This window comes from Schistocerca gregaria, chromosome 2 (genome assembly GCF_023897955.1).
Source record: "Schistocerca gregaria isolate iqSchGreg1 chromosome 2, iqSchGreg1.2, whole genome shotgun sequence".
In the NCBI taxonomy this organism is placed as follows: Eukaryota; Metazoa; Arthropoda; class Insecta; order Orthoptera; family Acrididae; genus Schistocerca; species Schistocerca gregaria.
Window position 1 is genome coordinate 289,652,273 of NC_064921.1, and position 140,545 is coordinate 289,792,817.

General features: G+C 41.7%; 1 protein-coding gene across 2 annotated transcripts; it reads right to left on the bottom strand.

Annotated features, from left to right (window-relative positions):
* Nucleotides 1-5,535: 5,535 nt before the first annotated feature.
* On the bottom strand, nt 5,536-80,761 carry LOC126336891 (glutathione S-transferase D5-like). Of its 2 annotated transcripts, none has more exons than XM_050001003.1 (6): nt 80,705-80,761; nt 28,772-28,924; nt 28,289-28,347; nt 27,141-27,279; nt 7,572-7,733; nt 5,536-5,750 (listed from the first exon to the last, which is right to left on the bottom strand). In XM_050001003.1, the coding sequence occupies exons 2-6, from the start codon at nt 28,913-28,915 to the stop codon at nt 5,616-5,618; spliced, it is 639 nt and encodes a 212-aa protein (XP_049856960.1). In that variant the 5' UTR covers nt 28,916-28,924; nt 80,705-80,761; the 3' UTR covers nt 5,536-5,615. The 2 variants fall into 2 exon arrangements, with proteins under 2 accessions (XP_049856960.1, XP_049856961.1); XM_050001004.1 differs by lacking the exon at nt 80,705-80,761 and adding an exon at nt 80,582-80,683.
* Between the last annotated feature and the right edge of the window lie 59,784 nt (nt 80,762-140,545).

The window sequence follows — 140,545 nt, forward strand, 5'->3', positions numbered from 1 at the left end:
CTCTGACGAGCTTCTGCAGAAGCTCATTTGATAGTTTTGGTCCCATTAAATCAAGGCAAATGTATAGAGAGAATTTATGCAGAGACCAGGTGATAAGGATCCGTTTCGGCGTATTGTCACAGAATGATCAACAACGTTCGCTACACAGAGTTCAAGATCTCCAAATTGAGGGGAAAACTGCCGAATTCTTTCAAATATGAGTGCAAGAGGCTCATGTAAAAAGTTAAGTTACTTGATGAAGTGACTGAAACGGGTGGAAGCTAACTTCAGTAATAACAGAGTACTTGAATCACGTATGAATTATATGAATGATTCACAAAGAAAAACTGGACGTAATGGACGTGGAGGACTAGACAAAAGAGGAGAAAAAACAATGGAGGAAACAACAGAAGAATGGAGGAAGAGCACGACAGAAGAAGCCAAAGTGAACATTATAATGCTGAAAACAAAGGCGTGCTTGTGTAGCAGTCTACACATAAGCAAATCGATAGTCAGGACTAGTAAATTGGTAGCTGCCAAGCAAGAATCTAGCAACGATATAGGAAATTAGATAGTATTATGAAGCCTGTTTTAAGGAATTGTCGGAAGTAGTCCAGCAAAGCAAAGCGAACAGCTATCACGCAGACAGGGCTAAAGTTATCATTAATAATGTGGTACAAAGGGAAAAAACTGTGTCATATGATGGTCATACAAACGTGGGTGACCTCACGCGCACGTATGTGGCACGAGTAGAAGATTGCAGACAGGGTTGACGTCACATGCGACAATACTGAGCGATAGAAAATTAAACCTGGCAGTTATAGCAATTCACATATAAATCCTTAGGGGGAGGATTCACTGAGTACCAGTATTTTAATTTCAATGTTTTTTAATCTACTTATCAATGCGCAAGGTTAAACGCATGTGAAAATAAGGTGATACATTGCGTAATAAATAGAGTAGTTCCTGTTGATTTTAATAATTGCTTCTTCACCCTGTTAGTGAAAAAAAAAGTCTGTCTAATTTTAGCTGATGTCCTCGCAGCGTCTAACGGTATGCTATTATGTTTCGATACCTTTTTAGCATAAAAACAAACGCAACTGACTATGCAAATATAGACGAGATGTGGCTAAAATTCAAAGATATAGTAGCCACAGCAATTGAGAGATTCATACCCCATAAATTGGTAGGAGATGGAACTGATCCCCCATGGTAAACAAAACAGGTCCGAACGCTGTTGCAGAGGCAACGGAAAAAGCATGCGACGTTCAGAAGAACGCGAAATCCCGAAGATTGGCTAAAATTTACAGACGCGCGAAATTTAGCCAGGACTTCAATGCGAGATGCCTTTAATAGGCTCCACAACGAAACATTGTCTCGAAATTTGGTAGAAAATCCGAAGAAATTCTGGTCGTATGTAAAGTACACAAGCGGCAAGACACAGTCAATACCTTCGCTGCGCAATGGTACTGTTACCGACGACTGTGCTGCTAAAGCGGATTATTGAACGCAGTTTTCCGAAATTCCTTCACCAGGGAAGACGAATGGAATATGCTAGAATTTGAAACACGAACAGCTGCTAGCATGAGTTTCTTAGAAGCAGATACCTTAGGGGTTGCGAAGCAACTCAAATCGCTTGATACGAGCAATTCTTCAGGTCCAGATTTTATACTGATTATGTTCCTTTCATATTACGCTGATCTAATAGCTCCCTACTTAGCAATACTATACAACCGCTCACCCACCGACACATCTGTACCTACAGATTGGAAAACTGCGCAGGTCACATCAGTGTTTAAGAAGGGTCGTAGGAGTAATCTATCGAACTACAGACTTATATCATTGACGTCGGTTTGCAGTAGGGTTTTGGAGCATATAATGTATTCAAACATTATGAACCACCTCGGCGGGGACGATCCATTGATACGTAATCAACATGTTTTCAGAAAGCATCGTTCTTGTGCAACGCAGCTAGCTCTTTGTTCGCACGAAGTAACGGCCGATATCGACAGGGGATCTCAAGTTGATTCCGTATTTCAAGATTTCCGGAAAGCCTTTGACACCGTTCCTCACAAGCGACTTCTAATCAAGCTGCGGGCCTATGGGGTATCTTCTCAGTTGTGCGACTGGATTCGTGATTTCCTGTCAGGAAGGTCGCAGTTCGTAGTAATAGACGGCAAATCATCGAGTAAACCTGAAGTGATATCGGATGTTCCCCAGGGAAGTGTCCTGGGACCTCTGCTGTTCCTGATCTATATAAACGACCTGGGTAATAATCCGAGCAGTTCTCTTAGGTTGGTCGCAGATGATGCTGTAATTTACCATCTAGTAAGGTCACCCGAAGACCAGTATCAGTTGCAAACCGATTTAGAAAAGATTTCTGTGTGATGTGGCAGGTGGCAGTTGACGCTAAATAACGAAAAGTGTGAGGTGGTCCACATGAGTTCCAAAAGAAATCCGTTGGAATTCGATTACTCGATAAATATTACAATTCTAAAGGCTGTCAATTCAACTAAGTAGCTGGGTGTTAAAATTACGAACAACTTCAGTTGGAAAGACCATTCATTCGTCCTCTGTTAGAATATTGCTGCGCGGTGTGGAATCCTTACCAGGTGGGATTGACGGAGGACATCGAAAGGGTGCAAAAAAGGGCAGCTCGTTTTGTATTGTGACGTAATAGGGGAGGGAGTGTGGCAGATATGATACGCGAGTTGGGATGGAAGTCATTAAAGCAAAGACGTTTTTCGTCGCGGCGAGATCTATTTACGAAATTTCAGTCACCAACTTTCTCTTCCGAATGCGAAAATATTTTGTTGAGCCCAACCTACATAGGTAGGAATGATCATCAAAATAAAATAAGAGAAATCAGAGATCAAACAGAAAGGTTTAGGTGTTCGTTTTTCCCGCGCGCTGTTCGGGAGTGGAATGGTAGAGAGATAGTATGATTGTGGTTCGATGAAGCACTTAAATGTGAATTGTAGAGTAACCATGTAGATGTAGATGTAGAAATGTCAACCTTCTTTATTATAATATTTTGACTTTCTCCTTGGCGCCAAAAATGTGTCACGACTGCGGAATGTGACATACGTATACTCATCGTAAGACTTTCTTAATTCAGGTGTACACTGGTTGCCACAATTTTTCGCCAATACTTAACATACATTAGTCACATAAAATCATTGCATATTTGATGTTATCAACGATTATGTGAAATTGTAACTTTATGTACAGTCTGACTGTAGCATAAAGACATTAAATGACCATATGATCTTCAGACGTCTAGGAATTTGCAACACATAGTGAATAACTAATGCTGTTAAAGTGAGTGTTAATTTGTTTAGGAAATTAATATACACATAAAAAAAGTTTTGCATCGCCCAGGTTCCCAGAATTCCTGAAGATAGACGTTGACCGTGGATATTGTATCACAGATGCAGTCCCTTTGATTGTTCAGAGATGTCACTTAAACCCACCCAAGGATGTAAAAAACCATGCATGAGCAGCGCCTGTTATATGGAGGGGGTCCGACAGTCGATCACTTCTAGTCATTCCACCAGGAAGGAGGTACACGGCTAGTATTGTCCGTAATTCAACAACGCCTAGATGGTCAATACCGCGGTTCGATCACATCCGATTTTTTACTTGGCGCCAGGAATGGCTCTCAACAAGGGAAGTGTCCAAGGGTCTCGGAGTGAACCAAAGGGATATTGTTCGAACATGGGGAAGATAGACACAGGAACTGTCTATGACATGCCTAGCTCTGGCCGCCCAAGGGCTAGTACTGCAGTGGATGATCGCTACCTACGGGTTATGGCTCGCAGGAATCTTGACAGTAACACCATGTTGAATAATGGTTTTCGTGCAGTCACAGGACGTCGTGTTACGACTCACTGTGCGCAACAGGCTGCATGATGGCAACTTCACTCCAGACATCCATGGTGAGGTCCATCTTTGCAACCACGACTCACTACAGCGCAGTAGAGATGGCCCCAACGACATGCCGGATTGACCGCTCGGGATTGGCATAACGTTCTCTTCAGCGATGAGTGTCGCATATGCCTTCAACCACACAATCGACGGAGACGTGTTTGGAGGCAACCCGGTCAGGCTGAACGCCTTAGACACACAGTCCAGCGAGTGCAGCATGGTGGAGGTTCCGTGCTGTTTTGGAGTGGCATTATGTGGGGCCGACGTACGCCGCTAGTGGTCTTGGAAGGCGCCGTAACGATGAATATCCTCCAAGCGATAGTGCAAGCATATCGACAACATATTGGGGAGGCATTTGTCTTCATGGACGACAATTCAGACCCCCATCGTGCACATCTTGTAAATGACTTCCTTCAGGATAACTACATCGATCGAATAGAGTGGCCACCATGTTTCCAGATATGGACCCCATCGAACATGGTGGGATAGATTGAAAAGGTCTGTTTATGGACGACGTGACCCACCAACCATGCTGAGGGATCTACGCCGAATGAGGAGTGGGACAATCTGGGCCAACAGTGCCTTGATGAACTCGTCTATAGTATGCCACGACGAATACAGGCATGCATCCATGCAAAACGATGTGCTACTGGGTATTAGAGGTACTGGTGTGTACAGGAATCTGGACCACCACCGCTGAAGGTTTTGCTGTGTGGTGGTAAAACATGCAATGTGTGGGTTTCATGAGCGATAAAGAAGGCGGAAATGATGTTTATGTTGATCTCTGTTCCAATTTTCTGTACATGTTCCGGCACTCTCGGAACCGAGACGATGGAAACCTTTTTTTTAATGTGTGTATGAACAGGTACATCTCGAAAATCGATTCTGAGACATTAACAAGAAACTGAATGTAATTTTGGCAGTCAAAGGCAAATTTATTTCCAGTTTCAATACAAACATAGAGAAATGTGGAATTCGATTACTCGATAAATAGTACAATTCTCAAGGCTGTCAATTCAACTAAGTACCTGGGTGTTAAAATTACGAACAACTTCAGTTGGAAGGACCACATAGATAATATTGTCGGGAAGGCGAGCCAAAGGTTGCGTTTCATTGGCAGGACACTTAGAAGATGCAACAAGTCCACTAAAGAGACAGCTTACACTACACTCGTTCGTCCTCTGTTAGAATATTGCTGCGCGGTGTGGGATCCTTACCAGGTGGGATTGACGGAGGACATCGAGAGGGTGCAAAGAAGGGCAGCTCGTTTTGTATTATCGCGTTATAGGGGAGAGAGTGTGGCAGATATGATACACGAGTTGGGATGGAAGTCATTACAGCATAGACGTTTTTCGTCGCGGCGAGACCTTTTTACGAAATTTCAGTCACCAACTTTTTCTTCCGAATGCGAAAATATTTTGTTGAGCCCAACCTACATAGGTAGGAATGATCATCAAAATAAAATAAGAGAAATCAGAGCTCGAACAGAAAGGTTTAGGTGTTCGTTTTTCCCGCTCGCTGTTCGGGAGTGGAATAGTAGAGAGATAGTATGATAGTGGTTCGATGAACCCTCTGCCAAGCACTTAAATGTGAATTGCAGAGTAGTCATGTAGATGTAGATGTAGAAATGTAAGTTTTATTGCATACTCTGATAGGAAATTACTTACGTAAAATTGTCTTTACTTTAGTGACATTTGTTTCTTAAATTATTAGACATACTTTTTTATTGTGTCACGAAATATTTTCATGTTCTCTGTAACCTTGGCACTTGAGCCTTCAACACGAGAAATCCACTGAGCTATGTTTGCATGTTTAGCAGGGTTTATTCCACTTTTTGGATTGTACTGAAAAGAAAAAAGAAAAACATATTCTTAATTTATTCAAAACAGGTTTGCTTTAACACTGCGTTGTTTTCACAACCTCAAAAGAGACTAAAGAAAACTGTGAAAGAACATTTATAAAAAGTATGTATAAAAGCCACTGCTATAATACATTTTTTGGTAAACAAGGTATGTGAAAAAGGAAAAAAAATTGTGGTACAATATTTCCAATTAATTTAAGCAACCCTCCTCAACACACACACACACACACACACACACACACACACACACACACACACACATACACAAACAAACAAACAAAGCACAGACAAAATTTGTGGCACCCTGTTGACATTGCAGTACATAAATACATAGATATCAACCATCAAGAACCCTGAATTCATCATCTATGTTAGATGTCAGAGTGGTCCTCCATAAATAGCGATCTTGTACACTTTGGAACCAGTTCTCAAGGACACCATACTGCTGAAGGTCCTTCTGCAATTCATCCTCCCATCGTTTGCTCGGTCTCCCGATTGGACAAGTTTCATCAGGTTTTCCCGCAAGCACGTTTTACTCCAAGTTTATTCTTCACGTTTTCATTTTCTGCGTTGTGTTACATTCTTCCACTTGGTCGTACAGTTGCTGATTCTTCCTACGTCTCCACGTTTCTCTTCAGATTGGTCCACAAATATTTTCTCTTCAAAGATCAGCAGGTTCTGTTTCCCTTTCTTTTGTGGTGCTTAATGTGTCCCGTGTAACAACACGGGTACTATTACTGTAGTATAAGTTTCTAGTCTGGGCTTAACTGAAAGATGTTATGATGAAATTTTCCGCTTCAGGTTGAAATAAGTTTTTAGACCCATTAGCAACACTGTGATGAAGTTTTTTAGGCTATTATGCCTGCTGAACCAGGTGCGAGGTATTTAAAACTTTCCATTCTTGTTGTATTCCATATTCTAACCCGTTATTGGATATTATTATAGGCTTCTCTGGATACTTATTTCATTTCAGTCTGCTCCATATTAACCCTCTCACCAGTCCTACTGGTATTCTTTGCTAAGTCCTCTAAGGTTTCTGACATTTCTTCCACTAACTCCCTTATGGATGCAGAGTTGTCTCCATATACTAACAGTTGTATTCATGTATTCAGCTTCATTTCCTTGCCTTCTCTTTCCTTTTCCCGAATTACTTTCTCCAGGAATAAAGTAAAAGGCAATGGTGAAATGGCACCACCTTGCGTCACCTCTTTTCTGATGCTGAATTTCTTGGATCGCTCCCCCTGGTATTTCACCTTGGTTTTTGTCTTTGCTCCACACACCCTCACAAAAGTTGATTAAATTTGTTGGTATGAAAAGTTCCAACAGGATGTTGTACATAATTATTCTGTGTACACTATTATATGCCTTTGAGTAATCTACGAATATTTCCAGGATACGACGGTTTACCTACCGGCTCTTCTCCCCGGTTGTCTCATGGTGTAAATTTGGTCCATGTTTACCCGGAAACCTGCCTGGTACACTGCAACAATATCTTCAGCAAAAAGACGTCAGCTATTCAAGATTTAGTAATGATAACCTTTTGTATGTTACGCTTAGTAAAGAAATACCTCTATGGTAAGTTAATTCTGTTGTTCATTTTATGCTGTGGGATAATGGTAGCTGACTTCCAGTCTTTCTAAATGTTCTTCTTTCTCCATACTTCTCTCAAGAGGTCGTAGACATTGAAAATAAATTATAAATATGTGCGACATGCTATTGAAGTTATGTCGACATACAGCCTAATTGTTCTCTAATAGCACTTAACTTAAAATAAATAATGAAGTATAGCGTATGATAATGTTACCTCAAGTGTCGCCAAGGACACCATCGTGGCATAATCCGCTACTGTAATTTTGTCCCCTGCGAGCCATTGTTTTCCCTCAAGTATTCTGTTCAGAATCTCCAGTCCATTGTTCACCTTGTCAACATCACTCTGGGATAATGGCTTTCCGGAGAAGGACGAATCCTGTGGAAGACAGATCAATAGCATTCCAGTAACGGAAGTCGCCTAGATTATGTACGTGTACCAAAATTAAATCAATAAGTAACAGGAAAGTACGTCGCTTAACAATTATCAAGCACTCCCCACACTGATATACAGAAATCTCTCGGCGACCACCGGGGCACTCTTCAATTTTGAGGCACATGACTTGTAATGACACAATGGCGCTACACACACTGATTCGAATTACAGCAGCGAGGTTGTAGGTGAGATGTTTGTTGGCAGCACTGCGTAGCGCTTTGCATGTGATCTCTGACTGCACTTTCCTTGTAAAAGACTCTGTGGCTGGTTAGACTCGTTGGAAATTAATCGTCAGTAGTATTAGGCAGTTGGAAGTTAGTCGCCAGCAGTGATGAAAGTACTGTTGGGCAGTTGGATGTGAACAGCAAGCAGTGATGGAAGTTAGATGTGAGAAGTTAGCATTTATGGAGGGTAGAGGTATGAAGTGTTAGCGTAGGCTAACGATCTGTACATGTTCGATTTGTAGACAGAATATTATTCATGATTATATACGTATGTACTAGACGTCAGTGACGATTTATATTCGTGTCTCAACTGGATGTCACATTATTAAGGTGAAAAAAAAATACACTATTTGGTTTGCAACAAAATCTTTTCTTTTGCTAATCACATGTCTATTAGTAGATAGTGGCTTTAGTAGTCAGAATCTTTTATTTAGCTGGCAGTACTAACGCTGGCTGTATTGCAGTAGTTCACGTAATGAAGATTTTTGTGAGGTAAGTGCTTAATGAAATTATATTGTTAGGATTTCTTTTTACTCAGGGCCATTCTTCAGTATGAATTATTTGAAACCAGATTATAGTTTTTTTTTAACAGTCAGATTGCGTTGCGCTAGGATATTGTGGGTCTCAGTCATTCAGCAATTTAAGTACAGACTCACATATGTAAGTAAAGAAGTTTCATGGTGATGGGGTGGTTTTGCAGCGGCGCAGTTCCTATTGTGGCAGCACGCAGCCCCGTCGCTTAACTGTGCATGTATACCTGACGCTCACAGGTGAGCTATCTCAGTATAAACCGATTTTGAGGAAGCTACTCGGTTAACTTTCATTTTTTAATATGTTACAGTCTCGCACCGCTACTTGACAGTCGATTAGTAACCTTTTCATTACTGTCCATACACTCAGGAAGAAAAGTGTTTCATCATCACGATATGCCGTTCAAGTGTATTGATATTTAACCGTTCCTGTAACGACAATGAAGTCACTACTGATGTTTTGTGAAGATAGTTACCGTGAGCATTGAGTAATGGTAGAGCGCAACACTCGAACGGACTCCAGTATTTCAGCTGAAAGCAACGCACCACCTGGTACATATTAGATACGTCTGCGGAACAGTAGATGTAACATTTATCACGTCGCTGAGGACAATCGCCATTAATGATGGGGTCACCATCATAATGTTGCGCACAGAATGTTTGTCAACAACGGAGCTTGTTAGATACCTGCACTGGAGTTGATGTTATGGGGACATGGATTCAATTCCTGTCGACAGGTAGTGTTGAGGACTTACACCACACTGGCTGTCCACGTTCGACAGGTGTACAGGATGTTCGATATAAACGATTTCTGAATCAGAGGAAACGTCGGCTGAGTGCTGCGTTCGAAGAGGCTGCTACAGGACGTTATGGACCTCATCAAGCTATTAGGGCACGATTTCATGATTCGAATCTGCATTCCCGACTACCATGCCGAACACCACTTCGTGCACCACAACACCGTGGATCCAACGCTTCAGATTCCAGAAACACTATCAAGGACTACGGCCTCGAACCTAGCATGTCCTTTGCTGTACAGGGAAAAGTCATCCGATTTGGCGTATCTATATTTCTGGAACTAGTAAACACATAAAATGAATTTTGTTTCGAGATGAACTGGAAACTCAGAAAGTTTTTTTTCATACTTTTCCACAGGAGTTCAATATGCCCCCCTTGAGATGCACGACATATGTCAATGTGGTATTCAAATTGTTCCCACACTGCAGCGAGCTTGTGTTGAATTACAGCTTCCACAGCTGCTGTTATGCGATGTCTCATTCATTCATTGTTGTTGGAAGCGGAGAGACATATCAGAATCTTATATTAACCCCCACAGTAAATAATCACATACAGTCAGGTTCGGTGACTTTGGAGGCCAGTAGTGTAAAGCTGAATCATTTGATCCAGTCCGACCGATACATCGTTCAGTAATCCTTTGATTTCAAATTCCCGCACATCCAGATGCCAGTGTGGGAGTACCCCATCATGTTGGTAGATGAAGTCGCTCAAATCAGTTTACAGCTGTGAGAAAAGAAATTTCTCAAGCATATCGAGATATGTGCTTCCTGTAACAGTGTTCTCGGCAAAGGAAAGTGGACCCTACACCTTTCCTTGTAAAACTTCACTTGGAGGGTCTCTCATCTTGTACAATTTCATGTGGTTGTTCCGTACCCCATATTCTCACATTATGATGGTTTATCGTTCCATTTAAATGGAATGTTACCTCATCACTAAACACTAAGCGTAGAAGAAAACTGTCATCCTCCATCTTGCCATGAACTAAGTTACAGGATGTTGAGCTGTAGAGCTGCACGGCGAACGGATTTCTGTGGACTTCTTGTGAAACTATGCGGATGCGTTCTGCGTCTGTGTCAGACACTCCGGGACGGCTCGGCGATTTGCCTGTACAGAAACAAATTGTTTCTCGGAATTGTTCATTGTCATCGTCTAATACGCTGTGCTGTAGGAGGATCCACACTTTACCTAGTACGAAAGTCACGCTGAACAGTTATTACTGACCCGCATTACGCAAACGTAGAACACAGAACACTTTCTGTTGTCATGACACCATTATTACTTGAACTGAAGAGATCTCGCGTTGCTGCTACCTAGCGGGAACCACGTAAAACAGGAGAGTTCGCTCTTTCCAATAGTACGTTGTTCACGCACGGTTCTCAAATAACATAACAGTTATGATTTTTTTTTAAATCGGGTGATTCTTTTCGATACACGCTAATTTACCCGTCGACCCTTCCGAAATACTGCCACCATGAAACATGACCGACTTGAATAGGGTGCATATGCACAGAACAGATGTTACCGCGTTTTCAACTGTATATAGCAGCAGGTACCACCACCAGGTCACAATAATGAAAATTTCAACCTCAGTAACCATCTTAATCGTCCTTGTTTGTGTAGCTTCTGTCTCTCATAGGCCCACCCAGACTTCCAGTTCACTACTGCCCAACCCATTGGGACGATAACAAGATTTATGCAGTGTTGGTGTACCTGTCTGCATACATCATTTGATGAAGGGTGTAGGGAAGAAGGACAGACAATTTTGTCGCAGAAGACGCTAAGTGGCTCCGTGCTGTAGTGGCTATCATAATACTGTTGCATGGAGGGTGATGAGTTCAAAACATTCCAGAAGTATCCACAAATGTCAAGTATCATTGTACTGGAATGTTCTGTAGCTGTATATATACTGTATGAGGTCTGCCCGGAGGCAGTTCGCTCCGTGCTCTTGTATGTGCAAGTGCTGAAAGAGCCTTCGTTCAGTGAAGTTAGTGTTCGTCATTCGTCTAATTACACCTTCTTCTACGTAACATTATTCCGGTTTCTCTGGTGACGATGGCAAAGATGCATACAAGTAGCTCAAGTTATATGAGCGCATAGCCAAATTTAAAAAATGGTTCAAATGGCTCTGACCACTACGGGACCTAACTGCTGAGGTCATCAGTCCCCTAGAACTTAGAATTACTTAAACCTAACTAACCTAAGGACATCACTCACATCCATGCTCGAGGCAGGATTCGAACCTGCGACCGTAGCGGTCGCGGGGTTCTAGACTGTAGTGCCTAGAACCACTCGGCCACTCCGGCCGGCTGCCAGTTTTAACTAATGGCATGACACCGTGTGTTTGGCTAACGTATTTTTCTACGTGGAAGGCACAGCCAAGCAACGGTATGAGAAAAATGGCTCTGAGCACTATGCGACTTAACTTCTGAGGTCATCAGTCGCCTAGTACTTAGAACTAATTAAACCTAACTAACCTAAGGACATCACACACATCCATGCCTGAAGCAGGATTCGAACTTGCTACCGTAGCGGACGCTCGGTTCCAGACTGTAGCGCCCAGAACCGCACCGCCACTCCGGCCGGCAACCGTATGAGAACAACGAGGAGAAGTTCACAAACTGGGAAATATTTCAGGCGGAACTGCGCAAGAATTTCGCCGACACACAATGATAGAAGTGCAAGGCTGAAGATAAATTAAAGTGCAGGGCACAGCGTCTAGGAGGAACTACAGTATCCTACATTCAAGACGTCTTCGAGCTGTGTAACATAGTGGATCCTGGAATGAAGGAGGAAGATAAGATTGCACATCTCATGAAGGTTGTTGCTGAGGACTTGTATCAAGCCCTACTCCTGAAGGAGGCTTCTAAAGCACACGAAGTTTGAACGGCTTCCAAACGTCGTTATGGAGGAAGCAACTGATTTCAGATAGTGAGATAAGCACTTGGACTGCACGGCGAGCAAAAAGACGAAACGCTTGAAGAGGTCATCAGGAAGGAACAGGCATTGAACCCATTCTCTCATCATTTCCCCTGAAACGGTGAAAAAGTCGAGACCCAAGAGAAGTTACGTTCCTACAATGCTGCACCAGGAATCTGCATGCGGATCCTGAACACCAAAGAAGACTGTCGTCTGGAGGACCCATGATAACCAACCAGTATGTTTCCACTACGGGCGACAGGGACATGTGGTGCGCTATTGTCGAGAAAGGCGGCGGATAGTTAAGGACGCCAGCGCCAGAAGACAGCAGACCGATGTTAGCCAACGACAACTCCGGGACGACGACGATGAACAAGAAGATGTGGGTGCAGGACGACGTAGGTCACCATCGCTCCAAGCTAGCCGCTGGAAAGGACGCTACCGAACACGCCGATCAGGTCTCCATCGCCGTTTAGAAGCTCCAGCCGATCACCTAGCCACCGCAACCTGGAAAACAAAAGGGTGCGAGGCCGCCGAAGAGAAAAATCCTCCGCTGTCTATCCCTTCAAAAATGATAGGGAACTACGTCGATATCCTCATGAATGGCCGACCAGCCCAAGCTGTTGTGGACTCTGGTGCATCATATTCATTCATTTCGGAGACAAACCTTCGTCAGTTGCAGAAAACCGTATTCGTCGACAGCAAAACATCTCTGCTGAAGTTGGCTAATGGGAAATATGTAAACTCTGCAGGAACATGTACTATTCGTGTGGGTATATGTAGCCTTACACAGCCCTTAAAATTCTTCGTATAGAAGAGTGTAGTCATAACGTCATTCTCGGATGGGACTTTTTTGAAAGCTTCTCAGGCAATTATAGATTGATGGTTGCTCGAAGATTATGCTAGACGAGATGAGATACTGTGGACAGGAAGATGCGCAACCGAGTGTGTGGAGACTATATGTGCTGGATGAAGTGATCATTCCTGCAGTCAGCGCTAGAAAGGTAACTGTCACGTGTCATGCCATGCATCAACCCATCGACCTTATAGTGGAATGTAGTAGAAGCATACCACTGAAGAATAACTTGGTCATCCCAGCGTCTCTCGTCTCGGTTAAGAACGGATTCGGTGAATTGTGGATAGTCAGTTGTCACCGAGAGCCGCAGATCCTTCCTAGACGCATGTGCGTAGCAAATGCTGAGCATTAATTCAAGAACAGCTGCCGAGTCTGTGGGCGAAATTAGCGCTACCACTACGAGACAAGATCTTCTAGCTCGACTATCACCAGTTCTCACTAAGGAACAACAGAAGAAGCTACTTGCCATTCTTCAAGAGTTCTCTGAATGCTTCAATCCACAGGTGAAGAGCAAATTAGACAAATCGACAGTGGAACGCCGGATTAGCACTGGAGACCATCAACCAATAAGCTAGAGAGCATACCGTGTGAGAGCAGCGGAACGTCAAATAATTCGCGACGAGGTACAGAAAATGATGATCAATGACATCATTCAGCCTTCGCAGAGCCCTTGGTCGTCACCAGGGGATCTCGTCAGGAAGAAGAATGGCAGTTGGTGCTTCTGTGTTGATTACAAGAAGCGTAATAAGAAATAACAAAAAGAGAATGATTACCCTCTTCCACGAACTGACGATACACTACATTGTCTGAAGGGGGCTAAGTTATCTCAGCCATGGACATGTACTCAGGATACTGGCAAATCGAAGTAGATGAGGCTGATCGTGAGAAAACTGCATTCATCACCCCTGAGGGCCTGTATGAGTTTAAGGTAATGTCGTTTGGTTTGTGTAATGCACCAGCGACCATTGAACGGATGATGAATCATGTTCTGAGGCACCTGAAGTGGACGATGTGTCTTTGTTATTTAGATGACTTTATAGTGTTCTCAGAGACATTTGATGAACATCTGAAAAGACTGAGGGCTGTTCTAAAGTGCCTCCAAATAGGCGAACTGAAACTTAATCTTTGGGGTAAAAGATATCAAAATACTTGGACACTTTGCGTCAAACGAAGCTGTGCGGCCAGACCCAGAAAAGGTGAGATCTATAACAGAATTACATAAGAGATGTGAGAAGCTTCCTCGGATTATGTTCTTATTACCGTCGTTTTATATAAGACAATTGTATCAAAGCCAGGTCCCTCCAGGAGTTGTTAAAAGCCGATACTAAATTTATCTGGGATGGTGCTCAACAAAATTCTTTCTATGTGCTGCGAAAAGCTCTGACGACTGACCCTGTACTTGTTCAGTATGATGAGAGAGCACCTGCAGAACTACACTCTGATGCCAGCGGGTATGGGATCGGTGCTGTACTGGTGCAACTTTCGGATGGAAAAGAGATGGTTATAGCCTATACTTCTAGGACACTTACAACATCCGAGAGAAAGCACTCAACTACCTAAAGAGAATGTCTTGCTGTAATCTGGGCCATGTGCAAATTTCGACAGTATCTCTATGGAAGGCCATTCACAGTTGTTACACTCATTCACATTGTTGGTTGACAGGTCTTAATTCTCACATCTCAGCCATGAGCAGCACTTGTTCCTGGACTTAGACTCCGACTGACGCCCTGAAACCAAGATGGCCGCCACGCCAGCCGACGGTCCTGTGTGGGGTCGAGCGCAACTTCAGCCTCACGGAGCAGCGTTGTTAGTTGGACATGGTTGTCGTGGGTCTCGAGACGGTGCCGTTGAGTGGAAGGCACTAAAGGGTGTCATGGTCTAGCATCCCAACAAGTTCCCTGTGATCGCGGTAGAGCGTTTGCGCGTCTGGGCGTCTGTTTGGCGCTGTCTACAGTCCAGTGTAAGTGGAGAAATTATACATTTATTTTCACACCGGGGATGTACTGCTTAACAAGGTATCGCATTCATTTGTCTGAGTGCCGACTCGCCGCGCTGTCCAGCGCACCTATACGCGCCTGTAATTGCGCACACAGAACCCTGGTTAGCCTGCTAGTCAAATGCAGCAGGGCCATTGCGCATAGCACGTTCCGTACCCTCCGTTAGCTCTGTAGTGTTTCTCACATGATTTTACTTGAACTATGTGTAAAAAAAAAAAATATTTTGACGTTACTTGTAGCTTTACAAGCCAGTTCCGAGGTGAAGTGACCAGCATTTCGATAATGGTAGTACTTAACACTTTGCCGTCCGGCGACACCACAGTGATGTCGTGCCTGAAATAGCGACACCACAGTGGTTTCGTAAGCATAGTATCGTGCAGTAACCAGCAACAGCACTTTAGTATCTTTTTCATTCTGTTGGTGTTTTGTTTAGGTAACAATAAGTTACACCGTCAACAAGGTCTTTGTGTTTAAAAGTACACTCCTGGAAATTGAAATAAGAACACCGTGAATTCATTGTCCCAGGAAGGGGAAACTTTATTGACACATTCCTGGGGTCAGATACATCACATGATCACACTGACAGAACCACAGGCACATAGACACAGGCAACAGAGCTTGCACAATGTCGGCACTAGTACAGTGTATATCCACCTTTCGCAGCAATGCAGGCTGCTATTCTCCCATGATAGTTGCTGGATGTAGTCCTGTGGAACGGCTTGCCATGCCATTTCCACCTGGCGCCTCAGTTGGACCAGCGTTCGTGCTGGACGTGCAGACCGCTTCATCCAGTCCCAAACATGCTCAATGGGGGACAGATCCGGAGATCTTGCTGGCCAGGGTAGTTGACTTACACCTTCTAGAGCACGTTTGGTGGCACGGGATACATGCGGACGTGCATTGTCCTGTTGGAACAGCAAGTTCCCTTGCCGGTCTAGGAATGGTAGAACGATGGGTTCGATGACGGTTTGGATGTACCGTGCACTATTCAGTGTCCCCTCGACGATCACCAGAGGTGTACGGCCAGTGTAGGAGATCGCTCCCCACACCATGATGCCGGGTGTTGGCCCTGTGTGCCTCGGTCGTATGGAGTCCTGATTGTGGCGCTCATCTGCACGGCGCCAAACACGCATACGACCATCATTGGCACCAAGGCAGAAGCGACTCTCATCACTGAAGACGACACGTCACCATTCGTCCCTCCAATCATGCCTGTCGATACACCACTGGAGGCGGGCTGCACGATGTTGGGGCGTGAGCGGAAGACGGCCTAATGGTGTGCGGGACCGTAGCCCAGCTTCATGGAGACGGTTGCGAATGGTCCTCGCTGATACCCCAGGAGCAACAGTGTCCCTAATTTGCTGGGAAGTGGCGGTGCGGTCCCCTACGGCACTGCGTAGGATCCTACGGTCTTGGCGTGCATCCGTGCGTCGCTGCGGTCCGGTCCCAGGTCGACGGGCACGTGCACCTTCCGCCGACCACTGGCGACAACATCGATGTACTGTGGAGACCTCACGCCCCACGTGTTGAGCAATTCGGCAGTACGTCCACCCGGCCTCCCGCATGCCCACTATACGCCCTCGCTCAAAGTCCGTCAACTGCACATACGGTTCACGTCCACGCTGTCGCGGCATGCTACCAGTGTTAAAGACTGCGATGGAGCTCCGTATGCCACGGCAAACTGGCTGACACTGACGGCGGCGGTGCACAAATGCTGCGCAGCTAGCGCCATTCGACGGCCAACACCGCGGTTCCTGGTGTGTCCGCTGTGCCGTGCGTGTGATCATTGCTTGTACAGCCCTCTCGCAGTGTCCGGAGCAAGTATGGTGGGTCTGACACACCGGGGTCAATGTGTTCTTTTTTCCATTTCCAGGAGTGTATTTGTGAACTTTCATTATGGCAGACGAAAGAGACGATACGATTATTTACGATGAAAGCGCGTTCGTCTTGTCTGATGTTCTTGACGACTTGGCCAATTGGGAAGAAAACATTGGATATAAAAAAAATGAAATTGGAGCAGAATCGTCCGAAGATAGTGAAATACGTCCAAGCAGAATTCGGCGAACGTTACGGTTGCCAACTGATTTGGATGAATCAGACGAAGAAGATAGGCTACGATTTACTGAGGACCAATAATAAATTTGAATGATATTCCGGCCCACACACACTTCCCAAAGACACACAGAGAATCGTGGATATCGTAGAATTATATACTTGGAACGATCTATTTGAATATATTAGCAATGAAACCTTCAAGTATAACAGTCAAAATTGCAACAGAAGGAAAGTGGATATAAAAATGCCAGATTTGTCAACATTACGGGACCCGAACTTAGAAAATAGTTTGGGCTTGCTATTCTTATGGGAACTGTAAAAAAAAAACAAGGTTCGATGATTACTGGCCAACGAATCCGTTGATAGACACACCGATATTTTGCAAAACGATGTACCGCAACCGATTCAGACAAATGTTATCGTTTTTACATTTTTCCTACAACAACAATAAACCGGATGATGCTGACTGGCTTTTCAAAGTGCAACTCGTAATTGATTATTTTTCCGAAAAGTTTAAAGAAACGTTTAATCTAAGTCAAAACATCTCAGTTGATGAAGGAATGATACCCTGGTATGGACAGTTAATTTTTAAAGTTTACAATCCGTCGAAAATTATGAAATATAGCATTCTCATTCGGATACTGTGTGATTCCAGTACGGGATACATTTTCTCATTGAAGATATATTCCGGCGCTGGACAACCTTTCAGCAAATGCAGTGATGGAACTATTGACACCTTCTTATGGGATGTGGCATCACCTCTACATGGATAATTATTATGTGTAGAACTTGCAAGAAATTACTTGAAAAGAAAATTCGAGTTTGTGGAACGATACGGCAAAATTGAGGATTTATGGAAAATTTTATCGCGCAGAAGTCAATGTGTTTCAAGCTTGTGGTCAAAGGAAAGGTGACAAGCGGCCGGCGACAAGCCAACTAATGTGAATTAGCTCTGCCGGCGCCAAGCGAATAAATTTGTACGACACTTGCGGACGGGAAAGTTTTAACGTGATATTCGCATCTAAGTACGACCGTGCGCGGAATTCGAAAAAGGTTCTAATGAAAAACATAGGTCGTTATGATTTTGCAATTTGTGCATATTACACCATATGTTGCTGCGAATAAATTTAGCTATGATATTGAATTTTTCCTTAGACTTGAGAGGAGGTCTATGTCTGTCTCCAGTCTCCAGAAAATGGAATTTACGTAGCACGATTTTTTCGACTACACGCGCACGCGAATGAAATATTTTCATCATATCTCCTAAATATCGATGCAAGAACTTGGCAGGTTCTAGCATGCGAAAAGGAGAGTACTTTGCTACATGGTTAATATAGGAAATGTTCTTGTCTACGACAATATAGCAAAAGCTGTGGATTTTATATTGTTTTTTCAGTCCAATACAGTAATTTTTTTAAGATTCTTAGACACGTTCCGCGAAGAGAATTTGCTAGTAAGAAACTAAAAGTGAAATATCTTATCTCATTTAACAGCAAACCGATACAATGACTTTTTCCAATAAGCTATTGACCGCCTACTGCATGTGTAATGAGGCACTCTGTTTCACGATTCTGTCTCAGTAGATATTGTGCAGTTTATACCGTATTTCAACAAGAAAAAGCAAAGTTAAATCCGTCAACAAGAGAAATGTAGCCGTTTCTCATGATTCATGACGTTTCTCCAAATGCGAATGGTTCAAAATTCAGACAAAAACAAATCGCCAATTTTATTGCGACTGGAACGGAAGCATATAAAAGAATTTTCTCCATTTTTTCATCTGAGAAATTTGAAAACAATTCTCACCAAACACTGCATTATTTTTGCGTTCCTGTCCTCATTCAGAGAAAAATGGTGAACTTCTCCACCATAATTATACTGAACGTATTATTATTTTCCATCATAATTATCTTTTAATCTGTTAAAGATTGACTGTATTAATTTATAATCTATTTTAGCCTGAACGAGTAGTTTCGAGCGACTCATAAAGTAACGAAACAATGTCATTTTGTTTAATATCGTCAACGGCGAATCGAAGTTTACTGTAGGTTTTTGTAACAACACAGGTGAAGAAATTACAGGTTTATTTTAATATCGAAGATGTACTGCTTAACAAGGCATTGAATTCATTTTTTCTCAGTTCCTGCTGTTTCAGAAGACTAAAGATCCAGAAAGGAAATCACTTACTAACTTTCAGTGGCCCCTGCTCCTTACGGAAAAGACAATGGTTTACAAGATTATTCAGAATTTGCTACAAAAGAAATGATTTATTTTTGCCTCACTTGTTAACCTTCTTTCTTTCCAAAAAGCGTAATTGATGAAGATTTTTTTGTAAAAAAGTTTAGCAAGTAAAATGAAAATAAGTCGCCAGTTCTGTTACAATTTCAGGGGAATCCTGTAACGTAGTGTCTCTTTAATAATAAACAGCTGGGACCGAAACTTACCAAACGACATTCTTTCTATACCTCAGATTTGAAATACGCATGACAAGGTAAAGCAAATAGTATACCACATTTGTGCTCCTATCCCCGTACAGAGCTTCATACTACGAATATATTTCAGTTCATAAGTGATACTGATTTTCACAAGTAGTTAGCAAGCTGGAAAAATGCAGTACTATTCTATTAGAAATAACAAATTAGGTGCCTCTGTATCCGTGGTTAACAATATAACAAAAACATGATTGTCATTTATTCACTGTGAATGGGGTTATGAAAAGAGATATTGTAAATTATTTGCTGCGAATTATGTTCATTTTTCTCAGATGAAAAATTGGGAGAGCATCCTTTTGTAAGCTTCCATTCCGATCGTACAGCATTATAAATACGATATGTTAGAAAATTTCACCAAAATTGCAAAATTGGGATTTGTTTGCCTTAATTGCTAACTCTGTTTCATTTGAAGAAACATCATCTGTTATGAAACTTCCTGGCAGATTAAAACTGTGCGCCGGACCGAGACTCGAACTCGGGACCTTTGCCTTTCGCGGGCAAGTGCTCTACCAACTTTTTTTTTTTTTTGTAATCTCATTTTGTTCGTTATTGTTCGTTTCAATTGTTTGTGGCGGACGTCACCTGACGCCAGTTGAAGTTCGTTATTGATCTATTCACTCATTTTTTTTTTTTTTTTTTTTTTTTTTTACAGAGGGCAGCTAACCCTCTGACCGAACACGCTGAGCAACCGTGCCGGCTAAATTTCATTTTGTTCGTTGTATCTGCTCGGGGCGCACGTCGAAAGACACCCATTTCAGTTCGTAGTTGATCCATTAACTCAGTTTTTTTTATTACAGAGGGCAGCTAACTCTCGGACCAAACACGCTGAGTTACCGTGCCGACCAACTGAGCTACCCAAGCATGACTCACGCACCGTCCTCACAGCTTTACTTCTGCCAGTACCTCGTGTCCTACCTTCCAACCTTAACAGAAGCTCTCCTGCGAACGTTGCAGAACTAGCACTCCTGAAAGAAAGGATATTGCGGAGACATGGCTTAGCCACAGCCTAGGGGATGTTTCCAGAATGAGATTTTCACTCTGCAGCGGAGTGTGCGCTGATATGAAATTTCCTGACAGATTAAAACTGTGTGCCGGACCGAGACTCGAACTCGGGACCTAGGCTGTGGCTAAGCCATGTCTCCGCAATATCCTTTCTTTCAGGAGTGCTAGTTCTGCAACGTTCGCAGGAGAGCTTCTGTTAAGTTTGGAAGCTGGGAGAGGAGGAACTGGCAGAAGTAAAGCTGTGAGGACGGGGCATGAGTCGTGCTTGGGTAGCTCAGTTGGTAGAAAACTTGCCCACGAAAGGCAAAGGTCCCGAGTTCGAGTCTCGGTCCGGCACACAGTTTTAATCTGCCACGAAGTTTCATATCAGAGCACACTCCGCTGCAGAGTGAAAATCTCATTCTGGGATCATCAGTTATGACGAACGGCTACTTCTCTTGTTGACAGGGTTAATTTTTTTTGTTGTTGTAAAAATACGGTATAAACTGGAACAAATTTAAGTAGCAATAACTAACTATTGCGGCAGAATCGTGAAACAGAGTGTCTTATTAAAATGCAGCAGTAGACTAGGGTAGTAAATAGCTTAAGGAAAACTTCATTGTGTCGGTTTGCTGTTAAATAAGATATGAAATTTTACGTTTAGTTTCTTACTAGCAAATTCTCTTTTAAACAGTTGTTTAACACACCTAAAAAAATTACAATGTTGTAGCGAAAAAATAAAATAAAAACCATAGCTTCAGCTATATCGCATTAAATAAGGAAGTTCCTTATGTTGACCCTGTAGCAAAATACGCTCCTATTTGCATATTATCCAGCAAAATCTCGTTTCGATATCTCGATCGGTTTCATGACCGTGCACGTGTGGTCGGAAGTGATCGTGCTACATTAATTCAATTTTATGGAGACTAGACACAGGTAGAGACCTCCTCTCAAGTATAAAGAAAAACTTAATATCTTAGCTTATCTTTGTTTGCAGCAAAATATGTTGTAATATGCACAAAACGCAAAATCATGGCGACCCATAATTTTCATTGCAAACTCTTTAGAATTCCGCGCAGCGTCGTATTTAGATGCGAATATCGCGTTAAGTATTACCATTATCGAAATTTTCGGCACTTCACCATGAAGCTAACGTATAAATCAACAAGTAACTTGAAAACTAACTTCCTTGACCTATTAGTTTATGTAAAACAGTTTGAGAAAAACTGCAGAGAGTACGCGTCGATTTTGTAAGCGGAATGAGCACCGAAAGCGGCAAGGAATGTTTCGCTCACTCCGGCTCGCCATTGTGTGCTGCCTCGTTGGATAACAGGAGACGTATCCCGCGCTGACGCCTCGCGCTGGGCACTGAACCCTGCACTGGTAGCCCGCTTGTGCGCATCCTAAGCTAGCACGCTGCCGGGCTCGGGGGTCATTGTGTCAGCAAGTCGGCGTCAGTGACTGCTGACATTTCGCGGCGGCAGCACCCAGCTACCCTGCAAACACACACGGCGATGGATACTGCAGTACGGTCGTGGGTTCGAATCCTACCTCGGGCGTCGATGTGTGTGATGTCCTTAGGTTAGTTAGGTTTAAGCAGACGTTCTAGGGGACTGATGACCTCAGGTGTTAAGTCCCACAGTGCTCAGAACCATTTGAACCACTTCTTGAACCACTACGGTCGTCAGTTCGAATCCTAACTCGGCCATGGATGTATGTGATGTCCTTAGGTTAGTTAGGATTAAGTAGTTCTAAGTTCTACGGGACTGATTACCTCAGATGTTAAGTCCCATAGTGCTCAGAGACATTTGAACCTTTTCTTTTAAATTTTTTTAATGAAGAATGTTGAAAATGAATGAGCTTATCTTACTGTGCGCTTGCCGTGGTGTCGGTTCAGCGAAATCCATAGTACCTGCTCTTGCCAGTCTGGGGCAGAGACGAACTATCTGTTTATAGTCCGACTAACAAACAATGGAGTGTAGACGTAGTCGAGGCCTGGGATTGCAGTGTTTCCGGTTCCAAGCCAAAGTTATGGCACGCGCATAGAAGTACTCTGAGCTTGTATCTTCTAAATCACCTCTCTCGCTTGCTTACGTAGAATTTGTCGCTAAGCACAGTCATGGTCCACGACAACTAGTAACAAACCGAATAAAATTTGACTAAATAACTCGCCACAGTCACGTTTAATGCTAGTGCTGTTCACAACAGAGCGCTTAGAACACTACTGAACGCTCACCGGTGGTCAGAGAATGCGTGACGTAGATGCGCAGAACAAGACTAAATTCGACCGCCGTCGTTCGTGACTCCAGGTATAAGCACTCAATTGACACTCTCCCGTATACTGCACTTTGGTGCGATGCCGTGAGTTGGTGAAGCCAAGAGTGACATGGCAGACCCGATATGTTTACAACACACAAATTGATCTAAAGTTCCTAGATAACAGAACGCTGTATGTCATTCTCAATGGAGAGAAGTCTTCCTAAGTAAGAGTGATTTCAGGCGCGCCGCAGGGGAGTGTCGTAGGACCGTTGCTATTCACAATATACATAAATGAGCTTGTGGATAACATCGGAAGTTCACTGAGGTGTTTGCGGATGATGCAATAGTATGTCGAGAGGATGTAACAATGGAAAATTGTACTGAAATGCAGGAGGATCTGCAGAGAATTGGTGTATGGTGCAGGGAATGGCAATTGAATCTCAATGTAGACAAGTGTAATGTGCTGCGTATACATAGAAAGAAAGATCCTTTATCATTTATCTACAATACAGCAGGTCAGCAACAGGAAGCAGTTAATTCCATAAATTATCTGGGAGTACGCATTAGGAGTGATTTAAAATGGAATGATCATATACAGTTGATCGTCGGTAAAACAGATGCCAGACTGAGATTCATTGGAAGAATCCTAAGAAAATGCAATTCGGAAACAAAGGAAGTAGGTTACAGTACGCTTGTTCGCCCACTGCTTCAATATTGCTCACCAGTGTGGGATCCGTACCAGATAAGGTTGATAGAAGAGATAGAGAAGATCCAACGGAGAGCAGCGCGCTTCGCTACAGGATCATTTAGTAATCGCGAAAGCGTTACGGAGATGATAGATAAACTCTAGTAGTACACTGCAGGAGAAACGCTCAGTAGCTCGGTATGGCCATTTGTTGAAGTTTCGAGAGCATACCTTCACCGAGGAGTCAAGCAGTATATTGCTCACCCCTACGTATATCTCGCGAAGAGACCATGAGGATAAAATCAGAGAGATTAGAGCCCACACAGAGGCATACCGACAGTCTTTCTTTCCACGAACAATACGAGACGGGAATAGAGGGGAGAACCGATAGAGGAACTCAAAGTACCCTCCGCCACACACCGTCAGGTGGCTTTGGAGTAGGGTTGTAGATGTAGATGTGGAAGTATCCGGACACTCCTATCTAATGGGGAACCGATCACTAGATGTCCTGCCCGTGTAAAAGGAGGTGGAGAGTATTTTCAGCTATATCTGCAGAATGGGACAGTTATATGAGCACAGTGATTTCGAATGTGGACCAGTTATTGGGTGTCATTAGAGTAAGAAATCCATCAGAGACATTTCAATCCTTCCAGATCTGCACAACTCAACTGTTGTGCTGGGACTGTGAAGTGCAGACACGAAGAGGCAAGCACAGATTAATCAAAATCAGGCAGACCACTGAGCACTGCAGAGGGTGGCTCTAAAATAATCCATGAAATCAGAAGAAGGAATTACACGTGAATTTCGAAGTGCTTACTAGCAGTCCAGATAGCACAACTCTATGCGTAGGGAGTTGAATGGACTACAGTGGTCGAGCAGCTGCTCATAGCCTAATACCTCCATAGCCAGTGTCGAGCGAGCGATGCTTGTGGTGGTGTAGAGAGTGAAACCAATGGGCAACGGATGAATGAAGCGAGTGATTCTGAGTGATGCATCACGCTATGTCCTGTGGCAATTTGATGGAAGTCATGCTCAATGAAGAATGTTGAAACTGAATGATCCATCCTGACTGTGCACTTGCCGTGGTGTCGGTACAACGAAAACCACAGTACCTGCTCTTGCCAATCTGGGGCAGAGGCAGACTATCTGTTTATAGCCCGACTAACGAACAATGTAGTTTCGAGCTCTTCGAATGGGCTAGAGCGTGGAGGAGGTGGTGTTATGGTACGAGTGTATTTTTCGCAGTTACAGTATCCTTACTGGACTAAGAAAACAGTATATGTTTAGGATATGAAAACATTTTACAACACGGTGTAGTGCGTACAGTAGAAGAGCAGTTTTGTTCGCAGACGACTCGTGTCAACATGACAATGCGCCCTGCCATAATGCAGATCATCATTTCCTCCACACAGAACACATTGAACGATGACAGCATGCCACCTTATTGGATCTTTAGGTAATAGACTATTTGTTGTAAGGTTTAGTGCAAAGTAGTTACTTTTGTTCTTTATTTATTTATCAGAAAGCACAATGGCGCAGGGCTCCTGGCCATGGCATTCAAAGCTAAGAAGGAAATTGTATTGGTTTCATGTAAAATAATATAACGTTTATTATGTAATGAATATTATCGTTACTTTATTTAGGAAGTCCAAGTGGTCAAGCTTTGATTATTTGGTCAATAACATTCGTGAAATGGACTGGTCTGCAAAAAGTCCTGACCTAAGCCGAACTGAATACCTGTGGGATGAGTAAGAATGTCTTAGAACATCGACTTCGCTTCAGGCCTCAGCGTTAAGTATCACAACCTTCTGTAGTTTTGGATCTAGAAGAAGAATGCTCTGTCATTCAACCACATCCATCTCACTGAACCGGGCCCCAGCATTCAAGCTGTCATAATGTAGTGGGCACCCCATATTAATGTTCACTAACGTCCGTGTAACGTTTGATCAGATTGTGTGTGTGTGTGTTTTCACAATGTTTCGACTAATGCCAGCGGCTGCCGATTCAGTTTGTGAACGTCTTTGCAAATGGACGTCTTTACACTAATTGTGGGCAGTAACAGTTGGAGAGTCAGAATACCTGAAGATGAATAAAGTATGGAAACCACTTGCAGTTGAATAAATCGTACGTGACAGTGATTTTAAAGTATTTCTCAAGTGGAATTAAGCATTGCGCCAGCCGAGACTATACAGAATGATATTGTTTCCATACTGTATGATAATAATTGAAGGCGTTGTAAATTCTAGAGTTGTTGTACCGTGTCTCCTAGGCCACAGCGCCGTGTTAGCAGTTTTAACAACACACAGATAGTGTGCTGCCACATAGGAACGAACATAATTAACTATGATGAAATCTGTCTCCAGGAATAATATATTACGATAGAACGAGGAATATTTGCAAAATTAGGATGTGTGGTGCAATAAATTGCTACTAATTGCAGAATATCTGCAAAGCAATGTGTTTGTGGAGCCTATATAATGTTGGCTTGGAGGTTCAGATTTAGCAGACTAACATTCCAAAAATATTACTGCTGAACAGAAGCAATTTTTTCTAATTTTCTCTAAAACACGGAAAAATGCTCTGCTCAGGTTTTTTTAGCGGCATGTATCCCACTGAAGCCTTATTCAGTGGAGTTTTCTCTTGGAGGACACAACGCCGCCAGTCACACCCATTACGTTAAACTGTGCTGTAGCATTAGGTCTGTAAAGGTAGTCTTACCATGCTGAGCATGAAGTAGTTTATTTCAAAACTGAAGAATGACTAAATGGAAATATACCCAAATTTGCGCCCGTATCGCTCGGTGGTCATTTTAAAATCTGAGATGATGCTGTAAATAACTTACAAGTGAATCTATGAGCATGGATTATCATATCCGAACAAATGGAAAGTATCCTCGATTTAATGTTGTACTGCCCTTTATCATCTTCGTTTTCTTGTCGCAGTCACAGTGTTGGTAATTCACGTTATTTATTGCATTATTCGTCTATCTCCATTTTCCTCCAACCCTAAGTTAGCATTTTACAGTAATGCATCGAAGTTACCTCCCATCCAGAGTTAACGGTTTCCGGGTGGAGGGTGGAAATCTGTGTCACCCCCACGTTTTCAATGAAGTTCAAAGTCATTGACTGTTCAATACTGTATCTCTTATTTATCAGATTGAATAGCTGAATTTTATGGAATTCAACCTGCCTTTTTAGCCGCAGTCTGATCTCTCTGAATGTTTACTTCGACGGTGAGTGACATACCGTTCTTTTTTTATTTAAAATCTATCTGGTTATTAGTGGCAAGCTATTCTACTACAATAACTGCTTCGTGGAAAATTTCTGAATTAATGATAAACAATGATAAGACGATATTGAAACACACTCTCAGACTTTGAGATGAGTATTCAGAAAAAGCACAGAATAAAATTCAGAAAACATTTTCACGTATTCTATAAGCTCGTAAGCACTCCGAAATTTTATTACCCACGCATACTTTTGCACAAATTCTCGATACCCTAATGTCAGCTGCTTTTATATTTCTGAGACTCATAAATAATGTAGAAATGCCATACTTACAATAACTTTCAAAATTCCATTGTAGAAATCTTGATCAAAATACAGCCTCTGGTCTACGAGGACACGTTTCTCTAGATCTTTAGGATACAGAGAATCGTCCTTTGCATATTTTGATACAAGGTATGTTACAATCGCTCGGCTGAAAAAGAAATAAGAATAAATTTCACTGAATAAAAGTCCATTATAAACAATATTCTTCCGACTTTTAAACGGAATGGGCTGCACCTGATACCTTTGGAGTAAGAGAAAAAGTGTCAGTATGCAGCCATTGAATATGTATATTTTGCACGGCAGGTTACGAAACATCGAAGCTCCATCCGCACTGTAAACAATTCATTTGCATTTGGAACTGTACAAATAGTGAACGGACTGTAGTACCGTCATTAATTATTATCAAAATGGTTATCAAAATGTCATGTTTCTACATGGCACATGATGAATATACTGACATTTAATTCCAAGTTACTGGAGCAACGCATTACAGGTGACGATAAAATTCTTTGATCTGGCACCTGTGTACTTATGCAATCCCTATCGAAAAGCTTGCAATCAAAATGAAGCCTCAATGCTCCGAATCTGATCTGCAAATCGAACATATTTAATAGTGGCATGAAATTTCTCATTTTATATTTAAATGACCTTAACAGGTAGAAACGTTTAGATCAGTTTCATATACCTGGAGCTGTTCCAGAAGTTAGTTATAAGTTAGTACTTGTTTGTCATCATTCTGCAGGAAAAGTTGTCTCCGAAGCAAGTACACTAAGAATTTACGAAGCTGTTAGGCCTAGATAAAGTAGTTTTTATTTTCCTTCCTCTATGTTTTCTTCTCAGGAGAAGTATGAACTACTGGTCTTTCTTCTTCATCACAATGAACAGGATATGTGCTATATGTAGGGGCTATTTTAATTAGTAACAAAATTATTCTATTGCGGAAGATATGGTGCGTTCGGAAACCTAAAATTTTGTGTTGGACGGGCAATCTGAAAGGTTTGGAGTGGAACTGGAGCAAATTAACCGTTTGAGTCGAAGGCTCTTGGTTCAAATCCATACATGGAGCATAGTTCCAACTTGTCTCCAAGGTTCGTTCAGTTCTAACATGTCTCAATTACTCGCTCAGTTTTAGCTTGCAATTGTTCACTCATACTAACCTTTCTGCAATATTCAATCCATTGTCAACAAGTGCTGGAACCGTGCGCTGTGGATTTATCTGGAACAAAACATTATTCCTTAATGAAATACTGAGAATGGTGTATCTTTTCCAAGCTGCTTTAACTAAATACAAGTTATAAACTAGTCACATTGTAAACCGGAAATAATCAAGGGAGATCTTCCTTAAATCAATGAAACCAACTTCTCATCATATCGAAATTTAACGCTATCAGTAATTACATAAACATTATCAGCTATCATTAACGTGCTTAGTTTTCAGCATGACTGTCCTGTAACACCATAGAGCTATAAGCTCTTAAGAATTTATGTGAGTTTCACACATTTTTAAATTTAAGCCTATCTTTAAAGGAATTTCAGCAGTGAAAGCGAAAACTATATATTTTGTTACAATGTCTTCTCGTTTTTTGTGGTAATGTTCAGTAATAAGACTACATATTTTACGTAAACGAAGTTTAACATACCTGCAGCCTCTCTGGGGTGCCCATTTCCTTTTCAATGTCGACCACAGGAATTTTCTCGAGGTCTACTCCAATCTCATCAGCGATGATGCGTACAAGGCAACATGGGGGGCTGGCGTCGAGGTCGTACAAAATTAGAGGTGCCATTGTTGTCTTCTGCAAAATATATCACATACTTATGGAAACACTTTACAATGAGCTATCACTCATCTAAGGTTTTGCATTTAATCTGTTTAAATTGTTTCAAGAGAGAACAGAAATTACCTTGATGGTTTGTATGTAATTGTACTGTAATTGTTTGCATATAGGAAACTGGTGGTCTAGTAATACAAACGTGACTGGAAACCGAGTGGTCACGGGATCGAGTTCCGACAGGACAACAGATATTTTCAGTCAGGCTTTACGCTAGCCCTCACCTCTCACTGATATCAATATATTCCAGGAACGACATGTGGTTCAGATTCCGTGTTTAACCGTAGGTCCACCTTTTCCCGGTAGATTAAACACGCACAAGGCACGAACTGGCGTCCAATTGAAAGTGCTTGCACTTAGGTGACTGAACATTCCTCTCGAGGGCCTCCCAACTATTCATACAGTAGGAATACACTTTACTTTACTATTTGTATAGTTTTCCCTGACGCTTTATATAAAAAACCAACATATATCCAGGAGAGAGTACAAAATGACTTAATAACCGTTCTTGGCTGCAACAAAATCACGTCAGCCCAACCGGCACAAGCATCGTGTGGACGACCCACCACCGTTCGTCGGAAACTTGCGCGCTGCTCGTTAAGCTGCTCATTAGGCTGCTCATTATGTCATTACGACCAGATTAGCAGAGATACAACCTACCTCCATAGCCGAGATGGCTAAGGCCCACTTGTGCAGTGGCGCTCGACTCGAACATTAGAATCGTTGCGAAGAACGAAAGTTTCACAACAGGTATTTGGCCGTCAGCAGTAGGAGAGTCGATTGTGTAGAGTAGCTGATCGCCTGTGTCCTGGATTAAATTATAAGCCTCTCCGCAGTGTCTCATAAAGTGAAGGTATGTGACACCACTGAATGTGAGCCGTCCGCAGGATGGAGACGTTACATTCGACGACCTCATTAGTGCTTTTCGTGATGAGTAAGCTATGTGTACACAGCGGGTTCCACCACCTAGTGTCCACTCGTCACCATACAACACAAACATAACATTACAGTATCCTAGCATCCATTACACTCACTTAAACTCTAGGAATACACTATCTGAAGTATCCGAACGTTTATTAGCGGACATTAATGTCGGATATGTCCAAATGTCTATGACGGCTTTAACTCTGTAGGAGAAACTTTCAATGAGGAATGTCTTTGGTTGGAGGTGACTTTCTCACTCATGACACAGATGTTCCACTGGTTGCAGGTGGGGGTCTATATGACGGCCTGTCTATTTCAGGAATGTTGTCCACAGATGCACAAATGATCTAGGAGTAGCGTCTTTGATTGATACTCAATATGTCACAGCTTAAATTTTGAATAAAAATAATAATAAATGGCGGCAGATGGCTTTAGGAATAAGAAGTCGCCCTCACTCAGCCAACGGCCTTGTCAAAGAGAGCGGAGGAGTGGATAGAGGTTCATGGCACCCTCTTGCCCTTGGGGTGGAAAACTGCCCCAAAAGACGAAGAATCAGCAATGATAAACGGCCTAAGGATGCAGAAGGGAATGGGAACCACTGCATTAAAGACACAAATTCTCATCAGAATCGACAGCAAACCAACACTGACGTAGATAGTTCAGGTACACATACAGAAGTCGGAAGCCGAAGACAAAGAGACACAGGAAGTACATGAGGAAATTGAACGGGTAATTCAGTACATACAGGAATATGATATCTAACAATCATGGAGGATTGGAATGAGGTTGTAGAGGAAGGAGTAGAAGGTAAAATTACGAAAGAAAGAGGGCTTGATAACAGAAATGAAAGAAGAGGAAGAGTAATTGATTTGTGCAACAACTAGCAGTTACAGAGAATTCTCTGTTCGAGAATGACAAGAGGAGGAGGTATACTTGGAAAAGGCCAGGAGATACAGAAAGATCTCCATTACATTACATCACTGTTAGGCAGATATTCTGTGAGTTAACACGCATTTCGCTCTCATTTAAGTATATGGCCGAAAGAGTCAGCCTTCAGTGAATGTGAAACGAACCGTGTTGTCCAGGACCGGATGTAACAAAGGGCGCAAATGGAGAAACTCACAGGCGTCTATTGTCTACTGAGGCCTAGGCGCTATAGTGTACGAGTGAGAAAGATGAGAACCTCATCACATGGAAACGCATTAGAAGGCTTTAGTGGCTGAGGAGACGTAGCAGTGTTAAATATGGCGGACCTAAGATTTGCTATAAAGGGAAACATTTATGAAAATTATTTAATTCTCTAGAAATGCTGGGAAATTAAGCCACAGTAATTTTAATCTGCCATCCTCCATAAATTTTCATGGTGATCCCAATAAAAGTTGAATATTGATCGTATCTATAATAGGTTAGGATTTACAGTTAAAGTGCGATTAACAAGTTTTGTAACAAAGATCTAAATGCTAAATTCTGAACGCTTTATTCGGTCTTAACGATCGACATTTCATATAGAAGCGCATCATTAAAAGGACAAAGAGTGTAAATATCAACTCTGTAACTTAATTTGTTTAAAAGATATAGTAAATTTAAATTATCCGCATTTTCAGTTAAGCATCAGATCATCGTTTCCTCCACACAGAACACATTGAACGATGACAGCATGCTACCTTATTGGATCTTTAGGTAATAGACTATTTGTTGTAAGGTTTAGTGCAAAGTAGTTACTTTTGTTCTTTATTTATTTATCAGAAAGCACAATGGCGCAGGGCTCCTGGCCATGGCATTCAAAGCTAAGAAGGAAATTGTATTGGTTTCATGTAAAATAATACACTCCTGGAAATGGAAAAAAGAACACATTGACACCGGCGTGTCAGACCCACCATACTTGCTCCGGACACTGCGAGAGGGCTGTACAAGCAATGATCACACGCACGGCACAGCGAACACACCAGGAACCGCGGTGTTGGCCGTCGAAGGGCGCTAGCTGCGCAGCATTTGTGCACCGCCGCCGTCAGTGTCAGCCAGTTTGCCGTGGCATACGGAGCTCCATCGCAGTCTTTAACACTGGTAGCATGCCGCGACAGCGTGGACGTGAACTGTATGTGCAGTTGACGGACTTTGAGCTAGGGCGTATAGTGGGCATGCAGGAGGTCAGGTGGACGTACCGCCGAATTGCTCAACATCGATGTTGTCGCCAGTGGTCGGCGGAAGGTGCACGTGCCCGTCGACCTGAGACCGTACCGCAGCGACGCACGGATGCACGCCTAGACCGTAGGATCCTACGCAGTGCCGTAGGGGACCGCACCGCCACTTCCCAGCAAATTAGGGACTCTGTTGCTCCTGGGGTATCGGCGAGGACCATTTGCAACCGTCTCCATGAAGCTGGGCTACGGTCCCGCACACCGTTAGGCCGTCTTCCGCTCACGCCCCAACATCGTGCAGCCCGCCTCCAGTGGTGTCGCGACAGGCGTGAATGGAGGCACGAATGGAGACGTGTCGTCTTCAGCGATGAGAGTCGCTTCTGCCTTGGTGCCAATGATGGTCGTATGCGTGTTTGGCCCCGTGCAGGTGAGCGCCACAATGAGGACTGCATACGACCGAGGCACACAGGGCCAACACCCGGCATCATGGTGTGGGGAGCGATCTCCTACACTGGCCGTACACCTCTGGTGATCGTCGAGGGCACACTGAATAGTGCACGGTACATCCAAACCGTCATCGAACCCATCGTTCTACCATTCCTAGACCGGCAAGGCAACTTGCTGTTCCAACAGGACAATGCACGTCCGCATGTATCCCGTGCCACCAAACGTGCTCTAGAAGCTGTAGAAGGTGTAAGTCAACTACCCTGGCCAGCAAGATCTCCGGATCTGTCCCCCATTGAGCATGTTTGGGACTGGATGAAGCGTCGTCTCATGCGGTCTGCACGTCCAGCACGAACGCTGGTCCAACTGAGGCGCCAGGTGGAAATGGCATGGCAAGCCGTTCCACAGGACTACATCCAGCATCTCTACGATCGTCTCCATGGGAGAATAGCAGCCTGCATTGCTGCGAAAGGTGGAAATACACTGTATTAGTGCCGACATTGTGCATGCTCTGTTGCCTGTGTCTATGTGCCTGTGGTTCTGTCAGTGTGATCATGTGATGTATCTGACCCTAGGAATGTGTTAATAAAGTTTCCCCTTCCTGGGACAATGAATTCACGGTGTTCTTATTTCAATTTCGAGGAGTGTATAACGTTTATTATGTAATGGATATTATTGTTACTTTATTTAGAAAGTCAAAGTGGTCAAGCTTTGATTATTTAAATATGTTAAAATGTAAAGTAATGTAGAATAAGCTGTTGCCAAGGAAAGGGAACTGCTCTGGTCAGCTGAGCAAAGATGTTCGGTGCGCGGGAAACGCGGTCAGAGAATGGCAGAGGGCAGTTCTGGTCTAGACACCAAATAGTACAGTTTGCTGGAGACACCAAAGTGAACAGTTCGGATTGATACGCAAAAGCGGACAGTCGGTCTTTAGGCAGCTAAGAAGTGAAACTACTTAGAAAATGTCGTGTATCGTGGTATCGCGGGACTTACTCTCTGAGCGCTGAGCAGCCGCGCACCTGATGTGAACTCAGACTTTACGCATAGTTAACGAGGTGAAGCATCGAACTTGTAATTCGCGATGAGATTGTGAATGATAGAACTGTATCAAATGGATATGCGCTCGAGTGTAACAGTAACTCTAAATACGACCACTTCCGCTATTAGTTGGCTTTCTCAATAAACATTATTCTAACCAAATCGCAACTGTGTGGCCTACATCATTTATGGGTCGTTAATTTAGTTCCCGATACTATTATCACCGTTATTATACGTTACGTTAACTTTGTATGACACAAACTTGCCGTCAGTCAGACAATTAAACCAGAGGGTCACAGATGTCTAATTCAGGTCGTGTAATGCGTGCGACACGTGCGGTTCAACCCCTAGACGAGTTTAAGCCAAGACATTTCGATGAAGGGGAACCGCATGTGAGCCTGAACATCTATGAGATGTTAGCTCACAATTCCGAAATCAGATACTGGATTGTAAGGCGTAGCCAGGAGCATGTACAGACTCAGATAACAACTTAGTAATGATAAAGAGTAGGCTGAAGTTTAAGACACTAGTCAGGAAGAGACAGTGCACAAAGATGTGGGGTGCAGAAGCAGGATGAAATAAAGAAATATCTTTGAAGTTCTGTGAGGTTATGGACACTGTGATAATGAATACCGCAATAGGCAGTACAGTCTGAGCCTTGCGTGGCTCGCGCTCGTGCCAGCTCTTATTTTACATCCTGTTTCTTTCGTGTTACCACCTCGTTATGTTAGCTTCAATTTCCGTTGTCACTGAGTTTCTGCTTTGTCTGCCCATCAGCGGCACCAGCAGCGCCTATCGATATAGCCCTCATGTGTTATCTTTGCTGCACTGCTCCTACTTCCCGGTTGTCGTCTGTCATGAGTTCAGTTGGAACGTGCCTTGAGAGCAGTTCAGACCTGCCAGTAGTGGAGCTGGATCGCGGCACTAGTTCAGTCGGGTTGGAGCAGCAGTGAGGCCTGGATGTCCATGGCTCGCCCGACCGTTGCCGCCACGCATCACTTGAGCCGGGGACGGTCTTTGTGGATCGTCAGTCGGTCGTCCTTTTGGACGACGTAAATTGGCTCGCCAATCGCTTATGGGTTGGCTGTGTGTGTGTGTGTGTGTGTGTGTGTGTGTGTGTGTGTGTGTGTGCGTGCGTGTGTGTGTGTGTGTGTGTGTGTGTATGTGTGTCGACTCTCGATTTGTCTTCGTGATTGCACAGCCACTGCTGAGTGTCATTCAAGCCTTCGTGCAAGTGTTTGCCAAACTGTGTGTGCAGCTGGTCTCATTTCCACTGACAACTCGTTTTAAATGTTGCCGGCGTGCGGACAGTGGGTCGGTCGGTTGGAGCGGATCAGCAGCAAGTCTCCACGTAGCGCGCTCGGCCGGGCCCGCTGGCAGCCTCTAAGCAGTGTCAGAGCGTGTGCGGGCTGTTCCGAGTGCTATGAGGTTCGTGGCTCATCGACCCAGGGCATGAAAGTTGGGTAGTGATTTTATTACCGAAGCCACGTCTGTTAACGTTGTACCCTTGATTAGTTCAAAAATGGCTCTGAGCACTATGGGACTTAACTTTTGAGGTCATCAGTCCCCTAGAACTTAGAACTACTTAAACCTAACTAACCTAAGGACATCACACACATCCATTCCCGAGGCAGGATTCGAACCTGCGACCGCAGCGGTTGCGCAGTTCCAGATTGCAGCGCCCTTGGTTGGTGGTTCGCTGTATAACTATATTTGTCGGTTTGAAATTCAAGTGCACCAGCGGAATTTTCTGCCTTGTGGTCGTTAGTGTTATGGTTACTTGCCCTGGCCGCTGACTTAAATTCAGGCAGTGTCCTTTCCTCACCTGTTGTCGCTGTCCAACATGGTGTGTAGTTTTTGACAACTTAATGTATTTTTGGTTGTGGGGAGCTACGTCTTTAACGTTTTGACTTTGGAATCCTTGTATACTGATTGCACAGCCACTGCTGAGTGTCATTCAAGTCTTCATGCAAGTGTTTGTCAAAGTGTGTGTGTAGCTGGTGTCATTTCCACTAAGAACTTGTTTTAAATGTTGTCGGCGTACGTCGGTGATTAGCAAGTCGTCTTGTCGGTGGGTCCCTGACTGTCTCTTGGTTGTGTTGCAGACGGATCGAGTATAGTTGGGCCGACTTCGTGCCTCACCTAAGCGAACGTTAAGATTTCAAGGGCAGACCGAGCCTCCTGGAAACTTCTGCGCTGTGTTCCCTATACTGCCTTCTTATCAGCGTTGAATTGTGTATTTTTAATGGCTCATAGCCGGTAGTTGGAATTTGTAAGCTTGTAATTGTGTTTTTCAAAACAAAGGCCTTCATCCGTTTTAAAAGTAAGTTTTTTCTAAATTGGAAAAGTCTGAAGATAAGGCTTGGGCCTTCTGCCTATTGAAGATTTATTGTATTGTTTTTAAAAGCATCGGCCTTCAGCCGCTTTAAGTTTTAAGGATTTTACTTATGAAGTATTACCTTGTGAAAGAATAAAACTGTGTGCTTTCTGCCTGTTGAAAATTTATTGTAGTGTATTGTTTTTTAAATCATCGGCCTTCAGCCTCTTTAAGTTTTAAGCATCCTACTTATCAAGTACTACACATCTGAGTATAAAACTGTGGGCTTTCTGCCTGTTGAAAATTTATTGTCGTTGTATTGTTTTTAAAAGGCATGGACCTTCGTCCGCTTTAAGTTTTAAGGTGCTTATTTAGAAAGTATTCCATTCTTTTAAGATAAAGCTGTGGGCCTTCTGCCTGTTGAAAATTTATTGTAGTTGTGTTGTTCTTAAAATGATGGACTTTCAGCCGCTTTAAAATTTTGGATTCTTACTTATCTAATTTTTCATCACTTGGGCTTAAATATTATTTAAGGTTAAAAGCTTTGGGGCCTTCTGCCTCCAAAATTGGTTGCAGCTTTTTTTTTTTTTTTTTTTTTTTTTTTTTTTTTTTTTTTTTTTTTTACAAAGGCCTTTAGCCGTTTGAAGAAACGTTTCTTATTGGTCATAAAGCTTGTGCCTTCTGCCTATTGAAAGATTTTTGTAGTTATGTTGGTTTGAAAACTTAATCTATCTGACTAGTCAAGTCTTACATCACCTGGCCTTAAATACTATTTAAGGTTAAGGCATAGAACCTTCTGTCTCACAAAAAATTATTATAGCATTTGTATTTAATTCATGGGCCTTCAGCCATTTTAGAATTAAAGATGTTTTCTGTCAATAGTCAAGCTTATAAGTTGTGCTGTAAACAACTAAATAAAGTGTCATATTAGGAGTGTAACTGACAGCTGCTCATTGTGGCCCCCTTCCACAATTCCTACTACTCGTCCTGTCCTGCAGGCTTAGCAGGGCGTCTCACATTTGACGATGAATTAACATCTTGAAACAGAGCAATCACAGAACCGTGGAAGAAAACTGTAGGTACAAGGAATACAACTGCGAAGAGACCATGGATAATAGATGAAATAATTTATCTGATCGATGAAGAAAGGAAATACAAAAATACTAAAAGCAAAGGTGGTAGCATTAAGAGTGTAATGGAAATTGCACTGTTAAACGCAGAGGAGAGAGCAGAGAGGTGGAAGGAGTACATTAAAGGCCTTTAAGAGGGGGAAAATCTGTCTGATGACATAAAAATTATAGGAGATCCATGATTAGAATCGGGAATTTAAAAGAGTTTTGGAAGACATAAGATCAAGTAAGGCAGAAGGAATAGGTAACATTCCATCGGAATTTCCAACATCATTGGGGAACGTTGCAACGCGAGAAGTGTTAACGTTGGTGTGTAGAACATATGAGACTGGCGATCTGACGTCAGAAAACATCATCCACACAATTCCGAAAATAGCAAGAGCCACCAAATTCGAGAATTATCGCATAATCAGCTTAACACTTCTTACATCCAAGTTGCTGACAAGAATAATAAACAGAAGAATGGAAAAGAAAATTGACAGTCTATTAGATGTCGATCAATTGGCTTTAGAAAAGGTAATTGCACCAGAGAGGTAGTTCTGATTGATAATCGAAGCAAGAGTGAGGTAAAATCAAGAAACGTTGGTAGGATTTGTTGACCTGGGAAAAGCGCTTGGCAGTGTAAAATAGCGCACGATATTTGAGATTCTGAGGAAAATATTGGTAAGTTACAAGAAATACGGGTAGTTTACAATATTTTCTAGAACTGAGAGGGAACAAAAGAATGGAAGACAAAGAGGGAGGTACTCTGATTAAAAAGGGTATAAGAGAGGGACGTAGTATTTGTCCCCTATTACTCAATCTATACATCGAAGAAGCAGCGAAAGAAGTAAATGAAAGGTTCAAGTGTGGGGCGAAGAAAGGTTCAACAGTGGGACTATAATTCAGGGTGATAAGATTCGCTGATGATATTGCTGTCCTCAGTGAAAGTGAAGAAGGATGTGTTGAACGGAATGAACAATCTAATGAGTAGGGAATATGGACTGACTGTAAGTGTAAATGGAAGAAATTCCAAGGTAATGAGAAGCAGCTGAAATGATAACAGCGAGAAACTTATCAATACAATTGTCGATCACAAGGTACACGAAGTTATGGAATTCTGCCACCTAGGCCGCAAAATAAAGTACGAAGAACCGAGCACGCAAAAGGCATTCCTGGCCAAGTGAAGTCTGCTAGTATAAAAGATAGGTCTTAACTTGAGGAAGAAATTTCTAAGAATGTGTGTTTGGAGCACGGCATTTTATGACAGTGAGACATGGAGCTTGGGAAAATCAGAATTGAAGCCTTTTGTACGTAGTGGTGCAGAAAAACGTTGAAGATCGGGTGTACCGATGAAATAAGGTATGAGGAGGTTTTCTGCAGAAGGGGCGAGGAAAGATACATGTAAAAAACACTGACAAGAAGAAGGAACGAAATAATAGGACATCGGTTAAGGGTCCTGGAGATAACGTCCATGAACTAGATGGAGATGTACAGAGTAAAAACTGTTGAGAGATTGGAAAGCATCCACTAAATAATTGATGACGTAAGGTGGATGACTGCGAATCTGAGATGAAAAGGTTGGCTCAGGAGGGGAATTTCTAATGAGTTGCTTCAAACCAGTCAGAAGACTGTTGACTCGAAAGAAAAAAAAAAGAAAAATAAATAAATCAATAAAAATCTTGATATCCTTTCATCCTAAATTATAATCCCATTCTTCAATCTTTCTTTTATTCCCGTCATTGCCACTTCGACGGTTAGATTGAACTCTAGGGGCGAATACTATATTCCCGTGTTACAACCTTTTTTAATCCATGTACTTCCTTCTTCGTTTTCCAGGCTTATAGTTCTCACTTGTGTCTTGTACATATTGCATATTACCCGTCTTTCCCCTATAGCTTACCCCTACATTTCTTAGAGTTTCGAACATGTCGCACCAATTTACATGGTCTAAAGCTTTTTCCAGATCGGTATATCCTTTGAACGTGTCTTGATGCTCCATTAGTCTTACCTCCATTATCAACTGCAACGCCAGAACATCCTCTCTGGTGCCTTTACCTTTCCTAAAGTCCAATCGATCGTCATTCAACACACCCTCCGTTTTGTTTCCATGATTCTGTGTATTATTCTTGTCTCCAACTTGGATGCACGAGCCGTTAAACTAATTATGCGATTTTTTTCACACTTATCGCCTTTTTCAATCTACGGTATAGTGTGAGTGTGTTCTGTCAAACGTCAGATGGTATATCGCCAGTGTCATACATTCCACATGTTAACGGGAGTAATAGTTTTCTTGTCATTTTCTCCAATAATTTCAGGAATTATGACGTTATGTTCCCCATCCTTTCTGCTTTATTCGATCATAAGTCTTCCAGACATCTTTTAAATTCCGATTGTAATAAGGATCTCCTATCTCTTCCATGTCGACTGTGTTTCTTCTTCAGTCTCGTCATCAGAGGAGTCTTCGCCCTCCTAGAACTTTCACTGTATTCTTTCCACATATCCACTCTCTCTTTGGTACTGCACTATATCACCGAAGGTTGTTTTGACTTTTCTACATGCTGAGTCAGTCCTTCTCGCGATCATTTCTTTTTCGATTTCTTCACATTTTTCCTGTAGCCATTTCGCCTTAGCTTCCCTGCACTTTCTGTTTATTTCATTCCCATGTGATTTGTATTTCTGCATTTCTGATATTTCCTGAATATTTTTGTACTTCCTTCTTTAGTTGATCGGATGGAGTATTTCCTACCTTATCCATGGCTTCTTCGCAGTTACCATCCTTCTACCTACGTTTTTCTTTCAGTGATGGCCGTTTTTAGATACGTCTATTCATCTTCACCTGCACTGCATGCTGAGCTGTTCCTTATCGCAATATACGTCGGCTCAAAGAACTTCATTCATTCGTTAGTATTTCTATGTCCCACTTCTTTGCACATTGACTCTTCGTTAATGGTCTCGTGAACTTCAGCCTCTTCTTCATGACTACTAAATTCTGATGTGAGTCTATATCTGCTCCTGGATACCCCCTACAATCCAGTATATAATTTTGGAATCTCTGACCATAATGTAATCTAACTGCAATCTTCCTTGTCTTCTTGTCTTTGTTTCCTTTATTTGTCCTCGTCTTGTGTTCCTCGAACAGAATATTTTCTATTACTATCTCAAATTTATTGTGGAACAAATATATCTTTCTCCTCTCGCGTTCCTAGTATACCGTCCACATTCTCACGTAAACCTATCTTCTATTCCTTTCCCTACAACTTATTTCCAGTTTCCGATCACTATCAGATTTTCATCTCCCGTTAAATATTAAATTATCCGGTAAGTAATCGCATATACTTCCTCTATCACTTCATCTTCGGCTCGCTACGTCAACATGTATACGTTTGTCGATTCTGATGAAAACAACCATATTACTGAACTGTTCACAGGAACTCACTGTCTTTCCTACGTTCCTATTGAGAAAGAATCCTATTCCCGATATACCATTTTCTGCTACAATCGGTGTTACCATACACTTGTCTGACTTGGAATCCTCTCTATTTCACTTCATTGACCCCAACTATATGTAGACGGAGCTTCAGCATTTCCCTTTGTAGTTTTTCTAGCTTCCCTACTACGTTCAAACTTCTTACATTTGAAGCCAAGTCTGGTAGAATGTTATCTTTCCGTTGGTTATTTAATCTTTTTCTCTTGGCAGTCCCTCCTGGAAATCCGAATGCGGTCATTGTCAGGAAGCTTTTGACAATTGCTAGATCATTAAGATATATTTTTAGCTATAGGCCACATGTCCTGTTGATACGCATTATGTGTGCTTAATGCAATAGTTTCCATTGCCTTCTGCATCGTCAAGCCATTGATCATAGTTGATTATTCCTACATTAGACGCAGTTTCCCACCGAAGGGCAAGCGAGTGCCGTGAACCTCTGTCGACACAGTCCCCCCTTCAACCCTGTTTGACAAGGCTGTTGGCTGGATGAGGGTGATTCTCATGCCGTAAGTCTTCAGTTGTCATTACTAATGATTTTTATTCAAAATGTAAGTGGCAGCGCAGTTCGAACCCGAGACAGCGTAGGGTCTGATTAATAATCAAAGACTTTTCCCCCTTTCCCCTCTCTTTATTGTGGTGGGGCATTGGGGTTTGATCTATCTCCTTAACTAATTAACTATTATCTCGAAAAATAATAGAAACCAAAATCAAATCTACTTCAATTTAGCACCGCCACCTTAAAACTACCATTAAAAAAATGAACTATCCCTCTTCAGGCGTTGCCCAAAAATGCTTCCAAGGCGATAGGCTTCACGGGTCCATTTTTATGTTTTTCGTTTATTAATTACATAATTATAATTATTAAATGAGCACAAATTAAATGTCTATAAAACAGAATGTTACAATAAATATGTGATTCAAAGCATACAGTAGCTGTGTATATTGCTTGCGGTGCTTCAGCTAAACAATATTTCTTCAAGAAATGGTGCAACTGGAGTTTTCTTGTCTATTGCCACTGGCGTTTCCTACTTGCAAATCCATAGACCAATTGTATCATCCGTACTGTAAGACGAAGGTTGGAATACATCCAACAAATAATATAGAATACTGGAAGCAAGTGCTGCTCCGAGATGAAGACCTTGGCACAGGATAGCCGGGTGACATCAGACCAGTCAGAAAACGGATGACGCAAATGAAGTTACTTTCTACGAATAATGTCAGCTTGTATAGAGGTTTTCAGGGCGAAATGCCGCGATCTTCCATGAAACAAAATAAAGGTGACATTACAACCTACTTCATTCATATTTCGAAAATGATATTTCCTATTATTATGAAATAGTGTATCTAAGCTTAGAAGAACACTAATGCACTTCTCTTTCAGTGTCTTGATTCTTCAGAAATTGGGTTGAGTGTTGTCACGTAAAGCAGTACACTTTAAAACTATGTTTTGCCTATAAGTATACAGAAATGCTATTTATCTCTCTCTCCATCTCTCTGTCTCTCTCTCTCTCTCTCTCTATCTCTCTCTCTCTCTCTCTCTCTCTCTCTCTCTCTCACGCACACACACGCACACACGCACACACACACACACACACACACACACACACACACACACACACACACACACAGACAAGCACACAAATAGAGAGGGGTAGCAACAGGAAAATGTCAAACACGAACTTGGCAATAACTAGACATTCGGAATACTAACAAATGTTACGTTCATAATTGCTGTAATTGGCACAGAGTGATAGGAAAGTGACATTTCATCAAATAAGGTTTGTTAATTATAATGCCCCTCCTCTCCCCCCCCCCCCACCCACCCACCCCCACCCAACCCGCCCGCCACGCTTATGAAGGTTGTGCCATCGGGGTGCCTCTACTTCAGCAATATCTTAATACAGGGTTTCAATTATTGAACTATATGAAATAAAAGCAAGCAGTAAGGAAAACAAAAGAAAAATTTGGAGTAGGAATTAAAATCCACGGAGAAGAAATAAAAACTTTTAGGTTCACCGATGACGTTGTAATTCTGTCAGAGACAGTAACGGACTTGGAAGAGCAGTTGAACGGCATGGACAGTGTCTTGAGAGGAGGATATAAGGTGAACATCAATAAAAGCAAAACGAGGATAATAGAATGTAGTCGAATTAAGACGGGTGATGCTGAGGGAATTAGATTAGGAAATGAGACCATTAAAGTAATAAAGGAGTTTTGCTATTTGGGGAGCAAACTAACTGACGATGGTCGAAGTAGAGAGGATATAAAATGTAGACTGGCAATGGCAAGGAAGACGTTTCTGAAGAAGAGAAATTTGTTAACATCGAGTATAGATTTAAGTGTCAGGAAGTCGTTTCTGAAAATATTTGTATGGAGTGTAGCCATGTATGGAAGTGAAACATGGACGGTAAATAGTTAGGACTAAAAGAGAATAGAAGCTTTTGAAATGTGGTGCGACAGAAGAATGCTGAAGATTAGATGGGTAGACCACATAACTAATGAGGAGGTATTGAATAGACCTGGGGAGAAGAGGAGTTTGTGGCACAACTTGACAAGAAGAAGAGACCAGTTGCTAGGACATGTTCTAAGGTATCAGGTGATCACAAATTTAGCATTGGAGGGAAGCGTGGAGGGTAAAAATCGTAGAGAGAGACTAAGAGATGAATACACTAAGCAGATTCAGAAGGATGTAGGTTGAAGTAAGTACTGGGAGACGAAGATGCTTGCACAGGATAGAGTAGCATGGAGAGCTGCATCAAACCAGTCTCAGGACTGAAGACCACAACAACATGAAATAAAATGGTCACAGCTTCTGACTGGTTTCCGTTAGGACATTCAAAGGGCACGGGTGGCCGCGGGAGATGTCGGGAATTACACTCCTGGAAATGGAAAAAAGAACACATTGACACCGGTGTGTCAGACCCACCATATTTGCTCAGGACACTGCGAGACGGCTGTACAAGCAATGATCACACGCACGGCACAGCGGACACACCAGGAACCGCGGTGTTGGCCGTCGAATGGCGATAGCTCCGCAGCATTTGTGCACCGCCGCCGTCAGTGTCAGCCAGTTTGCCGTGGCAAACGGAGCTCCATCGCAGTCTTTAACACTGGCAGCATGCCGCGACAGCGTGGACATAGAACCGTATGTGCAGTTGACGGACTTTGAGCGAGGGCGTATAGTGGGCATGCGGGAGGCCGGGTGCACGTACCGCAGAATTGCTCAACACGTGGGGCGTGAGGTCTCCACAGTACATCGATGTTGTCGCCAGTGGTCGGCGGAAGGTGCACATGCCCGTCGACCTGGGACCGGACCGCAGCGACGCACGGATGCACGCCAAGACCGTAGGATCCTACGCAGTGCCGTAGGGGACCGCACCGCCACTTCCCAGCAAATTAGGGACACTGTTGCTCCTGGGGTATCGGCGAGGACCATTCGCAACCGTCTCCATGAAGCTGGGCTACGGTCCCACACACCGTTAGGCCGTCTTCCGCTCAAGCCCCAACATCGTGCAGCCCACCTCCAGTGGTGTCGCGACAGGCGTGAATGGAGGGACGAATTTAGACGTGTTGTCTTCAGCGATGAGAGTCGCTTCTGCCTTGGTGCCAGTGATGGTCGTATGCGTGTTTGACGCCATGACCGTCAAGGGAACTTGCTGTTCCAACAGGACAATGCACGTCCGCATGTATCCTGTGCCACCCAACGTGCTCTAGAAGGTGTAAGTCAACTACCCTGGCGAGCAAGATCTCCGGATCTGTCCCCCATTGAGCATGTTTGGGACTGGATGAAGCGTCGTCTCACGCGGTCTGCACGTCCAGCACGAACGCTGGTCAACTTAGGCGCCAGGTGGAAATGGCATGGCAAGCCGTTCCACAGGACTACATCCAGCATCTCTACAATCGTCTCCATGGGAGAATAGCAGCCTGCATTGCTGCGAAAGGTGGATATACACTGTACTAGTGCCGACATTGTGCATGCTCTGTTGCCTGTGTCTATGTGCCTGTGGTTCTGTCAGTGTGATCATGTGATGTATCTCACCCCAGGAATGTGTCAATAAAGTTTCCCCTTCCTGGGACAATGAATTCACAGTGTTCTTATTTCAATTTCCAGGAGTGTAGTATGCGCATGCGCATGTGCCTTGCTGTCAGCCATTTGCATTTGTATGGTTACGTCAATAAGCAAAATTGTCGCATTTTGGGAACTGAGAATTCGCATTTCGTGATCGAGAAGTCTCCTCATCCTCAACAGGTTACTGTGTGGTGTGCAATGTCCAGTCACGGAATAATCGGTGCGATATTCCTTGAAGGCGCAGTGACAGAAGATGAAGAATTTGGAAGATGATTTCATCGCCGATATACAAAATGACCCTGATTTCGACAAGATGTGGTTCATGCAAGACGCAGCTCCTCTCCATCGAAGCAGGTAAGTGTTCCACGTTCCGGAGAAGTATTTTGGGGAATGCATTCTGGCTCTGGGGAGCCCAGAGGCTCTGACATGGGCCTCGATTAGCCGCCATGTTCTCCGGATCTGAGCACATGCGCCTCTATTTTCTTGGGCTATATTAAGACAAGAAGTGTAGCAAGAAACACAAACCACTTCTGAGCTGAAAACAGCCATTCAGGAGGTCATCGACAGCATCGATATTCCGACACTTCAGCGGGTCATGCAAAATTTCGCTATTCATCTGCGCCACATGATGGCATACATATCTAACATGTCATAACTTAAATCCGAATATCAAAGGTGACGTTTACATGTTGAATAAAGTGTGTGCACGCTGTGTTTTAACTACTTTAAGTTCTTGTCGTATAGTTTAATAATTGTTACCCTGTATGTTTACAATCAGAAGCGCCATCACTCGTATCAGGCGGTAAAGTAAGTGACGTTTTCCTCTGAGGTCTTTCGCACTAATCGCATGCTTTCATGCATTCCAAATGCATTGCCGATGTCTCTATCGGAGTTTTAATCACTTATCCAATTTTGCACTGTTGCGCTGCTTCTCTAATCACCGAGTCCCGATAGTTCGAAGCATTGGCCAGAATTATCGTACGTCTAAATATAACGTTGTGCTTACTTATTAGTCTGCGCTCACTTATCACTAATCTTTTAAAGTTCCTGTACTTCAGGTGACGCTGATGCTCAACACACCGTGGGCAACAGTTCATATGGATTAATCTACGTAACTGCTGCATACTAGGAAGAGATATTGTAAAATCCCTGGCGCTCTCAAGGCGAGGGTAGTTTAAACAGAAAGTGACATTTCCGTAATTTTCCCGGGCGGGTGCAACACCGGTCTTATTCTTTGCCTGTTTAGACCTCTATGTAGCTATCGTACTGTTGAAACTTCCTGGCAGATTAAAACTGCGTACCGGAGCGAGAGTCGAACTCGGTACTAGCCGAAGTACAGCTATGAGAACGGCTCGTCCATTTAGTTGGGATAGCTCAGTTGGCAGCGCAATTGCCCGCGAAAGGTAATGGTCCCGAGTTCAAGTCTCGGAACGGCACGCAGTTTTAAACTGCCAGGAAGTTTTATATCAGCGCACACTCCGCTGCAGAGAGAAAATTTCATTACCATCCTGTTCTTTCACTGCAGAATCAAAGCTGCACTATGTGTTTACCTGAAATTTTTATCTAAGCGAGGTCTCTTTGTCTGTAACGAAAGACTTCGTAGTCACAACAAGAATGCTATTCACAAGTTGTGAGAGAACCTCTATAACAAAAAGGCTGCTGAAATCAAGAAGCACTAAGAAACTGCAAACTGCTACCGCCGATTGGGAACGTGAATCACAACGGACAGTCAAATGGAAACCAAACACTCGCGACAAAGGGTCCATAAATTGGCTCCAGTCAAAAATAATCACTACTCGAGTTAAGACATTTATCTCAGTAGGACATGAGGCGATCAATTCCTGTTTCGTGAAACGCGGTCGGTCGTTGACGGATCCACAACCGTTTCCAATATTGCACTTCCTCGTTCGACTAAAACTGATGTACACGCATTTCTTTCCTCTTGTCTCCAACGATGCGAAGAATTCACGTTGAAAAATACGGGTTGTGTGGAGGATGATGCAGTGTTTCCCACCAAATCGTTGAAGCGAAACCTTCGGTTGGCAGTCCGGGGACGGGCGTCGTCGTAGAACATGACGGTTCTGTTCGGCACCATTCCTGGATGTTTGTCCGTAGGGCGTGTCGCCGTTACTGCGAAGTGCCTTCTTAGCCCTGAGCATTGATTGTGGTTCAACGCTAGAGGAACTCGACGAGCAGAGGACCCCTGCTGTCGAAGAAGGAAGGTGTGGCTTCATTGCAGCTTCTGACTGGAACAGAGCAGGTTGCAGTCCCATGAACTAGGTCTTCAGTCTTATCTTAACCCAATACTTGTTGACATGTCAGCGCAAAATACGCGAACTCTTAGACGTAATGTGTGTTTTAACCGATTTTTTTAGAAAAATTGCTCCTGTATTTATCTTGCTAGTAAATATACTCTCAAAAGTAATAATCCACTCTCAAAAGTGTTTTTAGGGAATAATGGGCTTAGAAGCCCAGGTGACATTATAACAATCTTCAAAAAATGTTAAAGCACTTGGGGTACAATCGATGTTAATACATTCCAAACTAGAATTCAGTTACGTACAAATCAAGAAATACTTGGATCAGCTCCATGTCTCTCGATGACCAAATATTGTTCTAGATACTTTGTAACGACTGCAACCTATAGAGGAGTATTTCGTGGAGTATCTTTCCGTACTGCAGGGGCTATGCATCGCGTGAGGTGGATAGTGAAAGTCTCTTACTAACCAAAAATGTTCGGGTTTCATGAATTTGAATTATCACTATATGAAGAGAAAGTAGTTTGTGATATTTGCCAGTGTGTACATCGAGACACAGTTGTCTGCCCCTTCTCCAGTCAAACCACTGTATACTGACTTCGGTATTCTGTCAAATGTTTGTATATATTAAGATTTGATCACTCATGTGTATTTACAGAAGCAGAAAAGTCATTTATGTTACCTGTTTTCTGAATCTATAATCTTGAATTCTTTGAACCTAATTAGTTTTCTATACAGGGCTGGCATGTTGTCTCAGTTTGGCAATGTTAGTGGTAGAGGTTGGTCACATGCCCTTGCTGTCACCATCACTCATTCCCCATGTCCTCCTCCCACACAATCAGGATGGGATTGTGTACCCCACCTGCCAGTGTCTCGAGTTTTCTCATCTGAATGTTTAAGACCGTTTTATAATTTCTTGCGAATTTGTGATCGAAATGGAACGTGGGAACCAGCCCGTAATTCACCTACTCGAATGTGGAAACCGCCTGAAAACCACATCTAGGAAAGCCAGCACGACCCTCGTCTTCAGTCTGCTGGGCGGATTGAGTCCGGGGCTGACGTTGTAAGGGATGTGGCTATCTGGGCGGGTGCAACTAGAAATCAATAAAATCCTGGAAATCATCGGTTTTTGGAATTAGCAGCGTAATAATAATAACAGAAGAATATTTTTACGATAGCTGACTTGAGAGACGAGTCCTGAACCTGTAGGCACATATGGGGGTAAAATATTCCCCACTGGAGCTTTGATACATTGGTAAAATTGGGGAGTGAGGCAAATTCAACAACTATGACCTTCTGCATACCTTCCAGCAATGTGTAAGTTCTCCCTGTTCATGCACTGTATTGCTGAGTAAAGGTGTGCCTTCTAGTGCCTGGATAAAGAATATCCCACGCTTGTGCTGGCGAAGCCATTGAACATTATAAAGACAAAGCATCATATGCAGAACATTTTGCAGTTGAGTACGAGATCAATAATTGGTCTGAGATTGGAAACTATCACATTACAGAGAATGATCATAACGGATACTGAGAGAGAGCTAAATAGCTATGATTCATTCTGAGGATACGGCTGCAATATCTCATGCAAGCTAGTAAGGAAATGAAGGCACTTCGTGGAAAAAATCTGCACCACCAAAAAACACTCGCCCTGACTTATTAAATCTGCTGTGAGATCATCCATCACTGGAGTGGAAGTGCCAAAACAAAAGGAAGCTAGATTGTCTTTTGAGAGATGTTAAGTGCGTCCCCTGCAAAAGGACGGGAAAATCAAAACTGTGTGCAAGACCTGGTGCAGGTTATAATATGTAAGGTCGTACTTTTTAAGATTGTGAAGAATGTGCGGAAAATGATTCTGATTTGATACAAATAACAAACGTTCCAAAATACACTGTCTTCGTGACATTTAATATTTATCATTATAAGAAGATAGTGCTTACATTTTAAAAATCATTCAATACATTTAGAAAATGCTGTAATTTTGTGATGTATACACGTACATTCTAATTTCCTGAGTAGTTTCACGAAAATATACACTCCTGGAAATTGAAATAAGAACACCGTGAATTCATTGTCCCAGGAAGGGGAAACTTTATTGACACATTCCTGGGGTCAGATACATCACATGATCACACTGACAGAACCACAGGCACATAGACACAGGCAACAGAGCATGCATAATGTCGGCACTAGTACAGTGTATATCCACCTTTCGCAGCAATGCAGGCTGCTATTCTCCCATGGAGACGATCGTAGAGATGCTGGATGTAGTCCTGTGGAACGGCTTGCCATGCCATTTCCACCTGGCGCCTCAGTTGGGCCAGCGTTCGTGCTGGACGTGCAGACCGCGTGAGACGACGCTTCATCCAGTCCCAAACATGCTCAATGGGGGACAGATCCGGAGATCTTGCTGGCCAGGGTAGTTGACTTACACCTTCTAGAGCACGTTGGGTGGCACGGGATACATGTGGACGTGCATTGTCCTGTTGGAACAGCAAGTTCCCTTGCCGGTCTAGGAATGGTAGAACGATGGGTTCGATGACGGTTTGGATGTACCGTGCACTATTCAGTGTCCCCTCGACGATCACCAGAGGTGTACGGCCAGTGTAGGTGATCGCTCCCCACACCATGATGCCGGGTGTTGGCCCTGTGTGCCTCGGTCGTATGGTGTCCTGATTGTGGCGTTCACCTGCACGGCGCCAAACACGCATACGACCATCATTGGCACCAAGGCAGAAGCGACTCTCATCGCTGAAGACGACACGTCTCCATTCGTGCCTCCATTCACGCCTGTCGCAACACCACTGGAGGCGGGCTGCACGATGTTGGGGCGTGAGCGGAAGACGGCCTAACGGTGTGCGGGACCGTAGCCCAGCTTCATGGAGACGGTTGCGAATGGTCCTCGCCGATACCCCAGGAGCAACAGTGTCCCTAATTTGCTGGGAAGTGGCAGTGCGGTCCCCTACGGCACGGCGTAGGATCCTACGGTCTTGGCGTGCATCCGTGCGTCGCTGCAGTCCGGTCCCAGGTCGACGGGCACGTGCACCTTCCGCCGACCACTGGCGACAACATCGATGTACTGTGGAGACCTCACGCCCCACGTGTTGAGCAATTAGGCGGTACGTCCACCTGGCCTCCCGCATGCCCACTATACGCCCTCGCTCAAAGTCCGTCAACTGCACATATACGGTTCACGTCCACGCTGTCGCGATGGAGCTCCATATGCCACAGCAAACTGGCTGACACTGACGGCGGCGGTGCACAAATGCTGCGCAGCTAGCGCCATTCGACGGCCAACACCGCGGTTCCTGGTGTGTCCGCTGTGCCGTGCGTGTGATCATTGCTTGTACAGCCCTCTCGCAGTGTCCGGAGCAAGTATGATGGGTCTGACACACCGGTGTTAATGTGTTCTTTTTTCCATTTCCAGGAGTGTATTTTATTTGTAACTGGGGTGAAAAATACCCCAGGCATGTAGCAACGTCACAAAAATCCGAGTGTGTGCTTACCGGTTAAGTCAGATTCTTGGTATTAGCCGAAAAATGAAGATTTCATCATTACTTTGTACTTAGTCAATAAACTGAAAATATTAAATTATTCGGCAGAAAGATCCGTCAAGTCAATTTTTAGAGCAACAAAAAAATTATTCACTCAAAAGATAAATGACCAGTACATGCTTCAGGCTGTATCTGAGTATCGCTGCGAATCCCTACGAAATAAAAAGAGACTTTATCAAAGAATAACGATTTGTAAACGAGCATTTGATTTTCGCATCACATTTGCTTCAAAACCGTTGCACCTGGCACATGTTATAGGCTGAATTATTGCAGTTAATATAACCATTTACATCAGTGCAATATTTTTAAATGTTAAGTAAATGACATTTTTATGGGATTGAAAATTAAGCTGAGTCTTGTACTGTTGATTGCGTTTACTTAAACTTATGGATTGACTTATTTCGGGTTCATAAACATTTTATTTTTATCTGTTATTACTTTTATGTTGTAATTTCATGTACTGACATGTTCCATGACCTTGGAGATTTGCTCCTCAATTTGGTTCTAAGGAACTGAAAGTGTAAATAAAAAATTAAATAAATAAATAAAGCGAAGCTTCGTCGGCATACTAAAAAGTACGCAGCTGTTCAATATAACCTTTGTTCTGTGGCCGAGCAGAGGTAGCTTCGGGCGGGCGGAACGATGTTCTGGCACTTCCCAGCGAATTTTTGTGATCTCACTGAACAATTCGACGTTGGAGATTTTAAAATAGTACACGTATATTCAATCCCACCGTAGCGTTAATTTTTCCACTGTACAGGCCTCAGTAAACCTGAGTATCGGTTGCATAGGTGTCCGCAAACGAGGGGGGGGGGGGGGGGGTTAGGGTTAAAGGAGCGTACTTGCCCCCAACTCTCTTGTAATCTGGAGTAATGAGTTTTTATTCATTATAAAATTCTCAGTTTGTTCTACAAGTGATCTCCCTTAACTCTGCAAAGCCTCTCGTTTAGCCTGTTGTAGCACTGTATGGTTTATAGCTATGAGAAAATACTACTACAATTACCATCCTCCCTTTAAATTCGACAGTGGACAATGGAGCGCGGGCTTCAGTAGTTTGTGAGTCGTTATCCCTTCCATGATAACGAGCACGTTGCTGTACAACAGATCAAATGAAGGCAGGAAAAAGCCGCTGTTGTTAGCCGTGTCGACCTCCTTAAAGACAGGCCCTCAAGGCCGTCCATCTCCCTGATGGTTGGCCCTTCAGGCCCATCCTTCCTCCGTTTCATTGCTTATGACAAGTTCATTTTTATGTGTGCCGATCTTTTATATGCAGATACAGTGATTGAGCACATTGTTCCCTAACGATTTGATCCTGAAAATTACCTTGGGTTGTGGAACTCTCTTCTTCCCTTCTTTTTTTTATTTTTCCTTCGGTTTCGTGGGTGCTTGGTACAGCATGCAGCCGCCGGGAGCGAGTCGAGGGAATCGGAGCAGTTCTTGATATTGTGTACGACTTCATAAACAATGGTAACGAGAAGTCAGTTATAGAGCAGTGTGCTAACTGTTGTAGGAAATCCAGACAGGAGCAGAAATAATTAGTGAACAAGTTAACACAGTGAATAGAAGAATTACTTAACTTGTATTTCTCAAACTGTACAAAGACACATTACGAGTAATGGAGCAAGAAATAATTTCCCTATTGCTGCTCGCGTTGGTCGAGATCCAGTGTTAGCAGAATATGGAATCCGTGAGTTCTGGAGGGTAATATGGAACGCCGTGCTGGATCCCAACGGCCTCGTATCAAAAGCAGTAGAGATGGCGGGCATCTTATCCGCATGGCTGTAACGGATAGTGCAGCCACATCTCAATCCCTGAGGCAACAGATGAGGACGTTTGCAAGACAATCTGCACGAACAGTTCGACGACGTTTGCAACAGCATGGACTATCAGCTCGGAGACCATGGCTGCATCACAGACAGGAGGGCGTCCGATGGTGTACTCAAAGACGAACCTGGGTGAACGAATGGCAAAACATCACTTTTTCGTATGAATCCAGGTTCTGTTTACAGCATCATCATGGTCGCATCTGTGTTTGGTGGCATCGTGGTGAACGCACATTGGAAGCGTATATTTGTCATCACCATACTGGTGTATCACCCGGCGTGATGGTATGAGATGCCATTGGTTACACGTCTCGGTTACCTCTTATTCGCATTGACGGCACTTTGAACAGTGGACGTTACATTTCAGATGTGTTACGACCCGTGGCTCTATCCTTCATTCGATCCCTGCGAAACCCTACATTTCAGCAGGATAATGCACGACCGCATGTTGCAGGTCTTGTACGGGCCTTTCTGGATGCAGAAAAGGTTCGACTGCTGCCCTGGCCAGCACATTCTCCCGATGTCTCACCAATTGAAAACGCCTGGTCAATGGTCAACCAGTACACACCATACAAGCTCTGTTTGACTCAATGCCCAGTCGTATCAAGGCCGTTATTACGGACAGAGGCGGTTGTTCTGGGTACTGATTTCTCAGGATCTGTGCTCCCAAACTGCGTGAAAATGTAATCACATGTCAGTTCTAGTATAATATATTTGTCCAATAAATACCCATTTATCATCTGCATTTCTTGTTCGTGTAGCAATTTTAATGGCCAGTACTGTACTTGCACGTTGACGAAAATATGACTAGATGTTTATTCTTTACATGTTAAAGATTGGTCTTTATCGTCTCATGTCCATTGCTGGTAGTGTGCACTACGATCATCGAGTAATCACCCAGAGACATCCTCCTTATCTATCTTGCTTGCACTCTATACTGACCCGCCTCAGTCGAGTATTTATTTAACCAGCTGTGGCCAGGTCATAGACTCACCATGCCACTGGCGACAATGTCTTGTATTTTAACTTTGAGATAGATGCCAACACACCTCATAACAAGCTGAGGTGTGAGGCTTTTTTCTCCTAGGTTTCAATCATTAGTTTTTTTAAAAAAATATCGTGAGTTACATTTGTCCGGAGAAGTCACGTCTCCTCAGGGGCGACTTGTGTAAAATCTGGATAATCATATATAACATGTTCTGCCGTTCCTATATGAGCTCCACAGACCCACTCCAGAGTCGGCCTTCTCCCTGCTCTGCGTAAATATGCAGGATAAAGACCATGTCCGGTGACGAAGTGTATTTCGCCCTGTGTTGGTGTCAAGTATTTAATTTTCCATTTTTCATCGGTGTTCGGAAAGAGGTAAAATACTCCTCGGCTCGTGTCTGACTGCCACAACTCTCTTCTTATAATTTTAATATCCTTAATTGTACCCAGTGGCATTCCAGTTAGTTGTATTATCCTATCTGGATCACCCTTCTTAAGCCGGTGAATGGCTTCATTGTGTCTCAGTAGAAGATCCAAAGGACAGAGCCCCATTGTTACCAACAGCGTGTCAATGGGCGCTAGTATTGTGATGGAATCACGGTGCGTACGAGCAAAATGATGATGAGCCGGCTCCAGAGCTTTGTTTGTTGACCTTCCTAGAACTGTATGTCCAGCTTCTTACCATGAGACTGTGTGGCGCCACACATAGGCCGCCGTCTTTGTATATTGCGTGAGCATAGTCCCTCGCCTACAACTTCCTGCGTGCAAAATCTGTGCTCTCTGTGACTGGTGGCTTAGCCATCACGCCAGCTCACGACTGCAAGCGCCGTTTACTTTGGTGGAAAGCTATTACCTCGGAGGATGTTTACCTAATGTGTCGTGGGAATGCAGAACACTAGTTACAGAGGTGTGATTGACGTGGAGTTTGCCGGACAGACAGGATTGGCGATTACGGGCTTTTGTCAGACACAACGCCATGAGTTTTGGGTGTTGCCGTGTGGAAGGGGAGCAGTTCTCTTCTGGACTGCCGAAAGCAAAACTTAGACATTTCGTGGATATGCTTATTTTGTGGTCTTCGCTCTGGGGTCTTTTGATCGACCTGTTGTGCAGCCACCCTGATTGCAGTATCGGCCTCCACCCAATGCAGCCATCGTCCACAGGAACAACGTCAACAGCAGTGGTAACGCACGCAGCTCCGGCATTTAGGGATTAATAGGATGTTAAAATACCGCATCTGAAGAAGACGCAACTGTACCGAGGCTGCAATATGAATAAACTCTACATGCTCTGTACTAGACTATCCGGACTGATCCATCACTGGTGGATTCTATGCTAATTCACGGCCGACCTTGTTGACCTCCGCTACACATTAAGCTGCACAGTATCTCACAGAGAGCAGTTAGGAACGGTGGTAAATCTTCCAATTATTCAGCCTCGATTTCAGTTGCACTTTATGCTTATCATTGATGTTCGAGTGCGTAATCACTATTCATACGCACGTTATTGATTTGAATAAACCTGTTTGTGATATAGAGACTGTATGTACTTTCAGTAGGAAAACGTAGTTTATACACCCACTCCCTGTTTACAGATTTTGGTGGAAATCATTTAATTTTTCTAACAATTATTTATGTGAAGTTAATGTTACTCAACTGGCGTTGCACGACAGTGAACAACTAAATTTTCGTACTCAAAACCTAGAGTAACTCTATTATGTGAAGTCATGTGAAGCTGGTTGCTATTAACTCTCAACTCACGAGATGTGGTCACTCAGGCCGCTCCAAAATTTTCCAAGTCGCTCTCGTAGGTCAATTATGGCGCAAAGTTTTGTATAATAGCTACTCACTTTTAATCACCAAACCCCACAAACTATTATTATCATTTGCGTTATCGCCTTATTTGATTGTTGTTGACATGTATTGTTGACACGTGATGGTGTCTCCTAGACTGCGCCTCGTGAACTATGCACCTGCTTTTATCAGTTCAGTAAAAAATGTGTTACCAAGAATGTGACAATTTTAACAGTCTAAGTTCGATGAAATTTTTGGTCAGTGAATGGACAATGATGTCAGTAATAAACACTCCTGGAAATTCAAATAAGAACACCGTGAATTCATTGTCCCAGGAAGGGGAAACTTTATTGACACATTCCTGGGGTCAGATACATCACATGATCACTCTGACAGAACCACAGGCACATAGACACAGGCAACAGAGCATGCACAATGTCGGAACTAGTACAGTGTATATCCACCTTTCGCAGCAATGCAGGCTGCTATTCTCCCATGGAGACGATCGTAGAGATGCTGGATGTAGTCCTGTGGAACGGCTTGCCATGCCATTTCCACCTGGCGCCTCAGTTGGGCCAGCGTTCGTGCTGGACGTGCAGACCGCGTGAGACGACGCTTCATCCAGTCCCAAACATGCTCAATGGGGGACAGATACGGAGATCTTGCTGGCCAGGGTAGTTGACTTACACCTTCTAGAGCACGTTGGGTGGCACGGGATACATGCGGACGTGCATTGTCCTGTTGGAACAGTAAGTTCCCTTGCCGGTCTAGGAATGGTAGAACGATGGGTTCGATGACGGTTTGGATGTACCGTGCACTATTCAGTGTCCCCTCGACGATCACCAGAGGTGTACGGCCAGTGTAGGAGATCACTCCCCACACCATGATGACGGGTGTTGGCCCTGTGTGCCTCGGTCGTATGCAGTCCTGATTGTGGCGCTCACCTGCCCGGCGCCAAACACGCATACGACCATCATTGGCACCAAGGCAGAAGCGACGCTCATCGCTGAAGACGACACGTCTCCATTCGTGCCTCCATTCACGCCTGTCGCGACACCACTGGAGGCGGGCTGCACGATGTAGGGGCGTGAACGGAAGACGGCCTAACGGTGTGCGGGACCGTAGCCCAGCTTCATGGAGACGGTTGCGAATGATCTTCGCCGATACCCCAGGAGCAACAGTGTCCCTAATTTGCTGGGAAGTGGCGGTGCGGTCCCCTACGGCACTGCGTAGGATCCTACGGTCTTGGCGTGCATCCGTGCGTCGCTGCGTTCCGGTCCCAGGTCGACGGGCACGTGCACCTTCCGCCAACCACTGGCGACAACATCGATGTACTGTGGAGACCTCACGCCCCACGTGTTGAGCAATTCGGCGGTACGTCCACCCGGCCTCCCGCATGCCCACTATACGCCCTCGCTCAATGTCTGTCAACTGCACATACGGTTCACGTCCACGCTGTCGCGGCATGGTACCAGTGTTAAAGACTGCGATGGAGCTCCGTATGCGACGGCAAACTGGATGACACTGACGGCGGCGGTGCACAAATGCTGCGCAGCTAGCGCCATTCGACAGCCAACACCGCGGTTCCTGGTGTGTCGGCTGTTCCGTGCGTGTGATCATTGCTTGGACAGCCCTCTCGCAGTGTCCGGAGCAAGTATGGTGGGTCTGACACACCGGTGTCAATGTGTTCTTTTTTCCATTTCCAGGAGTGTAGATCAAGAAGTAGATGAAGAAGACAACGATTTTTCAACAGCCAGTGATCACAATTCTGCTAGCGAACAAGACCATTCAGAGGAAGAACTTCAGGACAATGGTGGTGAGGATTTCTCTGTTTCTATAAAAAAAAATACTTAGTGTCAGTTAAAATTAAATGTGTTCTGAGTGTTGATAAAGAGAGATGTAGATCTCAGTACTGAATATTAATTTTTCAGGCTTTCTTTTTGTGGCTTCCGAGCTCAGTTTTTATATGCAAATTTAAAACCCAGAAATTAGTTTTATGCGAAAATTTGGTTTCTACAGAGATACCTTAATTTCTTAGAACGTAAAATTCAGTTCTCTAACAGTTCGTTTTGTGTACTATCGAAAAAGCTTCACAAAAGTATGCTATTTTTGCTTGATACAAAAATAAAATACTGTTGGCTTTATACAGTGCAATAAAATCAACAAGTAGTATATAAATAACACTTATATAGTTGTACCCATAAGTGTTATGTAACTTAAATTTAAGTTTCAAATGATTTACAGCTTATATTTTGGTTTAAAGATAAGGGTCTCCGAGACCACACCTTGTAGTATACGTTACATAAAAGTCACCTCGTCAGTTAAGGTTAATGATCTCGACTCTGATAGTGGTTTATTCAAACCAGGCATTTTTAAGTTGCCTCCCCTCCCTACATTGGGGGCCCCTTTCATCCTTTATTGATTTCTTCGAAGTACTGCTATGAAGTTGGCTATGAGGCGCATTCTGCTCGTAGCAGAATCAAACCCGTGATGCAGCCCTCTTAAACCACTGTTGCCATGAGTTAAAGTGAACTCTCCACCAGTTTTAAGTGCAAAAACCTCTAGAAAACCACAAACAAAAATTAGCATTAATTTTTTTAAAAATAACTATGAAAGAATATAATAAGGAATTAGTTTCCTTTATTATTAAATAATGAATTATTCACAATCATTAAATTCACATACAATAAATAAATCAGCAAGTCAAGGTCAGGAAAATACAAAAAGTTCTGTAACCAGCTAATTATTTAAATGAATTCGTCTTCTTCAGATCAATCATTTTTGTTTGCATCATCACCATCGTTTATTGGAATTTCATATACGTTGCATCATTTTCCTTCCAACCCCAAACAACAGCGTGTTCTTAATATAGCAATTCAAAGATTTAACTTCATTCTGTTCCTCTGCTTGTTTTTTATTACATTCATACTGCTAACTAGTACCTCAACATCGGCGTTGGAATGAGGCAGTATCACAAGAGTTATCGCAAAAGTCGCTAATTCCTGAAATCTGAATTTCCCTTGCGCATCTTTGAAATGCAATACAGTGAAAACTCTATTAACCGTCACTCATTAAACCGTCAGTTTCTGTTAACCGTCACTGCTGTAACAACATAATAATACTGTAATAACAGAATGCCCTAAGGCGCAGTGACGCGTTCGCTTTGTTTATTTACTCTATGTTAGTGGGAAGTGAATGTACCCGCCCGCCGTACATAAAATATGACCTTCACTTGACGTGCTAACACATCTCCCCCTTTTTTTTGTCTTTGTCTCACTTGTGAGTCAACAATCACCACTGGATCGGTTTACAGTTGTGGCGAGAAGACTGTAAATGTCGCAGCGTATCTAGTGGGCTGTACCATGTTACGTGTTTTCCACTTGAATAAGCTTTATTGACTAATATTTTACACTACCGTGTTTAGTGGAGTAGTGTGTGATACAGTGACTTGATAAAATGTCTGAAAAACGTAAACGTGTTGTTTTAGGACTTAATGAAAAACTTGAAAATATAAAACTCTTAAGAAAGGGCGATACTGCGAATAGTGTAGCGCTGATTTGTGGTATTGGAAGAACAACAGTTAACGATATAAAACGTGATGCTGATAAAATAGAACAACATGTGTCAACAATGCAGATCGTGGATGGAGATGTGCGAACAAGAAAGACAATGAAACCTATAAAATATAATGAATTGGACACTGCAATGTAGCGATGGTTTATACAAGCAAGAAGTCAGGGGATTCCACTTTCAGGGCCTATAATAATGGCCAAGGTTGTTGAAATGAACAACAAACTTGATGGTGACTCGTCTTTTAAAGCAAGTATCGGATGGCTTGACAAGTTTAAATTTCGTCATGGCATTCGCCAACTTGATATCAGTGGAGAAAAACGCAGCACGAATGGCTCTGTAATTGCTGAGTTCCGGGAACTATTTAAAGAAAAAATGGCTGAATTGAATTTTGTTAGGAAACAAGTTTACAATTGTGATGAAACTAGGCTCATTGGAAGCCTTTACCACAAAAGACATTAGCATCACTCTCTGAAAAAGCTGCTCCAGGTTTCAAAGTACAAAAAGATCGCATCACTGCTATGGTTTGCGCAAATGCGACCGGCAATCATAGGCTACCCCTACTTATGATTAGGAAATCAAGGAAACCTCGTGCATTCAAGAATTTGAATTTGAATGCTCTCCCTGCACAATACTACGCCCAGAAGAGTGCTTGGATGGATCAATCAATTTTTTCTGACTGGTTTCACAAACAATTTGTACCTCAAGTTAGAGCACATTTGACTGGAAAAAAGTTGCCACAGAAAGCGCTATTGCTATTAGACAATGCCCCAACGCACCCTACTTGTGAAATGAAAAGTAATGACAGCAGCATAACATATCTCTTTCTTCCAGCAAACACAACTTCACTTATACAGCCCATTGATCAGGGAATCATCGAAAACATGAAACATTGTTATAGAAAAATACTTATCGAAAGTTTGCTCTCATATGATGAATCAACATCTGTAAAACAGTTTTGGAGGTCTTACAGTATTAAAGATGCCATTTTCAATATTGCCAGTACATGGAGTGATTTGTCAGTGTTAAATCTCAAGAACAGCTGTAATAAACTTTGGCCTGAACCTGGAGGTGAAGAATCGGAGGAACCTGCTTGTGTGACAGTTGACGAGATGGTCAATTTGTGCAATAATTTACAAATCAGCACAAATTTGACGCCAGAAGAAGTATCAGAGTAGAGTGTGACAAAGTGGACGGGGGTTTCCAAACTTTGAATGATGACGAAATTGTTGCCAGCGTAAGTGCCACCAAAGAAGAATAAGAATGGGCTGATGAAGACGAGTGTTCGAACCATGAAAAAACAAACTATTAACCATTCAGAGGCCGAAACAATGCTGTCCAAGTGTATAGAATGGTTTGAAAGTCAAGAAGAGGCTACTGCAACTCAGGCACTACTGCTCCAAAAATACGAAATATCTTGAAAGCTCGAAGATAAAAAAGGCAGAAGAAATTTACTGTCTATTTCCAAGCTAGATGAACTATTTCACCTTAAGTTTATAGTACAGTACAGTACTGTACATTACGTATTTTGCAACTTTTGAAGCTACTGTATGGATGTTTTTATCACGTAATAAATAATTTTATATGCTATTACAATCGTGTTTAATTTGTTTTCGCTCCGAAATATTATTATATTAGTGTGTGAGTGATATGTGTCTATACATAAAATAATTGACTGAGGTTATGTTTAGGAGGAATACAGTGTTTCTGTTATCCGTCTATTCGCTCAACCGCCACGACCACGGTCCCGGAGATGACGGTTAATCGAGTTTCCACTGTACTTCATTCCCAAATTTTTTGTGACTTTGGTTGCGTTCCAGCTCAACAAATGAATTTGTCGCCACTAATCATCAATTCTTGCTATAAACTGTACACTTTTATTGATCTGAGCCATTATGTCAATTACATTTTCTTTGTTGTGATTAAGTGCTTGTTTTTCAACAACGTCAAATTTTATGATAACCAGGTTTTAATTTCTTCGATCAGTCTTACTACAAACGTCACGCAGCGATTACGCAACATTTCTTCGTCATCCCGTGGTAATCCTTTTTCTCTCATTTCAAAGCAACTGCTTTTCAAAGCGGAATCCCAGATAACATCTTCGATCGACGAAATCACGAACACTTTGAGTAAAAATATTATTTGCAGGTACCGTACCTTTGCTGACAAGCATATCTATCAGGTTGGTCAACTCATCAAAGAGGTCAGAGTGATCTGTATTTTTCAACTCAAACATTATATTACTCTATTTATTTCAATTAATATTGGATATAAAAATGACATATATTTATTTATTTATTTATGCATTTATTTTACCTGGCAAGATTAGGGCCTTCAGGCCCTCTCTTACACCTAACCAGGCATACTCAGGTTGAACGAGTTACAGTTTCTACTTAACATTAAGGACATATAGCCTATTATGCTGTATTGATGTTAAAGAAAAAAATAGATATTATAACAGTAGTATAATGATAATTATAACAATAAAAAATAATTATAACAATCAATAATAATAATAATAATAGTAATAATAATAATAATAATAATAGTAATAATAATAATATTAATGACTATGTATATGAAAGTAAACATACTTTTCTTTTCTGAATGTCAGTCCCATTGTTAGTTGGGAATTTTCTCGTTATGTTCTTGCAGCTTGTGAGTTATTCTCATCGAGCAGAGACATAAGACGATAGAATGGGGTGAAAGAGATATATAAGAGGTAGATAGGTTAGAGGAAGAGAAATAGAACGGTAAAATTCGAAGCTGTGATGGAGAGGAGAAAGGAAGAGATAGGAGGGGCACAAGAATGGTGGTTATACCGTCCCTAATATGTAAGCTTTGAGTTCCCTCTTGAATGTTGAGTAGTTCTGGATAAGACGCAGATCACAGGGGAGCGCGTTCCATAGTCGTATGGCTGAGATGGAGAATGACACGGAGAAAGATTTTGTGTTATGTAAAGGTACAGCCAAGATGATAGACGTATCTGATCTGGTGTTGCGATTGTGGAATGACGATAGGTGTTTAATGTGAGAAGATAAGTATTGGGGGCACCAGTGGCTAAGAAATCGATGAAGTAAGCACATCGTGTGGAGATCGCGTGCCGTATGTGGGCGTATCCAACCTAGCTGGGAGTATGAAGGACTGATATGATCATACAACCGAATATTGCACACGTATCTAACGCAAGCATTCATCACTAGCTCGAGGCATCTAGAATTTTCGCTATTTGTGCCGTGTTGAACTACATCGCAGTAGTAAAGATTAGGCAAGACTAGTGTTTGGACTAATTTTTGTTTAACATGGGTTGGAAATATTTTTCTAAACTTTTGAATTGCATGTAGGGAGGAGAGCGATTTCCGGCAAGCTGTGACTGTTTGTTCTTCCCAGTTTAGGTGTTCATCCAAGATTATTCCAAGGTCTTTTACTGTTTTTTGGTATGGTAGTTGGGTACCATTGAGGAGTATTTTAGGGACTGTTTCGCGAAAGTACCGGCTGATTAACTTTGGATGAGATATAAGTATGACCTGGGATTTCTTGGGGTTTAGTTTCAGACCTAGGTTCTGTGCCCATCGAGAAACAGAACAAAGATCTGCGTTCATACTCGCTACTGCGCCAGCAATGTTTTTGGGGCTTGCACTTATGTACAGTTGGATGTCGTCGGCATAAAGATGGTAGTTGCAGGAGTGAATCACTGAAGAAATATCATTAATGTACAGTGAGAAGAGTAGTGGACCAAGGACGGAGCCTTGGGGAACTCCAGAGCGCACGCTTTTCCATGATGACTTTTCCGACCCACAAATGACTTGTTGACTTCTGTTTTTGAGGTAGCTGTTGAACCATTGTATTGCGCTGTTTGAGAAATTCAGCTGTTTCATTTTAATTAGTAATATATCGAAGTCAACTGTGTCAAAAGCCTTGCTAAAGTCAAGCAGTGTTAGGATAGTAGCTTCACGTCTGTCCATAGCATGTTTAATGTCATCAGTTACTTTGATTAATGCGGTTGCTGTACTATGGTGCTTTCGAAAGCCTGACTGATATTCGTCATGGATGTTATGAGTGTTGAGGTAATCCGTCAGTTGTTCATGGACGATGTGCTCTAGGGCTTTAGAAATTGCAGGTAGTATGCTGATCGGCCTGTAGTCACCTGGCGACTTAGGGTTGTCAGTCTTGGGTATAGGCTTAATTAAACTTTGCTTCCGCTCAGTAGGATATGTACTACTGACAAGAGACAGGTTGAAGATGTCTGTGATAACTGGAATAATAGTGTCTACGACGTTCTTAATCATGCCAATGCTCACTCCATCACTTCCTACTGCCTCGGAAGAGATTCTCATAATTGCCTTGTGTACTGTGCCGGTAGTGACATGTTTTAGGAAAAACTTGTCTCTCGAGAGATTGATATCTTGGGGCTGGTAATTTGTCGCTGCGTGGCAGTTTGCAGCTGTTGAGAAGAAATCGTTTAATTCTTCTGCAGACGCTTGATAAACAGCGTCAGATCTTCGCTTCCCTATACCGAAACTGCGCAGCTTTTTCCACAGTGCAGCAGGTTTTGATATGCCGCATACGACAGAGCGGGCATGTCTGATTTTGGCATTCCTCACGCTTTGCTTGGTTCTGTTTCGGAGTTTCCTATAAGCTTCGTACGCCTCGGGAGTTGGGTTACGCTTGAAGGCCCTATGTGCAGCATCACGTTTATTCATTAACTGACGTAATGCAGTGGTGAGCCACGGAGCGGGAGCTCTCTTTACCTTAACAGTGCGTTGAGGAGCATGTTTATCATACAGTGCAATAATTTTGCGACATAATTGCCGAATTTTTTCGTCTAAAGTCGGTTCATCGTTTATATCATGCCAAGGGATGTCTGAGCAATCCTTTTGAAGAGCGTCATGGTTAACATTTTTTAAGTTTCTGTAGGTTACCAGGTGAGATTTTTCTTTGGTAGTATGCATTGAGTAATTTAAAAATATCACGTCATGAGCAGAGAGTCCCGGAGCGGATGTCTGATTGGCGCGGATTATTTTATCTGGTCGCTTTGTTGCTATTATATCTATGATTGTGTGGCTGTGTGGCGTGTGATGAGTTGGGTCCAGCGGTGTTAAACTCATATCATTGGAGTGGAACAGTCGCCTTAGTTTTTCGGCAGAGGGAGATTTTAACTGTAAGTCGATGTTTGTGTCGCCCATAATGATTATGTGTTCATACTGTGTCACGAGTGAGGACAGGGCAGACTGAAAGGAGGACATGGCACCGACGTTTGGAGGTTTATAGATTACTCCAATTAGCAGTTTCTGATTTGATGTATTTATTTCGAAAAACAAGAACTCTGCTTCTCCTTCGCCCTTTGCATCCGATGTGCATAGCACAGTAGGTGTCAGATCAGAGCGAACATAGGCACCCACACCACCCCCGCGTCGTGTTTCACGATCTGCCCTTAGGAGAGAGTAACCAGCGATTCGGATAGCGTCGGAAGAAATGTTTGGTTTCAACCAAGTTTCCGAGACGAGGATAATGTGGAACAGCGACTGGCAGAACAGGTCACAGAACTCGTCGAAGTGAGCCGTTAGCGACTGCGCGTTCGCGTGGGCCACAAAGAGCCCGCCGCCTGAACCGGTCCGTCCCATTGTGGCCGCCTGTAGGACCGAGCGCGCTCCGTTTACCTGCTGGCCGGAAGAGGGACAAAAGCTGGATTTCGCGGGGCAAGACATATTTACAGGTGTGTCCAAGGTCGTGACTGACTCAAGCGTCTGTGGACTAAAGGTGAAAAACACGCTGGAAGTATCGAAGAAGGGAGTGAAAAGAAAGATGGAAAGTGGCAGTAGTAGTTACGAAAAAGATAGTAGTAGTAGTAGTAGTGGTAGTGGCGAAGATGGAAATAACAGATATAGAAAGGCGGTTGTAAGGAGATTCCTGTTAATGGAGGATGTTAATTCCCATTTGACTGACAATATGAATATACATGAGCACTTATAATAGACAAATAAAGAAACAATATTTTTGTGAAACAATTGACTGATTTTAAATAGAGTACTTATGGTACTTATAGAAATAACGGAGCAGTATTTAAGCTAAAAAAATGAAAAGAAAGAATAAAAAAATTAACTTATATTAGACAGATTACAATATGAGACTTTGTGTCTCGCGAGATTTCGCTCAGTCTTTCAGTTCGAACATGTTTGTCACCGTTTTCCTCCCTCCTTCCGTCTTGATTACGATCCTGCCATCCTGGGTCCATACATTTTGAAGGCCAAACTGTGTGATCGCAGCGTTCAAAACTTTTAGTCTTTCGCGCGTCAGATCTTCCCTCAGGGTAACCCCACTCTTGGCGAGTTTTCTTTTCTGAGCAAACACTTCAGCTCTTTTCCGGTAAGACACAAATTTAATTATTATGGGCCTGGGTTTCATGGCACCTGGTGTCCTGCGCCCAACACGGTGGCTTCTGTCAATATCGGCCACGTCGATCTGCACGCCAAGTTTCTCACGCACGAGGCTAATGGCCAGGTCGTCGGTGTTTTCGCGATCGTTTTCAGCTGCCCCGAACAAGCGCAAGCTGTTCCTTCGCTGATACTGCTCAATTTCATCGGTGGCAGCTGACAGTTTAGCCTCTAGGTCGGCGGCTTTTTTCTCTTGTGCGGCCAGGGACTTTCTAAGAGACTGGATTTCGGTGCTGTTGCGCCCGACAGACTCTTGTAGTTTGTCCATGACCGCGGCCGTCACGGAGTCCGTGATGGATTGGACGATTACGTCTAGCGTGTCTTTGTTGTGCAGCGCCGCACTCACCTGGGACCGGACGAGCTCCCCGATGTCGGGAAGCGGGGCCTCACCTGCCGCCGGAGACCGGGCGCCCGCGCTGCCTGCACCCCTGTAGCCTCGCCTGCTGCCGCTTACTCGTGCTCTTCCCATTTTTCACTCACTTATCACTTATCACTTGTGGTAATCAACGGAGAACAATACACTACGGCAAGTAACACTTGTTTAGTCGGATGCACACGTTGTGGACTGCCGCACTTCTCTGTAACACCTTCAATGAGCGGAAAAACTCGCGAGCCGAAGAAACGCGCGTCACTCAGTGGCCGCCATATCTGCACTTAAGCAACGGAAAAATGTGTTTTTAGCTCAGGTAAGTGTGTGTATTATTTTTCATACCGCGGATCCTACTGATAACCACCCTCTCTGGCACGCTTGAACTATTTTTAACGGTTTCTGCCCATCGTTGATGATTTTTGTATAGCTCCTTATAAAGAGACTGTCTGAAGAGGAGCGACTAAACCAATCTTATGTCTCTTTAATTAAAAACTCCAAATTTCTCGGTAAAAGTTCTTTTCCAGCAGCTGAAAGGGCCAGCTGCAAGAAATGGCAAAAGCAGCGTTCTAAAATCGGGTGTGGTACCTCTTCTTTCAATTTCGTAAATACCCCATCAGTTACTCCAACGATGACAGAGGCATTATCTGTAACAATGCCCATTAAATTGTCAAGTCGCGAATCGAATCGTTGCTGTGTCTTCTTTATAGAAGGGACTATAGCTTCAGTATAACTCTCGTGCAGTTCAGCAAGGTCATGGTATGTAGAAACTATTTTTTGGTGTAATTTACTGTAACAAACTATATAATCAATCCCAAGTATTTATATACAGCAATATCAATAGATTCATAAGTTAATAAGATAAATGGTTGATCTTTGCAATCTTGCTTTAGATTGTCAGTGAAATGCGGCGCTAAAACGTTTGAAAGATCGCATTTTCAGTAACTGAAACTGAATTACTAAACCACTATAAAATCCACCAGCCGCTAGAATCAATAGTTCGCCACTAAAAGGAGGTTTGAAACCACCAGTTTTAGTGAAAAATCCACAAGTCTGGCAACACTGAGTAGCAAGAGTAGCTAAAAGTTGCGAATTGTGGAGGACAGTTTAGTTTCACAGAATGCCACGTGAGGTATCATGTTCGCCGCCCTGTGCTTTAACGATCGATTTCGCAAAAGTTTTGTCGTCTTCATAACCAAATGACATCCAAGGTTATGATACGCCATTTCATAGTACTGGGACGAAATTTAGCCAGAGTAAGAAACTTTAATGAGTTACTGTACGCGGGCTACTCAGAAAGCACGGAACGTTTCCTGCTGAGGCCCTAGCTGCGCGCCTATTGCGTATGTTTTGATATGTGCGTGCTCAGCATCTCAGTCGGCATCCATCCGTGACAGGAGGAACGTCTCTGCTCGACTGGTTTTTTCGATATTCGAATGAAAATGTGCACTGCAATCGAAAATCCCGCCAGTTGTGAGGTGCAGTCTGTGATTTGTTGGCAAAAAACCTAAAACCTACATAAATTTATCGTGAACTGTGCGAAGTGTGTGGAAACAACGTAATGAGTGAATGGTCCGCCAGGTTTAAAAATGGCCGAACCAACGTTCGTGATGAAGAGAAGAGTGGACTGACGATCTTGTCGCTAAAGTTGATAAAACGATTCGTGGAAACCGTTGCTTCACAATAATGGGGCTTTCGCTTTCTTTTCCACAAGTTTCATGGACTTTGTTGTTTGAAATTGCACTCAAAAGCTAGGCTACGACAAATTTTATGCACGATGGGTGCCCAAAATGCTTACACAGCACCATAAATAACAGCGAATGGGGGCAACATGGTGATTCATTATTGGTGACGAGACTCAGGTGAAACACATCAATTGGGAGACAAAGTTACAGTCCATGGAGTGGGGGCACACAAGGCCTCCCAAAAACCGATAAAATGTTTGCAAACCTTGTCAGCAAGGAGGTTGATGTCGAAAGTGTTTTGGGATAGGCAAGGTGTGCTTCTTATTGATTTTCTCGAACATGGAGCATCCATAAATTCTGCCCGGTCCTGTGAAACTTTGCATGGCCTTAGAAGAGCAGTTCAAAACAAGTGCCGAGGAATGCTGACGTCCAAAATTTTGTTTCTGCACGACAATGCCCGACCTCATACGCAAACTGCACTAAAGAACTCCTTAATTCATACAAATGGGAAATTTTCCCTCATCTACCCAACAGCCCTGATCTTGCACCAAGCGACTTCCACTTGTTTCCCAAGACGAAGAACTGGCTTGCAATGCAGCGCTTTGATGACGTGGAACTCCAGGTGTGCGTGACACACTGGCTGAAGTCCGTCATGGAGGGGGTGGGGAGTAAAGGGGAGGGGGAGGAGGTTTAGGGGAATGGAATATCGCTTAACAAAAGAAGAGTTTGGGTGCTCTACCGACAAATAGGTAAAATTTTGTGTTGCTTAAAGTAATTTTTGGTAACTGTTTTGGAGTTCAGAGTAAAAACTATGTTTTAATAAATAAGATGCCTCTTTTAAGTTCATGCTTATTAGTTTGGACAGTAAGTTATTTTCCACTATTATTCTTTTGTTAAAATGTGTTTGAAATACATTTTAATCTATATTGCTACATAATTATTAAACAAATGATTGAGTCAGTTGGAGTAACATATTCGCTGATTTCTGAAGTCATTTTATCCAGAGTAATATGATACTCCATGAGGGGGGGGGGGGCTATAGCCCCCATAGCCCCGCCCCCCTTGCTACTGCCCCTGTCTCAGGAGGCAGAATTTTACGACGAATGTCTTTCAGACCTTATTCACTGCTATGATAAGTGTTTCAATTTGTTTGGTGACTATGTGGATAAGTAGTATGTCAGTCCCTCTTTTAGATGAATATAATAAAATGTATTTCTTCTACTTAGTTTTTTTAACGCCAAAACCTTCCCTACTTTCTGAATATCCCTCGTATTATGTTCATACAACAACAAGGGAACGCTTCTGACAGGTTTAGACAGTCGAAATGAGACTAATCCTATGGACGTTGGTGTGCTACTGCTGGAAACAACGCTCATTCGAATTTCCCATAGCTGACATTGCCTGGTGGCCGTTAGCGACTGATGTTTCAAATAGTAAACAATTCGTCATAAGCCGTCAGCTTAAGCAATTTTTAATATGGACTTTGGGGGGAAAAATGTATGCATGGCGGCAGAGCAGTCATCTTTACACATTAGTAGTTCCTTCACCTTCGGACACATATGTTTTGGTATTCTCGATTCAGTTTCGGGTGAGGAAGGCAATATAGACCGTTACCAATATTGTAAGTTGTATTTTAAGGGCTTTTCTCAAAGCACAATGCTGATCAGATTCGTTCTGCAATTTCATACATGTATCTGACATCTGAATGTGAACTCAACTGATTGCAGTATTTTTCTTTCCGAAACTACTCACAAGAAATTCAATATACTTAAATGTATGTACTTTTAAGAGCTACAGAGACTCAGAAATATGGTATTGATAACTTCGTATCTAAAGCGACAGTATGGGATGATTTTTGGTCAATGTGAGTACAAATGCCTATAAATCTGATATTACTGATAAATATACAGAAGTTTTACCTGCTATGAAAAAGAGCCTATCCATTGTTGTTGCTTTTCCTGCAACTACATGCACAATTGAATTATCCTTCAGTAAATTATTTCTGCTAGGTGTTCCAAAAGAAAAGTAAGTAACAAACTTAATTTTGCTAACATAGTCATAGACAAATATGCGCTACAATTTCGGTGATTGTTATTTGACTTCAAACAGGATCCGGCACAATATTAAAATTTGTTTATTTTCATATTACATGAGGCTCTTCATGGTTAGTCTTTTCTTCATCATTTTATTATTTCGAGCTGTAACTTGTAACGTGTCAATTGGTATGACTGTAACTTCATTTTTTGTGAATGTAAATAGATGTATTTTTTTAGCAGAGTTGTAGATAACTGTGTATGAGAATTTTTAATATTTGTTCTCTGCATTTTCACTGTGGGCGATGATTAGTCAAAGGCTCTTCCTGGCTTGATATTTGATATTTTCGTTTATAACCTTCAGTATTCTCATTTCTCATTCTTTATTATTTCAGTATTTTCATACTAGGCATCAATTATGTTAATGGAATATGACTATTTTTTCTACATATTTGACCACCAGACTGCCGTTGTTATCGATCATTTTGTTGGAAATATGGAATATTTAATTATAAAAAGATACAACTTAAGATCACTGACTTGGAAACAGTGTAACATCCATAATCATTTTAATAATACCGAAACTTTGCTATAAAGGTAATGATAAAACCGTGCTTCCATTACAGTATAAAGATAATCAACATACGACTAATACTGAGTAAATGATCATCAGTTCTCTGGTATATGGTAACGAACGGCAGATTTCGAATTTTGACCCTCTCCCCCCCCCCCCCCCCCCCCCCCTCCTGGCCCAAAGAAAAACTACTGCAGACGCCTGCGATGTGAGACCAATGTGTGTGATGGGCAAGCTACTGTTTAGAAATTAAGCAGTGTGGTCGGCAAAGTCTATTCATTCCATGGAAATTCGTCGCTGTTGTTCGCGGTTCACTAGGTGCTACTGCACCACGTGCACTCCTTAATATGCTGTAATTTGTGTACAGAACATACCACAATTAGTAGCTGCGGCCTGGCGCGCCAAGCTCAGAGGGGCGTGTCCAAGTGTAAGCTTTGTATACACAGCGTTTCACAATTAGTAGCGATGACTTCTGTGGGCGAAAGTGTGCGAGATAAAAGAGGAGAGGCGAGGCCCCAAAATGATGTCACTTGTATGGAAAAATTTTCTCTGTTCGGCTCTGCCATTAATACGAGTGTGAAGTTTTCAATACACATGGGCTAAATTCTTGGATACAAAAACTATCAGTTTCATCAAAAACATACGGGAAACGTGGGAAGGTGCCATGTTACATTGTGAAGTGGGTGAGACAAGCGGAAGGAAAATCAAATGGTTGGTTTTATGAGAAGGTTTGCATGTAAATGTCTTATGCCTAAAAATATTTGGCAAAACGACAAACATTGTATAATATTCGAGAATGATTGCACAAAACGCTGTTTAAATATAAGTCGAAACGCGTCTTTGTTAAAAATACCCAGCATTACAGCATACTAAATAACAGTTCCGTTTGTTGCAAACAAACAAACAAGTAATAGTTGTACCTCTACTACCTTTATCACCTTCTATTATGTTACGTGATGTCACAGACAAAAGAACACACAACATCGTGGTGAACCGTAACTGTATGCAGACGCTACGAACCGTGCTGTAACCTGTAACGCCGAGGACGGACTGCTAAGTCATACGCTTCGATCGTTCCTCGTGTCCAAGGTCAGGGGCACGTGCGCTGCTGCCGAGTCCTCGGTTGCGCAACTCAGTGCAGTGTGGAACATACCAAACCAAAAGTATGAATGTTATCGCTCAAGAATTTTATTATTTTTTGTGAAAACGTCTATTCGTTCGTCTGTCAAACTTTCTTGTTAGCCAAAATACCATCCGAATAGCTACGAAACTAAGAATGTGGAAACAATAATTGAGTCTACAAGGGGTAGAGAATGTGGGTAGGTATTTGACGCGCAATGCTTGTTCTGGCTGTGAGATGATCGTACCAGTTTTAGCGCATGCGCGATGGTTACGAATTAAAACCCGCGTCATGTAGGAAGGAGGTCACGTTAACCACTCTCAGCCAATAAGATTCACTCTCTGTCCGAGCGGCTAGCAGGGAGTTAACAGCGCGACTGCGAGAATCTGTCTCCTGCATGCTGCACTATTCTCATACTCCGCGACAACCGAACTATTGACTCAACACTGTCGTTTTTTGTTTCCTTGTAGCAGTATAGCTGCAAATGAGCGTCTGTAAATATTTTACTGCCATTAAAGGAAAAAGTCAGGTCACGGCAATAAGCACAAGGTGAGGTTGGCGATTATTTACCGCATTTATAACTTTTTCAAACATGAATTTGAAAGCAGGAGTCGTACTACTGACATTTGAAGACACAAGAACGGACTGCAGAAGCATGTGGTGTCCGCAAAGGTACTGCAGGGAGAACTGTAAACGGAGGTGTCAGAGCTGTAGAAACCGTAGCAAAAGTTCGCTTTCGTGTCTCCTGGAAAGCATCGAAATAGCATGTAACATGTAACACTAATGAATGGTTTTGACAACGATGGTTAGCACCCAACATCACAAAAACTAGTTGCAATTATTCGTGATAATGATGGACTTCAAAGGTAACGCCTGCCGGAGTGGCCGTGCGGTTCTAGGCGCTACAGTTTGGAACCGAGCGACTTCTACGGTCGCAGGTTCGAATCCTGCCTGGGGCATAGATGTGTGTGATGTCTATGTAGTTCTAAGTTCTAGGCGACTGATGACCTCAGCAGTTAAGTCGCATAGTGCTCAGAGCCATTTGAACCATTTTGATTCAAAGGTAGCGCTTCGTCAGAGTAAAAAATATGTAAGGTATTGGTTTAAAATGTGTTATGAAGGGAATTTTTAGTTGAAAGAAGTGTCATAGTTGAAGAACGAACCACATCCCTTATAAAAATGCACGACACAAGAAGAGGAGGTACAACAACAGTGTATTACCATGGTGAATCGTGGGGTGCTCCGTATCATCCCAGTTAGACATGGTGGAAAGTGAATGACGCTAAGGGCGGTTTTAAATTTCCCATAGTAATGGGTTCTTGAATGATTGTTCTGCATGCCAAATCTTCTTTTAGTTTTGTTCCTGAGAGTAAGCTTGTATTAAGGTGAAAGAAAAACTTCGGTGACTACGATTCGGAAATTCACGTTGTCAGTTTCGTGAAATGGTTCGCTGAACAAATCTTGCCATACCTTATTTCGCAGTCAGTCATTGTCATGTACCACGGTAGTTGCCATACAGCTCTTACCGATAAAACACGAAGTACAAACATCATGAAGGCTGATATATTGCTCTGGCTTACAAATAAAAATACACTGTGGCCATTAAAATTGCTGCACCAACAAGAAATGCAGATGATAAACGGGTATTCATAGGACAAATATATTATACTAGAACTGACATATGATTACATTTACACGCAATTTGGGTGCATAGATCCTGAGAGATCAGTACCCAGAACAATCACCTCTAGCCGTAACAACGACCTTGGTACGCCTGGGTATTGAGTCAAACAGAGCTTGGATGGCGTGTACAGGTACAGCTGCCCATGCAGCTTCAGCTTCAACACGATACCACAGTTCATCAAGAGTAGTGACTGGCGTATTGTGACGAGCCAGTTGCTCGGCCACCATTGATCAGACGTTTACAGTTGGTGAGAGATATGGAGAATGTGCTGGCCAGGGCACCAGTCGAACATTTTCTGGCCCGTACAGGGCGAGCAAAATGTGGTCGTGCATTATCCTGCTGAAATGTAGGGTTTCGCAGGGATCTAATGAAGGGTAGAGCCACGGGTCGTAACATATCTGAAATGTAATGTCCACTGGTCAAAGTGCCGTCAGTGCGAACAAGAAGTGACCGAGATGTGTAAACAATGACACCCCATACCATCACGCCGGATGATACGCCAGTATGGCGAAGACGAATACACGCTTCCAATGAGCGTTCACCGCGATGTCGCCAAACACAGATGGGACCATCGTGATGCTATAAACAGAACCTGGATTCATCCGAAAAAATGATGTTTTGCTGTTCAGCCACCCAGGTTCGTCGTTGAGTACACCATCGCAGGCGCTCCTGTCTGTAATGCAGCGTCAAGGGTAACCGCAGCCATGGTCTCCGAGCTTATAGTCCATGCTGCTGCATACGTTGTCGAACTGTGCGTGCAGATGGTTGTTGTCTTGCAAACGTCCCCATCTGTTGACTCAGGGATCGAGGCGTGGCTGTACGATCCTTTACAGCCATGTGGATAAGATGCCTGTCATCTCGACTACTATTGATACGAGGCCGTTGGGATCCAGCACGGTGTTCCGTAATACCCCCCTGAACCTACCGATTCCATATTATGCTAACAGTCATTGGATTTCGACCAATGCGAGTAGCAATGTCGCGATACGATCAACCGCAGTCGCGATAGGCTACAGTTCGACCTTTATCAAAGTCGGAAACGTGATGGTACGCATTTCTCCTCCTTACACGAGGCATCACAACAAAGTTTCACCAGGCAACGTCGGTCAACTGCTGTTTGTGTATGAGAAATCGGCTGGAAACTTTCCTCATCTCAGCACGTTGTAGGTGTCGCCACCGGCACCAATCGTGTGAATGCTCTGAAAAGCTAATCATTTGCATATCACAGCATCTTCTTCCTGTCGGTTAAATTTCGCGTTTGTAGCACGCCATGTTCGTGGTGTAGCAATTTTAATGGCCAGTAGTGTACTTCGCACAGAATAAACCAAACTCGTACCGATTTCTCGCAGCTCGTTAAATTATGTAGGTACACGACAGAAAGTAAAGACAGGATTTTCTTGCATGTAAATGTGTACACACAGTTTTGCGTTTACCCACATATCAGTGTCAGTATAATCGCATGGAATTCATTTGGGCAAAGATTAAAATCAAATCATTAACGATAATAGAAACTGAATCGCTTGTGATTGAAGCAATAGACGATATGCCCCCTTCAGCGTGGGCTCAGTCTGTGCAGCGTTCTGGAAAGCTTCAGGAAGAAAGCTTTGATATCTTCGTAAATTTATAGTCGGATGGTTCGGACGCAGACACAGATATAAGAGACTGTGGTATTGCGATGTAGAGTTTGGAACATAGTAAAGTAACAATTTTTCTTCGTTTTAAAGACTCATGGTTTAAAAATGTGTTTGTCAGCATATTAGTTGCATTTATAGTACATAATCAAGATACTGTCCAAGGACAAAAGCCTTTGCTCTAATAAAATGCGGGGATGTGGTCGGATAAATTCTTCAAAAACTCCCACAAGAAAATGCCTCACATTTTCAAAGCACAAATTGGAAGAGGCCTTAAAATGACAGAGACGGTTACCTGTCGAGATATCGTTGATTTTCCCTGTTATCGGTCTGCATTTCCTCGAGTTACACGCAGATAATCTTTAATTGTTTGTTTTTTCATTGGATTATAAATGCCATCTCTCACTGTAATATCGAACGAGTTAGTTTACACCGATAACGCCTGTTGACAGCGAAAAATGTTATAACATTCTGACCATTTGTACAACAGGTTTTCACATTAGCCTTTTCTATTAATAATTCTTTTTATGCACTGTGATTACATTCAACTATCATCAAAAACACATACAATCACGCCTAACACATATTTTTAAAAATTCTATGGACCAGAAACAGTGGGTTTGTGCTTGAAGTTTATTTTGTTGTGTATTACGTTTTTACTTATAATACAGTTCAAATCATAATAAATGACAATTATTCCAAGCAGTTTCAAAGAACTTGTTGTTAGGCAGTTGTAATTTTGATAAAAATTGTACTTGACGTCTTCACAAACCTGCGTCAGCTGTTCTCGCCTTCCGACACCATGAGGACTAAAGCTATGGAGCAGTCGACACAACGTCGTCGAGACGCCAAGTAAGATTTCTCTCAAGACAATTGATCGAAATCGGGTTTAAAATTTATTATTTCGTCATAGATCTGAACGTATAGCACCTAGTACCGTAGGAAAATCAACACAGATCGGCAACGTGACCTTCATTTAGGGTTGCCAGAATTTGTTGCTAGTATACTGGGACCTTTCTCTGAAATTAAGTAAAAGCGGCCATAATTGGTTGATCATAAACCGGGACATTTCGGACACTTGTCTTAACGTTAAAAAAGTGTAACATTTGTGCAAATTACTGCTGTACTCAATTGATTTAGTAAAATAAATAAATAAATGAACATTTTATATTGCAACTAATTGAATAATACCCAAGGGAGGGCATTCAAATGGTAAAAACATTTTAGAGTATTAGTACTGGTAACACAAGAATTCTTTATTTTGAAAAATTTATGCGAGATACAATATTGTCTTCTGAAATACTATATGTTGAAATGTAAGTTTCACATAGTTACCCTACGCCTCATAGTCTGAGTTTTAGAGAGAAGATGTTTCCCCTGTTTATGTACTCATAAAAGTTAGAGCAAATCATTTAATAATTAAAAACAAATTTAATTATTGCTTCGAACGTTGGTACTTGTAATCTGTTTCGTTCCTCAGTCCATTCCTAATGTATGAGAGAAAACACTCGTTCCATGTTTTCATTATACCCTGGAATTATGAAGACCAATTCATATATATTCAGCAACTGAGAATACTGTTCTTAGCAACGAACCTGTCGAAAGAAATAGGTCAATTTCTCCTGTCATAATTTACTACCCCAGTTTTTGCTATTTTTGTTGGTTTCTGATTCAGTGAACTGCTTGAGTTAAGAAAACTCGTCAAACAATAAACTGTCAAATACTGACAATCCTCTAACTCGTGTTAATGTTGTTGTCCTTGTAACATTGCTCCACTCAGGTTCTGCGTCCAGCAACATCCATTTAAAAGTGGAAAACTCATTGAGATTTATTGACCATTTTTCTAAATAAGCTGTACATGTTTCATAAAACTGTTCTACATCAACAGGAAATTTTTGAATTTCACTAGTTAATGCAACTTCGCTGTTCTTTAAGAGAGATGTCACTTTGAGTGGAATAAAACTTTCTTCTTTACGATACTGTTAGTATTTTTTTCCCAAAATCGCAGCTACTTCTATAACGCTGTGTGCTTTCTCAAGTTTAGCTATTTGTCTCTGAAACACGCTTAACTAACTTTACAGGAACCACAGATATGCTTTCGTTAACAGATTCTGGAAGAGGGTTGTAGAAATTTAGGTGCCTTTTCTTCTTAGACGAAGAGTGATTTAAGTGCAGCATACAACTTCAGTACTCTCTCCACAGCAACAAACAAAGACAACCACCTTGATTTTGTATGTGACAACAGTGCATGATCCTCTTTGTCCACAAACTCACAAAACTCCTTTAGACGCCCCGTTCGTTCTGTGTATATGGAGAAGTAATTGAAAAGTCTAATTATAAAGGTTTCTATGTCGACATTCATAACGTCAGCGGCTTTCTTGGCAGCACTGTGAGCAGGGGAGCCAACTCCTGAAAGATTTTCGTTTATTTCACGTTTCAGTCTGGCAAATACATTGTTTGTTCCTGTTCGTCGCATCCTCCAAAATTAGTGTTAGCATTGTCAGCACTAAATGCAATACATTTATTCTTATTAATTTTATTTTCTCCTTATGCAATTTCAGTTCAATGACATTCTGAGGTGTAAAATATTGAACAATTAGTGGAAATATTTTTTCATCCTTGTGATTACTTGCATCTGTGGTATTGAGTAACAGCAGACCAGTGAAAGGTCGCCGAATATTTGTTTGACATTGTCAGGTGCCAGAACAGCTTTCAAAAGTGCTGTTGTCTTGGTTCTGCTGAATGTCACATTCTTCGCTGAGACAGAATCGTTAAAATGATTCGAGGTTAGAGTATAAGTACAGTCCACAGATGTCATAGACATGTGATATTTAACGGTATGTTAATACATTGTTAATTCCGCTGCTGCTACAGATTGGCTCTATTTTGAAGGCTTTCAAGTAAAAAAGCTGTCTACTTCTTTTTAAGTGCTAGCAGAGCACGTGTTTGATTTATGCTTTTGGCTGTCTAAATGATCTGTAATATCTGCCCTTCCTCCATGTGAAATGGAAACGTATGATTTACATATTCCACATCATAGTTAACTCTTCCTCGTTTGATGAAAGACCATTATTCTATATATATATATCTCGAAAGGAAAACTTTCGCTTTCGCATTTGGAGCTCACTGCACACACACGCAAGTATGAACTAAGCACAATAAGCCTCGCACAGAGAACCACGTAGCTGCAACGTCGTAACTGAACTGAATCCCAGGACATAGAAAGAAGCTTTACGCGCAATAAAGGGTCCCTTGATAGACGCCGGCAGGTGCGACAGTGAAACGAAAATCATTATTTTGCTTAACAGTGGCAGTTAAAATACAAATCCACGCCAGCATTTAGGAACAAATAGGCGGTCTGAGAGTATTTCCTTGGCATCACAAAACCGGGACTAAACTTGCGTCCCGAAAGCTATTTTCGGGATACTCATCTTTTTTAATCCGCAAAACTGGGCCGTCTGGCAACCCTAACTTCGAAACTTCCTGGCAGATTAAAACTGTGTGCCGGACCGAGACTCGAACTCGTGACGTTTGCCTTTGTCTTTGCAAAGCTCTCGAGTTCGAGTCTCTGTCCGGCATACATTTTTAACCTGCCAGGAAGTTTCGAAGTTAGGGTTGCCAGACGGCCCGGCTTTGCGGATTAAAAAAGATGAGTATCCCGAAAATAGCTTTCGGGACGCAAGTTTAGTCCCGGTTTTGTGATGCCAAGGAAATACTCTCAGACCGCCTATTTGTTCCTAAATGCTGGCGTGGATTTGTATTTTAACTGCCACTGTTAAGCAAAATAATGATTTTCGTTTCACTGTCGCACCTGCCGGCGTCTATCAAGAGACCGTTTATTGCGCGTAAAGCTTCAGAGTGAAAATCTCATTCTGAACCCTAACTTTGTTTGCCCATTTTCTGCTGTCACGCACTAGTAGATGCTATCAATAATGTTCAAATTTGTGTGAATTCCTAAGGGACCATACTGCTGAGGTCATCGGTCCCTAGACTTACACACTACTTAAACTAACCTAAAAGGACAACAGTCATACCCACTTCAGTCCGGAACAGCGCTGCAGGTTCAAATCCAGCCTCGGGCATGGATGTGTGTAATGTCCTCAGGTTAGTCACGTTTAGGTAGTTCTACGTCTAGGGGACTGATGACCTCAGATGTTAAGTCCCATAGTGCTCAGAACCATTTGAGCCGTCATCCGCCAGCGTGTGTAGTGCCAACTGTAAAATTCGGAGGCGCTGGTGTAATGGTGTGATCGTATTTTTCACGGAGGTAGCTTGCACCCCTTGTTGTTTTGCGTGGGACTATCACAGCACAGGCCTACATTGATGTTTTAAGCACCGTGTTGCTTCTCACTGTTGAAGAGCAATTCCGGGACGGCAATTGCATATTTCAACACGATCTAGCACCTGTGACGGAGTGATTACACGACAATAACGTCCCTGTAATGGACTGACCTGCGCAGAGTCCGGACCGGAATGCTACAGTAGGCCTTTGGGATGCTCTGGGACGCCGACGTCGTGCTTGGCCTCACCGTCTGACATCGATACCTCTCCTCAGTGCAGCACTCCGTGATAAATGGGCTGCCATCTCCAAGAAATCTTCCAGCACCTGACTGAACGTATGCCTGTGATAGTGGAAGCTGTCATCAAGAATAAGTGCGGGCCAACACCATATTGAATTCCAGCATTATCGATGGATAGCGCCACGAATTTCTAAGTCTTTTCAGCCTGGTGTCCGGATACGTTTTGCCACATAGTGTACGTGATACGGGCTATAGTTTTGTGTCAAGCGACCCCGATCCGCTAGACGGTTAATAATATTGCACACAAATACTGTGCAATGTAATTAATGTTATACGTAAATTGCTCAATAATGTTGACATTAATATTGTGCGGTAATACTCTAGTTCTGAAGCTGGACAATAAAAATGCTGCTGCTGATATACTTACTGCATGCAGCAAACAAACGTGGATGAAAAATTGCTTCAAGGAGCATCGAAGATCACTCACGAAATTTGTTGAGAGAATTGAGGGTTGAACTTAGAAAATAGACGGTTATCGTAACTTTTTGTGTGTTGTTATTGTAAAAATCCTGCGGACGTCCATATTCCGTATCACCAAACAAGATAATACAAGAGACGTAGTTCCATCAAGTCAGTGCTTATCTATTTTGTTGCGATTCTTTGTTAGTGGCAGTTCTTTCGAAGTCCCGGCATTTACAAATGCAGCTTCACCTTTCAGTATTTGTGACATACAGTAGGTATGGAAACTTGTTAAGCAATAATATGTACACTGAAGGTTTATATTCGGGTTTATACCAAGAGAAATATTACTAACTTAGCGTTAGTCATTTAAAAAAAGGTTTTCTGAGAAACATATCATTCGATTTAGCATTCTTAATCCTCCTGTTTTTGTACTCATTTGTCCTAACATCCCATAATGCCGGCAGTTATATGTATTTATACATTTCCATGCGCTGTACTAATAATGGTCTTTTGTTGAACCCAATTTCCGCACAACAGACCTAACCTAACCTAGCCTCCTTGGTCTGTATAGCAAGCGAGAGACTATAAGGAATATTGGCAATACTACCCACAGACGGCACAATATTTTCTAGTAGTGCAATATATTTCCATTTCTTGTGATGTTCTAAATATTATTCCACAAACTCTCAGTGTCACTCATGGATGGTCAATATTATTACCCGTCCGGCAAATATTGTCAGTTGTCTTCAACGCTTAAGGGTCGCTGAAGTATATAAATTTGTGTCGCGTGTTACTGCGTTTAGCCAGGACATTGATTCGAATGTCATTCTCAAAAGCTTGTAGAGCGCTACTAGGACCCGAAGTGAGACAATAAAAACATTAATGGCAATATAAGTGAAAATCAGTATTCAATTCAAAATTACAATATGATGAATTATCTAGTCTGGACTCGTAAAAATGCTCGGAGTTTAGGAAACGCATGTCAGAGGAAAACCCCCATCGAAAGAAATCCAAAAAGCTTAAATAGTCCGTGAAAAGTTTTTCAAATACGGCTACCAGTCACAAAAATTGTTGACGACGGAATTATTTATTGAGTGACACGTTTTGATGATTTTACCTCATCATCAAGCTATACCGGCACTGAAATGAAATTATCGTGTGGCATTGTTGGCCGGGAGGCCCCATTCGGGGAAGTTCGGCCGTCGTGTGCGAGTCTTATTTCAGTCGACGCCACATTGGGCGACTTGCGTGCCGGTGATGAGGATGAAATGATAATGAGAGTAACACAACACCCAGTCCACGAGCGCAGAGAATCTCCAACCCAGCCGGGAAACGAACCTGATCCCACTGGATGGGAGGCAAGCACGTAATGAGTCAGCTATGCAGGCGTACAGATCACCAATTATTGTCATTATACTCCAGTGTAAGTGTATTACAGCGTGTGACACTGTACGTGTATTACAGCGTATGATATCAAAATGAATTGACATAGCCCCTCTGATCCTTTACCTTTATCGGTACATTGAGAAAGACGTAGATTAAATTGGGCGAATTGTCAAAAATTGGAAATACAGTGGAATGCGGTCTACCTCTATGACCTTACTTGTCATTTTGCCTCCTGTTTCCCGAGCTTGAAAATTCTTATTCACGTCACAGCACCTTTGACATTACGCATGCAAAAGCCAAAGAAGTAGTGCAGCAGAACAGAGAGACGTGTAGTACGTACCAGGAGTCGTCTGGGGACCGTACAACACGCTCCTTGTGCTCCCACTGGCGCACTGCCTCGGTTATCTCTTATCTTACATTGCTATCTGCACCTTGTCTCTTATCACATCCAACCACGTATAGCATGTGTCAAGAACTCTAGTTACGACGTGGAACAGTTCTGAAGGCGTTCTGACTTAGCGCTGCTCATACAAGACTTCACAAAATATCAAGTAATGCTGTCGTACGTAGACGTTGTCTTTTCCACGTTCTTAGAACTGAAATCGTATTATCGTGTAGGTTTTATTTCTACGAACTTCCATAAATTTATAATATAGGTTTTTTTCCTGCCAAGGGTCTTGCCGCAGTGGTAACACCGGTTCCCGAAAGATCACCGAATTTAAGCGCTTTCGGGCTGGGCTGGCACTTGGATCGGTGACCTTCCTGTCTGCCGAGCGCTGTTTGCAATCGGGGTGCGCTCAGCCCTTGTGTTGCAAACTGAGGAGCTATTTGATTGAGAAGTAGCGGCTCAGGTCTCGTAAACTGACGTACGGCCGGGAGAGCGGTGTGCTGACCACATGCCCCTCCATATCAGCATCCAGCGACGCCTATGGCCTGAGGATGACACGGAGGCCGGTCAGTACCGTTGGGCCTTCGTGGCCTGTTCTGGAGAAGTTTCTTGTTAGGATCGGTTTTTCCTTATGTTACGTACTTCTCTTCGGGTATACTGATCAAGCGCTGAGTTACAAACCTTGATGGCGTCCGTAACTATTGTTTACTTCGATACAAGATAAAGTTTAAATAACTGCACTTACAGGACTTGAGGAATGTGGATTGAGAGTAAATCTGAGAAAGACGAAAGTAATGAGAAGCAGCAGAAATGAGAACAACGCGAAACTTTACATCGGTACTGATTGTCACGAAGTAGATGAAATTAAGGGATTCTGCCACCTAGGCAGCAAAATAACTAACGACGGACAGAGCATGGAGGACATAAGAAGCAGACTAGCACTCGCGAAAACAGAATTCCAGCCAAGAGGTCTACTGGTATCAAACATAGGTGTTAACTCGAGAAGGAAATTTCTATGAATGTACGTTTGGAGCACAGCATCTGCGGCAGTGAGACATGGACCGTGGAAAAGCTGGAACAGACGAGAATATAAGCTTTTGAGATGATGTACTACAGAAGAATGTTTGAAAGTAGTTGGACTGACAAGGTAAGGAGTGAGGAGGTTCTCTGGAAAATTGGCTAGGAAAGCAATATATAGAAGACATTAACAAGAAAAAGTGACAGGATGATAGTACATCTGTTAAAACATCAGGGAATATCTTTTAGGGCACTAGAGGGAGCTGTAGAGCGTAAAGTCTGTAGGAGATTGGAATTCATCCGACAAATTGCTTAGGGAATAGAGTGGAATAGATCCAGCAAATAATTGAGGGTACAGATTGAAAGTGCTACTCTGAGATATAAAGTTGGCATAAGAGAGGAATTCGTGGCACGACGCATGAAACCAATCAGAAGACTGATGACTCAAAAATAAGAAAATAAAAAATGAAAACCAGGGTAAAAATACCTTGCACTTACCGGGGAATCCTTATGAGTCAATGAATTACGTCTAGCATAGGTCATAGTCATTAATGAACCGAAAGAACAAATGTCAATCAAGGGTCACAAAATGTAATTTCACGACTGAATAAAGAATGGATTAAGAATAACAATTAGTTACTTGGAACAGGAATTAGCTGTTACACTTGTAAGTACTATACCATATCTCAAGGAAGACAAAAACCACGCGGCGCAAATACTATGCACAGATTAATATATTATTATTATTTAGTTAATCAAAGATATTTTTATTTATTTTTTATTATAAATATTTTTTATGTGTGCTTTTATTTTAAGTATTAGTTTTAGTTGGTTTAGCTTAGTTCTTTATTTTCTTGTATCTTTACTCTCCTGAAAACACGGAAAATATAAATATTTCGTTTTAAATACCACAGGAGAGCAAGAGGTGTATTCCGCAGCGGCGATGTCGCGGCAATTCCTCATCGTTTTCTGTTCCACCTGAAATCTCTAAGACCTTTCTTACCATGCAGATCGTTCGGAACAACTGTGTGCTATGTTGTTTGATGAATCTGGACGACAGTTCCAACAATTTAGCAAGTTAAAGTTTATTAATTCGGAGATAATCTCTCATCGAATTCTGACCGTGGAAAATGCGTGTACCGTGATAATTAACTCTTTTCGGTATGGAGATATACACACCTTGAATACCTGAGATTAGTTATTGGCTCCCCTCCCTCCCCCCCCCCCCTCCCCAAGAAGAATCGACCTTGCCGTTAGTGGGGAGGCTTGCGTGCTTCAGCGATATAGATAGCCGTACCGTAGGTGCAACCACGACGGAGGGGTATCTGTTGAGAGGCCAAACAAACGTGTTGTTGCTGAAGAGGGGCACTAGCCTTTTCCGCAGTTGCACGGACAACAGTCTGGATGATTGACTGATCTCGCCTTGTAACACTAACCAAAACGGCCTTGCTGTGCTGGTACTGCGAACGGCTGAAAGCAAGGGGAAACTACAGTCGTAATTTTTCCCGAGGGCATGCAGCTTTACTGTATGGTTAAATGATGATGGCGTCCACTTGGGTAAAATATTCCGGATGTAAAATAGTCCCACATTCGTATTTCCGGGCGGACACTACTCAGAAGGACGTCGTTATCAGGAGAAGAAAACTGGCGTTCAATGGATGGGAGCGAGGAATGTCAGATCCCTTAATCGGGCAGGTAGGTTAGAAAATTTAAAAAGGGAAATGGATAGGTTAAAGTTAGATATAGTGGGAATTAGTGAAGTTCAGTGGCAGGAGGAACAAGACTTTCGCTCAGGCGAATACAGGGTTATAAATACAAAATCAAATAGGTGTAATGCAGGAGTCGGTTTAATAATGAATAAAAAAGTAGAAGTGCGGGTAAACTACTACAAACAACATAGTGATCGCATTAATGTGACCAAGATAGACACGAAGACCACGCCTACTACAGTAGTACAAGTTTATATGCCAATTAGCTCTTCAGATGACGAAGAAATTGAAGAAATGTTTGATGAAATAAAAGAAATTATTCAGATAGTGAAGGGAGACGAAAATTTAATAGTCATGGGTGACTGGAATTCGCTAGTAGGAAAAGGGGGACAAGGAAAAGTAGTAGGTGAATATGCATTGGGGCTAAGAAATGAAAGAGCAAGCCGCCTGATAGAATTTTGCACAGAGCACAACTTAAACATAGCTAACACGTGGTTCAAGAATCACAAAAGAAGTTCATATACATGGAAGAAACCTGGAGATAGTGACAGGTTTCAGATAGATTATATAATGGTAAGACAGAGATTTAGGAACCAGGTTTTAAATTGTAAGACTTTCCAGGGGGCAGATGTGCACTCTGACCACAATCTATTGGTCATGAGCCGGCCGCGGTGGTCGTGCGGTTCTGGCGCTGCAGCCCGGAATCGCGGGGCTGCTACGGTCGCAGGTTCGAATCCTGCCTCGGGCATGGGTGTGTGTGATGTCCTTAGGTTAGTTAGGTTTAAGTAGTTATACGTTCTAGGGGACTTATGACCTAAGATGTTGAGTCCCATAGTGCTCAGAAGCATTCGAACCATTTTTATTGGTTATGAACTGTAGATTAAAAGTGAAGAAACTGCAGAAAGGTGTGCATTTAAGGAGATGGCACCTGGATAAACTAACTAAAGCAGAGGTTGTACAGAATTTCAGGAAGAGCATAAGGGAACAATTGACAGGAATGCGGGAAAGAAATACAGTAGAAGAAGAATGGGTAGCTTTGAGAGATTAAGTAGTGATGGCAGCAGAGGTTCAAGGAGGTAAAAAGACGAAGGCTAGTAGAAATCCTTGGGTAACAGAAGAAATATTGAATTTAATTGATGAGAGTAGAAAATATAAAAATGCACTAAATGAAGCAGGCAAAAAGGAATACAAACGTCTCAAAAATGAGATCGACAGGAAGTGCAAGATGGCTAAGCAGGCATGGCTAGAGGACAAATATAAGGATGTAGAGACTTATCTCTCTAGGGGTAAGACAGATACTGCCTACAGGAAAAATTATAACGACCTTTGGAGAAAAAAGAACTACTTGTATGAATAGCAATAGCTCAGATGGAAACCCAGTTCTAAGTAAAGAAGGGAAAGCAAAATGGTGGAAGGAGTATGTAGAGGGTCTATAGAAGGGCGATGTACTTGAGGACAATGTTATGGAAATGGAAGAAGATGTAGATGAAAATGAAATAGGAGATACGATAGTTCGTGAAGAGTTTGTTAGAGCACTGAAAGGCCTGAGTCGAAACAAGGCCCCGGGAGTTGACAACATTCCATGAGAACTACTGACGGCCTTGCGAGAGCCAGTCCTGAAAAAACTCTACCATCTGGTGAGCAAGATGTATGAGACAGGCGAAATACCCTCACAAGAATATAATAATTCCAATAAAGAAGAATATAATAATTCCAATCCCAAAGAAAGTGGGTGTTGACAGATGTGAAAATTACCGAACAATCAGTTTAATAAGTCACGGATGCAAAATACTAACGCGAATTCTTTACACACGAACGGAAAAACTGGTAGGAGACGACCTCGGGGGAGATCAGTTTGGATTCCGTAGAAATATTGGAACACGTGAGGCAATACTGCCCCTACGACTTATCTTAGAAGCTAGATTAAGGAAAGGCCAACCTACGTTTCTAGCATTTGTAGACTTAGAGAAAGCTTTTGACCAAGTTGACTGGAATACTCTCTTTCAAATTCTAAAGGTGGCAGGGGTAAAATACAGAAACAAGACGACAGTTATAAGAGTCGAGGGACATGAAAGGGAAGCAGTGGTTGGGAAGGGTGGGAAGCAGGCTTGTAGCCTCTCTCCGATGTTATTGAAACTGTATATTAAGGAAGCAGCGAAGGAAACAAAAAGCAGTAAAGGAGTTTTGCTATTTGGGGAGCAAAATAACTAATGATGGTCGAAGTAGAGAGGATATAAAATGTACACTGACAATGGCAAAGACAGCGTTTCTGAAGAAGAGAAATTTGTTAACATCGAGTATAGATTTAAGTGTCAGGAAGTCGTTCCTGAAAGTATTTGTATGGAGTGTAGCCATGTTTGGAAGTGAAACATGGACGATAACTATTTTGGACAAGAAGAGAACAGAAGATTTCGAAATGTGATGCTACAGAAGAATGCTGAAGATTTGATGGGTAGATCATATAACTAATGAGGAGGTTTTGAATAGGATTGGGGAGAAGTTTGTGGCACAACTTGACTAGAAGAAGGGATCGGTTGGTAGGACATGTTCTGAAGCATCAAGGGATCACCAATTTGCTATTTGAAGTCAGCGTGGAGGGTAAAAATCGTAGAGGGAGACTAAGAGATGATTACACTAAACAGATACAGAAGGATGTAGGTTGCAGTAGGTACTGGGAGATGAAGAAGCTTGCACAGGATAGAGTAGCATGGAGAGCTGCATCAAACCAGTCCCAGGACTGAAGACCACAACAACAACAGTTATTGGCTTCTTTTTGTGCAAAAAAGTATTTTAACATTTACTATAAATAGTAATGGCGTCTCACAGCAGTACAATCTCTCTCCTCCTCAGACACGTCCGATCTCTCCATCCTCCACAATGTCTCCAGAGAAGGAAATCTTTCGTGCGGCAACACACAGAGATGCACTCGTGGCAAGGAACGTCTGCTTCTCGCAGTCGCTCTATGCCGTTCACCACTATATCAATTCGCCGCACCTATGTCTCCGCTATGCTTACATTAATATGCTACATTGTCTCTCTTTGGCCTGAAATTGTTTTACTTAGTTAATTCGAGTCTAAATTTACAATAAAAATGAGTTGTCTGTGTTACTGAAATGTTACTGAGTGGATTGAGCTTGCGGCGGATGATATCTTTTGCTGCTTATGTAATCTGAGTAGCTTACATAATCACTCGCTACTGATCATAAGGTCAAATAATTTGACATTAACCGCTTAAGTAACTCTAAACGGCTAATGCGGCCATGGACCTCCGGCCAGAATAACCTTACCATGCGGGCGATGCTAAGTTAAACCATGGTAAACTTGAAATAAGGCTAATTTCATCTTATGTTCCGCCTCGTAATTTACAAAAATTATTTAAAATGTTAACTGACAGATCTGAAAATGTCTTAGATAACGTGTTCTTGTGCATTGGTGGAGTCAGGTATAAAGAAATGTGAAGATATCTTGGTAGCGACGTCAGCACGACGTCTCGTGGTAGGTGCAGGCCACGTGTGAGGAGAGCAACCACAGAAGCTTCGAAAGATAGAAAGAGATCTAAGTGCTTTCAGTTTCTGTAACTATAGTGGTCGTAACGAAAATAGGGACCTCAAGGTAATCTCACCGTCTTTGCTGACAAATGACAGTCGCAGCAAATACTGTAAGCATATGTATTGCATTCTTCTTCTTTGTACATTGCATTGCAATGTCATTCTGCCAAAGAAGAGACTGAATTTAGAGCAGAAGATGTTTAATGTGCATTTGCTTGCTGGCACTACAAAAACATTTAACACATGTTTGTACAGATATTATAGCTGGTTTAAATGTCTTCTGTCATCATACTGTGGAAAGAGAGAAGGATAACCTAGTAAGAGGCGATGTCACTTTGTGTATTGGTTTCTGTCCACATGAAAAAATTATAAAACGATCACTCACTTTGTCCCTGTGGGGTGGCAGTTTTCTTGTGATGTCAGTACAACTTCAAATTATACTAAATAGTTCCGAGCGTATGCGAGCGCTACCGCAACGTCAAAAAGAAAATGAAGAAATGATGCGAAGCGATTACGTAGCTGGCCCATTGGGCATACAGTTAAAACTTGTGACCTATCTATTCTGTGTAACTATTTTATTAAAAAGATTGACAATTAAATTATATGTTAATACGAAACACTTGGTAAGATTTTACCCCTGTGTTTTCACGAGCCGTGCGGTCTATGGCACCTTGCCACAGCTCGCTCGACTACCCTGTCGGAGGATCGAGCCCTCCCTCGGGCATGGGTGTGTGTGGTGTCGTTAGTGTAAGTTAGTTTAACTTAGATTACATAGAGTAGCGTAGGGACCGACGACCTTAGCAGTTTGGTCCGATAAGGAGTTACAACAAATTTCCAGTTTGTTTTCACGAAAAATATACGGCACGGACCAAAAGTAGGGACACAGAATTTTTATTTTTTTATTTTGTATTTTATCGGTTTCAGGCCAAAGCCATCTGATCAGATACAATGTCTTGAACAGAGCTGTTGTGCAACTTCGCAGCATATTATAAACTTCCTTTGGCCAGTAAAACCTATACCCTTATCACTTTCCTCCTATTCAGCTGTTACTATTGTTATCATTATTTTCTATAGATTTTTATATAACTACGCCTTCATCCATAGACAGTTTAGCTGTGTGGTGGATGTGTTGTATCACCACAAGTATATCCCGATAAGGTATGCTATTATTCTCTATAGTGGTATCCATGCACGCTGGTTGTGGAGTTGTTATCCAATTGTGACTGCATAAATTTTGTTCTGATTATAATCATTGCTGTAGCTCTGTCTCTGAAATGGAGAATATGGACGAACGTCCGAGATATTTCGGTTCGATCATGTGAAAGCCCACAATATTCGAACTTTTTAGCAACATTCGTTGCTTGAATTATGAAACACAGCTAGCCTTCATCAAAGAACAAAAGCAATAGAAACAGCGATATCGAGTGTAGATATTAAAATATTACCCAGGCGCCAACAATGGCCGTAGTGTCGAATCAAAAACTGTCATACGCGGTATCATACAACCTACATGTCGAAATGATATTACGTATTCAGCAAGCAAATGCGCATTAAACATCTTTTATTTTAAATTCAGTCTCTTCTTTGGCAGAATGATTTTATAATGCAATGCACAGAGAAAGGAGAATACGATACATTTGCTTACAGTATTTGCCGCGACTGTCATTTGTCAGTAACCGCAGGAGCTTTGAACGATAGAAAAAGATCTAAGTGCTTTCAGTTTCTGTAACTAAAGAGGTCGTAATGAAAATATGCACCTCAGGTTCATACCATCGTCTTATAGCATTGCCAGTTAATGGTAATTTCAAATTTTTGTAAAAAGTCTGGAAATAATTAGGCAGCTCTGTTTTTGCTATAGGATAAGATGGAGTACATTCCAATAGAAAATTCCAGGCAGCTGATATATGGACTGAAAAAAAGTATGAACATTCTGAAAGTTTATAGCTGCATGTAACACATATTTTATAGTGAAAACATGAAAGTATTCAGAGATAAAAAATTAAGTACCGTAAGAGGTGTGACACCATTCCGCACGTGTAATGAAAAATATCGTCGCTGACGAATTAGCGCTCTATTGAACCTTGTACAAATTTCCACCGTGAAAGTCGTTAAGAAAACTTTGCAATTAATATTGGTAACATATGAGACATCATTATTGGATCGTGTCAGCCATGAACGCATTTTATTAACGAGAGACTCCGTGCGCGGCAGCGCGCATCTACTTCTGCCGCCGCAAGCACATGTACTCCGACAGCTCGCTTTAATACTTTTACAGCCGAGAATGTTTCCTACGTCCCGAATTCTTTTTTCTATTTGTGGTTCGTACTGAACCTTCGTCACCTAATTCATCCCCCACATCGCCGATACACTCTATACAAAAGTGACTTTAATTTTAAAGGCCACTAGTTCCGTTGAATATGATTGTACGCATGGTTTTGTGAAACCCAAGGTTTATTGAAATATACTACAAGACTAATGACCTCAGCACGCAGTTAAGTTCATTGAACACAAAACTTCATTTTTCCCGCTGTAATTTCGCTGAATTCTGTTACAAATTTTCATCCACCATTACAATCTCTGAATCAGAGGTAAGGTGAGCATATAAGACAAAGAATGGAGGTCTCTGAGCCAGATTGATTCATATTTTCAAGTTTCCGGTGCCATTTATCTCCCACTCTTGGACAATCAGAAGACATACTCACATTTAGACATTCCGCCGGTTTTGCTGCAGTTAATATGGGATACAGTCGATTCGGTAATACCACCTGGATTCATTGTCATTTTATGAAACTGTCGCAAATTTAACATTATTCCTGGTTTCTTCGCTGCTAGCCAGACCGGTAGAAAAAATTTCAGTACATTCGATACGACAATTTAGATTGTTTTTGATTGTCTTTTTCCATTTACGCACACCGTCTGGAGTAACACTACCCGTAGGTCCTTGCTTCTGCATTTCGCACGCTACTAAACACACATCAGCGCAGCGTTCCACGGAAGATTGTATCTACACTGCTGGCCATTAAAACTGCTACACCAAGAAGAATTGCAGACGATAAACGGGTATTCATTGGACAAATGTATTATACTAGAACTGACATGTGATTACATTTTCACGCAATTTGGGTGCATAGACCCTGAGAAATCAGTACCCACAACAACCATCTCTGGCCAAAATAACGGCCTGGACACGTCTGGGCATTGAGTCAAACAGAGCTTGGATGGCGTGTACAGGTACAGCTGCCCATGCAACTTCAACAGGATACCACAGTTCATTAAGAGTAGTGACTGGCGTATTGTAACGAGCCAGTTGCTCGGCCACCATTGACCAGACGTTTTCAATTGGTGAGAGATCTGGAGAATGTGCTGATCAGGGCAGCAGTCGAACATTTTCTGTATCAAGAAAGGCCCGTACAGGACCTGCAACATGCGATCGTGGATCATTCTGCTGAAATGTAACGTCCACTGTTCAAAGTGCCGTCACTGCGAACAAGAGGTGACCGAGACGTGTAACCAATGACACCCCATACCATCACGCCGGGTAATACGCAAGTATGGCGATAACGAATACACGCTTCCAATGTGCATTCAGCGCGATGTCGCCAAACACGGATGCGACCATCGTTATTCTGTAAAAAGAACCTGGATTCATCCGAAAAAATGACATTTTGCCATTCGTGCACCCAGGCTCGTCGTTGAGTACACCATCGCAGACACTCTGTCTGTGATGCAGCGTCAAGGGTAGCCGCATCCATGGTCTCCGAGCTGATAGTCCATGCTGCTGCAAACGTCGTCGAACTGTGCGTGCAGATAGTTGTTGTCTTGCAAACGTCCCCATCTGTTGACTCAGAGATCGAGGCGTGGCTGTATGATCCGTTACAGACGTCCGGATAAGATGCCTGCTAGTGATACGAGGCCGTTTGGATCCAGCACGGCGTTCCGTAGTACCCTCGTGAACCCACCGATTCCGTATTCTGCTAACAGTCATTGGATCTCGACCAACGCGAGCAGCAGTGTCGCGATACGATACACAGCAATCGCGATATCAAAGTCGGAAACGTGATGGTACGCATTTCTGCTCCTTACACGAGGCATGATACCAACGTTTCACCAGGCAACGCCGGTCAACTGCTGTTTATGTATGAGAAATGGGCTGGAAAGTTTCCTCATGTCAGCACGTTGTAGGTGTCGCCACCGGCGGCAACCTTGATTGAATGCTCTGAAAAGCTAATCATTTGCATATCATAGTATCTTCTTCCCGTCGGTTAAATTTCGCGTCTGTAGCACGTCATCTTCGTGGTGTAGCAATTTTAATATCCAGTAGTGTTCATACGAACTCATGATGTCGCACGCATGCGCTGAACATTCAGCTGTCGCACAGTTACAGTAGGGCAAGAAAGCTATGAAGCGGATGAATCACAGAAGTTGTCGCCTGCGGACTTCAGGCAGCAGGTGTGACCTTGGAGTGTGTAATTTCGTAACAGCTACTATAATAATGATTTCACGCAATGTAACATACACTGATTAGTCACAAAATAATGACCATTGACCTGCTATAGATATACCCGTTTAGGCAGTAGCAGCGTCACCTGGCGAGGAACGACCGCTAGTCACAGAAGCGCATGATGCATGTAGCATCAATTAGCGTGTGTCCGTGCGTAGAATGGGGAAAGTGCTCGGTCCACCTGAGTTTTATCGAGGGCAAATTGTGTCGGCTCGGAGGCTCCGAACGAGCATTTCGTAAACTGCACAATTCGTCTGGTGTTCGAGGTGAGCTGTACTGAGTGTCTTTAACACGTGGCGAACCAAGGTGAAACCACGGCCAGATGTCCTGGGATTGGGTAGCTGTCTCTCATTACAGATGTCAAACGACACAGGCTCGGCAGACCGGTCAAACAGGACAGGCGTCGAACTGTGGCGGAACTAACATCAGACTTGAATGCTGGGCAGAGGACAAGGGTGTCTGAACAAACAGTCCACCGAACACTCGTAACGATATGCTCCATAGGCGACGACCCATGCATGTGCCAATGTTTGACAACTGCGACTGAAATGAGCACGTGGCCATTGGCGCAGGGGCAAAACGTTGCGTGGTCTCTTGAATCTCGACACCTTCCTCATCGTGTTGATATAAGGGCTCGAATCCGTTGTGTTCCTTGACACCCGTACTGCAGGACGGGGATAAGCTGGCGGCGCCCCCTTATATTCTGGGGAACATTCACGTGGGCATCCATGGATCCAGGGAAGCTCGTGTTGGGCATCATGACGATCAAAGAGTATCGCACACTGGTTGCACACCATCACTTCACGGCTCTGGTTCCCCGCCGACAGTGGCATTTTACAACAAGATAGTGCACCTTGTCATAAGTCCAGCATTGTGACGGAATAGTTCTAGTGGCGAGTTCCAGTTGATGAACCGGCCCTCTAACTCGCCAGATCTGAACCCGATCGACCACATCTGGGAATTTACAGGAATTAGGTGACTTATATGTACAGATATGATGCTAGCTCCTTCCAGTGACCTATCAAGGCCTTATGTTTCCATCCTACGACGCGTCTCCGCTGTTATCCGTGCCAAAAGTGGACATAGGATAATAGGTAGGTGGTTATAGTGTTCTGGCTGAACAGTGTATGTTTTGGCGTATTGCCTTTTACCGTAAGGTCTGTCATTTTAGGATGAACAGCAATGAAACGTTTCAGACACCGTTTACATTAATCATCCAGCCATTTGTGTGCTGTATAATGCTAGTAATTATGCACTCAGTCAAGCAATTAAAATTGTATTGCGCGTTCAGAGTAATTTTATTTTAAAACCACATAAATGCGCTCTGCCTAATAAGTTCTCGCCAAAATCAGCAATAAAATTACTCTTGAAATAAAATTAAATCATTGTAAACGCTACTAAATACGCTGTGCTGCTGACCGTTTTGAGGAGAAGGTTACTACATAGATTCTACTAAATGACAAATATTAGTTGGAAACTAACCGTAACTGCTTGTTTTTTTCACTGTGTGAGAAACTAAATAACCTTTCCAGCAACGCAATGTTCTCGAACAGTCGCACTGTATCTAAAAGTCATAACTACAAAAATTCACGCAGAAAAGGGGTCTCGAAGTCTGCGGCATATCATTCAAAAACTAAAGCTATCATTGCTCACTTTTGGTATGTACTTCCAGTAGAGACTGTTCCAACAAACATTTTCATCCACTTTGAAAGCTTCTCTCATGCGATATAACGCACAAATATGGACCCGCCCGAAGATTTTGTGATCTGGCGTATTTTCATAAGAGAATTGCATTAAAATCGGGGTAAATAATTTAAAGACAACCATCTAAAAAGCGACTGTTAATGCATCTAAAATCAGCGAGTGAAGGAGTGGGACAAGACACCAGCGAACTGCTTAAAGCCTGCAAGTCAAAGCAGCCCCAGCAAAGGATGTTCCATACTTTGATAAATTATTGCTAGTAAAAATTGCATTTATTAACCTTTACATGGCGCTGTATTTCACACCTTTAGCGTTTTATTACATCATCCCATCCGACACACGCACGGTCTCTGAGATTTTAAGTAGTAAGTCGTAAGTAGTCGTTTCTTTTTATCATATCTCTCGGTCATAGAAATACTCCTAAGGAAAAGGTAAACTCCAACGTGCCTTTGACATAGTGACCTTCGAAGATGGAGCATCGGGTTGGTACTACATTTGCATGAAGTGATTTAGATAAAACGGGGAAATGTAATCATGCGGTAGCTATGGTTTCTTTTCTTTTCTTTTTTTATTAGATTGCACACCTCATCTAGAATTATTCAGCACTGTGAAGCGAAAAATCAAGATGTCTGGAAGTCAGATATTTGGATTGGTAGTCTGACACTTATTTTTATTAATGAAATCAATTTTGGGGGTATATGCAGTAGCATTTGAAATATTTGCAGCGACGTCAGTCTGCAAGACTGACTGATCTCGCCTTGCAACTTTAGTCATTATGCCCCAGCTGTGTTGGTATTGCGAACAACTGGAAGTGAGGGAAAACTATAGCATTTACATCTCCCAAGGACATGCAGCTCCAGTAACTGCAAGTGCATGAGTCGATTGATGTTGCTGGAATGGCTATCTTCCAGATAATTGTGTAATTCCATACAAAAAATAACTGGAAAAAGACTTACCTACGTGTGCTGCCAACTAATACTGCCAGGAATTTTTTTAACATGATTAACAAGTTGTTGAAATAAACCATCTCGACGGGAACGATTATATCGTAATTGGTTCATATGGGGACCAACGCAATGATTGTTAAGACAGCAAGAGCGTTATCTATAGTAAGACGTAAAGCGTCAAACTACGGTTCCTGCCTTTATATCCCTCGTAGAAAAGCACTCGCGATGAAGAAGACGCCGCCAAATCTAAACCTGGTACTTAATGAAACAGTAAAAATAATGACGTTAAATAGCGCCCTCTTCAATGCTGATTGTTTTAAACATTTTATGAAGATTATGGGAGCAGACAAAAAAACCATTCCACTCCACATCGAGGGTAGGTGGTTATCTTGGGTAAGAGCTTAATAGGAATATTCGAACTAAGAGATGAATTACAAATTTTATGACTAACATTTCTTTTAAATTAAAAGACTATTTCAGCGATGTAATTTGGTTGTTACGATTAGATTATTTTGCAGGTACAAGGTATATTTGGAAGAGTTCATGAGATAAACCTATCTTTACAAGAAAAGGAGCCTAATAACAAAAAGAAAAGAGACTAAATAAAATAAATGCCTTCAAGAAAGTACGAATTTTAGATTATTAGTATTGGAAAGAGAGAACTAGCAAGCTTTCTCTTGGTGAGACAGCAGAATGAAATATTTAAAGAACTGTTCCAATGTGTTCATGACTTGGACGCATCTTTTGAAACGCATTTTCCTGAAGAATAGAATACTGACAATGGATTCCTGGGTTTGAAAACTTTTTTTATCGAATTTGCAGAAGTCAGCAAATATATCAAAAGACAACTATGACTCCTTTGAAGAAATGACACCAGATTCAAGCACGCAATCATTGAAGATTCATAACTTGACATACAACCTCTGATTGATTGTTCTTCTCGCGTTCCCAATAACGTGTTTTCGTAAAATAGCGTTTCTCAGCTTATGTAGCTACAAAGACAAAATGCCACAGTGGGTGGGTACTGGACCTGACATGCGGCTTCAACTCGCTTCTATTAAACGGTTGGTCAAAATTTCGTTAAATGGAAATAATTTTATCAGTTTACTGAGGAATGTGTGCAGTGTTATTTTGTGCACTGTATTATTGTGCCTATGTTCGTTTTTATGTTGTTGAAGTCAGTAGTGTGTAATGTACCTAGTTTAGTATGATTTTCATTAAATGATTAGAGTTAAAGAACGAAGATAAAACCAGGCTTCGCTTATTTTAGGGCTCCCTAAAATATTTAGCATTTCAATAGGGTTCAGTTTTTAAAGAATTTAGAGAGCAGCGGAATTCTAGGACGGAAAACATAAAAGCAAAGTGAAACTAAATATAAGGAGAATAAGAGACTTTCAGTGGCGAGATAAACAGGACTTATAGTAAAGTGAGTAGAGGATTATGAAAATGAAAGTGGGTAGCGTGTAATATGGGAAAAATCTAATAATGAATAACAACATAAGAATATGAGTAATGCACATAATACAGTAGTAGATTCAGAACTACTAGTGAAACTTCTTTACTTTAATGAGTGTATCTGTACTTAAATTGCAGAATGACTGAGAAGATGAAACTTCTACGTTATTTGATTCTGAAACAGCTGAGTAAAATTGAACGTACTGAGCCTACTTCCTCCTTACTTTTTCTTATCAGGTCAACACTGACCCACAATATACTAGCGCAACGCGATCTGGCTGCTCAAAAAATTACAACCTGACTTCTAATAATTCATTCATTTTACCTTAATAATGTGACATTCAGTTCAGTCACGAAACTTTGACATCCAGTGCAAAGATGCATAACCATGAATAATTTTCAGTCTCCAAGTCATATACTTCCAGATCGTTAGCTTACGCTAACATTTCAGGCCTCTACTCTCCATCAATGCTAACTACTCACACTTAACATCCATCACTGCTGGCTGTACACCTCCAACTGCCCAACATTACTTCCATCACTGCTGGCGACTAACTTCCAACTGCCCAACAGTAATGGCGATTAACTTCCAACAACGAGTCCGACCAGCCACAGAATCTCTTACAAAGAAAGCGCAGCCAGAGATCCAATGCAAAGCGCTACACAGTGCTGCGATCATAGAAGCTGCCCACTCACACTAATCACTTACATACGTGGTGCATAGCATCCATGAATCAGTAAAGCACACTGAATGAAAGTAGCACGATTTATAGACAAATAGACACCATGAAGGAATTTAGAGATGTTGGGCTTTATGAATCGTACATAAAGATGATGAAGTCATTTTCTATTAATCATAATATCCACATAGATAAAAATGACAAACAGCACGCAAATTTCAAATTACATTTGAAAATAATCTTGATGTTACTTTATCGAACGTTATATTTTGCTCGTAGAATGTGATTATTTATCGTAGCACTTCGCCAAAGACAAAGTCTTTCTACGTTCAGAACCGGTGACCCCGCCTTCTTCTCATAAAGGTTAATGCCATTACATCGGCGTCATATATCCCATCACAGAACATCTTCCTGTATAGTTTTCTTGTTGTTGTTGTTGTGGTCTTCAGTCCTGAGACTGGTTTAATGCATCTCTCCATGCTAATCTATCCTGTGCAAGCTTCTTCATCTCCCAGTAACTACTGCAACCTACATCCCTCTGAATCTGCTTAGTGTATTCATCTCTTGGTCTCCCTCTACGATTTTTACCCTCCACACTGTCCTCCAATACTAAATTGGTGATCCCTTGATGCCTCAGAACATGTCCTACCAACCGATCCCTTCTTCTGGTCAAGTTGTGCCACAAACTTCTCTTCTCCCCAATCCTATTCAATACTTCCTCATTAGTTATGTAATCTACCCATCTTATCTTCAGCATTCTTCTGTAGCACCACATTAGTTTTCTTATGAAGCTTAAAAACATTATTTATCTGAAACTCGTTCTGTTCATTGAAACCCGGGACACCTTCCATTTATTTTTGTTATATATTAAGAAGTTACAGTGACACAACTGTTAAGCCGTTGTGGCGGTTATGCTCACTACGTTCTCTCCTGTGCTCACTTATTCCAGTAAGCTCCACAAATTTGCTTCGTGCTCTTGTGCAACGAGCAATGCACATTACTCAAAAAAGCCTCTAAAAATGTAACTGTCCCCAAACTGTACAAAATTTTCAGTCAGTCTGCAGTAAATTTATCCTAAGCATCGTGTCTAGTTTCACTACTAATAAAAAAAAACTATTGTAATGTCTTTTCGTATTGGAAAGTAACAAAAACTGCACCTATGTTGGTGTTACTCCTTTCGAAGACATTGAGATATTGCTCAGGAAACAAATGTAAACGCTCATTAATTTATTTTTCTATTCGTTTCATTCAGGACTGTCCCCTTCACTAAGAGCCAGCGACAATATGAAGCGAATTAATTTCCGGTTATCAGCTGCAACTAAAATTATTCTTTTTACAGTAAAAAGGATAACATGGTGTTTACTGTTCAAATTTAATCGCCAAAATATTATACAATGACTCACTTCCACAGCCCTATGTCTCTAAGCAAAGGCCGTGTAATACGCCACGCAGTATTTTACGACTTTTGGGAACACACGGAATTTTCAATTTAACGGAACACAGGGAAGTTTTCAATTTACCGTACCAATGTTCTAACAAAACGTATGCATACCGGTTACCAAATGCTATGTCCACTTCACAATGGTCATCACTTTCGTATATGACAGCTTTAGTATAAGACAGCTACATTCCGACTTTTCGAGAAAGTCAGTCTGCCGTCTACAGAACAAGGGACCGCGGTCTTTTCTCATTGGCTGACACAAATGACAGCCATTGAGCTTCACTGCTGGCCCTATATAAACTGGTACTTTCCCTGTCTTGCCAACCAAAATTCTTCCCAAATAATGATCCCGAAAACAGCCAAAGAAATGATGTTACTTTTTTATGTAAATTTCGGAAGTTTTGTAAGAGGCCTCTCACACAGTTTACGATATCCACTACATCATGAAACTTCCCCTTAGAAAAATTTTACACGACTGTGCTTAAACTGACACACAATATTTTTAGCGCAACGCAATCTGACTTTCAAAAATTCCTACGAAAGAATGGCCCTGACTAACAATAACCTATACGTTTCACAAATCACTTACCTCACAAAAATCTTCGTTACTCAAGCTATTGCAATACAGCGAGCGCCACTACTGCCAGCTAAATAAAAGATTCAAACTACTGAAGGCACTAACTACTGATAGGCATAGTTAGCAAATGAAAGATTTTAATAGAGAACAAACAATGTATTTACCTCACTAGTCATAATATATATAGCATTCATGACGCCAATTCTTACAAATTTCAAAACTCCGCCATCTCTCTCCCCACGTCCACCACTGCTGGCGGCTCGCCTCCAACTGCGCAACGCTACGCGCTGTTAGCATCCAGCTGCCGGTGCACAACACTACAATGGCAGACAACAATGCAAACTAAACACAGACTGCGCACGGCACAGCCAGTGATTTTTATACAGAGCGCTACGTGGCAGCGGCGTTACCAATAAAAAAACCTAAACAGCTTACTAACATAGCCCCCACGCTCCCCACAAAAAAATTTACAAATTGTTTTGGGCAGTGGCCAATACAGATTTGAAATTTTTTTATAATTACAATAACAAAGAAATGAAATGCACACACTTATCGATACAATGTTGGTCAAAAGCTAAAATTTTCTCACAGTCCATAAAGACAGTCCTGATCATTCATCACAGTAAAATAGTAGTGTTTTTCTCAAAGACTGAGCAATAAAAGAAAATGAACACGGAAGTAGTGGATTTCCATGCACTCTTGAAGAAGTAGTGTTGTCCTTCCAACGAAAGACAGTGCTGACTCTTGACATGCAGACAGGTAATGGGCCACAACAGAGTCAGTCGACGTTGAAGTCTATCGGTAGGTAGGTCATCACAGAGCAGACCCACTGTAGTCCTGGTAGAGATTACGGTATTGGTGGGCCACCAGAGTTGCAGACCCATTGCAGTCCTTGTAGAAATAATGGTATTGGTGGGTCATCAAAGGTTTAGACCCACTGTAGTCCTTGTAGAGATGGCCAGCAGCCATCTGTTTGACTGTGCAGGCGCACAGTCACCATTGAAGAGTCTTGCGGATAATATAGCAAGTCCATAACCACCACTTGTGCACTCACAAAAATTGTTTTTGAAATGTCCTTACAACCAGAAATGCTGTTATCCAGTCCCTTACTGAGTTATTAACACATGTGCAAACACTATCAGTCCCTACTTCTCACATATTGTCCATATACTATGACCAACAGAAACGTGTGCAGTGAAATATAATTTACAAGTTACTTAATTTGATGAACTGGTGTCAATTACAATTTTATAACATAAGAATACAATAACCAAGGTACAAAATACATCTTTAAAGAACATAAGACTACAGATATCATTTGCAGTAGTACAGCCTTTACAAAATAATCGAAACAGCAAATACATCAGTGTTACAAAAATTACGACATAAGTACATACATAAAAGATCAGAATAACTTTTGAAACATCAACTTCACTCATGAGCATTAAAACAAAACACAATAAATAATGTCTGAACGTCTTTACAAAGAAAATAACATAGTATTTGAAAAATTCTACAACATAAATCTTATTAGCTAAACACATAAAGACAGGAAGAACATAAATACACAAGGGTACACAAACACATAGTGGGATAACACAAGGAAAGGAGAGGGGTTTGTTTTACTGCAGTATTTTGCAAACAAAACTTTCTTTACTTCTCGGAGATCTCCCTTCGTTCTTCATTATTTCCAAGAAGTCTTATCTATACCTGATTTCTGTACTTTTTTCGTATAACTTCTCAATGCATTTCTTCCAATCCATCGCAAATCATTCTCTTATATAGGCTACCCCCTCTTAAGCTAACTTAAAACTACTGAGCTTAGCTAAGGGATGAGGCAATGCAGCAGCACAAAACAATTTACACAAAAAGCAATGATAAAAAAATGGAAATTGGCAAAAAAAGGCAGCAATATTACAACTAATATAAGGCAATGCGCAGCAAACAAGAAAAATAAATCAGTAGTAAAATTGGCTGAACTTAGTAATACAAAGTGACGTTCAGTAGCACTATGAATGGCAAACAGCCGCAGCAAATGCTATAACTTATACGTAAACATGACAAAGCTCAATCAAAAAAAATGTTACACTAAAGACAACAATGCAGTTAAGGACAATGTCTATTCACATCTTAATGTCTATGCAATTAAAGTGGTGCACCACAAAAATTTATTGTAAAAAAAATATTACCATGTACTTGAAAAGAAAATTATGTATGCAGTTACTGTTACTAGTCCCTTCTTATTGTTCTTTCCTTTCCAAGTGCTCCTTTTTGAAGAATGTGGATCATAAAATCGTTATTTAATAGATCTGTTGACAGAAAGTGTTCACATTAGCAAATGCATTTAATTTTATTTTATAAACCCAATGCTGCAACACAGATGGAAACTAGATATCAAATGGAATAAGCAACTATGGACAAAGCATAAAAATATCATTCAATAGTCATGTGGCATTTCATAAGTTAGTATAATTCTCTCAACTCTCGTAGAAAGACGTTTGTTATAATCAGGTGTCAGATGTAAGTATCTTTCTCAGTAATGAGCGTGTCGTATTTGCGGTGCTTTCTACAAAGGAATGTCAATAGCGAGGATAATGGCCTCCCTTTTTTTTTACCTGTGCCTCTGAAAGGCACAAACTAATGGCTTTCTTTTGTCAGGTGGTTGTCGCGCAGCTGGGTGCCCACGACGCATTACGTGCAGGTGGTCACTTAATTGTCTTACCGAAATATTTACGACACCAGTTTCCGCTACAGTGGCAGTCTCATATAAAAAAAATTCACAGGTCAAGAATTTGCGTTACACATCAGTAGAAATAAAATCATTTAAATAGAATAGTGTCCAAATAATTTTCGCCAGCATAGTGATACATTCACACATATACACCCATTTCATAACTCTTAAAGTATGATTCTCGGTTTCCAACATCCTTTTTCACAAATCAGAGTCCCTAACCACTACTCATTATTTCTTACCTTATTACACACATATATATTCGTCGACACTTCTTCAATATTTCATCATAACAGATACGTAGCATAACCAAATAACTCATATAACATCAGCTTAAACATACCTCAGCAGCATAATTCACATCGTCATCGTAATAATAACATCATAACATGACAGTCAAATTCTCAAAATCTCCGTAGCTTCCTCCAATCATTTCAAAACCTAAAAAAAAAATTCTCTGCTCATGTCAAAAGTGTCATCTGCCTCAAACGTACTTTAAAAATCGTGATCCCATACCAAATATGTCATTCAAAGCTCTCATAGTATCAAAATGGTTCTGAAAAAAATATGAACAGTTCACAAAGTACAGACAAAATACAATTTCATAGGTGTTAAATCATCCAACTGTGTAATTGCGTAAACATGTGTCACTGATGATGTAGTAAAAAAAATGTTTATCTCTCAGTTAAATGACCAGATAGCTGTATAATTAATGTGTTAGAGAAATACGGTACCGATGTGTAAAGTTGTATAAGCAAATACCATATTAGCTAGGGCTCCTTGTGCTTGCCACACATATGGTACACAAAGTAGGCGTGTACCCCCCTGAGGATTAATGTAATTATATCCTCAGGTGTTACAGATTACAGCAATGGAATGAAATGTATCACGGAAAACTCTCTTTGTAATTCAAATATGTTGAAAAATAAATAGTTTAATGTGTGTCCTGTAGCGTTAAATGTGCGTCTTGCTGTAAGACAATCTCTGTGGAAGTGTCGTAGTTATTGTCCTCCGAAAGCTAAGTTCTGCAGAAGCCAATGTACTTATCTCATGATAAACGAAATTGAAATGCTTTGCGTATAGATATCTTAGTTATTACGCTTATTGCCGTGATGAAGTAAGTACTGTACTGTACGTATTGTTGTGCTACAGAAAAGGCTGTCTCACTGTAGCTATACCACAAACGTTACTACTAAAACATGTTTTACTTTCAAGAAAAATTCAGAAAAACTGTGCAGATATAAAACAGATAAACTGCAAAAGCAACATTGTAAATTGTCACTCATTAGTAGCGTCGTGATAAAATCGTGTAGCTGTCAAATAAACCAAATTCTAAGTCATCTTTAATTTTACAGAAAGTACTTCAAATAAAGAATGTCTTTTCAACTGAACCAAAATGTTGCATTAAAACCTCATTAACAGTATATGTTCTAAGTATGTAAGCCTTATAGTCGTTACGTAATCGTGCAACTAGCTAGCAAGAATGTTCAATTAACAACACTGTGTCGTCTGTTCACTATAACAATGCATTCGTAATTTCTGTTTAAAAATGTTCCCTAGAATCTAGACTGGATAGTTAACTTCAAACATTGTTACATGTTAACAATTTTTTAGTCTGACAAAGCATACTATTAATGTAAAGTGAAAAGTTATATGGCAAAGGCAAAGTTAAAAAGCAGATTATCTTTCAATAAACGGTTTCACATGTGAAATATGGCGCAATCCTTTACTTTTCATAGTACTCAGTGTTTCAACTTGAACGCAATTATCATGCGGTAAACGTCGGTAAACAATACTGGAGTTTTTCTCAAGGTTAGCGCCTATGTTATTTTTCGCTAAGCCAGCCGGCGCACGTGGCTGCCTGCGGTGCGAGTCATTGTCTGTCTCTTTGTTGGCGCGCGCCGTTATTGGGATTAGGAGACCTAACTTCTACAAATTCACCTTGCCGAGAGGGCCCCGCCCTGTTTGAATCCCGCCAGTTCTGATGCAATTCGGGTCTGTCGTTACGATCATATCGTCTGTCGTCATGTCGGTAGATTCCATAGTTTCTTTCTTGTCGGTCGCGTGGTCGAGAATTTCTCTCTGAATCGTAACTGCGCGCTGGACCGTTGCGTCTGAAGTTATTCCGTCTCCCGTGATGATAATAGTTCTGGTTGCCATATTGTTTGTTTCTATGATTGTCTCTGTCATATTCATTACTACGGAAATGCGATCTTTCTCTGTAATTATTACTAACCTACCAACGGTTGTCGTACGGGTGGTGTCTGTTTTGGTCACGATTTGCGTTGTAAGAATAGCCGTGTCGTGTCCAGTTATTACTTCTTTCATCGCGAAATTGCGACGGATGTGACCTGTGATTGTTGTGTTCCTGTTTTCGCGTTCCGCGATTGTCAGTGTCAATTTCTAATTCTTGTAAGAGTCCCTGAAAAGCTTCAATGTTGTCTTTGCAACGTCCTACCAGAATAATGTGCCGTAAATGTTCAGGCAATTTGATTAAGCAAATGCGGATGAGTTCTGACGGGTTGCATGGGTTTGACAGGTACTGATTCTTGTGCAACATGTCTTCAAAATATTTCACAAGACTGTAAAATTCAGATTGTTCGAAATGTTTCATCATCATGATGCCATGTTTTACTCGGTCTTGTGTGGCTTGGGACCAATATGCTGAGAGGAAGGCATGGTAAAATTCTCCTTCACTGTGGCAATCGTGAATGACCGATCGCATTCTTACAGCTGGTTCATTCTCTAAGTAGCCATACATAAATTCTAATCTGTGCTCTAGTGACCAGTTGGGAGGAAAACAATGAAAGAATTGATGGAGCCACGCTCGTGGATGAATGTCGTAGCCAGAATTCTTAAATGTTTTGAATTTACGTGCAGTAATGAACAGCTTATAGTCAAAATCATCGTGTCGGCGGGTAGCATATCGGTCATTGTTACGTCGTATCGGCGGTTCCATCTCAAAATTCGGTGCACCTTGCCAATTACTTTCATGATTTCCGAAATGCCCTGTGTTATTATTTTGTGGTTGTTCTGTATTGCTATGTCCCTCTTCCCATACTGGGGCGCGAGTGTCCTCTGAAATATGTAATTCTTGTATTACTTGAGCCAACTGATCTTGTACTTCCCGCATTTCTCTTTTGTACTGTGTGTTGATTTGATTTTGATTCTGTTTGAATTTCCTAATTTGTTCATACTCTTCAGTGTCAGTGAAGGCTACAGGTTTTGTGTCATTCAGATCATCATCTACCTTCGTAGATAAGTTAGTGAATTGATCTGAAAGTTCGGCTACTTTATCCGACAGTGAAATTATTTCCTCTGTGTGTCTTTCTGAACCAATTTTCAGAGTATCTACTGTGTTCTTTAAGTTCGCTTGAGTTTTTGCAAGTTGCGTAACCGAATCGGTAGATGCAACTGAGTCAATTTTAGCTTGCAAGGTCTCACGATTTTCATGAACAATAGTTTGCAGTTCTTTTATGGCTGCTTCGTGATTCTGTAATGCATTTTCGTGCCGCGAAAAAATAGGTTGGAAATGCTCACAAATTTTTGTTTTTACGTCATTACAGACTTTTTGACATTTCGATTCGATGTTATGTAACACATTAGGTAAATCTTCACGTGTTTGTTCAAGTGTGGTGTCTAACTTTTGAAGCTTTTGCTGTGTTTGTCTCTGATTTTGTTCCATTGCGTCTAACTTTTGAAGATTATGTTCCATTGTGTCTATCTTTTGAAGATTCTGTCCCATTTGTTTCTGATTTTGTTCAAGCGTTGTGTCTAACTTTTGAAGATTTTGTTCCATTGTGTCTAACTTTTGAAGATTTTGTTCCATTGTGTCTAACTTTTGAAGCTTTTGTCCCATTTGTTGCATTAATTTAATAACAATGCACTGGTGTCTGAAACATGTTCCTTAGTCCTATTCGGCAATGCATTTGCACCGCCAATATTCGCAGTTTGAAAAACAGAAAATGTGTCGACTTATTTGAGAAAACGGTGAGGACGCAAAACCTGAATGTATAGTATTTGCAATATTGTGTCCTGTCATTTCGGAATCCTGAGGCGAACTGTTGCCGACCGATCGATCGATAACGCTTTCCTGTTCACTAATTGTTTCACTGCCTACACCATTATTTGCAACCCGCTCCATTTCCCTATGCACAATTACCAAATTACTACTTTGAACATTAGTTAATTCATTACATGGTGGCGCTAACACACTGCTTTCGTCTTCACTGTCATTTCTCAGTTTACTTTGGAGCCTAGTATTACGTTTTTCACACGCCATTATTGTCACAATATTTCACACGACAACACAAAAAAAGCATAATTTGAAAAGCAAAAATAAGAGAACACATTAACATATCACTGAAAATAATATCTAGTTAATTGCAAGCGCAGCTGCGAAATACTTTGTGCAAAACTACATGCATGCCACAACTGTTTTACTGTACAACAATGAAAGACTGCAACTACAAAGGAAATTCTATGATTACGCGCTAGCAATAAACAAAAGCTACACTAATTACACAAACTACAAGAAAAAAATCAGAAGATTCCAGTGAGGTATCCTTGGCTAAGGGTCGACATATGAAAGGTCCCCTTAGAAAAATTTTACACGACTGTGCTTAAACTGACACACAATATTTTTAGCGCAACGCAATCTGACTTTCAAAAATTCCTACGAAAGAATGGCCCTGACTAACAATAACATATACGTTTCACAAATCACTTACCTCACAAAAATCTTCGTTACTCAAGCTACTGCAATACAGCGAGCGCCACTACTGCCAGCTAAATAAAAGATTCAAACTACTGAAGGCACTAACTACTGATAGGCATAGTTAGCAAATGAAAGATTTTAATAGAGAACAAACAATGTATTTACCTCACTAGTCATAATATATATAGCATTCATGACGCCAATTCTTACAAATTTCAAAACTCCGCCATCTCTCTCCCCACGTCCACCACTGCTGGCGGCTGACCTCCAACTGCGCAACGCTACGCGCTGTAAGCATCCAGCTGCCGCTGCTCAACACTACAATGGCAGACAACAATGCAAACTAAACACAGACTGCGCACGGCACAGCCAGTGATTTTTATACAGAGCGCTACGTGGCGGCGGCGTTACCAATAAAAAAACCTAAACAGCTTACTTACAATCATTACACAAAATCATGTACACACTAATACTTAATTACTTAAAATTTTAAGATAATTCTCCATGTAAAATCGTCATCCATTTCACAACGTATTGTGACAGAGCAATTATATTTTATGCGATCAACCGTGAATTCCGCTCTTGTACAGACCTCTTCATTTCACTGCAGCACTTTCAACCTATGTCCTCAATTACTGGCTGAATGTTTTCATCATCTAAGGATCCCGCTAGTAACGCAGAAGTTATTCTCTGATGTCTTTGTCCCATTTTCTAATCTGTGTTTTCCATATTGTTATTTCTTCGCCGATACTGTGGAGAACTCTTTAGTTTCTGATCTTATCATTTCAAGAAATTTTCAATGCTCTCGGAAATTTCTTCCTCGAATTACTATGTTTGATTACAGTAATATGTTTGATGACAGTACTCTTGTATTCACCAGGAATGCCCTATTTGCCTGCGCTAGACTGCTTTTAATGTCCTCTTTGCTTCGTCCCACAGGGGTTATTCTGTTCCCAAGGTAACAGAATTCCGTAACTTTTTCTGGGTCGTGGTCACCAGTTTTAATGTTATCGTTTCACCCTGAACTTTAACCCCAATCATGAATTTTTCTTTTACTTCCGCCATTGCCTCAACAACGTCCAAGCAGAACGATAGAGGCGACAGATGGTATCCCTAAGTACCCTTTTTAGTCTGGGCACTTCCTTCTTGGTCTTCCACTGTTATTGTTTCCTTTTGGTTTTGGAATGTAATGTACATTAGGCTTATCCTCTTTTCTCTCTAACTTCTTAGTGTGCTACAGAAATTTCAAATATCTTACACCACTTTACATTCTCAAACGCTTTGACAGGGCCGCAAATTTTACAGATCATCAGTTTTTTCTCTATTCTTCAGCATATTATTCTTGTGAACGACTTGGATGCAAGAGACGGTAAGCTGATTGTCCGATAGTTTTTGCAGTTATCAGCCTCTGCTGTCTTCGGGATCGTGGGCATGACATTTTTCGAAAAGTCTGATTGTTTGCCTCCAGTATCGCACATTCCACACATCAACCTGAACAGTCATTTGGTTGTCACATCCTCCAACAATTTTAGAAATTCCAAATGGATGTTATCTATCTCTTTGCCTGATTTCACCACTGGTGCTGCAAATCACTGCTGTACAGCAATTTCTTCTTCTATCACGTCGTCACTAAATTCCTATGTCTCGTAGATGGCTTCAGTGTACCCTTTCCACCTATCTACTGTAACCCCTAAGTTCGACAGTGGAGTTCCCACTGCACTCTAATGTTCACGCCTTTCTTATTCTATTTCCTCACTTTGTTCTAGCAGACATTTCGTCTTGACTTCCTTGCACTTCCTATTTACCTCACTCGTAGTTGCTAACTGTAATACTTTATTACTCTACTTCCCTATACGTTTTTGTGCCTTCTTCTTACCCTCATTAGATGAAATACATCTTCTGTTACGCAGCACTTCTTTGCAGTTACCTTCCTTATACCAATGCTTGTCTTTACAACTTTGATACAACTTTGATGATTGTCCTCTTTACAGACGCCTACTGTGGTATTCATTACAACAGTACCTACAGCACTAGAAAGTTTCAAATGCCCCTCATCGTTCGCCAATACGTCAGCTTTGTACTTCTTCACACATTGATCCTTCTGCACTATTCTCACAAACTCCAGTCTAGTCTTCATCAGTGATCTGGGTCCCTATTTGCTCACGGGTAATCATTAAAATGCAAGATCGATTGTGATACATCCGTCTGACTATAAGTCAATCAAGCTGGGATCTCCCTCCGTTTGGGTCTTTCCCAAGTATTTCTTTTTCTCTAGTGGTTTTTGAACAATGTATATGCTACTACTAACTGAAATTTATTGCAGAACTCAATTGTCTTTCTCCTCTCTCATTCAAACTACCGAGACCATACTTCTCTGAAACTTCTCTATTCCTTCCCTGACTACACCGATTCCTGTCTCCATGATTATTATAATAGTATTTCAGTGTACATACTGAATTACCCACTCAATATCAGCCCTCCCCACTCCCCGTAATGGACCTTGCCGTTGGTGGGGAGGCTTTCTTGCTCAACGATACAGATGGCCCTACCGTAGGTGCAACTGCAATGGAGGGGTTTCTGTTGAGAGCCCAGACAAACGTGTTGCTCCTGAAGAGGGGCAGCAGCCTATTCAGCAGTTGAAGGGACAACGGTCTGGATGATTGACTGATCTGGCGTTGTAACACTAACCAAAACGGCCTAGCTGTACTGGTACTGCGAACGGCTGAAAGCAAGAGGAAACTACAGCCGTAATTTATCCCGAGGACATGCAGCTTTACTATATGGTTAACTGATGATGGCGTGCTCTCGGGTAAAATATTCCGGAGCTAAAACACAATTCGGATCTCCGAGCAGGAACTACTCAAGAGGACATTGTTATCAGGAGAAAGAAAACTGGCGTTCAACGGATCGGAGCGTGGAATGTCAGATCCCTTAATCGGGCAGGTATGTTAAAAAATTTAAAAAGGAAAATGTATAGGTTAAACTTAGATATGGTGGGAATTAGTGAAGTTTGGTGGCAGGAGGTTCAAATAGCTCTGAGCACTGTGGGACTCAATTGATGAGGTCGTAAGTCTCCTAGAACTTAGAACTTCTTAAACCTAACTAATCTAAGGACGACACACACATCCATACCCCTGGCAGGATTCGAACCTGCGACCGTAGCGGTCGCGTGGTTCCAGACTGTAGCGCCTATAGACGATCGGCCACTCCGGCTGGCGGTGGCAGGAGGAATAAGACTTTTGGTCAGGTGAATACAGGGTTATAAATACAAATTCAAATAGGGGTAATGCAGGAGTAGGTTTAATAATGAATAAAAAATAGGAGTGGGGATAAGCTACTACAAACAGCATAGTGAACGCATTATTGTGGCCATGATAGACACGAAGCCCACACCTACTACAGTAGTACAAGTTTATATGCGCGACTAGCTGTGCAGATGATGAAGAAATTGATGAAATGTATGATGAGATAAAAGAAATTATTCAGGTAGTGAAAGGAGACGAAAATTTAATAGTGACTGGAATTCTAGAGTAGGAAAATGAAGAGATGAAAACATAGTAGGTGAATATGGATTGGGGATAAGAAATGAAAGAGGAAGCCTTCTGGTAGAATTTTGCACAGAGAATAACTTAATCATAGCTAACACTTGGCTCAAGAATCATAAAAGAAGGTTGTATACATGGAAGAATTCTGGAGATACTAGAAGGTATGAGATTATATAATGGTAAGACAGAGATTTAGGAACCACCTTTTAAATTGTAAGACATTTCCCCGGGCAGATGTGGACTCTGGCCACAATCTAATGCTTATGAACTGCAGATTAAAAATATAAGGATGTAGCGGCGCATATCACTAGGGGTAATATAGATACGCCCTACAGGAAAATTAAAGAGACCTTTGGAGAAAAGAGAACCACTTAAATGAATATCAAGAGCTCAGATGGAAACCCAGTTGTAAGCAAAGCAGGGAAAGCAGAAAGATGGAAGGAGTATATAGAGGGTCTATATACTCTTGAGGACAATATTATGGAAATGGAAGAGGATGTAGATACAGATGAATTGGGAGAATGGGAGATACGACAGTGCGTCAAGAGTTTGACAGTTCACTGAAAGACCTCAGTCGAAACAAGGCCCCGGAAGTAGACAACATTCCAGTAAAACTACTGACAGCCTTGGGAGAGCCTGCCCTGACAAAACTCTACCATCTGGTGAGTAAGATGTATGAGACAGGCGAAATACCCTCAGAAGAATATAATAATTCCAATAAAGAAGAATATAATAATTCCAATCCCAAAGAAAGTGGGTGTTGACAGATGTGAAAATTACCGAACAATCAGTTTAATAAGTCACGGATGCAAAATACTAACGCGAATTCTTTACACACGAACGGAAAAACTGGTAGGAGACGACCTCGGGGGAGATCAGTTTGGATTCCGTAAAAATATTTGTACAGGTGAGGCAATACTGACCACAAGACTTATCTTAGAAGAAAGATTAAGGAGAGGCAAACCTACGTTTCTAGCATTTGTAGACATAGAGAAAGCATTTGACAATGTTGATTGGAATACTCTCTTTCAAATTCTAAAGGTGACGGGTATAAAATACAGGGAGCGAAAGGCTATTTACAAATTTGTACAGAAACCAGATGGCAGTTATAGGAGTCGATGGGCATGAAAGGGAAGCAGCGGTTGGGAAGGGAGTGAGACAGGGTTGTAGCCTCTCCCCGATGTTATTCAATCTGTAATTTGAGCAAGCAATAAATGAAACAAAAGAAAAATTCAGAGTAGGAATTAAAATCCATGGAGAAGAAATAAAAACTTTGAGGTTCGCCAATGACATTGTAATTCTGTCAGAGACAGCAAAGGACTTGGAAGAGACAGTGTCCCGAAAGGAGGATATAAGATGAACATCAACAAAAGCCAAACGAGGATGATGGAATGCAGTCGAATTAAGTCGGGAGATGCTGAGGGAATTAGATTAGGAAATGATATGCTTAAAGTAGTAAAGCAGTTTTGCTATTTGGGGAGAAAAATAACTGATGATGGTCGAAGTATACAAGATATAAAAAGTAGACTGGCAATGGCAAGGAAAGCGTTTCTGAAGAAGAGAAATTTGTTAACATCAAGCATAGATTTAGTGTCAGTAAGTCGTTTATGAAAGTATTTGTATGGAGTGTAGCCATGGATGGAAGTGAAACATGGACGATAAATAGTTAGGACAAGAAGAGAATAGAAACTTCCGAAATGTGGTGGTACAGAAGGATGTTGAAGATTAGATGGGTCGATCACATAACTAATGAGGGGGTATTGAATAGAATTGGGGAGGAGTTTGTGGCACAACTTGACTAGAAGAAGATATCGGTTGGTAGGACATGTTCTGAGGCATCAAGGGATCACAAATTTAGCATTGGACGGCAGCGTGGAGGGTAAAAATCTTAGCGGGAGACCAAGAGATGAATACACTCAGCAGATTCAGAAGGATGCAGGTTGTAGTAAGTACAGGGAGATGAAGAAGCTTGCACAGGATAGGGTAGCATGGAGAGCTGCATCAGGCCAGTCTCAGGACTGAAGACCACAACAACAACATCTTCATATTTTCCTTAGCTGTTCATCTTCTGCTTGTGACGTTGGCATCTATATAACTATGGTTTGGTACTATCTGCCGATTCTGATGGGAAACACCCTGTCACTGATCTGTTGACAGTAATTCACTTTCTGTCCTACCTTTCCACTCATAATCCCGCTTCTGATAATTCTGTAACGCTTTTAATATTACTTTATGTTCATCTGACTAGAAAACGTTATCTTCTTTGCATTTCACTATATAGATTAGGTTTTTGCAATTTATTAGCTTCAAAGCCACGTTCAAAGAACTGGCATTACATTCCGACTCATAAAACATCACTGTTTCATTGGTTATTCAATCTTTTTCTCTTGATTAGTTGGTTACCTTCTCTTTGGTAGCCCCTCCAGTAGATGAGAATAGGTGCTAATGAGGAATCTTTTGCCGATGAAGAGATCATCATGGAATTTTGTTCAGATGAAATCCTCATGTCGTGAGGAGAAGAATTATGGTTCTCTAATGCAACGTTTTCCCACACCCTCTGCATGCTTATACATTGATCAGGGCTGATTCTTCCACCTTTTCGGAGCAATTTCCCTCCCTACGACAAGAGACTACCCTGAAATTCTGTCTGCTCCTGTAGCCACTTTGACAAGTCTCTTAGCAAAACAATGGTGACAGTGGTGAACGCTTATAGCTGATGTCTTCGACAGCCACTGCTAATGATTTTTATACGAAATTTAAACGATATTTTCATTATTAGTATTATAAGGCGCACTTCTGTTGTTAAAATCGGGTTTATGACTGAGGAAAAGGTGTTCGGTTACATCGCTCTTATGGTAACTGTTCCACGAAGATAGTCATTATGTAGGTCTAAAAAATTCGAGTTTAGAGTAAATTTGTGTACATAAGCAACGATTAAATGTTAAACATGAGCTCTACTACTGTTACATGAACCTGTTGGGTAGAGTATAATTACTGTCGCTGTAACGAAATGAACAAAATTAGTCACTCGGTAGGTTTTGCTCTAGTGACGATACGCGCTCCCGCAGCTAAACACGCCTTGTGGCACCTGCATTGCGTGGAAACTGATTCGCCCTATCAGCATCTCCATTCTTCATATTCGAATCAGTCGGTCCTGCAACTTAACCTTTGTAGTACCAACGCATTTCCCGTAAAAATTAAATATATACAAATTTCGTTTGCTGAAGTTAGTAATAATTAAATAAATACAAATTTCCTTTGCTGAAGTTAGTTTTTACTGACAACATCTTTTTATTTTTAATAGTTTCTGATGTAGAAGAAGGGTCTAGAACCTGAAAATATCTCTTAGTAGATTCTTAGCAATACATTTGCATTCTTCGTTATGTGTACACAGAGAAGAGGGTACTTTATGACTAGTACAAAAAAGTTTGAAAATTCGAGTTTCGTCAATTTTATTTGCAAAATGTTTTAACATATATTTTAAAGATATATAGATGCGTCAGAAGAACCTTAAGCTTGAAAAGTTGAGTATGACATTTGATGCGATAAGTCACATTCACTACTAAGACTAAAGACTTTGGATACCGAAAAATTCAAAACAGTTACGGAATATGGTAAAAGCAATCATTAAAAACAATACACACTTCTTTTCTAAATTTTAAAATATAGAGTACATGACTAGATTAGAATATTTTTAAAAGTTAGGCATAAAGTACCCCCGCTCTCCCTCCCTTTGGTGTTGCGAAGATTAGTGAGTGATTCATATTAATACGCAACACCGTCACTGGGTGCCAAACATAACGTGATGATTCTGGCCTAGGAACACTAATTAATTATTAATAACTGCACTTTGGTGCAGCATTTTCAAAATTAATGACAAAGAGATGATTATATGCCAACGGCATATACCTAAATGCGTTACGTTACAGTAATATAATTTCGGAAAACCTTGTGTTTGGACAGGAGCTATTGAATTCGAGTTTCTGAGTTACTCTTTACAAAACAGTTTTGTTCCCATATGATTACAGAAGTAATAAAATAATGGCATGACTTTTACATTAATGAATTCCTCTCACATTTTTTTCCGAAGCTGTATTCATATTTTCGCGTTCAGGATCTTCCTGAAAAGTCTATATATCTTTCAAAATTATGTTGTGAATAAAATTAAAAGACAGATAGCGAAACTCGTATTTCTAATATTTTGTGGTAGTCACGATGTACTCTTTTGTGTACACATTACGAAACAATAATTAAGTCTCTCTTGGAAGTCCTGAAATACATGTCATTTACCGGACGAGGATTGGCCTGTCAGCTGCACCGTCGTTTGATTGTGAGTGGGAGTCATCAGCTAGAGGCACTGGCGAAAGCTGAGAGAGATTGGCGGTTGAGGTGGAGTGTTTATCTCCTTGGCTAAAACGGACGTCCCTCTTCACCAACTCCAAGCTACTGTCATTGTACTTATAATCAAAGTCTTAAGCAAACTCTGATCATATCTAGCATCACAAATGCTTCGATTCTCTTCTGTTCTGGTTTTCCACTGTCCATGTTTCACTACAATACAATGCTGTACTCCAGACGTATATTTTCAGAAATTTCTTCCTCACTTTTTGGCATTGCTAATCTGCTTCTGATGCCCTCCTTGCTCCGTCCGTCAATGGTTATTTTACTGCCTCGGTAACAGAATTCCTTAACTTCATCTACTTCGTGACCATCGATCCTGATATTAAGTTTCTCGCTGTTCTCATTTCTGCTACGTCTCATTACCTTAGTCTTTCTTCGATTTACTCTCATTCCATACTCTATACTTATTAGACAGTGTATCCTATTCAGATCATATAACTCTTCTTCACTTTCACTCAGGATAGCAATGTCATCTGCAAATAGTATCATTGGTATCCTTTCACTTTGAATTTAAATCCATTCCTGAACCTTTCTTTCGTTTCCACCATTGCTTTCTCGATGTACAGATTGAACATTTAGGGCGAAAGACTACATTCGTGTCGTACACCCTTTTTAATAAGAGCACTTCGTTCTTTGTCGTCCACTCTTATTTATTCCGTCTTGGCTGTTGTACATATTGTATATGATCCGTCTCTCCCTATAGCTTGCTCCTATTTTTCTCAGAATTTCAAACATCTTGAAACATTTTACATTGTCGAAACCTTTTTCCAGGACGACAAATTCTACGAACGTGTCTTGATTTTTCTTTAGTCTTGCTTCCATTACTAACCGCAAAGTTAGAATCGTCTCTCTCGTGCCTTTACAACTCCTGAAGCCAAACTGATCGTCATCTAGCACATCCTCAATTTTTTTCCATTCTTCTGTATATTATTCTTGTAAGTAACTTGGATGTATGAGCTGTTAAGCTGATTGTGCGATAATTCCCGCACTTGTCAGCTCTTGCCGTCTTCGGAATTGTGTGGATGATGTTTTTCCGAAAGTGAGATGGTATGTAGCCAGACTCATACATTCTACACACCAACGTGAACAGTCATTTTGATGCCACTTCGTCTAACGATTTTAAAATTTCTGATGCAATGTTGCCTACCCCTTCTGCCTTATTTGAACTTGAGTCCTCCAAAGCTCTTTAAAATTCTGATTCTTGTACCAGGTCCCCTATCTCTTCTAAATCGACTTCTGTTTCTTCTTCCATCACATCAGACAAATCTTCCCCTTCATAGAGGCTTTAGATGTATTCTTTCCACCTATCTACTCTCTCCTCTGCATTTAGCAGTGCAATTCCCGTTGCACTCTTAATGTTATCACCCTTGTTTTTAAGGTCACCGAAGGTTGTTTTGACTTTCCTGTATGCTGATTCAGTCCTACCGACAATCATTTCTTTTTCGATTCCTTCACATTTCTCAAGCAGCCATTTCATCATAGCTTCCTTGCACTTCCTAATTATTTTATTACTCAGTGACTTGTATTCATGTATACCTGAGTCTTCCGGAACGTTTCTGTACTTCCACCTTTCATCTCTCAATTACCCATGGTTTCTTCGCAGTTACCTTTTATGTACCTATGTTTTCCTTCCCAACTTCTGTTATCGCCTTTTTTTTAGCGATGTCCATTCCTCTGCAACTATACTGGCTACTGAGCCAGCATCTATAGCCTTAGAGACCTTCAAGCGTATCTCGTCATTCCTTAGTGCTTCCGTATCCCACTTCTTTGTGGTTTGATTCTTCCTGGCTAATGTCTTAAGCTTCAGCCTACTCTTCATCGCTATTATGCTATGATCTGAGTCTATATCTTCTCTTGGTTACACATTACAATCCAGTATCTAATTTCGGAATATTTGTCTGACCATGATATAATCCAACTGAAATCCTCCCGTATCACCCGGCCTTTTCCAAGTGTACCTCCTCCTCTTGTGATTCCTGAACAGAGTGTTCGTTATTACAGATGAAGTTTATTACAGAACTCAATTAATCTTTCTCCTCTCTCATTCCTTGTCACATGCCCATAGTCTCCAGTAACCTTTACTTCTGCTCCTTCCCCTACACTGAATTCCAGTCCCCCCAACGTGTTTTAGATTTTCATCTCCCTTTACGTACTGTACTACCTTTTCAATATCTCTTCATCTTGAGCTTGCGACGTCGGCATCTATACCTGAACTACCGTTGTCGATGTTGGTTTGCTGTCAATTCCAATAAGAATAACCCTATCACTGAACTGCTCACAGTAACACACTCTCTTCCCTACCTTCCTGTTCATAACGAATACTACTCGCGTTAAAGCATTTTCTGTTGATTTTACCCTATACTCTTCTGACCAGAAATTCTTGTCTTCTTTCTACTTCACTTCACTGACCCCTACTCTGTCTGTATTAAGGCGTTACGTTTCCCTTTTCAGATTTTAAAGTTTCCCTACCACGTTCAACCATCTGACATCCCATGTCCGACTCGTACAATGCTATTATTTCGTTGATTATTGAACCTTTTCCTCATGGTAACCTCCCGCTTGGCAGTCCCCTCCCGGAGATCCGAATGGGGGACTTTTCCGCAATCTTTTGCTAAAGGAAGAGCATCATGACACTTCTTCAATTACAGGCCACATGTCCTGTGGATACGCGTTATGTGTCTTTAATTGCCTCCTGAATCCTCATACCGTTGATCTTAATTGATTCTTCCGCCTTTAGGTGCAGTTTCCCACCCCTAGGACAAGAGTGCGCCCCGAAACTCTGTCCGCTCCTCCACCCTCCTTGACAAAGCCGCTAGCAAAATGAGGGTGACTTCTTATGCCGGAAGTCTTCTGCCGCTAATGCTGATTATTAATCAAAATTTAAGCGGCGGCGGGAGTCTAACCCGGGACCGAAAACTTTTTGAATATGAATTAAAGAGGCTACTCCAATCCCACAGGTGCGTCATATGGAGTTGTTAGAGTTGACGTTTGCTGTGTCCATGCCTCATTGGCCAACTGAATCGTCTTTTAGCGAGTTGGATCATCTCACAAAAACATTCACAGCCGTTTCATTACGCCCTATTTATTTTTTATTTTATGTAGAAAATGTCCTAGTTTCTTTTGTCAGCTTAGTCATCGAAACGCCTTTGTTGTTGCGTGAATGTCTCGTCCCATGTGACTAACGTCACCACGAGATGGACACAAAGCTGTTGCTCTCCGTTACTCAATGGTCCCTCCACATTTTCTCTTAGCAGCGTTCTCCATGCATCTCTACACAATCTTCAGACGAATCCCGATTAAGGTACACTGTGACTAATGTGTACTCGACGTCACGTCTGCTGCATTCATTTAATACATAGCCCCAGGCGGCTCTAGTCCCTAGTCTGGCTTACAATACAATGTTCATTACCTAAACAAAACCAGACTGCTACGAGTGACATTTCTAAAGTTCAATTATTGTGGGTTTTTCCTCTGGACAATATGTCGAGCATTTACAGACTAGTTAGTTGTTCTTTACAAGGCAAGGCGAAAGAATTGTATTAAACTAAAGCTGACAGTAATATAAGATGCTGCCATGTCTCGTGTAATGCCAATACGGCCTCTTTGTTATAGACATAGAACGCTGTTTCTTTCGGCAAAGATGGATGGAATTTATTTCTCAAAGGTGGTAGGGCTGAAGGCAATTGATCAAAGGATCGTGTCAGACCTAATGTATTATCCTGACACGGGCATCCAATGAGGCTGTTTCCCCGGTACTTCAAAAGTCTATTACCTAAAATGTTGTTCACCAGGATGCGATTCTGGGTGTCTTATGTTAAACTGGGAGTGAGTGAGATCCATAAAGAATTTTCGAACAGAAAAAGCGAAAATGGTATACTTTCAGAGGATTCTACTTATTGTAGGTCCTACAGATCGCATGGTACGAAACCTTTCATAGCTGATACAAATCAGAGAATCGAAATGCGGTATGACGATCTTCCCACGGTCCAAATGAGGTGATGGTACGATTCTACTTCACATCCTGCCCGGTCATTTTTATGAGGGAATGGGGAGGAAATGCTTCCTCCGAAATCATACTTAGCAATTAAAACTGTCCCTTTATTGATGCTCTCGCAAGTACACTCCTGGAAATTGAAATAAGAACACCGTGAATTCATTGTCCCAGGAAGGGGAAACTTTATTGACACATTCCTGGGGTCAGATACATCACATGATCACACTGACAGAACCACAGGCACATAGACACAGGCAACAGAGCATGCACAATGTCGGCACTAGTACAGTGTATATCCACCTTTCGCAGCAATGCAGGCTGCTATTCTCCAATGGAGACGATCGTAGAGATGTTGGATGTAGTCCTGTGGAACGGCTTGCCATTCCATTTCCACCTGGCGCCTCAATTGGACCAGCGTTCGTGCTGGACGTGCAGACCGCGTGAGACGCTTCATCCAGTCCCAAACATGCTCAATGGGGGATAGATCCGGAGATCTTGCTGGCCAGGGTAGTTGACTTACACCTTCTAGAGCACGTTGGGTGGCACGGGATACATGCGGACATGCATTGTCCTGTTGGAACAGCAAGTTCCCTTGCCGGTCTAGGAATGGTAGAACGATGGGTTCGATGACGGTTTGGATGTACCGTGCACTATTCAGTGTCCCCTCGACGATCACCAGAGGCGTACGGCCAGTGTAGGAGATCGCTCCCCACACCATGATGCCGGATGTTGGCCCTGTGTGCCTCGGTCGTATGCAGTCCTGATTGTGGCGGTCACCTGCACGGCGCCAAACACGCATACCACCATCATTGGCACTAAGGCAGAAGCGACTCTCATCGCTGAAGACGACACGTCTCCATTCGTCCCTCCATTCACGCCTGTCGCGACACCACTGGAGGCGGGCTGCACGATGTTGGGGCGTGAGCGGAAGACGGCCTAACGGTGTGCGGGACCGTAGCCCAGCTTCATGGAGACGGTTGCGAATGGTACTCGCCGATACCCCAGGAGCAACAGTGTCCCTAATTTGCTGGGAAGTGGCAGTGCGGTCCCCTACGGCACTGCGTAGGATCCTACGGTCTTGGAGTGCATCTGTGCGTCGCTGCGGTCCGGTCCCAGGTCGACGGGCACGTGCACGTTCCGCCGACCACTGGCGACAACATCGATGTACTGTGGAGACCTCACGCCCCACGTGTTGAGCAATTCGGCGGTACGTCCACCTGGCCTCCCGCATGCCCACTATACGCCCTCGCTCAAAGTCCGTCAACTGCACATACGGTTCACGTCCACGCTGTCGCGGCATGCTACCAGTGTTAAAGACTGCGATGGAGCTCCGTATGCCACGGCAAACTGGCTGACACTGACGGCGGCGGTGCACAAATGCTGCGCAGCTAGCGCCATTCGACGGCCAACACCGCGGTTCCTGGTGTGTCCGCTGTGCCGTGCGTGTGATCATTGCTTGTACAGCCCTCTCGCAGTGTCCGGAGCAAGTATGGTGGGTCTGACACACCGGTAACAATGTGTTCTTTTTTCCATTTCCAGGAGTGTATAAAGGAACATTGTTCGAATCTCAATCTGACAATCTTGATCAAGCATTTTGGTACCTAACGTAAGCACAGGAATACCTTCTTTGACAAATCCACGGCAAATAGCTTGCACCATCCTAATCCAGTTGTGCTACTTCTAATGGCCTCAGGTTTTATTCATTCCTCCAACAAAGGTTCAGGATATTTTCTTAAGCTCTCACATTACATTTTCCATGGTTGTTGACTTTCTGTGCTAACGACAACAGCACAGGCCTGAAATGTCTTCGTTACTGTAAGGTAATGTGTTTGACGAGACCACTTGGCAGTCGTAAAATTACCCTCGCTACATTTTCTTGACGTGTAGTTAAATCTGTGCACCGCTGCGTGCAAAAGATAGTCGAGCGTATTACACTGTCTTCTGACTGGTTTGATGCAGCCTGCCGAGAATTCCTATCCTACACCAACTTTTCGGTTCAAAGTACCATTTGCAGCTTACGTCCTGAATTATTTGCTGGATGTATTCCTGTCTCTGTCTTCCTTTACAGTTTTTACCCCCTACAGCTCCCTCTAGATATAGTGCCATGGAAGTTATTCCCTGTTGTCTTAACGGATGTACTACCCTCCTGTCCCTTCGTCTTGTCAGTGTTTTCCATGTATTCCTTTCCTTGCCAATTCCGTGGAAAATCTCTTCATTCCTTACCGTAACATTCCACCGAATTTTTAAAGGTCTTCTGTAGCACCTTATCTCAAATGCTTCTTCTTTGCTGATTTTCCCACAGTCCACGTTTCACTACCATACAATTATGTGCTCTCTTGACCAGAAACAACTCCTTAAGTTTGTCTTCTTATTGCTTACCAAACAGGAGGTTAAGTTTCTCGCTGTTCTCATTTCTGTTATTGTCGTTACTTTCGTCGATCCTGATTTACTCTCAATCTATATTCTGTACTCATCAGCCAGTTCATTTCATTCAGCGGATCCTGTAACTCATCTTCACTTTCACTGAGGATAATAATGTCAGCTGATGCTAGGTAAGGACATTTTTTTTCTCCAGAAATCATGGTGCTTAAGACAGTAGGCTTTGATTCAGAGGAATGTGGCTTAAACCCACGTACGACAACCTTCTAGATTAATAATGGTTTCGGTCTTTTGAAAAGGCCAAGGTCGGTTTCCTCCTACCACAAACCATACTCCCACACGCACACAGACACAAACACACACGCAGCCCTTTTCACATACCTAGCCATCATTAACCTTGTTTCTTTCCGTATATTTAGCGAACAAGCCTACAAAGAGCTTTGTTATCTTCAGCCATACAACCGATCACATCTCGGCTGGAATTCCACGGGTGTTCTGCAAAAACTAATTTTCGTTGCAGGAAGCCTGGCTGCGTAAACTCAGTGGGCCTTTGTTTGCTCCCTGGGAGGTGGGGGAGTTTTTACACGATTGACACTTCGCTAAAATATCAGCGGCATGTGGGGAATTCGTTAAACTTCATTAATTTATATTTGGGCGAGTGTTTAATTTCATGGATTGATAGCAGTGGTGTTTTTTTCAGTTTTGCATCACTAAATTATTCGTTATTTTGTTGGAACAAATTATTTTTTCTGGCAAAATACGTAATTGCTGCTAGCGGAAAATATTTTGCGGAGAACATTATCAAAAGGCTGAATTCACTCCAATTGTACTTGCACAATAATTACTTCACAGTGGCTAAGTCGTCACAATTACATAATGAGTATGTGAATGATATAAAAAGCGCATTAGCTTCATATTAAATGATGTAGGACGTCAGACAGAATTATGTGAAAGACATTTGAATTCGTACACCTCTTAAACAATTTGTTAGTGCTGTAATAACTTAATTATCTTCCTTTTTTAGAAGTAATTTGCTTTTTTTAATAGTTCTAGTACAGTAATAAATGTAGCATTTCTTTTTCTCCTGCAGTAACATCCAGAACGATATCAAATGTAAATCACTTCTATTTCGGCTCATGCTGAACTGGTCGAGTCAGATTCACTCGTACCTGTACATATCAAGGGACAAACTGCGGCCTCTTAGGGACTCGACCAATACAGCACCAAAAATGTATAACTTCTAACCACAGATATATTCTTTATTCTGCCCTAAGAATATTTTGTTGCATCAGAGACGATCAATAGAATATGGTAGAAGGGCAATTCAGGAACTTGTGATCGGACGTTTTAGGAACCCCACAGACAAGTGACACACTTTAGCGTCAGTGCAAAAAAAAAAAAAAAAAAGATTACAAACAATTTAATAGTTCCTTAAGTTGTTGCCTAAACAAACAGATATGCATTAAACAAAGTTGATACGACTAAATAAACAGATATGCATTAAATAAAGTTACGATTGCGCTAAATCCGAAAATTTTAATATATCGAGAAGAAATGGTATGCATATACTGAGTAAGTGAAGGAAGAAGGAACGAGAAAATTACATCAACTTTGAGGTGAAGTAAGTATCACTTTGGAGACAAACTAGTGTCTAGGAACGCACCGTACCCCTGTATTAGCGATATCGTGCCAAATTCTGTCTAATTGTCGTGATGGATCGTCGAAATCCCGAGCCGGTAGGAGAACCCTGCCCAAATTGCTCTAAACTCAACTGGGGAGAGATCAGGCGATCTTTGTGGCGAAGCACGGGTTTCTCAATGAAGAAGACATGCAGTAGGAATTCCCGCCATTTGCGAGCGGGCATTATCTTGATGACATGCAAGCCCAGGATGACTTGCCATGAAGGATAACAAAACGGGGTGTAGCGTATCACCGATGTACCGCTGTGACGTGAGTAACGCGGTTGATAACCAGAGGGGTCCTCCTATGAAAAGAAATAGGAATGAAGACCATCATTCCTGGGTGACGAGTCGTATGGCGGGCGACAGTCAGATCGGTATTCCACTGCTGTCCAGGGCATCTCCAGACACGCTTTGCTGCTCCTAGGGGCTCACTGAAGACAATTATATCCCACGCAATGAGATGCGGGGCCGAAGACAAGTCTCGAGACGCTCCGGACAGCGGTGGGATAGCAGTCAGACTGACGCCTGCTATACGGCTTGTCAACCAGCTGATGGTACCGCGTGCCATTTTTTACAGCAGGACCGCTCTGGTAGCCATCCGCGGTTCCCTCACAGAACCGGGGTACGTTGACCACATTCCAAACCCCGATTTGTTGCACTTCAAGGCACATCATCCTGGGCTTACACTTAGTAAGGTAATGTCTGCCCAAACACGACCGAGCGAGGTGGCGCAGTGGTTCGACACTGGACTCGCATTCGGAAGGACGACGGTTCAATCTCGCGTCCGACCATCCTGATTTAGGTTTTCCGTGATTTCCCTAAATCAGTCCAGGAAATTCCGGGATGGTTCCTCTGAAAGGGCGCGGTCGACTTCCTTCCCCATCCTTCCCTAATCCGATGAGACAAATGACCTCGCTATCAGGTCTCCTTCCTCAAAAACAACAACAACAACATCCCAAACACGACGAGAGTATCTACTGATTGTATTCGTGCTTTTCTTTTGGGTCATCAGTCCTCTGACTGATTTGATGCGGCCCGCCACGAATTCGCCTCCTGTGCCGTGTTCAGTGTGGTATCAGAACTGTGCAGATCATATTTCACTACATTTTGTGTAAGTGCATGTGAGTCGAAGTAGTCAGCGAAAATTTGTGATTAACTGAGTGAAAGCAGTGCACTAAGCAGCAACTGATTGAGACACCAACCAGGAACACGAAACAGGACTAAAAATGTAAGTACAGAAACGTACATAACCTCTACCCTCGAAACATCTCTACACAAATACGTAATACTTTTCTTCATGGCTAGTTTGCAGAAGGCGTGCTGTCAAAGATAGACGAAAACGAGCACTTAAATCGATGTATAATAATACAGTTCAGTTAGCGATCTAATTTTAAGGTGAGTGGCCAAACAAAACGAAGTTAATTGCAAATATAGCATTTCTTAGGCATAAAGCAGTTAAATTATTACAAATGTGCCCTTGTACTTTACAGTAATAAAATTTGACCCACAGAAGATAACACATTGGTCTTGAAACATGTCTGGTAAAATATAAAAAATAAACAAATTGTGTTTGCATAAGGCTGTTTTCCAAAACCACCCAGTCTATAAATCGCAAACACAAAAGAAAAAAAAGAGGAGCTTCACACCTTAATAAAATGAGTATCTCAAAGCTAAGCCATGCATTTCCCACGAATCTCTACAACAAATTCAAGAAAACAACAGCACAACTGCATAAAACTATCCTCAACATCAGGTTTAAGAAAATCTCTCTAAGTAATAACATAACTCCTGGTTTTGTAGAAGTCAGTGAAACAGAAAGTCACCTGCAGCACAAGAAGCCAAAAGAAAAGCAGAAATTATTTGGTTAGAAGAATAAATTCGTTTCCTATATGCCAAAAAAAGCAGCTTAATCTTCAACTGTACGAAACACACCTTGAATTAGCCAATCTCTTAGAAACACCAACCCATTTCGATTACATAACTCAAGAAATCACGTCTTACACAGAAACACTAATGAACAAAAAGAAAGAAACACAAAATAAGAAACTGAATCACCTCATGAGATCTCCCACAGCCGATTGGAGTGCCCGAGCAGTTCTAGGAGCTTTAGTCTGGAACAGCGTGACCGCTACGGTCGCAGGTTCGAATCCTCCCTCGTTCATGGATGTGTGTGATGCCCTTAGGTTTGTTAGGTTTAAGTAGTTCTAAGTTCTAGGGAACTGATTACCTCAGATGTTAAGTCCCATAGTGCTCAGAGCCATTTGAACCTATTTTGATCTTCCACAACAAAAGATAAAGAGGACAGAGTAGGGACCCAACATCAGTTCCATGACAGACTTGTCAATTTAGCTGACATAGAATTAACAAAACAAGAAATAGAATTACTTGAAAAGGGGCCTAAACGCAACATAAACACAAACCTGTGACACAAAATCATAGGAAACATTATTACAGAAACTGAATACATAATAAAGCAAGAAGAAAAGTAGGAAAACCCAAATTTCAATGCCAACTTGACATGGGAACTAGTAGCAGAACACAATAAAACAGAACAAAACACACAACATCTCAAAAACAAAAACAGAGCAAAATATATCTATAAAACTACACTAAAAACTCCAAAAACACAATGCAACCGTCACCAGAGCAGACAAAGAGAATACACTTGTACTGACGAATGAGGCAGGATACATCAAGAAAACAGAGGAATATATAGAACAGAACACTATCATCAAGTTAATCAATGATCCTACCCTGAGGTACCAAAGAAACATTCAAAAACTCTTAAAAACCCTCAGAGACACTGCCATGGACACTCAAGCCAAATACATGACACAAAATAATCCCAAAGCACCCAGCCTCAATAGTTTACCAAAGATACATAAAAACACCTGTCCAATCAGGCCCCTAATCAATTTAAAAAATGCAGCTTACCACCTAGCTAGACACTTAATTACGTTATTACAGCAATTACACCCTTTCACAGACAACAGAAACCTAAAAAAAATACCAGTGAACTGATAGAAAAGATACCATCAAAAGCGACCCTGGTATCTATTGACATTACATTCATGTACACAAACGTGCTGGTAGAAGAAACAAACAGTATTGTTAAAAAACAGTTGCAGCATCAAGGGGACATAACAAGTACATACGTAGATGAAATAGAAGCCAACATTAAGATAATAACAGAACGGAATTACTTCACTTTCAAGGAAGAGTTCTATCTGGAAAAAGATGGCCTATCAATGGGCTCACCTATCTGTGGCCTACTTGTAAACATATTTCTAAACCACATTGAAAACAAAATATTCACTGAAATCATACATCCAACACAGTACAAGATTACATGCTGGTACTGATATGTAGATGACATCATTTGCTTGATTGATGAAACAAATATCTGAATAAAACAATTACACAGTGACATAAATACAGTTAACCCAAAAATAAAATTCACCATTGAGACAGAAGAGGATATGAAGCTTAATTTCTTAGACATTACCATACACAGAATAAACAACAAACATAACTCTGGAATTTTCAGGAAACCTACAGCCACAAGTACAACCATTCAGATCAACTCCAACCACCCATAAGCACACAAACTCTCAAGTTTCAGACACATGTTACACCGGCTCAACAGAACTCCACTGCAAAAACTCAACTACACACAGGAACTAAAGACAATACACCAAATAGCCAGAGACAATGGGTACAACAAACAAATGATAATCAAAGTGAACAACAAAATTAAAAAACAAATTAAAAGAGAAGAAACCATCAACAAATCACCAATCACAACAGAGAACCAAGACCACAAGCTCCAGACAAACACAGGGTACCAGGAACACCCTACAAAGAGTACAGCATGGCACACATTAGCATACAGTAACAAACACGTACACAGGTTGGGAAACATACTGAAGAACCAAGAGCTACAAAAACCATACCGTACAAATAGCACAGCACAGAAGAATCTAAGAACTAAGAACATCTCTGCACACAAATTCTCCAAGTATGGAATATTTCAGTTAAACTGCAGTTCACGCCAGTCAGTCTACATAGGCCAAACATGCAGAAATTTCAAAACGAAGACACTGAACACCTCAGTGGCCTAAGAAGTATTAGTACACACTCCATTATTGCAGACTATCTAACACAAGAAAACCACCAACCCAAAAAACATTGATACTGATCTGAAGATCCTCAGAGACAGCAACAATCTCTATCAAAAACTCACAATAGACGAGAACTACCACATACAAAAACCAATAATACAAGAAAAGATAGTTCTGAATGAAAATACGACACTGTGCTACAAAACACTGTTTGGGACAATCAATGAACTACACAAAAATGACTCCCCAGAAAAAAAATGAAAAACTTTCTGTTCTCTAGGTTCTCAACCAATGTCTCTTTCCAATTCTCTCTCTCTCTCTCTCTCTCTCTCTCTCTCTCTCTCTCTCACACACACACACACACACACACACAACACACACATAGCCACACATTCAAAAGCAACGCCATAACAAACACAAGACCAACGATGAACAAGTGAGCAACGACAATAAGCTGACACCTCTCGCTCAGTGTGTTATCAGAAGCGTCTGTGCAAATCACATTTCGCTACATTTTCTGTAAGTGCATGTGAGGCGAAGTAGAGAGCAGAAATTTTTGATAAACTGAGTGAAAGCAATGCACTAAACAACTGATTGAGACACCAACCAAAGATACAAAACAGGACTGAAAACGTAAGTACAGAAGTGTACGTAACCTCTACCCTCGAAACATCTCTACGTAAATACGTAATAATTTTCTTCGTGGCAAGTTTGCAGATGACATGCTGTCTAAAAATGGACGAAAACGAGCACTTAAATCGATGTGTAATAATACAGTTCAGTTAGCGATGTAATTTTAAGGCAGGTGGCCAAGAAAACGAAGCAAATTGGAAATATAGCTTTTCTTAGGCCTACAGCAGTAAAATTATTACAAATGTGATACTGTACCTTACAGTTATAAAATTTGACCCACAGAAGGTGACAAATTGGTGACAAAACAAGACTGGGAAAATACAAAAAAATAAACGAATTGTGTTTGCATAAATCTGTTTTCCAACACCACCCAGTGTTTAAATCGCAAACACGGAAGAAAGAAAAGAGGAGCCTCAAACCTTAATAAAATGAGTATCTGTGCTAATCTCTTGATCTCAGAGTAGTACTGGCAACGTAAGTCCTTCATTATTTGCTGGATATATTCCAATCAATGTCTTTCTCTAGAGTTTTCGACTTCTACAGCTCCCTTTAGTACCAAGGAAGTCATTCCCTCATCTCTTAACAGAGGTCCTATCATCCTGACCTTTCTCCTTATAAGTGTTTTAAATATATTACTTTCCTCTCTGATTCAGCACAGAATCTCCTCATTCCCTTCCTTATAACTCCACCCTAATTTTCAACATTCGTATGTAGCACCACATCTCAAATGCTTCGTTTTCTCTTCTGTTCCTTTTTTCCCAAGTCCATGTTTCACTTCCATAGAATGCTGTACTCCAAACGTACATTCTCAGAAATTTCTTCTTCAGTTTAAGGCTGATGTTTGTTAGCAGTAGACTTCTCTTGGCTAGGAATGCCCTTTTGCTTTTGATGTCCTCGTTGCTCCGTCCGTCCGTTATTTTACTGCCTAGGTAGCACAATTCCTTAACTTCTGCTACTACGTGACCATCGATCCTGATATTAAGTTTCTCGCTGTACTCATTTCTACTACTTATCATTACTTCCGTTTTTCTTCAGTTTACTCTCAATCCATACTCTGTAATCATTAGACTGTTCATTTCATTCAGCAGATAATGGAATTCTTATTACTTTCACTCAGGATACCGATCTCATCAGCGAATAGTATCATTGATATCCTTTCACCTTGAATTTTAATTCCTCTCCTGAACCTTTCTTTTATTTCCAGCATTGCTTCCTCGATGTGCAGATTGGACAGTAGGGACGAAAGACTATAGCCTTGTCTTGCACCCTTTTTAATACGAGCACTTCGTTCTTGGTCATCCACTCTTATTATTCCGTCTTAGCTGCTTTACATATTGTATATGATCCGTCTCTCCCTATAGCTTGCTTCTATTTTTCTCAGAATTTCGAACGTCTTGCACCATTTTACATTGCCCAACTCTTTTTCCAGGTCGACAAATTCTATAAACGTGTTTTGATTTTTTTATAGTCTTGCTTCCATTATTAACCGCAACGTTAGAATCTCCTCTCTCGTGCATTTACCTTTCCTAAGCGAAACTGATCGTTATCAAACGCACCCTCAATTTTTTTCCTTTCGTCTGTATATTCTTCTTGTAAGTATATAATTTTTTAAGTATATAATTTTTGTCAGAAACTTGGATGCATGAGCTGTTAAGCTGATTGTGCGATAATTCTCGCACTTGTCACCTCTACCCTTTTGCCGTTTCGTTTTCGGAAATGTGTTTTTCCGAATGTCAGATGATTTGTCACCAGACTCTTACATTCTGCACACCTTCGCGAATAGTCGTTTTGTTGCCACTTCCCCCAACGATTTTAGAAATTTGTGATGGAATGTTGTCTATCCCTTCTGCCATATTTGATCTTAAGTCCTCCAAAGCTCTTTTAAATACTGATTCTAATACCGGGTCCCCTATCTCTTCTAAAACGACTCCTACCTCTTCCTCTGTGTTTATTAAACTTATGGAAAACAACTACGAATTAATGCACCAACCTAATACTGTATATAACAATGCGTCGTAGCCCTTCTTCTGATATACAGTATGCGTTGCTAGTTCATATACTTCAGTAGCCGATCATGCTACTCAACAATGAGTACTTTATATTTTTCTGTGTGTGTGCACTATACGTAAGATTGCGAAAGTAGTCTACCCAGACGTTTTTCATTTTCAGTAAAGCTTTTTCCGGGCATGTGACAGCATCGTCACTAACGTTTCTTCCAGGAATGCGAGTAGCCATCACAACGGTTGATGAAAAGGAATCACTCTGCCGATGGCCAAAACGGTGGTCTACATAAGTATAGGTCGACGCTGACTTAAATTTAAAAGAATTTTAGCCGTATTTGAGTTCTGAACCCCATTTCGTAATTGTTGACGCTGAAGAAGAAGAGATCTCATAACTTTTACCAATTTTGAATGTAATTATGTAAGTATCCTGTTTATATGTTTGCATGTTGACAGCGCTATAGACTGAATTAACATCGCTCGTTAACAGACTCTTTAGTTGGACGGACTAGCAGTTAGCAGTTAGCGAGCGGACAGCTTGGACATGCGTCCAATGTGGAGACTCAGTGTTGGTAGGACATGCACTGTAAAATGAGGATGGACGTAGTTGTAATGTTAGGGTAGTGGAATTATTGACAACTATATAATTTTGGGAACTAATGTCACATGAATAACGTAAAATCTGATAAATACATTGTTTGCTCTTCAACAAAATCTTTCTTTTGCTAACGACATGCCTCCGAGTAGTTAGAGCCTAAAATAGTTAGAATCCCTTTATTTACTCGGCTTTAGATGCTACTTGCTGTAATTGGTGTGGTTCGTGTTATGAAGATTTTCTGTGAGGTAAGCGACTTATGAATGGTATGGGTTATTGTTAGGATCTATACCAATTCAGGACCATTCTTTTGAGTTAATTATTTGAAGCCATGTTGTCATTGTATAGAAGTCAGATTGCGTAGGGCTTGTATATTGTGGGTAATAAATGAATAGGTTAAGTTTGAGTTGTCTTTGTCAGGGATAATTCTGTAGGTCTGTGTTTGAAACGGTAAAAATAAGTAAACTCTAAGAAGTCTCATTATTCATTTATTTACTTGTGTCACAATTTGTAATACTCGTATACATGCTTATTGTTATTCTTTTTGTATAGCCTGTATTAGTGGAAATGTTATTTGTATTATCATGTTATTTACTATAATTATTTTTTCTTTACATTTGTAATTGTATTCGTATGCTGTAAGATTGTAATTTTATATACACAACTTCTTCAAGCTAGGCAAATAGTAGGGATTCATTTTACTGCACACATTTGTCTGTTGGTCATATTATATCCATCAAATCTCAGAGATTATATGACGTGTTAGGGCTTTCACGTGTGTTGATAAATCAGCAAGTGACTGGTTAACAGCATTGCTGGTTCTAAGGATATTGCAAAAAAATTTGTGAGTGCACAATGTTGGTTGATTGACTTGCTATATTGCCTTCAAGACTCTTCACTTGTGATTGTGCACCCACACATTCACAACGGATGGGTGCTGGATATCTCTACAAGGACGAACCTGTGTCTACACCTTTGTGGTGCTATTATAATCTCTACAACGACTACTGTGGGTCTGCTTTGTGGTGGCCCCTCAATTCTACCAGTATTCTTCAAGACTTCGACTGATACTGATGTGGGTCTGTTCTGTTGTGGCTCATTAATAATTTTACGATACCAACTGTATCTTCATGTCAAGAGTTAGCACCTTCTTTCCATGGGGAGGACAACAGTATTTCTTCAAGACTGCATGGCCGTCCACTACTTAGTCGTGCATTTTCATATCCTGCTGAGCCTTTGTGCATAAAACTGGCGTAGACTTCTGTTCTGTTGAATTATCAGAACTGTCCTTAGGGACTGTGAGGAGATTTTTTACTTTATTGACCGTCAGCATTTTCCTTAACCTTTGTGTGCATCTGATGTATTTGATATTGTTAATTTAAAAGAAAAATTTTAACAACTTAGTCTTGGTCTCTACCAAAAATACTTAGTAAAATTTTTGAGGGGAACAGGGGACTATGTAAGTAGCTTGTTTATATGTTTGTATGTTGGTAGCGCTATAGACGTGTATTAATATCGCTGACAGCGCTCTGCGCCCTCGGTAAGAGATTTTGTGGTTAAACAGAGTAGCAGTTAGTAAATAGCGAGCGGGTGGCCTGGACATGTGTGCTTCACCGAGACTTGGTAGGACATGCATTGTAAAATGCGGATGGATGTAGTTGGTAATGTTTGGGTAGTGGAATTATTGACAACTATGTAACTTTTGGAACTGGTTGTCACACGAATGAGATAAAATCTGCTACAGACATTGTTTGCTCCTCATCAAAATCTTTCTTTTGTGTTAATTGTTTAAAGCCATGTTGTTACTGTATAGTAGTCAGATTGCGTTGGGCTTGTATACTGTGGGTAATAAATGAATGAGTTGTCTTTGCCAGGGATAATTCTGTAGGTCAGTGTGTGAAATGATAAAGATAAGTAAAGACTAAGAAATTTCAATTAATAAAAACAAATGTTTATAATCAAAGTTTTGACTATTTCTAAAACTCTTACAGCCAATCTGTCCAGCATATGGAAGAGTATTTGCTTTAGTATCGTTATCGTACAACATATACCACCGAAGGAAGAACAACATTCATTGACATCAACGGCGTCTCTGTGGTAGGCTACGAACGTACATCACACATGTGATCACCCACATTCAGCCACAAAGCACCGTCACTTGTACTGTCTTTAAATGGAATGTGTTTTGATGAAACAATGTCGAACGACAGACGTTTCTCTGGGCGGCTTACGTGCCCAGAACACTATGAAGAACCATTCTGTGTAGCCGAACGGTCTTGGGTGCCTTGCCACGGTTCGCGCGGCTCACCCCGTCGGAGTTTTGAGTCCTCCTTTGGGCATGGGTATGTATGTTGTCCTTAGCGTAAGTTAGTTTAAGTTAGATTAAATAGTGTGTACGCCTAGGGACCGATGACCTCAGCTGTCTGGTCCCATAGAACTTACTACAAATGTCCAAATTTTTTTCCTCAATGAAGAACACGACGTGTGGACAAGCAGGCGGGTCAGGGATGAGAAATGAGATACTCTATGTTCAGTGTCATACATCGTACGCACTGCATACCCCTCACTGCTGTCTGTGACATATACACGACCAGCAGTTGGTTCGGGCGTAGTGCGTAGTTCTACCCACTCCAAAAATTCGGGGTGGGTAAAATACCCGCTTTGGATTTGAGGGAAAAAATATACGCTCGGAGAACGTTCACGGAGCAGCTGTGCTAACTGCAGTTACAATTATTGCTTACCTACTTTTGCGAGAGCTGCTAGAGATAGTACAGACATTCCAAAGTGCCGCAGAAAGTGTACGTGCGGTGTAACCGAACTGTTGACAATGTGAGCAGTGAGGCTAATAGTGTGAATACTGAAACAGTCCAACAACGGCTCACTGCTGTGTGGTTTACAATTCTTGAAGGACATGCAGACATCTTTAATACAGGCGAGACTGGGATTTTCTTTAAATTGAAGCTTGACAAAACCCTTAAATTCAGTGGCGAAAAATGTGTTGGTGGCAAGTTATCTAAAAAGCGAATAACAGTTTTGGTTTTTGATAACGCAGATGGAACTAAGAAGAAAAAATTGCTCGTGGTAGGTATATCAGACAATCCTAGGTGTTTTAAGCATGTAAAAGATCTGCCAGTGCGCTACAATGCTAATAAAATGTCCTGGCTCAAAGGGCTCTGAGCACTATAGGACATCTGAGGTCCTCAGTCCCCTAGACTAAGATCCAGTTACATATAAGGACAGCAGACACATCCATGCCCGAGGCACGATTCGAACCTCCGACCGTAGCAGCAGCGCGGTTCCGGACTGAAGCGTTAGAACCGCTCGTCCACAGCGGCCTACTAAAATGTCCTGAATAACCTCTGAGCTCTTTGAAACTGAAATGATTCGTTTGGATTGGGAGCTTGGAAGTCAGAATAGGTTCTTGTTGACAACTGTCCAGCGCATCATGCATTCTCTGGTCTGGAGAATATTTCGTTTGTTTTTCTTCCTGCAAATGTGACACACTTATTGCATCCCATGGACCAAGGAGTAATTACAGTCCGAAACGCCATTGTCGTAAGCTCATATTACTGACAATGATAAAACGCACTGATAAAGAGCTTGATTATTCTATTACACTGATGGATGCGATCAGATGTAAGTTTGGAGCCGGGTCACAGTCAAAACCATCAAGAATTATGCGGTAATCACAACTGAAGGAACAAATGGGACCGAAACTGAAGACCGGTTCGGTGACACTGATCATCAGCCTCTATCTGCATTGCTTCCATAAGTTAACTGTGGAACTCTCAATCAGTGCGACTATGTATTGTATGCAACAGTAGATGATGAACGTGTTACAACAGAAGAGCAAACTGAAGACGAAGTGAAGAAACAGGACCACACTGACCATGAAGTTAGCGAGACTGGTGAAGAAAAAGAAGTCGAAGAAAGAAATAAAATTAGTAACCGTGCGTGCTTTGTAGACCATTAGGATTGTGAACATGTTCTGTGAAGCTAGAGGAGGGACCTGTGAAATTGCAAATGAAATTATGAACATAGGATGTAATTTACAGAGTGTGTATTGGGCATAGAGACAGAAGAGTAAAAAGACTGATTACTTCACTCCTAAGTAAAGAAAATTGGTGAGTACTTGACATGCTGCTGTATATATCGTATTCATGTAAGGTTAAGAGTAAATACTGTATGTCACATAAAACGAATCTAAATAAATTTGATCTTTCCCATTTGCGACCACAATAAACTGAAAATGGTAGCTTAATAATACAGTAATAAAATAATACCACAATAACAAAACACAGGGACCAGTGACAGACGGTGCTCCAGGAATCGACATCTGAGTCGGTCACACCAAAAACAGCGTCGCGAGCGAAGAGAAAGGCAGCCAAGAGTTGCACTCAGATCACAAGATGGTAACTCAGACTAGTGGCAGTCTAACGAGTGACTAATGATAATCTTGGTGAGGCTACCTGACATCCAACAAACAAACGCAAGGTGTAAAAATACTCCAAAGCCGGAACCGGCGGTCTGGATTCCGCCCGCAGAATACTGTGCTTAGAGCGCACGGAACAAGAACGAATGACTCCCACTAACAAGTGGGATTACACGCCTCACCAGACAGTGGCGGCAGGGTGAGGAATTGTACACTAACCCCCAGGGCAGGTGGCTTGGGCGTTATCGGCCACAAGACCGACAAATACCGCTGGTTGAACTTAACAGTGTAAGAAGCTGAAAATAGTAAATAGTAATTAGAAGCTCAGGAAGGCTAATGAGATCCGCATTCCCCAGGTACGCCACTCGCTGCTTTTGAACTGGGCGACACGACGAGGAGCAACAGGAAACCAAGTCAGGAGAATCGCGAGATTTCACAATGGTGGAGGTTTCTCTACACGAATTCCAATGCACTCAAACATGGAGGATCCGGTTTCGACGAGGTCGGCACAATGTGCGAGTCAGAGTAGTGTCGTCCAACAATGTTTACTGCTTCGTAACGTATGTTTTCAGTACTGAATGCATCCTAGTAAATCAGCACTATAAACAGATTGAGTTATTATCACATTTTTATCTGACCGCTACTGTGGTCTAAAGGCTCAGGAGGTAGTCTGCCTCTGTAATAAAAACAAAGTGTGAAGTAATCAACGATGAACTAGAAAGGGTGTGATGTGACGTCCACCCAGACCAAATGATGACAACAATAAAGAATGGAAAAAAGGTGTGGTAGTGTTTTTGGCTGCCAGTCGTGACATCCTAGGTCCCGGGTTCGAACCACGCCACAGCTTAAATTTTGAATTAAAAAAATCATCAGCAATGGCAGTCGAGGAACTCCGGTCAAATAAGCCACCCATGTTCTGCCCATAAAAGGCCCAAGAATCAGCAAATGTCAGTGGCATAAGGATCCAGAAAGCATGGGAAATTACTGCATCAAAGAGGCATAAGGTGCATCTACTGGACATGCGGCTTGTAACTGATAAACTGTCACGATGATCTCTCCATTGGCAAAAGATTCCGGACTAGACCCCATTCAGATCCCCGGGAAGGGAAGGGACTGCAAACGGGAGGCGACAGACTGAATAATCAACTAAATGGTGACGTACGAGTTGGGGCATGCAATGTCAGGTGTTTCAACTTGGCAGGAAAGATAGATAGATCTGTTAAGTCAAATGGTGAGATTCAGTCTAGATTTAGTGGGGGCCAGTGAAGTGAAACGGAAAGAAGACAAGGATCTCTGGTGAGAAGAATATAGGATAATATCAACAGCAGCAGCAAATGATATAACTAGAGGATGATTCTTTATGAATGGGAAAGTAGGACAGAGAGCCTGCTACTGTAAACTCTTCAGCAATAGAGCTGTTCGCACAGGAATGACGGCAAACCAACACCGACAACAGTAGTTCATGTGTACATGCCGACATCGCTAGCAAACAAGGAGGAGACAGAGGAAGTACTCGTAAAAGAGCGTACTGGACGGGTAATTCAGTTTTAAAGGGAGATGGAAATCTGACAGTCATGGAGGATTGCAATGTTGTTCTGGAGGATAGAATAGCAGAAAGGACTTGCTGATGGGAATGAGAATGGAGAAATGATAATTGAGTTCTGCAAAATATATTTCAAGTAATAACATCAAATACTCTGTTTAAGAATCACAAGAGGAGGAGGTATACGTGGAAAAGGTTGGGAGATACGGAAGATTTCAGTTAGATTACATCACACTGAAGTAGAGATGCCGAAACCAGATATTGAATTCTACGTCTTACCTACAAGAAGACATAAACTCACATCACGATTAAGTAATGATGAAGTGATGCTGAAGTTTGAAAGATTGAGACACTAGTCAGTAAGAATCAGTTCCACAATTCCACAGAAGTGGGATACAGAATTACTAAGGAATGAAGAGATACGATTGAAGCTCTCTGAGACTGTAGATACTTCGACAGCGAATCGAGAAAGAAATGAGTGTTGAAGGACCGACTTAGCATATAGAAAAGTCAAAACAACCTTCGGTGAAATTAAAAGCAATTACGATAATATTAACAGTGTAAAGGGAATTCCACTGTTAAATGCAGACGAGAAACAAGATACGTGAAACGCAAGGCCTCTCCGAGGGGAGGACTTGTCTGATGACATGACAGAAGAAGAAACAGGAGGTAACAGGAAAAAGTTAGGGGATCAAATATTAGAATCAGAAATTAAAAAAGGCCTGGAAGACTTAATATAAGATAAGGCAGAATGGATACATAAGATTCAATTAGGATTCATAGAATCATTGGGTAAGTGTCAACAAATCGACTATTCACATTAGTGCGTGTAGAATAAATGACACTGGCGATATACCATCATTCTTTCGGAAGACATCATTCTCACAATTCCGAAGAAAGCAAGAGCTGACTAGTGCTAGAATTATCCCACAATCAGCTCAAAAGCTCACGCATCCAACTTGCTGGTAAGATAAACATAAGAAGAATGGAAAATAAAATTGATAATTTTGGATTTAAGAAAGGTAAAGCCACCAGAGATGCAGTTCCGCCGTTGCACTTGAAAATGGAAGTAAGACTGTAGAAAAATCACGGCATGTTCATAGGACTTGTCGACCTGGAAAAAGCGTTCGACAATGTCAAAGGGCGCAAGAAGCTACAAATTCGGGAGAAAATAGGGTTAAGGTCTAGGGAAAGATGGGTATTCACAATATGTACCACAACCAAGAGGGAACAACAACACTGGAAGATCAAGAACGGAGTGCTCGAATTAAAAATGGTGTAAAATACTTACGTAGTCTTTCACCCCAACTGTTCAAGCAGTACATCGAGACATTGCTATTCTGAGTGAAAGGGAGGACGGTTTGTAGGATATGTTGAATATAATGTACAGTCTAATGAGAACAGGGTATGGATTGAGAGTAAACATAAGAAAGACGGAATGAGAGGTAGCAGAAGAGAGAACAGCGAGAAACTTAACATCAGAGTTGGGGATCACGAAGTAGACGATTCTGTTACATAGGCAGCAAAATAACCCATGATGGGCGGAGCAAGAAAGATAAGAACAGACTAGCACTGGTCATTTCTGTCCAAAAAAATCTACTAATACGAAACATAAATCTTCACTTGAAATAGAAATTTGTGAGAATGTACGTTTTAGAACACAGCATTCTATGGCAGTGAAGCAACGACTGTGGGGAACGGAAATAGACGAGAATCGAAGCATTTCAGATGTGGTGCTATATAAGAATGTTGAAAGTGAGATGAACAGATAAGCAAAGAGGAGACTGAAACTTCCTGGCAGATTAAAACTGTGTGCCGGACCGAGACTCGAACTCGCGACCTTTGCCTTTCGCGGGCAAATTCTCTGCCAAGTGAGCTACCCAAGCACGACTCATGGCCCTTCGTGACAGCTTTAATTCCGCCAGTTCCTCGTCTCCTACCGTCAAACCTTCACAGAAGCTCTCCTGCGTACCTTGCAGAACTAGCACTCCTGGAAGAGGATAATGCGGTGACATGGCTTAGCCACAGCCCTGGGGGTGATTCCAGAGTGGGATTTCCACTATGCAGCGGAGTGTGCACTGATATGAAATTTCCTGACAGATTAAAACTGTGTGCAGGAGCGAGACTCAAACTCGGGACCTTTGCTTTTTGCTGACAAGTGCTCTACCAACTGAGCTACCCAAGCAGGACTCATGGCCTGTCCTCACAGCTTTAATTCCGCCAGTACCTCGTCTCCTGGTCCCGATTTCGAGTCTCAGACCGGCACACAGTTTTAATCTGCCAGGAAATGTCATATGAGCGCACACTCCGTTGTAGATCAAAAATATCATTCTGGAACGAGGAGGTTCTCCGCACAATCGGTGACAAAAGGAATACTTGGAAAACACTGACAAGAAGGAGAGACGTGATATTAGGATATCTGTTAAGGCATCAGGGAACAACTTCCATGGTAATAGAGGGAGCTGTAGAGGAAAACAACTGCAGAGAAAAACAGAGTTTGGAATACAACCAGCAAATAATGGAAGGCAAAAGAGAGGAATTCGTGGATGGCTGCATCAAACCAGTTAGAAGACTGGTGACTAAAAAAAAAAGTCAGAAACTTCCACGTAACATTAACTCTGTGCAAGATCTCCTCGTGGTACCAACCTTACGTAAAACTTTCTCAGCCACATGAGTCCGTAGAAGATGGTATAGATTATGTACTGTATAGTATAACCGTTCAGACTGCGAGAGTGAGGTAACCCTTTCACTGATTATCTTACTGAATCGGTGCTTAGGAGTTCCTTCTACTTGTTTTCTGTGAATCTGTCGTTGATGTTGGCTCTCGAAGCAGTTCTTGCAACGCATGGGATTCTTCAGAAGATGCAGGCAGGCTATCGGTGATTTTAAGTGAATTTTTATGTAACTAACTTACTTGAAAGGCGTTCCGGGATGCCATTACGATGTATTTATGAGCGAACACTGTAAATCAGTTACAATTGAATAGTCTGAAAGCGAATCATGTCAAAAAGTTAATGGTAACACCGACTACTACGGACTCCCTCCTATTGCCGACTGTCAAACAGCCGAAATCCCTTCATACGTCGTAAAACCAAGTAGTTCTCTGTACATCTTTGGTAGTTTAACTAATTCAATTGTTTATTGATTTAACTAATTTACTGCATAGTAGTATTGTTGTATTAATGCTCTGATGATTCACAGGCTCTTCGCAGGATTTACTACGCCTATAGTGAACTTTAATAACGATTATCTAATAAAGAATATTCTCAGTTTCAAGCCAGGATGCCTGTACTTCCTTAGTCTGGATGGCCAAGAAAGATTTGTTCTCAGACTTTGCGTGTTTCTCCCAGTTCCAATTATTCACTACTGCACCATATGGTCCATCCGTCACCAATACCTGCGTGGGGGACAGCGCTTCTCTTGTTGCTGTTGTATTCTTCAGTGCAGTTTAAGGCAGCAAAGCGTCTTCATAAAATTCAAAATCTGAAAAATAAAATCCTGTCCAAAATGGGAGCAACCTCAAGTTTGGACTCAACAGTTTTCTACCTAGGTTACCATTTGATTAAATTCTCCAGTAAGTTTATCCAGTGTTCTAGTATATTTGAATGAATGACTGAGTTTATGAATGTACTTAGTCGACGTAGCGTAAAGAGAGGTTACTAAGACAGAAGCTTATTTGAGTGTAACAGTATACAAAAGAGAAGGCTGCAGTCTCAATAGTAGTAACAGCAGTAAATATTTAGCACAATATACACCACTTACATCTGTTATAGCAATGAGAATGAGTTTAAATGTCTAAGCTTTAAAACGGAGAGTACACTTCTACGTTTTATCTGCATATCTCAACAATATCAGATGGTTTAGACCACTTTGACAGTCTTCGGATGTGAAATAGTGGCTGACGTACAGTTTGTGAATATCAGACACAAGCTAAATTAATAGAAAGCTAGATGTCATTATTAGAAGAGACAACAAAGGGTGTAAATAGGAGCAATGCGGTTCATGAGGAAACGGGCGCAGGTGGTCAATCTGACAGTCAGGCGTAAGCGTCTGTAGTAAATACAACAATAGAAGCTAGCCTAACAGGACAGATGAACATTAATGTCGTGTTTAGTCAGTTATTGAATGAAATGAAAAATGAAATGAAAATAGGGCAAAGGAAAATAGATCAGAGAAAGCTAGAAGACAAAATGGAAGCAGGTCAAAACAAAGTCGAGCATAAAACTGTAATCAATCAGAGCAGATTTTAGGCAGTAAATGCGGAAGTGGAAGATGGATTAAAACATGAACTGAAAAATCTCAGGCAGGAAGCAGACATCAAAAGTCATGGCAGAAAAGAAGAAACGGAACAGCCTATCCTAGAAGGACTTCAGGTTTCATAGATGAAGTGGAAGCCAAAATATTAGAGCAGGTTGAGGACACAAAAGATAAGATAAAGGAAGCTATTGAAAAAAAAGACTTCCGTTAAAGTAGAAGCCTACAGGAACGATCTACAGCTGTTGAAAGAGAGATCAGTGAGATGGAACAGGGAACTTCAAGGAATGTTCTTGTGTGTGAGGTCCCACATTAAAACTTTAAATAGCACTGAGAAAAGGCCAAATTTAGCGATCCGGAATGTAAAAGAGGAGGATCAGTGTACCCTGTGGATTTTGTACAAGGGCTTCGAAAGAACATACATGTTCAATGAAGCGACCTTAAAAAAACAGAAGCAGCTTGCAGTTTAACGATGCAAAATAGCCACCAATGGCCATATAAAGTTCAAAATTAGTGTCGAGCCGTTGATGAGTTTATACAGAAGTTCATTCAACAGTTTTGGTGCTTTTAAATGAAGGCAAATGTATAGAGAGAATTTATGCAGAGACCAGGCGACTGGGCAACGTTTCGACCTACTGCAAAGAATGATAAACAACCTTCGCTACACGGAGATGCTTTCGAACGACAAGTTCCAGATCTCTGAATTGTGGGCGAAACTGCCGAAGGCTTTCAAGAGTCAGTTGCAAGAAGACTAGGAAATAAATTTGATTACTTGATGAAGTGAATGAAATGAGCGGAAGCCGACTTAAGAAATAACAGAGTACCTGAAACAGGTATGAGTTACATGAATAATACACAAAGAAACACTCTACATAATGGACGTGGAGGACAAGACAGAGAAGGCCCTAGGATACAAAAGAATAGAGGAAACAAAAGAATGGAGGGAGAGGACGATAGAAGAAGGAAAAATGAACATTATAATGCTGAAAACAAAGACGCGCCTCTGTGACGGTCTGCACATAAGCAGATCAACAGTCAGGACTATTAAATTGGTAGCTGCCAAGCAAGAAGATAGCAACGAAATAGGAAATTAGATAGTATTATGAAGACTGCTTTAAGGAACTGTCGGAAGTAATCCTGCGAAGTTAAGCCAGCAGTGACCACGCATACAGGGGTGAAGTTATTAGCAA

Bases quoted from the DNA above. Each gene is read 5' to 3' on its own strand.
- LOC126336891 (XM_050001003.1), bottom strand. From the start codon at position 28,915: ATGGCACCTCTAATTTTGTACGACCTCGACGCCAGCCCCCCATGTTGC. The intron at 27,280-28,288 runs GTTAGTATGAGT...TTTCTTTTTCAG, and splicing joins GGATTGAATATTGCAGAAAG to CCGAGCGATTGTAACATACC. The intron at 7,734-27,140 runs GTAAGTATGGCA...TGTCTTCCACAG, and splicing joins ATGGAATTTTGAAAGTTATT to GATTCGTCCTTCTCCGGAAA.